The sequence below is a fragment of the Alexandromys fortis genome, unplaced genomic scaffold (genome assembly GCF_014885135.2).
Source record: "Alexandromys fortis isolate MF-2015 unplaced genomic scaffold, M_Fortis_MF-2015_v1.1 scaffold_32, whole genome shotgun sequence".
NCBI lineage: Eukaryota > Metazoa > Chordata > Mammalia > Rodentia > Cricetidae > Alexandromys > Alexandromys fortis.
In genome coordinates, this window is record NW_026067938.1 from 7,219,341 (window position 1) to 7,322,438 (window position 103,098).

Genomic DNA, 103,098 nt, shown 5'->3' on the forward strand with positions numbered 1-103,098 from the left:
CCTTCCTCCCTCCCTCCCTCCCTCCCTCTCTCTTTCCCTCCCTCCCTCCATCTCTACCTCCCTCCCTCCATCTCTTCCTTCCTTCCTTCCTTCCTTCCTTCCTTCCTTCCTTCCTTCCTACCTTCCTTCCTTCCTTTTTTTTTCTTTCTTTCTTTGACAGGGTTTCTCCATGTAACAGTACTGGCTGTCCTGGAACTTGCTTTGTAAACCAGGCTAGCTTCAAACTCACTAAGATCCACCTGCCTCTGACTCCCAAGCGCCACTACCGACCGGCAAAAGATGGTTCTAAAGTGTTGATGGAGTTCCTTTTCTCCGTCATACTGGAAAAAGCACTTTTCTTCCCCCCCAAGACAGGGTTTCTATGTGTACCCTTAGCTGTCCTGAAACTCGCTTTGTAGACCAGGCTGATCTCAAAATCACAGAGATCCACCTGTCTCTACCTCCTGAGTGCTGGGATTAAAGGCATGTGCTACTACTGCCAACTGATAGAGCAAAATTTTAAGCTATCACTAAAAAAAAGTTTGTCAAGAGTAGTCTACAAAAATGTATTTCCCATGAAATGATTTTGTTTTCTTTCTTTCTTCTTCTTTTTTTTTTTTTTTTTTTTTTGGATTTTCGAGACAGGGTTTCTCTGTAGCTTTTTGGTTCCCGTCCTGGAACTAGCTCTTCTAGACCAGGCTGGCCTCGAACTCACAGAGATCTGCCTGCCTCTGCCTCCCGAGTGCTGGGATTAAAGGCGTGCGCCACCACCACCTGGCATGATTTTGTTTTCAATGTTTAAAAAAAATCATGTTAACAAAGACTACTTACGTGTCTCCTAGAATGTGTTCTTCCCAGAGCGTTCTTTGATTGCTTTGCACTATTAAAACACAGACAACAGAGTTAAAGGAGAAAATTAAAAAATGTTTTAAGTAATTCAGGAAAGCACTATAAGCTGTGATTCTTCCCAGGCAATCCTTTCCCAACTGTTCTCTTCATCAGTGCTCACCGAGCAGAGCAGACACCATGGCAACAAAGGAAGCAGAATGGGAAGGGGCGTGTGCTCAACACCCCACTTTGTAAACCATCTCCACTGTGTGTGTTAGGTTACAACACAAAGGGGATCTTCCTATGAGTTGCAATAAGATGCTTTCAAAAGGCAGCGCCGGGAAGAGAATTTTCCCAAGACTTAGTCTGCGCATCTGCGTGAGAACCTCCTGTACTCTAACCCTGGTTCTCAAATTTTAGCTGATGTCAGAGCTGCCTAAAAGGCTTGGGCTGGAGATGCAGGCCAATGGTACACTTGTCCAGCACACATGGGCCCTAGGTTTCATCTCCAGAACTGAAGTTGGGAGCTATCCATCGCTGCTCTGTCTAGCTGACTGGTTAAAAACAAACTGCCTGAAGTCACCACACCCCCAGTATTTGACACCACAGAAACTCTCCGGCTGAGGCTAGGATTTCCCATTTCTAACCAGTTCCCAGCTTTAGCCGATTCTCAGACTGACAGAATATTTGATCTGTGATAACCACAGACTACAATTCCGGGGTTCAGAAAGCTTAAGTGACTTCTGACTGTCCCCCATGACGGAAGTAGATATGAAAATCAGGTGCACAAGCTGCTTAAACTAAACTCTTTCCTCCGTTTTCTTGTCTGTGCTCCAAAAACACAAAGAAATTTCCTTCTGTTTTGGGGCTGACCTAGAGCACCTTCAAACGATGGAAATCCCTAAGATAACCACCCACACACAGTCTCTGTTGTACACGCCCGGTGTTTTAGGAATGAAAGAGGAACATATTTCACGAGGCTCAAGCCTCAAGATGCTGAAACAAAAGACAATGGCTTAGCAGATGTTTTGAACATTGTCCTAGTCTTTGCAGTCTTCCACTGCAAACCGAGTGTCTTCGGTACCTACAAACACCATCTTCCACAGGCAATCTTCCCACGGAAGGCCTCCTACCCAGATCCCTATCAGGTTTTGGATGCGCGCCAGACACTCGCAGAACATCCTTCGCCGGGAGATCCTAGACCCAACCTTCCAGAGCACAATTTAGTGACCTCTTTTCAGATGACTTCTCTTTATAATAAAAAGATGCCTGACGCACCCTGTATGTCCTTTAGGCATTTAGGCCAGCCCAAATACTAAACAAGCGGCTGCTTGGTCCTTCGCTACAGAACTGGTTTGGCAGCAGGGTCCGTGTTGCCTATTACGAAAACAGCTGGGTCTTGGAAAAAGAAAAAAAAAAAACTGACCACCAAGCAGGAAGAATTCGTTAGATAATGTGTTTGTCACACACAGCAACGCTGGTGTCCGAGTTGCTCTCGCAACCAGCTTGACCCCTGGGACTACATCCCCCTTCCCACGACTCTAGGGCCGGAACTGTGGGAACCGAGGCCGGGTCGGCGAGTCTCTGAGACAAGCTGAGCCCGTCCTGGGAGGCGTGCCCCGGCTGCACTTACCCCGGAGACCCTGGGTATCTCAGGCTTCTCCGAGCCGCCATCCTACCGCTCCAGACACCCCGGACTGCCAAAACTGGCGCCAAGCTGGCGCTGTTCGGAGCAGCCAATCAGAGTCTAGTCCCGTCTCTGCCCCGCCACTTCCGGGGCGGGCTCAGCCGGCTTCCTGCGCGAGAGCATGGCGAAGACACGGACCTGGATTACACGCTGCAGCGGAGCGGAGTTCCGTCGCGTACCGCTGAGCTGCCACCGGGCTGTCCCTCCTACACCGATCCTGCTCCAGGGTTTCGGAAATTCGTGGGCGGGGACATGACCCGGATATGCGGGTGAGGGTGGACCCGAGCCGCTCCTGGACTTCCGGGAGGCTTGTTTGCTTGTTTTGGGGATGCTTTGAGAAATGCAAGTCCTACTTTTAGCTCCCCGCAGCAGTGAACTGTTGAACTTGACATGTTATTGGTGCTCCTTTTATAAACAGGGAGGATCCCTTCTGATCCCATACTCGTGCAAAAGACAGGAAAAAACTTAAATGGACCAAAGACCTAAGAGCTAAAACGGCAAAACCCAGAAGGAAACTGAGTCAAAACAATGATTTGGCAATGATTTTTTTTTTTTAAATTTATGTGGATGAATGTTTTGTGTGTGGGAGGGAGACAGACGTAAGTGAATGGTTCCTGTGGAGGTCAGAAGAGAGCATCGGACACCCTGAAACTGGAGTTACAGATGTTTGTGAGCCACCATGCGGGTACTCAGAGTCGAACCCGGGGTCTTCAGTATGAGGTTCTGAACGTCTGAGCCGTCTCTCCAACCCCGACAATGATTTCTTGATTAACTTAAAACACAGCTGGCTATAAGTGTAGAGATGGGGAGGAGGGGATAGATGATTGTACAAAAAGGTGGATGTATTTAATTCCACCAAATCATACACTTAAAAATGATTAGAATGAAAAAAATGGAATGTCCAATTTTATGTTATATATTTATCACAATGAAAATATGCTTGCAAAGGAATATAATATTGTAAAGATAAAACACAAGCACCCTAATTACTGAATTAGGACATAAAAAGTTATAGTTTTTAGACTCTTCTATGAATGTTGCCCTCTTCTTCCCAACCATAACTATCCTTTTTATTTGTAAAGCATGTTAATGCTTTTCAGCCTTGATAGGCCCCTATGTATAATTATTGCATAGTTATAAATGACATTTGGTGGGTTTTCATCAAGTATCCTTACCAAAACTGTAATTTTAAAGTCTCCACATCTGCATGGAGCGCTAGTTCACTCAGATTGCCTTTGGAATTCATTAGTAAATATTTGTATCATTGTTATTATCCTCTTGCTCTAGGAATACTTTCTTGCCCTTTGCTGTTCCCCACGGTGCATCCCTATACAACCTTGTGTCTCCAGGGCGCGTGTCTGTGAGTGTCTAGGGCGGAATCAGTAGAGCTACTGCTTTGTAAGATTATAGACATGATCAGCTTTGCATAATGCCAGTTTTCGTACGCGGCTCTGTAAACTGTAGACCGTTCAGCTAATGCTCCCCTTGATTCCACACAGTTGATAAGGTTTTGAGGCGAAGTGTCCGTGTTTATAATTTGCATTTTTCCCCAAGCAAATCATCTACTCATTGCTTTTAGTTCATTCCTGCTTCCTCTTCAGCGAAATGTGTGTTCACAGCTACCCAGAAATCATCCGGGTGACTGCCGCGGAAGGATAAACCACCTTGAGGGGATTGAAGGAAGTTCCCCATGGATGGGTAGAAAAGGGCTTCCTGGAACCACTGAAAACTGGCACGCCTTGGAGAGAGGCAGCAGCTGCATTTTCTGGGGGAGGGGTGTGGATAAACCTTTTATGCTTCCTAGTCCTGGAAAAAAAGAAATCACTCAGCAGTTAAAACAGGAAGGGATCCCTCCCCCAGTGGAAACAACCAGAACCCAACCCAAATAGGTGTAAATCATGAAAGGAATTTCTGAGTCTGTGTCACCGAAAAGTCTGGAAATAGGACCCTCATCCACTGCTTCCTCAGCTTCATAAAGGTTTGAGAGGTCCCTGGAGCGCTGGGTTTTTGTTTTGTTTTAGTTTTGGTTTTCCAAAACGGGGTGGTCTCTGTGTAACAGCCCTGGCTGTCCTAGAACTTTGTAGACTAGGCTGCCCTCGAACTCACAGAGATCTGCCTGTCTGCCTCCCAAGTGCTGGGATTAAAGGCGTGTGCCACCACCACCCAGCTGATGCTGCGTTCTACCACACACCACCACTGCTGCCGCCTGGATTTCCTACGACCCAGGCATTATTCTAAGTGATCAGTTTCTATCAGCTCATTGAATGTTCCGCATGCCCCTCTGTGGTGGGCACTGTAACCCAGTTTACCTGTGAAGACGCTACACTAGGAGCAGTCCCATTAAAGCCAATGGATCTGCCTGCCCTTTGGATGGTCTGTTCCTGGATGGTGACAGGGTAGTCTGTGGTCTTTCCTAGAACCAGGTATTGCCTTAGGGTAAACTGAGACTCAGGCGTCTATTGAGCTTGTCAAGGCTGGGTCCTAAAAGTACAATAGGAGCAAGGACCGCGGGATCTTAAAGACGTCTGAGAACAGGCTATTTCAGGACATGGGTTGTGGGGATTTAAATTATATATAGTATTTTCATGTTTAGAAAATTGAAGGAAAAGCTATTGCTAGTATAATACAAAGGAGAATAAATGGCATCTCCTGGCGCATGCTTGTTCATGCTCACGAAGGAGAGACTGAGGCAGGAAAATCTCAAGTTTTATGCCCGCCTGAGCTACATAGCCAGGGTGTCTCAAAAAATAAAACCAGCCAGGCGTGGTGGGGCATGCCTTTAATCCCAGCACTCAGGAGGCAGAGACAGACAGGTCTCTTTGAGTTCAAGATCAACCTGATCTATATAGTGAGTTCTAGGTCCCCAGAGGGGCTATAGAATAAGATCCTATCAATAAGAAGAAAGGAAAACAACAGCAACAAACAAAGAACTAAAACCAACGAACGCAAAGAAAAGCGAAACAACAAAGGGAACCAAGCCCCATAAAAAACCTGTTGAATGCTTGGGATAAACTGAGCACCGTGGGGGAGGGGGTTACTTCCCTATGACAACTTAATTTCCCCCGTGGAGTAGTTTAGTGAAAACATTGGTCCATCTCCCGAATTCGCAGCAGCTGATGTTTAAATGGGGGTATTGTTTTTTTCCCCTCCAGGACAATAAGGAAGTAAGGTACCTGGATCCAGATAGTCCATACGTTGGCTTACCACTCCTCACCGCGCTTTTTCTCTAGAGAACATTTGCTGCATTTTCTGTTCTGCAGTGTCCACCAGAGGGCAGAAGAAGAAAGGGACTGGAGACGTTCAACTTTAAGTGAGACCTGAGCTGCTTCAGTCGTAAATGTCAGTTTGCGATTAAAGGCTCGTGGTGCTTAACTTGTTTCTCCCCATTACACGAATTCTATTCTTCCACGGCTTGGGAAATGCATTTCTGCTACAATCCCTTTAAAACAGTCTGACTTGCCTTCTTTCATCTTATATTATATATTTTATTACTTCATTTTCTTCTATAGGGTCTCATATAACCCATGCTGGCTGGCCTTGGCCTCACAAGTCCTTGAAGATGACTTTGAGGTCCTGGGCCTCTGGTTTCTACCTCCCAAGTGTTGGGATTACAGGCATGGGGCCACCACGCCAGGCACAGGGTCTGGTTTTATACCGTGGGAAGGAAGAGAAGATCTTAAATTTTCTTGCTGTTATTTACCATCCTGCGGCCCTTATTCAATGTTGTGTAGACACTAGATTTGCAATTTCATAAATAAAGGTCGTTATCTGCTACAGACAGGCCCACAGCTGGAGCTGTGACGCTGCAAAACAAATTGCAGTCCCCAGGAAGGCTGGGGAGGGAGGGCCATTGGCCTGTGGTCGGTCCTTTTAAGAGGCAGCGAGACCCAGAAAGGAAGCGGTAACATTCGAGTCTTTTAAAATTAGAGGGCAGAAATATTTTTTCCATTACACCCGAGAGCCGGGCCGCTAGATTCCTTCTCTATCACATGCTTTCCAACGGCCCCTTGGCTCTCTCGCTGGAAGACTAAACTTACTTGCTGTGTAACTAATATTGGCCTACTTTTTTCCAGACCTAACTGGCACTGTGCCAGCCCACATGGCTAAATTAGTCAGACCAGCACCTCATGAGTTTGCATTCTCATGTGTTCCAAATTCCATTCCCAGAGCCCTGAAGGGCTGGGAGGGATGGCTGGTGGAACCCTGGCAGGAGCAACTAACGCCACCCAAATCCAGGGTTTCTTTAGCCTCAGAATAACCTACTCACTGACTTGGGACCTTCTCGTTATAATACAAGTGGGTTTAAAAGAATCAAGGAAGTACAAGAGAGGGGGGAGAGAGAGAGAAGAAGGAGGAGGAGGAGGAGGAGGAGGAGGAGGAGGAGGAGGAGGAGGAGAATAAAATAGAAAATGAAGTAGAGAAAAGAAGAAGAAAATAGAAAATGAAGGAGAGGAAAGCAACGAAAAGGATAAAAGGAAAATCTCTACAGTTAGAGGGGTCTCCACGGTGCTTCTACAAACCCTGGTCAGAACTTCTGGACTGGGGCTGTAGCTCACCAAGAAGGCCCTTGCCTAGCCTGTGCCAGGCCCAGCACTTCAAAACAAAACTTAGTAGGAAATAAAATAGTTCCCCCTTTTCAATAACCTTGCTCATTCGGACGTGACTTTTGATTAGCCAGACAACACGTGCAGTTGCAAAGCCCGCCCTGATTCAATGGTTGCCGGCAATTGCCCTCAGTAGCCCTTTCTGCAGCCTGGCCTGGTGGTGCTTGCCCGTGAAACCAACACTGGGAAGGCAGAGGCAGGCAGATCTCGGGTGAGTTCTGGCTCGTCCAGAACTACCTTGTGAGATCCTGTCTCAAACACAACCAACCAAACGACCCAGCCCTTTCTACTCCGCTGAGAATGAAAATAGCCGGAAAGCCAAAGGTCCCATCAACAGAAAGAATCCACCAGATGGCTTCCTGGTTGACACAGCACCCTCTTTGTGAGATCTTCTATAGTGCGTGACTTCTTCCAGTGCTGTGCTAAACCCGCTTAGCCAGCCCTCACAACCCTTTAACCTTGTTGCTTGGTTTAAATGAAGGTCACAGTGCCCTTCCTCGTCACTAGGCAACAAGCATCACTTTCTCTGAGCTTGGAAAAGTGCAGCTTTCCTGGAGGCAGCGACACCGGCAGTCCCATTGAACTAATGAAGCAGGTGCTCTTCCTAGGCCGGGGGGGGGGGGGGGGGGGGGACACAGCATGGCATGTCCGAAGGTGCACAGGAAACAAAAGTCTGATGCATTTGGGGACCCGAAGTACGTTCAGTGTGGCTAGGACAGCGCTGACGAGGTGGCAAAAGACAAGGCTAGGGAGAAACAAGTGTCCCTGGTTTCTTTAGTCCCCAAGTGTAGGACAGAGACCAGCAACATTATCATCGCCTGATGTCCACAGATGCGCAGAACTGTTGGCCCGACTCCGGAACTCATGCACCAGAGTCTTCAAGGCTGACTTGTGGTGCGATGTGCTGTGTGGTCTGAAATGCCCCCCTCTGAGGACGTTAGGCAGTTCAGAGCAGAGGACGGCAGGCCTCTGAGAGATTAAACAGGGAAACCATATCACACTAACTATTCTTGGTACAGAGTGGGTCGGTCAAGCACAGGCCCACTGAGGGTTCAGGTGGGCCGCTAAGGTTGGTGTAATTGTCTTGGCAAAAGGTGGCTTCTATCCTTCTTGGACAGTGGGCGTGAAAGACAGAGAGAAGCCACCAGGTTTGTAGATAATAGAGAATATACCACTAGAACCTGGCAGAAGGCAGGCCTGAATTTTTGCCAAAGGCATGGCTTCTTTATTGGGAAGACTTCGTAGGGCCAAAGAACTGTTGGGGAGCAGTGTCAGAGGCTATGAGAACACAAGAGATTCCCCAAGTGAGAGTCCTTCTGGGTCAGCACAGATTGCCTAATGCAGAATGTGAGCGAACTGGATTTGTGTACACCTCACACGTTACCTGTGCAGAGTGCCCACCCACCCTTGCAGCAGGGCACCACTGCCAGGGTTACTCCCAGCCCTCTCCCTTCTCTCTCCCTTTTGCATAACCTACATGGAAAGCCGGAAGCCTGCCAGCGTTCTCTGGAATCCCAGCAGCCTTGTGGGATTGAGCAAGGATGATTCTGATCTGTCAAATTTGGCCATCAGAACTATTTCCCTCCTCCTGTTCAAAACGTCAACACAAAAGAGCTGCTAAGAACATCTATGCAAGCTGGGCGGTGGTATTGCACTTTCACCCCAGCACTCGGGAGGCAGAGGCAGGCAGAGCTCTGTGAGTTCGAGGTCAGCCTGGTCTAAGGAGTGAGTTCCAGGACAGCCAGGGCTACACAGATAGCTCAAGCAGGTTGGGGAAGATGGCACCTGGCCTTTTAGGATCTCCCATTCTGCAGGGTGCCTGCTAACTTGGAGCCCAGGTTTCTAGCCTGTGACTACCGGGAGGCCACAGCGGAGGAACTGCCTCTGCACTGAGGCCTAAAAGAGCAGACCCCTGCAGTCAGACCCACAACTGAGGCCTAGCTCCATAAAAAACGAGGAGGGGGCTGCCGGCTGAAGAACAGGAGGGATGCTCCAGGCCCAGGCAGGTGAGACCTGTAGCCTTCACCAGTCAGGAGCCTTTTCTCCCTGTTCTGCTCTGCCAGGGGACAGGCTGGTGAGCTCCACTTATTCTGCTGCGAAAGGGGTCCAGCAGCCAGAAGGGCTCATGACGGACCCAAAGGGAAATTCCAAATCAGTGGCATTTACGTTCCTTCATCACTTGCAAAACTAAAAGCAGGTGTAGCGACGGGAAGTTTATTCTCTCTGAAGATCCACTAATTCAGAAAAACGCTGAGCTGTGACCAGGCCATCAGGCTGTGGGCCTCACACCCTAGACAGGGACAGAAACGACAGGTGAGACGGGCGCAGAGAGGCCTCTCGCCGGGCAGCTCCACCCTGGGCTGATTAGCCAATCTCGCCCACTCTCGCTTTCTCAAGCATAATTGGAATTTATGTGTAGCTGATAAATGGAGGCACTCAGACGCACCCCGACCTTCCTACTCAGTCACCACGCAGCTGCCATGTGTAGCGTGTGTTGCCTCCCTCGCCTGTGGCAGATGAGGCTTTACTATGGGCTCTTCCCTCTGCTTAACTTGGACTCTGCAGGGGGGAGTCTGTTCTCCCTGCAGGACGCTTTCTTCTCTTCCTTGGGTCGCTCTCAGGCCTGCCATTAGCATCTAGGAACTCCCCGCTGAGGGCCAGCTACTACTCACACGCAGAATTGGTTCTCTGTGTGGCTCTGCTCAGGTACCATCTATCTGGTGTCCCTCACAGTAAAAAGATACCTACTGTTCCGCCCTGAGATTGTGTCTTAACCAACTCTCCAGGGCTCTGTCCTCCCCTTTCCCCAGCAAGTGACGTCCAGAGCCGCTGCCGTTTTTTCCCCGTGTCCCTAACTTGTTCGGCCTTTCAACGGTGCTGTTGAAGACCCTTCCCTATTTTCTGGGTATCCATCCTCCGCAGGTTCTCTGGGGTTATTCACAGTTCTAATTCCCTGCTCCAGCTGTGGCTGCCAGGTCCACAGCTGGCCACAGGCTCATCTACTGCTCCATAGGATTCTCGAGTGAGAAGAGTTCAAATCAAGGTCCAAAGTTCCCTAAGACCTACATGACTCTGAGTCCTCTACAACTCAGGATGTGGGATCTATCATTGAGGCCACTCTGAGAACACCTAAGCTCTGCTCGGATTACCCAAATATTCTCCTGACACTGACACCAGCTTGTTCAAGATGCTACCTGAGACTCTGCGGTTTTAGTTTTTTTTTTTTTTTTTTTTTAAGACAGGTTCTCTCTGTGCAGCTCTGGCTGTCCTAGAACTCACTCTGTAAACCAGGCTGGCCTTGAACCCACAGAGATCTGCGGGCCTCTGCTCCCCCCCCCCCCCCCACCACCACCAGGGTTGGGATTAAAGGTGTGCACCACCAGGCCCAGACTCTGTGGTTCTTATCTGGTCCTTAGCATTCTGTTTTCCTCCCTGTGCAGCGATTTCCAGAGCAGCCAGTTGGTCCCCAGAGGGGTAGGTAATTCAGGGGACATTGCTCTTTACTTTCGGAGGTTTCCTCCTGAACCCAGAGTGCGATCAAGAGCCCGTTCACGACGGTCAACTAAGGTCATCTCTTCTGTTTTCTCTAGCTTACCTGGGTGCTCAGACCCCACTGGCTCCCTTCTGCTTCCTTCAACCAATCAGACTCTGTCGCCCCAGGGCCTTCGCACTCACTGTCTCTTCTATTTGAAAACCTTCCCAGACTAGGGGAAGCTGTTCCCTGTTCACCGAGGTTATCACGTCCAGCGTCACCTCCTCACACAGACCTCTCCCGATAATGTAGTGGTTTTCAACCTGTGGGTCATGACCCTTGGCGGGGGGGGGGGGGGGGGGGGGGGGGGGGGGGGGGGGGGGGGGGGGGGCAGTGGGGGGGGGCTCAAATGACCCTTTCGCAGGTTCACCGAGGACCATCGGAAAACACAGATATTTACATTATGATTCATAACAGTAGCAAATTAAGTTATGAAGGAGCCATGAAATAATGTTATGGTTGGGGGTCACCACAATATGAGGAGCTGTATTAAAGGGTCGCAGCATCAGGAGGGTTGGGAACCCCTGTGAAAATGACACTTAAGAGGGCAGATCAATACAACCATTTTTTGCCTAAAGCCTAGCACATCGGAACTACTCCTTTGCTCTCTTGCCTATGGCCTGTGTCTCCGAAGCACCTCCGTGGAAGGATCTTGTTGGCAGGAGGAGGACTGTATCGCTGCAGAACAGAGCAAATCCAGAGCTTGGTGATGGCAGACGTGCAGTTACAGGTTGCTTGCCCGCCTAATAGGGCTTAAAGGAGATTAAATAAGAACGCGAAAAACACCATGTAGGCATGGCCACAGCAGGTTCCCCAAAGGTGTGGTTATTGCCACCCTTGACAGCTGGTGATTCCCAGGGGTTTGGAGACATGGAAAGAGTCACAGCACATCTGTAACCCAGCTTTATGCCTCATTTTCCCCCTCACGTACGATGGCGGCTTCCATCAATCTGTTGGCTCCTGATGGATTTGGGGTTGCCCAAATCGTGCGTGTCTTTTGACGTCATAAAAACAGAAGCTCAAGCAGCATTGCTGACAAATGGCGCAGAAAAATCCACTATCTAGAACCTAAGGCCACTGGGACTAAAGCTTAGAGGTTCAGCTGCTGCTATCTGGCAGCCCACATTTCCTCCTGAAGTTCATTGCTGAAACAGACAGACAGACAGACAGACACACACACACACCAGCAACAACAGCAGCAGCAATCTAGCGTGGGACACTGCTCTAATTATGTTTTCGCTTTGGCTGCATCTGTAACCTGGCGATAAAAGCAGAAACTGGCTAAGAAGATGAGCTAATCTGGCTTGTGGAAGCATACCCTAGAGTCTAAAACACTCCATACACTTCATACATCAGTAGTCTATGCAGATCTAAAGGTAGAGAGCAAGTCAAAATATTTACTAGATGCCAGCTATCCTTAAAAACAGACTGGCTTTGGGGGTTTAGAGATTACACAAGGGAGTGTCCTTACTGGCCTGGAGGGAGGGGTTGGCTTGAACTTTCTGCAGGGTTGAGCGGGGTTGCCTGCTGGACTGGCACCGTAGGAATGCGAACACAAGGCCTCTCGGAGCTGGACGTTTCAAACGGGTTAAGAGGAGGCATGTCTGAGCACTTCACCAGGACAAACCCAACCACCTGCTGGGTCACCTCACTGTGCAACACGCGTGCTCTGAATGTCAAGACGTATTTAGTGAACACTCGCGAGTTTGTATGTCCCAGGTTTGGTGCTGGAAGAAAAGTAATGCCTGCTCTCAAGACCTCAGGCTTCAGTCAGGGCAAAAGAACAAGATGAAGGCAAAACGGGATTTTAAAACAAGAAAGGCAACCTGGACTAGGAGGCATGAATGCACTAGAAATGTGTAACTTCCAATCAGGAGAGGTGACTGGCTCTGTTGTCACTAACTTAACCGATTTGCATAGTAATGGGTCACCAAAGGAGTTACTAGTTTGTTTTTACAGGTAGCTCTCTCAGAAAAACAAGCTGGGGGCTGGAGAGATTGCTCCATGATTAGGAGGGCCAGAGTTCAATTCCAGTATCCACACGATGGTGGTGGCTAACAACAGCCTATAGCTTCAATTCGAGGGGACCCAGCACCCCATTCTGGCCTCCTCAAACGCTGTATTCATGTGATACATGTAGGCTAAACACCCATACACATAAAACAACAAAATAATTTAATAAAAGCCTGGCCATCCCTTATAGGCCCCTTTGCCATGTGATAACCTGTACCACCATGGGACTCTGCAGAGAGCCCCTATCAGCCAGATGGCATCTAATCAGATGGGTCCATGAATATGAATGTCTTTAAACCCACAACGGTACACTTAAATATTAAGTTAAGATGGTGGCTGCTATGTTCTAAGGCTTCCCAGCCTCTAGAACTGAGCTAAATAACCTTTATGGTTTTACAAATTACCTGTCTCTGATGCTGTGTTATAGCAACAGAAAATAGAACAAAACAAGCTGTGTCAGATATTCATCAACATAAAACACTAACCACAACGGAAAGAGCAGACTAGGCCTGTAATCCCACCTACTCAGGAGGCTGAAGCAGTTCAAGTTAGTCGTTGGCTGCAGAGTGAGTTCAAAGGTGATTTAAAGAGAACTCAAAAAGAAGAGAAGACTCGGGAGATAGCTCAATGACAAAGAACTTTCCTAGCATGTATCAGGCCCTGGGTTCAAACCCTCATAAGACATGCATTCCTTCACTCTGACTCTCTCTTTCCTTCCTCCCATCCTAAAAGCAACACCCCCCCCAACACACACACACATACATAAAGACAAACACAAACTTGAAGAAGTGGTGTGATAACAATGCTGACAGTGAAATTAAACACAACCGACTCGAAAGAAATTGGGAGTTAGCTAACACCTGTTAACACAGGGCAGGCCAGGAAAGGGAGAGCAAAAGGTAGCTGTAAACAGGACACCTCTACACCAGTCGTACAGAAAGAGAATTACTCCGATACAGTGGAATTAAACCCATCACCGCAGACCAACAGCTGCTAATGTCTCTTGGCACTGTGGCTTTGGAGCAAAGCCGCTCCTAAGATGGGGGGGGCCCTTATCATTTATAGTCCAGATGCCATACCTTGGTGTTCCTCCCACAGCATGTGAGGACAGTGGCCACACTGGTAGAGGGGCAGGGGGCAGTTTAAGTGTCAAGAATGACTGGGCCGGAGAAGGAGACCAGGGACGGGAAGGAAGCGATGGGAGGGGTCCCAGGAGGGCCACCCTTACTCAAGATGCACAGCACGGGCGGGCTGTCCCCAGCGTTACACTGCACTGGTAAGACATTCTCCACTCACTCGAAATGCAGAAATATTTATTTTGGTTTCCTTCATTGTTTTTGGAAATTCTGTTTTGGTTTATAAAACATAGAAATAGCCAACACTGAAAGCAAACATTCAAAACCCCCGTTGTGAAAATTATTGACTTCTTGTGCAGTTAAGAATACAAGTATGAAGTTAGGCTACCAAATAGTGTTATTACAATGACGATTCCTTAGTGCAAACCCAGTTGTGGTTCAGTAACACACGCACTGTCACACGGCCAACAAGGGTGGCCTCAAAGGTATAAACGACAGCATGACCAGGTCACAGGTGGCAAAGACTCGCAGTAAAGTGAAATGCTGCTAATTTCCCAAATTAACTTTGCAAAACAAAAATTCCTTGAGGAGTTAATCCCAGGATTTCTCCCAGATTTCTACATACCAGAATGTTGGCTTGTCAAATGCATCTCACAGAAATCAGGTAGTTTTACATTTACTCACTACTGTCCGTTCTAATAAGTACCCATATTTACCAACTCCCTTAACAGTTTTGAAGACACGCTTTGCCTGAGTTTAACTGGGAGGAAAAACAGCAAGTTGATCCCCACATCATCATTGGCTAGGAAAACCAGGGTTGGAGCCCAGTGGCCATCACAGGTGTGAGGCGGTTCCACGAGGAGCCGGTGGACAGCAGCGGAGGAATCGCAGCTGAACGTGGCCAATCCAGGTCGTTCTCCGACAGACCATCTTCATTGCAGAGTCTAAGGCAGGAGTTCTCACAAGGCCTGGGAAGGGCACAGGGGGTCAGATCTGGAGAAGAGTCCAAGGGCATCCTGCTGCGTGTATGGGAAGCTGCTGGCTCGCAGGAGCCACCATGTTTTCTTTTCTTTTTTCTTTTTTTCTGAGACTGGGCGCCAGCATTGTTCTGAGGAGGACTGGTCTTTTAGTTTGCTGGGAACCTGTGTCCCAGCAGGCACAGCAGGGACCGTTTGGAACCCTTACAAATAGGAAGGGTTGTGTGAGTGTATTGTGTAGGAGGTGGAGGAGTGGAGGGGGAAGGGATTTAAAAAGAGAAATCTGTGGTCCGCGGCGACTTGCTTCCGCCTGGACACTTGTTCGTACTCATGAAGGGACAGCTTTCCTCCAGTGCACTGTATTCTCGAGAGCAGCAGCAAGGGGCAGACACATCAGAGAGAGCAAAGTCCTAACCCCTCGGTGAGAAAGACAGGAGACAAGAAGTTTTAACACCCCACCTTAGTGGCTGAGGAAATCTTAAATAACTTAGCACTTTTATGGGTTCCCCTTTACAATATTTAAGGCTCGTTTTGGAAATCGTGTATCACCAGGGTCGTGGGCTGCAACACACGTGACTGTAAGGCAGTGTTCCGTGCCCTCTAAAATCCCTACGGTAAGACCCTGCGGACAAGTCCCTCATGGCCATTTCCTTTCCTACACTTGCTGCAGGCGAAGTTTGTCACCAACGCGAAGGCCATTGGTACAAGGAGGATTGTGGAGGTGTGCCGTTTCTTCCAAGTTGTCGTCTTCACATTAAATCTTGATGGTGGAATACATTTCATCTATCTGTGACCTGAAATAGTTCCGTAGCTCTGGCCTTTTTGCCTTCAATGTTGGAGTCAGAAGGCCATTGCTAGTAGAAAATAATTCCGTGTGTATAGCAATGCCTTTGACCTGCAAATAAACAAGGCTGTTGTTATGAGGGGAGCAGACAGACACAAAAAGTCTCAACAGAAATGAAGCTCTCAGAGGAGATGGAGGCCTGCAAGGCACCCAATCTAGCCTCTCATTTCACTGTGCATTCTCAAGGGCGGATAGGGGTCCCACAGGACAGAATTCCAAAGCGTGGGTTAAGTTCAGGGAAGTACCCAGTCATAGACTGAGTACTGGTGCTACAGAGACTGCTCATCACTTATGAGCACTTCCTACTCTTCCAGAGGACCCAGGTTCAATTCTCAGAACCCAAGTTGGGCAGCTCATGACTGCCTATAATGTCAGCTTCAGAATCTGACACCTCTGACCTCTTCAGCACCTGTACCCGTGTGCACATGGCTATACATGTGTGAACGAGCACGTGCGCACACACAAATGTTTAAGAAGAAAACCCTTCTGAATCAAACTACTCCTAGTATTTCCTTAGGTCTGCTCTTCAGCCTCTAAAATCTGCACATTGAAAATCTTCAAGTCAGGTTCTGTTCTACACCGCATCTGCCCTTGGATCAGCGTCACACCTGCTCAAACGGCTTCAGACCAGCTTCCTTCCCGAGTTTCACCATGTCTTCCAGGATAGCCTTCTGGACATCCTAACAATGTAAGGAAAAACAGATTATTTTCTCTCATCCTTAGAGGTGCTGAGAACAGAGTGGAGAGGCAGAAGACGGTCGGAAGAGTGCCAAGTCTCACCTTATTTCTGCACAGCTCCTCAAATGAGCCTTGAAATCCCCTCTTGGAGGCCCAGGAACCCAGGTTCTCAGCATCTGGTACCACAACAGCTATGAGAAATGCCTATGACACACACAAGCAAATCATTACCGGTTGATTTGTCTATCTTGCAGGCCCATGGGAATATCCGGTAATATTATGGGTTGTTGCTCAGAATGTATTCCTCCCAGGTGAGGAGGAATACTACCAGCCCTCAAGTAGATAATTACAGACACCACCAGTCACTGGTGATCAAAATCTAACAAGGCAATTTTTATTTACTTTGATACAAACTTTTTTAACTTGCTTTTTTTTTAAATTTTGAGAGCAGGATCTCATGTAGCCCAGGCTAGCCTTGAATTGGCTACATGGTTGAGACTGGCCTTACACTACTGATTCACTCATCTCTGCCTCCCAAATGCTAGGACTACAAGTGTGTATCTCCATGCATGGCTGTGTATACTTCTGGAAATGTTACATGCAATTAGAATATTAATTTTGATTTTCAACAGTGAATATTCTTGACTTAAAACATAATTTTCTCAAAAATATTTACAATGTCATAAATAAGCTAAGCATAGCAGTAAGTTTAAAAATGTAAAACTTTCCCTTGGGTCCCTGGCCGATGTGGTCTTAGGTTCGAATATCACCAGTCTATTAAAGAAGGTAGCAATAAAATGCCTCTGGAGACATTCTGCTACACTCAGAGATCAGTGCCCTGCTTAGCCATCATCGGAGAAGAACAAACAGAGACCCACAGCTGCACAACGTTCGAAGAACGAGAGACTGGAATTCTCAGCCCTAAATGGGAGGTCTCCATCACATCCCCTCCCTTGGGGTCCAGGGAATCCTTCAGAAGAGAAGGCAGAAAGACTAAGAGTCGGACAGGATGGAGGCACCCAGGAAACAAGGCCTTCTAGACACATCAGACTGTCACACATATGAACTTAGAGACCGTGGCGACACCCATAGGGCCTGCACAGGGCCTGCACGGGTCCAAACCAGACAGGGTCCCAGCACTGAGAGAGAAAGTGGACACTTGCCTCTATCATCCCTAACCCAGAAGCTATCTCCAACTGATAAAAACTCACAAAGGAAAAATTAGTTTTTTTTTCCAAGGGAGTCTCACTGCGTTTAGTAACCTAGTAGGCCCCATGTGCAGCAGTCGATGGTCAACATACAAACTCAGTGACATCTTTAGAGGGTCTCTGCTTAATAATAATGTTTGTCGGAACTTTTAAAAAACCTTTTCTGTGTCTTTTTTATTTTTTTTTCTTGCTTGTTTTATCCTATTCCAGTTTGTCTTATTTTATTACTGGTTTTTAGATGGCTACGTGTTTTCTAACTAAGGAGAGGAAGGATGGATTTAGATGGGAGACTCTAGAGAGAGTTGGGGGCGTACAGTAATCAGATCTATTACATGAAAAAAAAATCTCTTTTTTTGTGTTTCTGTTGTTGTTTGATTGAAACAGGGTTTCTCTGTGTGGCTCTGGCTGTCCTGGAACTCACTCTCTAGACCAGGTTAGCCTCAAAGATCTGCCTGCCTCTACCTCCCAAGTGCAGGATTAAAGGCGTGCACCACCATCACCATGCCCAGTGTTTGGCTTGTTTTTACTTGTTTTTCTTCACTAAAAAAAAAACCTATTTTCAGTAAAAGACAAACAGGAAAAAATAAAAGTAGAATGTGCCAGGCGTGGTTGTGTACACCTTTAATCCCAGCACCCAGGAAGCCGAGGCAGGAAGGTCGCTGGGAGTTTGAGTCTGTCTACAGAGTGAGTTCCAGGACAGCCAGGATGACAAAGAGAAACCCTGTCTCAAAACAAAAATGTACAATTTGGGGCCAGAGAAATGACTTAGCAGTTAAGAGCACTTGTTGCTCCTGCAGAGGACCCAAGATAGACTCACAACAATCCATAACTCCAGTGCCAGGGAATCCAATGCCTTCTGACCTCCACAGGCACTAGGTGGTGCAGATACACATACACACACACACTCATACAAACAAGATAAAATAAACCTTTAAAAATGTAAAACTGTTATATTCTATAAGCATTAATATTTCCATTCATAATTAAATTAGAAACATACTATCAAGCCCCTAGTATCTTTATCCAACTACTATTGATACACCAGAGCAATTAACTAGTGTTAAAATCCAGAAACTGAAGAGAAAAAAAAACTTTGGGGGATAGGAAAGGCCAATGGAGTAAAACCCAACACCGAGTTGGTGATAGGGAAGAACTAGAGCAAGGTCAATGGATACTGACTCAAACTGTCATTCACCTGTTTGTTTTGATTTTTTGAAACAGGTGCCTATAAATAGTAGCCCAGGTTGGCTCCCAGGCCATGACCCCTCACACTGCCAAATACTGGTACTGTAGCTGTGTCCCACCGTGCATGGCACTTGGGTGCGTAGGAGCGGCTCTAACTCAGAACATACCTGCAGGCTTTCTCCATGCACAAACACCTGGGCCACGGCTTCGCTTCGCAGGTAGATGTTCTCAATCTTTTCTGGTGCTATGTACTCTCCCTGGGCTAGTTTAAATATGTGCTTCTTCCTGTCGATAATCTTCAAGGTGCCATTCTGTGTATCAGAGAGGAAGGGGATGGTGGGTGAGTTAAGGCTGGCTCTCCACCATCAGGCTACTTGAGATTGCCATGTGGAGAGAAATCCGAGAGCCCATGTGACCTCAGCTTCTCCACTTCGCACAGACTTACCACACTGCTTCATTTGGCCTCCTGTCACAAGTGGGGACACATGTATCCTGCTCACCAAATGGGGTGTGTTCCCTGTCAGCCAGGACATAGCCTTACCCTCCCACAGCACTCTGCAGACAAAGGCCAAATTTCCACGGCCATTACCATGCTTTAGAGGAAGGCAGATGCTCCAGTATTTTTTGACAGGTCGGTCCCAACACATACAAACCTGTGGGAATGCTAGCCAGCACCCAAATTCAAGGACAGATTTTTTTTTTTTTTGATGTCAAAATGGAAGGCGGTGATCAACTGATTTTAAGTATCAAAAAAGCATTGTGCTGCAGTAAAAATCAAGATTTTAATCAAATATTCTAAATTATATCCCAGTAGCACAGACACTGAGAGAAACAATTAATAAATGGGACCCCCTGTAACTGAGAAGCTTCTCAGCAAAGGACACAGTCAACAAGATAAAACAACAGCCTACAGAATGGGAAAAGATCTTCACCAACTCCACATCAGACAGAGGTCTGATCTCCAAAATATACAAAGAATTCAAGAAATTGGTCATCAAAAGAACAAATAATCCAATAAAAATGCTTAACATCCTTAGTCATCAGAGAAATGCAAATCAAAACAACTGATTCCATCTTATACCTGTAAGAATGGTCAAGATCAAAAACACTGACGACAACTTATGCTGGAGAGGTTGTAGGGTAAAGGGAACACTCCTGCATTGCTGGTAGGAATGCAAACTGGTACAGCCCCTTTGGATATTAGTATGGCGATTTCTCAGAAAATTAGGAAACAACCTTTCTCAAGACCCAGCAATACCACTTTTGAGTATATATCCAAAGGATGCTCAATCGTACCACAAGGACATGTACTCAACTATGTTCATAGCAACTTTGTTTGTCATAGCCAGAACTGGAAACAACCTAAATGTCCCTCGACTGAAGAATGGATAAGGAAAATGTGGCACATTTTTACAATGGAGTACTACACAGCAGAAAAAAAATGACATCTTGAAATTTGCAGGCAAATGGATGGAGCTAGAAAACATCATATTGAGTGAGGTAACCCAGACCCAGAGAGACAATTATCATATATACTCACTCATAAGTGGGTTTTAAACATAAAGCAAAGAAAACCAGCGTATAATTCACAATCCCAGAGAACCCAGATAACAATGAGGACCCTAAGAGAGCCATCATGGATCTAATTTACATGGAAGTAGAAAAAGACAAGATCTGAGTAAATTGGGAGCATGGGAACCAAGGGAGAGAGTTGAAGGGAGAGGAAGAGAGGGGAGCAGAGAAAAATGTAGAGCTCAATAAAGTCGATAAAAAATTAATAAGTCTGTTTCCTGCAGGATACAAAGGATCATTCAGCAAGTAGAGGGGTGGGATGCAAAAGCCACAGGCTGTGCAGCAGGTGCGGGGCACACCAATGGGGAATGGGAGGGGGGAGAGGGATGGATACATTCCTCCCTGCAGCGAGACAAAACTGTCTGCAAAAAGAAGTGACATCAACTTACTGGTAGCCACTTCCCAATGTCTCCCGTGTGTAACCAGCCATCTTTATCCAGGGCTTCTGCTGTTTTTGCTGGGTCCTTCAAGTAGCCTTTGAACACATTTGCCCCTTTCACACACACCTAAGAAAAGAGAGTCTATTAACATCTACTAGGGATTCTCCCAAGAATTCACGCATGTGTGTATTCCACCCTTTACCTGGAAGCCTTCCCTTCTACTCTCTAGAGGGAATTACCAAAGTCCCATCAGGACTTTGGGGCCATTTCCAGTGTCCTCACTTCCTTTACTACAGGCCTCAGGATAGTCAAGCCACAGGGGAACGTAAGTCTCAGACAGAATGACATCACTTGGGTAATTAGGCTTTCCCAGCAGCCTAGGCAGGGCCATTAGCAGACTGGGGACAAGCCTCTCTGGAGCTTTCTGTCATGCTCTGGGGCCCAAATCCCCAATTCTGCTGCAGAAGGAAGGACCCCGAGGGGGTCTAACAGAAATGCCCTTTGTATTGACCTGCTTGACTCCAAGATCCCAACAGACTCCAGCCTAACAGCTGTCCTGAGCACTTTTCAGAACGGGGCTCCTAACAGCAGCTGTCACAGGATGCTGCTCCTCACTGACAGGCAGGTCTCCACTCACCTCACCCTCGCCCTTGGCAGCCATGTAATTCATTTCTTCCACATCGACAAGCTTTATATAATTGCAAGGCATGGGGGCACCGACATGGCCTGCATATAAAACGGAAGAATCATTTCAAAGTGTACTAGAATGGCCCCAGGCCAAAGCATTTTTACAACCACAATATACCTCCTCATGGTGACGGCTCCTAATCATGCCTGGCTTTTGCAATTGCAGCCTGGTAAAATAATTTAAGAGGGCTTCTTTCTCGGAGAGGGGTGAGAATACCCAGAGGTCTAATCAGGACCTTTTCCATTTTTCTGAGGTTCTGAATATATCTCCAACACTGAAACTCCAGCCACTGACTTGAAGGTGGGTTCAGACACTTGGAGGCATGCTTTCTAAATAAAACTGTTACTTCAATTCCATGATCTGATTGCATTGACTCCACCCACCCCACATACAATTATTTTTTGGTCCCTAATACTTTATATAGCTCAAGATGGCCTTGGTTTTCTGATCCTCTCGCCTCTACCTTACCAGCACTGGTACAGGCATGCCACACCCGATTTCAGACGTCTCTCTCAGAGAACACAGGCAGCTCTGTACACCCTGGTGATTCTCTGACACATCCCTTGGTTCTGACTGGCAGTCATTGTTCTTAGATGAGCATGTTTTTACATTTATGTCTATTAAGACATTTCCACGGATAGGCTGTATGATGCTTAGATTTTTGACAACTTGACACAAACTAGGTCACCCGGAAAGAGGGACCTCAATAGAGAAGACACATTCATAACACGGGCCTGTAGGCTACTCTGTGGGGGCATTGTCTTGATTAATGATTGATGTGGGGAGGGCCCAGCCCGCTGTGGGCAGTGCCACTCCTGGGGCAGGTGGTCCTGGATCATGTTAGAAAGCACGAGGAACAAGTCACAGACAGCAAGCCAGCAGTATTCCTCTATGGCCTCTGCTTTGGTTCCTGCCTTGTCTCCTGCCCTGCATGGAGTAGTAAGATGAAATGAACCCTTTCCTTCTCAAGCTGCTTTTGATCCTAAAGATTTGTCATGGCAACAGAAAGAAAACTAGGAAAGGCATCTTTTCCCAAAACAAAAATAAGATATTACAGATACATTTTAAGAGTCTCACAGCTAATAATGCCTAAGGTTTAACAATCTAACATAGAAATTGTTGTTCTAAATTCTCTTACTGTTAAGGAATATGGGGTTAAAAACTAAAAGTATAAAGACACTTCCAGAGTGTCAGCATTGATGCCTGTAGAATTACATTATGAGACAGTGACAGTCGCTGGGGTCTAAGAAGCCAGGGGAACTCATTCATTGCTGTACAGAAGACCCTACATTCTCTACATAATATTCTCTCTGTGTACATGCTATTTAAACAGCATCTATAACTTAGCTCCCCATGGTATCCCTGGGATAACATTTACACAGTGTCCACCATGCATACTCCCTACAGGGCCATATCCATTGCAGAGGCTCTTTGGGTATTCTCCTCCCTGTTTGCTTTGAGACAAAGAGTCTGGATGCATTTCTACCAGCAGTTCCAACGACCGGCCCAGCACACAGTGTAACTGTAATACCTACTTAAGGGTTGAAACTACCAGCAAATGAGGAGACCCTGTTCGATCACTGGCAAGTCTGTGGAGGAGGCATTTCCTCTCAGATGCCCCTGCTAGGATGCACCACAGCCTAGTCACACATTTTCTTTCCAGCTCACAGAACCTCAGGGCTCTCTCCTGAGACCTAATTCCTTGAGACATACTATGCATTGCTGAGCAAGGAGGCCGATGACCCAATCAACGATGACCTCATCTCCAAACATCCCAACCTCCAATGAGGAAACTCTGAAGATGGCTCTCCTGCCAACCGTACCTGCCGTCCAGTCCCCAGGCATGCTCAGGGAGCAACCAGCGGTGCACTCGGTCTGTCCGTAGCCCTCATAGAACTTGGTCAGCGAGAAGAAAGACATTATTAGTAAGAGACAGCTGTGTCTTTGTAACTAACTTCCGCGGAATCCCAGCCTCTGAAACCTCCTAACTTTCAGTTTCGTAAGTTCACTCAGGAGCATAAAATGTACCCAAACATCTTTACCCCCATGTCAAACACTGGCTGCAGTCCATGCGGCCTTCCTACTCAACCTCCGGCAGACAGGACAGGTCAGTACCCTGTTGTACTCCTGCTCTGCTAAGTCAGGATATTACACACGTCCTGATTGTCAGCACCAGCCCTGGACTCTTTTATAATAGCTTCTCAGCGTGGTGTGTGGGTAGGCTTATCACTGATGACCCATCCCATCCCTGGAGCCATACTCTAGAGGCGTGGTTCACACCTTACCCTAGATAAAATTACACGTGCGTCTTGGCTAGGGCTATTATTCCCCTAGGAAATCTGGCATTAACCGAATTCCGAACAAAACCAAGGCCTACAAATGAGGAGCTGGGAGGCCTGGAAGACTGAACACATGAGGACAAGGAGGAGTGAGCTCAAGTGATGGAATATACCGCATGGTGAGGGAGCTCAGGGGCCACTGCACGGAAAACGGAGTAAGACAATGGCTGCCTACTGGACATCTGAGCTGTGTCTGTCTCAGGGCACAACGTCTGTGAAGTGACACGGTAACTGTGCCTCTGCTCAATGCACTCGCGCATCATGCCGCACAGTGACAGCAGACACAAATTCTCGTCAATCCAAACACGGGCCCACAGCACGACACCGCCTGGGATGCGCGGGTGGTGTGATGAACCTCACCTGACAGCCGAGAGCTGCCCTCAGAAACGTCAGCACTGTGGCGGACACCGGAGCCGCTCCTGTGACCATCAGCCGGACTTTTCCACCCAGGCTTGACTTGCGAGACAGAGAGAAGCCAGGGTTACCTATGCAGAAGTCGGAGCTCCTCTGCCAGACTCCTGCTTGGGACCCCCTGTCCCAGCCGACCAGCTGTCCTGCAGCTGCATGGATAGGACTCTAGCTTGAGACAGAGCTCTAGGTGTCCACAGCAGGACCCAGGGCTCAACCCACTCCTCCCAAAGCTGCCCGCATCCCCTGGCAGACTTGGCACTAAGCCAGCGCTCTGCTGCTAGACGTCTCAGGGATCAGATGATGACAACTACCATATTTCTGGCATTTGAGACAGCTCCTGAGATTACATTCTTATTCTCAGGCTTAAATCTTCACCTCAGGAGTGGGATATTTGTTCCAGAGAAGCTAAAGGAAGACTAAAACACCCAGAATCCTTCCATCTAGAACAGCTGTAGCACTGTTCAGATATAGACAGAGAACAGGTTCCACCTAATAGTCCTGTCTCTAACTTTCAGACAGATGCCAGAAAGAGTGGACATGTGTTCTTTCTTGGCTTCCTATCTAGCCCAATCCAAACACACTCGTGTGTGTGTGTGTGTGTGTGTGTGTGTGTGTGTGTGATTGATCTCTCAAGGCTGAGATGAGCATGCTAGCAAGCCTTCCACCACTGAGCTGTGTCTCTACCCCTCTTTTTACCTTGAACTTTGCAAGAAGGTTTCACTAAGTTGCCCGGGCTAGCCCTGAATTTGCTATCTTCCCACCTAAGCCTCCTGAGTAGCTAAAGTTACAGACCTGCCCCATTCACTGCTCCCCCCCCACCACCACATGCTCACTTTATGTGAGACATCCATGAGGTGAGAGCCTATCTGCTACCTGTATCTTGCGAAAGATGAGTTTATCCCACAGGCTGTTGTTTCTGATGATGCCGCTGCGAAGCTCGGCTTCTTTCCTTTTGGAGGCAAAGTCCAAGAGCCATCGCTTCACTGTGGTGTTTGCTTGTCCAAAGATCTAGTGAGGCAAGAGGGAAGGTTTGCACAGCTTCCAAGATTGCCACAACAAAAAGGGCAGATAGCAGTGTGCTGGAGACCGCACGCAGGAGCCGTGGAGCCGCTGGAGGGCAGACATGGCTTCGGAAAACTACTGATCAGCCCCTCTGGCTGTGAAGTACAAATCTGTCCCATTGTCCAACTCTACAAGAAATGAATACATGTCCACAGACAGCTACACACAGTGTTATGTTTACAGCAGGGTTACTTGTAGTAGTCAAAACCTGAAACCACCCAAACACCTGTCATTAAGGAATGGCTAAATAAACTGTGTCTGACCATACAGTGGGATAGTATCTGGCTATAAAACACTATAAAACACTAAAATGTACACTTTGAAGGTGTGGTATTGGTTGCTCAGGAATCTAGCAGGTAGAGGGTGGGTGGTAATGAAGGGTTCTTTTCCGGGTGTTGAAACTGACTCTGGTGTGGTTAGGAAACTCTGGAAGCACTCAAAGGTTTGGAAGGCGTCGATGTTCCCCACTGTAGCGCCCACAGGGACATCCTCAAAGACCGCTGAACGTCCCACCTTCACTGCTGGGATTGAAATGGGGCCTCACACATGCACTTCACTGGGAGTTCTACCCCCAGGCTCCAGACTGCACAACTCAAGAGGACAAATTGTATACTATGCGAATTATATCTCAATGCACCGTTTCAAAGGATTTTTGGAAAGAATGGATTTTAAAACTAACATGGTTTTTTAGAGAGGGCGAGAAAAGGAAAAGGGAAAAGTATTCATAGCACCCACTAGAAACTCAGATTAAGACTGGCCATGCCATGTGCTGATCTTGCCCGGCTGAGCAGTTTATGCTAAGACAGGAGATGCCACATCTTCTCAATCGGCACCATGGCCTGGACACTTCTCTTGGTGAGGTGAAGGGACGCTTCATGCATGCAAGGGTTGGTGGAACAATTAATAAAACCATCTTGTAGTTATTTGTGTGTGAGTCACTCAGCACCTTCACGAAACAGGGAGAAGGTACAATCGTCTGTTTCACAGATGCGGAGTGAAGCTCAAAGAGCTTGTGGAAACAAACCAAGGTGCAGCTTAGGGCTCAGCTGTGTGTTCCCTTAACAGATCTGTGCGGGAACAGAGTTCCACTTCTGCAGAGGTGTGGACTGAAGCTCTGTGAGAGGAAAGGGACTGCTGATGGCTGTAGAGGGGTACACGGTTGAACCCTAGTCAGACTGGCGCCGGGCCTCACAGTCCCACCTTCTGTCCGCCACGCTTTGTTGTCTGGGACTCACTCTGTCAAACATCCGGTTCAGCAGCCTTGGGACCACAGGGAAGATAGTGGGCTGAAGCACCTGGAGGTCCTCCATCAGAAGCCTGATATCTCCTTGGAAAAATCCTATCTTAGCTCCGTGACACAGCATCACACACTACGAGTGAAAACAGACAAGGGTCAGCATGACAAGGAGGGGTCCCCTGCACTCAGACTCATGGCAAATGAGCCCACAGCATTGAAACCGTAGAGCTCCCTAATTACAATGGTTTCTTTAAAAATGTGTCAGCATTTACTTGCCATCATACAAACATGGAAATGGAGTATTTTCACCGTCCCAGTGACACAGGAGTTAGTATAAAACTGGGTTGGGGGGAGGCTCTTCTTACTGGTAATGAGACGGGTTATCTGGGGCTAACAAGCTACATCTGTTGGATGAGTTATGTTATTTTATATTCCTCAGATATTTTTAACCTTCCAGGAACTTGAAAGCTTATTTATTCTCGAAATAAAAACCTCCAGACCAGACTTATTAAAATCTCATTTCCTTTTTTTGAATCTAAGTAAAATTTTCTGAAAAGACACTGAATTAGCTCGGGTCAGGATTCCAAGTGGCTGGCCACAAGATTGTCCCACACGATGCTTTATCTCCTGCAAACTGTACTGGCCGCCCAGACAGACTAGACAAGTTGTCTATCTGTCTATCTTAGGTTCAGAGTAAAACAGATTCGCTGAGTGCTGGCAGCACCTGTTGTGGCGGTCTGTGCATTCTGCGAGCCCAGCACTAAGGAGGGCGGAGATCTCTGGGACCTGGGACTCACTCAGTAGGCTAGGCCAGCTGGCCAGAGAGCACCAGAGCTTTTTCACGCGGGCGCGTCTTCATGCTTGCAGGACAACCACTTTACTTTGGTCAGCTCTCAAACGAAGTGCACAGTTATGTGCCCACAGGGAACCCAGGCAAAGGTCAGTTAGACACCATCCTTTCCCCCAGGGCATATCGGATGCCAGTGAAAACTCAGCCAGTTTGTGCATGAGTGAGAAGCACAAACAAGAAGGGAGGCATCTTCCACAACAGGAGCCTCCGAGACGCCAGATTCAAGGGATTAAAACATTTCCTTTGGAGAAGGGAAATAATATGGAGACCCACAGCTGGCAATGTGCAGAATATGGGGGACCCTGGAACACTCAGTCCTAAAAGGGGTGTCTCCATCAAGCCCTCCCCTCAGCTCTGGGAGCTCCATGTAAGAGCCAATGGGGACAGAAAACGCCAAGGAAACCAGGCCTTCTAGACACATGTGACTAACGCACACACGAACTCACAGAGACTGGCAGTCTGCCCAGGGCCTGCACTAGTCTAGGCCAGGTGGGGTTCCATCACTGATGGGAATGGGGCAAAAGCTCCCATCTATAACCCAATTGGCCATCTCCAGTTGAACCCCACTCCAAAGGAAAACTGAGGTTTCCCCGTGGAGCTTCACTGGATATACAAATCACTCAAAACGGAGGCCCCTCGCCAAGAAGTAGATGACCACCACCAACAAAACAAAAGGGATTTTTTAGAGATGTTTTGTCTCAGAATGCTTTGGGATTTTTTTCTTTTAACTTTGTCTTTTGCTTATCTATTATGTGTGTGTGTTTATGGGTTTTGTCTGCCTTATGTATGTGTGCCTGTGTATGTGTTTCTGGCACTTTTTTTTCTCTGTGTGTATCTGTTTGCTTTGTTTGTTTTATGTTTATTTGCCTTTATTTTTTGTTTGTTTGTTTATTATGTATACAATATTCTGTCTGTGTGTATGCCTTCACGCCAGAAGAGGGTACCAGACCATGCGGTTGCTGGGAATTGAACTCAGGACTTTTAGAAGAGCAGGCAATGCTCTTAACCACTGAGCCATCTCTCCAGCCCTTGCCTTTTTTTTTTTTTTAATCTGGCCTGTTGGTTTTCTAAAAAGAGAGAGAAAGAAGGCATAGAGTGGATGGGTGGGGAGGTAGGGAGGATCTGGGAGGAGATGAGGAAGGGGAAATAGTTCATACAGGTCAGAATATAGTGTATGGAAAAAGTTATTTTCAATTAAAAGAAAAAACCCTTCCTTTAATAATAGTTCATCTGCAACCGTGTCCTATGGACATTCTTTAAATGTTCAAACTCTCCAACTTTAAACTGAAGGATTAAAGTTCAAATACCCAGGTTGGACCTAGAATAAAAATTCATATTCTTTCTAACCACCACCATCGCGAACGGGATGGAGTGAAGAACCGCGAGTCCAGACGGCGCGGCGCACCACACTTACCTGCAGCTGCTGCTCATATATGTGTGCCAGTGGTAAAAACGAAATCATTGTGTCACTGGCATTCAAGGTCAGTATGCTCTGCAAGACACAACAACTTAGCGGGGCACACACAGACAAATGGGGAGACATAACAGATGCCTACCTCTACAATGCTCTCAAACATATGGGCGAGAGGCAAGAAAGAGATCAGAGTATCATCCGGGGAAACAGTGAATGCACTCTGAAAGCAAGGACACCAGCAAGAAGAGACGCGTTAAGACTTCCAGGATATCCCCATTTTCCTCCAGAGCAGGGCACACGGTCCCTCAACACTCAGTACGACCGATTTCTACTCATGTCTTTATTTTTTTCTCACCAAAGAATCAAAAGTAACTTTAAAAAAAAGTATTATTGGGGATGGCGCTAGAGCCTTGCACAAGCTAGGCCAATGCTCTAACATAAGGCTCTATCCCCGTCTCAAGGCAACAACAGGCAGAGTGGATGTCATCCCTCAAAACTAAGCATATCGACTTCAGCACTGTTTTCCCCTCCGTGAAGAAAACCTTGCCCAAACCGGAGTGTTGAGAGACTGTGCGCTCTGCTCCTTTCAGCTTTCAGTTACAACACCCCTCTACCAGGAAGTTCCCACTGCCCCTCGAGCAACGTTAGGATCCACTGTCTGACAAGACAGTACTGTTATACTGCAAAGGGAAAGGTTTCCCACGTCCTCTTATTTCCAGAGTAAATGGTTCTACTGGATGCGTTGGGTCAATATTTTTACCTTAAAGCCTCCCTTCAGCTCAGGAGAATACTCAACAGTGGTTAATGCAACCTCAAATCTGATTGAGGAGATTTGTTCTCCTATAAAATCCTGACCAAGATGAGCCAGAGGCAGATTAAGTGTGGATGCCTAGTGTTCCTCAGGGTGGGCCTTCTGAGGGATGGGTGCAGCGAGGGTTTGTACATAAGGGCATGTTATTAGCACCAAGAAAGCTTGCCAACACAGCTGCAGTCATGTCAATCAGAAACGAGGTGTGTGTGTGCATGCGCATGAGTGTGTGCATGTACGTGTACACACGCACGCATACATGTGTGCATGTGTATGCAATCTGCACTACTTTCTAGGCCGTATACTCTTATCTCTAAAGAGGGATCCGTCTTAGCAACAATGTAACCCTAAGTGGGGTCACTGCCTATGGGATGGGTGGGTTATAATTTAGGTTTGAGCTAATAAAGTTAGAAATGCATCTCAATTAGTATTTTGTACTGTGAAATTGTTACATGAGAGATCAGACCCAGTAGTATCCATATATGTGTGTGTTTATATGAATGTGTGTGTCTGTGTGTGTGTGTGTGTGTGAGAGAGAGAGAGAGAGAGAGAGAGAGAGAGAGAGAGAGATGTGGATTGAACCCAAGGCCTCGAGGATAGAAAGCTTGATTTCTACTGCTGAGATACATTTCCAGCACTCATACTTTTCAATTTTCTGGTATACCACAAAAAAAAAAAAAATCACACCAGTGTCACGGTTAGAAGCTCTGGAAGTTGAGCTTCTTCGTGGTGTAACTATTTTCAGTGAAGCTCTGACAGCGCTGCAAGCACACTTGCACTGATCTCTGTAGGCCTCCAGGGAAACTCACATTTCATCTTGGTGGCGCATTAAGTGCTGAGCTTTGTTTATACAGCGTACCCCACAAAAAGGTGGGAGGGTGAGAATAAGAAAAGTGACGGGGTAATAAAATTAAGTCTGGAAGCACTCTCAAAAATCAGCCCTCAACCGTCACCAAAGAAAGATCAACTCCCCTAAACCATGAGGTACAGACAGCCTTCTGCCACAAGAAGTAGGGGTACAGGATGCTCCCAGGAGCCTGCAGCAGCACACTGTTAAATGGGAAGAGAACGCCTTTGCAAAGATAAGCATGCATCCTATCTTTGGAGTTACGGACTGAACTCTGCTCCCCTAAGCCCCAGGCATTGGGAACAGGGCCCTGATGTGACCAGATCGGGAATAGGCTCCGACCCAACAGCCTGGCGTCTCCTCAGAAGAGACACTGGAGCACCCAGAAAGAGGCAGCCATCTGCGAGCCAGGGAGAAAAGCCCTCATCAGGAACCAAACTTGCTGGCAGCTGGACCTGGATTTCAGCCTCCTAAACGGAGGGAAATAAACGTCTGTTGTTCACGCCACATGGGCTGCAGTGCTTTGCTAATGGCAACCCGAGAGGACTACAACCTGTGAGCAGAAACCTGAAGAGGACAGGGCACTGACTCGAGTTTAAGACTTTAATCTTTTGCATACAGCGGGAGTCACACTGACCACAGGACAGAAGGAGGATTTAAAACCTTCAGCTGCCTTTAACACTCACTGGTAACTTAAACTAGGTTCCTTACACTGGAGTAAGGACGCTGAAAGGTCTCTCTCCTTTGTCTTTTCCTAAAAGTACTTAACAGAGTGACATCCAAACAGTCCCCACATGAAAGCCACCGTGAATTCCATATGGTGATCCATTCTAATGTCACAGGAAGGCCTATAGGATTAGCTCCATAGCAAACCATCTGAGAAGAGGGGACTTGGGGTCTTATGTGCAGTGTGGACCTATTGGGGTGAGGGGAGGCTTCAGTACTTTCTCTCCTGGGGCCTAAACGCAATCACTCAATGTGAAGAACCATGAAGACACTCTAGAGAATTACCTGTGTTGATTTCACAAAAGCTGAACAGTCGCTAATGATGTTTTGGTGAGTGATCATTGCTCCTTTGGGGTTGCCTGCAGAGTACACAGGGAGCAGAAGAAGGTTAGATACGCCAGCGAGAGCAGCAGAAACCCTCTCCCATTAGGGGCTCGGACAGCTCTGCTGTATACCCGCTGGGCAGTCAAGCACAGAGTAATAGTAAATTTCTGATCAACCTACGATCCCTTGAAGGAAATTTACTATCAGGAAATTGCCTTAAACATTCTTCACTAAGGTCTTTATGTGAGTCAACAGGGCATGAGAAGCTAGGAATTGCATTCTAGGTAGAGAGCATTTGAGTTCACGTTCAGTCAGTGCTGAATTAACCACACGGCACGCTCAGATTCTGAGACTGCCTCCCAGAGAAACAAGATGACCTCAATGGGTCCGCGTCTGTCTGTTGCTTTCTTGCACCCATCAACAACTAATTAATACATTACCCGGAAGGGAGGCAGAGAGCACAGACTTCCAGATACTGCTGTGAAGTAAGCACATCTCAAAATATACCTGTAGTTCCACTTGTGAAACAAATTACTGCAAGATCTTCTGGTACTGGAGGCTGAAGAAAATTTTAAGAGAGACGAGACACATCAGAACAGAATATACCAAGCCATAAGGTATCAGCCCACATTTCCAACGGTCTATAATATGAATAGGCATTGCAAGGAGCAAAAGGCTGTAACCCAGAGTAACCCATGAGGCTTACCTTGGGCTTCTTTCTGTTCACTCTTCCAAGGTCCTTAATTAGGGGAGAGAGAAAGAGAAAACCTCAGTATTAAGATTTTCTAACTATTCAGAGCAAAGTCAGGGCTATGGAGATGGCCCAGTGGTTAGGAGCACTGGCTGTTCTTCCATAGGACCTAGATTGGATTTCCAGCACCCACATGGAAAAAAACATCTGTAATTCCAGTTCCAGGGGATCTGATGCCCTTTTCTGGACTCGGTGCACACACATGCCATACACATAGAAAATAAAGAGCGAAGTCCCACAGGTTACTGCCTTTACTGTAGATGTCACTCTCAGCCAGCTAATCAAATGAATGAGAGCAACGTTAACGAGCAAAAGCCACAGCAGCTATTGTTCTAGAAAGCCACTTTCCAGTTATCTGTCATAAAACTACATCTTCTGCTCTGGATTTCAGCCCCCTCTTCCTTTTCCTAGGATTGCGTTTAGCAAAGCTTTGCTCCTGGCCTTAAGCAAAGACCGGCCGGTCCTCAGCACCCTCTCTCCTGACTATGAGGCTCCACCGCAACAACCTCTGCACAGGTGGAAACACTCTGCCGGACTTAAATGCTAGTCATGTTAGGGAGGCTCAGGTATCCATGCTCCACACACAGGGGAAGGAGGATTTGTGCACTCTGCACTGAAACAGGCTGCAAGGAGGGTGGGAGGCCACTTCTGGCATGGGCATTAAGGGGATCTAAGCTCTGTCCCTAGTCCCTAGATACAGTTGTTCCCAGCGCTGACTTCTGCTAATGGGTATGTGCTTCCGTTTACTGCATTAAAAGTAGCCTTTGTATCCGGTCACTGAGAAAAAAAACCCTTATATTCTTTTCCGAGGAAAAGTAAGCAACTTGAGAATGCACATGGAGTGCGCTGGCATCTACCACAACATGGAAATTGGACGGGCATGCTCAGGGCTCACTGAGCTCCACCTAGCACACTTCTCATCAATTGAAATTACACACGTCACAACCAAAGATTAAAAACAAGAACAATGATGTCTAATTAGAAGTCAGCTAGGGTTGGGCACTGCAGCACACACCTATAATCTGAGGCAAGAGGACAGCTTGGCCCAGGAGTTCCAGACAAGCCAGCAGCTTAACACAAAACAAGACGACGACAACAAAAGCCGCTCCACAGTCAACAAGGAGCTAAGGCAAATACTTCTGCAAATGATTTTTCCAAATAAGCTTTATTGACTTTGTTGGTTTCTACTCATTGATGCAAACTTTTCTCCATTTTGCTGCTGCTGCTGTTGTTGTTGAGGTAGCAACAACTTACTCGTGTAGGGCAGGCTGACCTCGAAATAGCTAGGGAGCTGAAGATGACTTTGAAATGATCCTTCTACTTCCTCTTCCCAAGTGCTGGAACTACAAGCATGTACCACCATGCCAAGCTCATCTGTTCAAAGTTCTTAAAGGACTTCTAGAACCTTCAGCTGATGTGGAGTGAGATAAAGCCATAGTCACAAGCAATTTGCTTTTAAATTAGGAAAGCCAACATGACCTCCACTGGTACATTATTTGGGGTGATAGCTCAGAGACTTAGGTCTGTCTTGCTATTTCTTAGAAAAAAATTCAAACAATTACTTTTAAAAGTGGTCCTTTTAGGTTAAAAATGAGTAAAACTGAGTTCTAGTGAGTGACAAGCATATTGGAATATTTATGAGTAATGAAATTTGTTACCTAATAAAAAATATAGATGGGTTGGTGAATACTGGGTAAAGTAATGCTGAGGCAGATGTGTTAAACCTGTAACCATAGACTATTTAGTAGGAAGAAGGGGATATGTTGTATTACTCAACAGTGTGTACGTCTGAAATGTTCATATTAAAAGACACAAGACGCAAACATTCCAAAATGCCTATATCCTACCTTGATTCTGCTAATATATGCATTAATATAAGTATATATTAATTAAAATGACCTCACAACCAACCATAATGCAAACTTTAAATTCTTTTCTTCTCAGTTTTATTCACAAAAATGTCTAAAATGCATAAATTACATTAAGCAGGTCAGTGTGTGTGAAACAAGATTTTAATACAAACTCCATACTACAATTGCCATTCAATCATCAAAGTCATGTTTTAATTTTAAAATTATCTCTCCCTCGTGCTGTGGTTAAAAAAAGACAAAAGGAAAGAACAACAGTGAGTGTGCCTTTTGGAGGAGGGGACAGAATGGCAGGTGGGAACGGATGTTTCAATAGCACACACGGAGACTACAAATTACGAAAACATGCCAGTAGAAAATGTCGGTAAAAAGCTAGATAAACTCTAATTTAAAAAATGAAGCCGAGGCAAAAATGCATATGGAGTCATTCAGTACACTGCGTGTGAATATGTAAATGTGCACACAGTGGCATGTTGGTGTTGGAATAGTGAGTTTCCCTCTGACTACTGGTTCCTTGGGAAAGGTCCCACGGACCCTGCTCTATAACCTCTAATTCTCTGTAGGAGGAGGAGGAGTAGACATTAAAAATCAAAACCTATTTATAACAGATCTCAAAAATATTTGTATCTGCAGCAACAGTGCAGCTTCCTCTTGGATGCATGTGGACAAGGGGCCTCCTTTTAGCTTTCTTGCTTCCTAACCTAAGACAGAGCAGTGTTGGGGTCAGATCCTATGCACCCCACTGATACTCCTAGAATGTTTACCATTAATGTTGAGCTTACGCTGAAAATAAACCATACTGAAAATAGCAACAAAAAGAAACATAAATGAGCTGGGCCAGTTGGTTTCATGTCAATGGGACACAAACTAAAGTCATCTGAGAGGAGGGAGCCTCAATTAAGAAATGCCTCCAGAAGACCAGGCTGCAGGCAAGCCTGTAGGCATTTCCTTAATCAGTGATTGATGGAGGAAGGCCCAACCCATTGTGGGTGGTGCCATCTCTGGGCCAGTGGTCTTGGGTTCTATAAGAAAACAGACTGAGCAAGCCATGGAGGGCAAATAAGTACACAGCACTCCTCTATGGCCTTGGTATCAGCTGCCATCCCCAGGTTCCTGCCCTGACTTCTTTCAGTGATGAGCAGTGATGTGGAAATATAAACCTTTCCTCCCCAGCTTGTTTTTGGTCATGGTGTTTCATCACAGTAATAATAAACCTGATTAGGACAGAAACCAAGCAAAAATCTGTGTTAAAAAAGCTGGAGGAAGGGAATGAGGAGGGAGGGCGAGAGGGTCTGTTAGTAAAGGCACTCGCTGTCAAGACTGGTTTCCTGAGGGTAATCCCCCACCCCCACAAGGTGGAGAGAATCAGCTCCAGTAAGCTGTCCTCTGGTCTCTATGCCTGTGTCACACACACACACACACACACACACACACACACACACACACACGGGGGGGGGGGGAACAAACAGACAGACAACAGATAAATGATGAGACAATCTGTATCTGGCTTGGTTTCAGAGACCAATCAGTAAACGCCAGTCAAGACCAAAGAGTATACACAAGAGACAAGCTAGAAACTTCCACCCGCGTGCGGTTGAAGTTCTAGTGCCAGTGTTTACTGGCATGGCTCACTGGTGCCAAGGATAAATGTGAGTACCACAGCTCCTTTTGTGATATATTAACACTGGGCACTGGGCATGTTACTGTGCTGGTCAGTTTTGTCAACTTGTCACAAGCCAGGACCATCTGGGAGGACGGGACTTCAGTTGAGAAGATGCCCCCATCAGATTGTCTATAGACAAGTCTGTGGTGACATTCTCTTGATTAATGATTGATATGAGAGGGCCCAGCTCACTGCAGATGGTACCATCCCTGGGCAGGACGTATAAACAAACCAACTGAGCAAGCCATGGGGAACAAGCTAGTTGGCAGTTTCTACAAGGTTCTCTTGCCCTGATGTAAGCCAAATAAAACCTTTCCTCCCCAAGTTGCTTAACCCCCCCCCCCCCCAAGACAGGGTTTCTCTGTGTAACAGCCCTGGCTGTTCTGGAACTCACTTTGTAGACCAGGCTGGCCTCGAACTCACAGAGACCCACCTGCCTCTGCCTTCCAAGTGCTGAGATTAAAGGTGTGTACCACCACTGCTCGGCCTTGGCTATGGTTTTTAACACAGCAACAGAAACTTAACTGGGACAAGCGATGAGTTCCTTTGCTTATGACCCAGCACTGGAGAGCCTAAGGCAAGAAAATGGCTACAAGCTCATGGCTAATCTGGGCTCCATAGTGAGCTGAGACCAGTCTCAGCTATGGGGTGAGACCATCTTTAAAAACCAAGCCAAGCAGAACAGACAAGGAACTCTGTGCGTGCAACCCAAATCTTTGTTTAGTGGGAGGATGGGGATTTTGTCCTGTATCTTTACCATGGCTGACCAGCACTGGGTACCACATCCAACCCTTCAGAGAAGTGGGCATATGTGGAAGGACTCACCTCCAGGGCCTTCAGGCTGATGATCTCCACCCCACACTTTCTGCCTCGTTCCACTAGATCACTGCCGTAGGAGTCCATGATGACAATGATTTTAAGGCAAGGAGTTAGCTTATTTTCTACACCTTCTAACAAGAGTTTGGCCTTTTCTGGATTGTCAGCAAAAATCACAGAGAGCTCAGCTGTAAATGAAGAGGGGATAAGAAATGAGCCCCAGGACGTCAAGAGCTTGATGACAATATATACGACACATGGATACTAAGATGCTGGGGTGATACAGATTTGACTGTAACATCCCCCTCCAAGCTGATCTTAGAATGTAAAGTCACCAGAGCGAAACCCATAACCAAGACAATGGTCACCCCAAGATCAAGGACATACCTTTGTTCACTATGTAGGTGATGGCTTCGGTTCCAAGGGTATCGTAGAGTGGAACAATCACCATCGAGTAAGTAAAGCATCCCTGTTCGATGATCACCCACTAAACACAGTCATGGAAAGAAAACACGGCGTGTTACCAGAATCATTGCAAAGGGCAGTGTTTCAAAAGTCAAATCAGAAGCATGTACGGCAACAAAGTTAAGATCTGTCTGTCTACCACTGTGCATCGGGAACCAAGAGGGTTCAAAACAAACACTCGCTCCTCCTTTTTAGCTTCTCTATTCTTGCAATCTTCTTAAGTTTTTAAGTTAGCCTACAAAATCTGCCCCTTCTTAAAATCAAACTGCAGTCTGCCTAAAGAAGAGAGGCAAGTGTGTGAGGTCAGGCCTAGTAAAAGACAAGACTGGCTTAGAGAGTGGCGACTTGCTGCAGCTTCTAGATGGCTTGGCAGGAAGAAACCCTAGCGTATCTGTCGTGACAGAGTCACAATAGGCTGGGAGACCAGTGAGCAAGCAGGCTGGAGAGAAGCCTCGTGGCAGGGGTGGACTGGAGGGAGCCTGAGCCACAGGGTCTGGCTCTACTGCACCGCACAGAACTACGAAAGTATTCTGGACAGCACAATGGCTGTGGGGTTTGAGGAACATCAATCTCACAGCAGCGTGTAGTGTGGCCTGGGAGCCAGGGAGGAAGAACACGTGCCTATCAGAGAGGAACGTTGTCTTGAGAACAAGCCTCCCTAGTAAGGTGGCCAGGGAAAGCGGTGAGCTGATAACCGTTTCCCTTGCCACTAGCCTCGGCTGCACAGTAACTCATGAGCTCCCAGACATGTGGGCGGCCCAGCCTCTCTTCTTTCTCACTCACAACTCCTCAAGACACCCCTTCATCCCAGCTGCACTTTTCAAAGGACACCACAGGATGCTATCACTGCACTGAAAAGCATACAGCTTCTGTGGGCGAGGAGCCACTGGGTCACATGTATGTGACATGGATCTGGAACTATGTCTGTGATTTTAGAATTTCCTCCAAGACACCACTTGGGGGCTCTGTCCAGAAAACACTTCCTGGCCGACCTCCCATGATCCTTCCCTGCATCCACACTTAGATTTGAGAGAAAGCATCTATTCCTTGAGATAAGGGGTTTGTTTGTGGGTGATAAAAATTCTACTGAAGTAAGCTTTTTGGATATGTTTCTGAGATATGAAAGAAAACCAAATCTTCCATGAGACTAAGGGCAGGCCAGCTGTGGACGATGCTATTTCTTGGCAGATAATGAGATTCAATGTAAGAAGACATTTTAACTAATGCAAACAGGAACACACACAGGGAGAGCAGAACCAGGATGCCTTTCTGGACACAGCAGATGTACAAGTAAATCTGAGGCTTGAGTTTTTCCAAGGCAGCTGCGGCTGACACAATAGAGTTAGAGCACAAGCAGTGTCTATGTGGGACTTCCCACTTCAATTACGTTTAAGTGTGTGTGTGTGTGTGTCCACACGCACGTGCATGTGTGGGTGCCAGTGGAGACCCAAGGAGTTGGACTCACCTGGAGTTAGACTTAGAATGTTTCTAAGCCACTTGATGTGGGTGCTGGGAATCGAACTCTGGTCCTCTAGAAGAGCAGTGTGTGCTCTTAACCACTGAGCCACCGCTCCAGCCCCTCAAGTCACTTTTCTGAAGTACTAAGTGTGAGCCTCGTAGCCAAAGAACAGCAGTATGTCACCACCAAAGCCAGCTCAGAGTGGGCATTTCACGGTATTTTAAGTTTGGAAATTTGACCAGAAGAAAAGTTAAGCCCTTTCAGGAAGAAAAGTTTGCTACTAACAAAAATATATCCACAATTCCTACTCTAATTTATTAATAATTTATTAATGCCTTTTATCCAGTCACAGAGGTACTTGAAGGGAAGGGACTTCTGATTTGACATTTTTTTCCCTAAGGATTTTGTTTGATGACCTGAATTAATAAAAACGTAAACATACAAACAAATTATGGGGAGGGGGCAAATGATTTTCTTTTTCTCTTGAAAGCTTAAGAAATTCTCGGTTTAGGTTTTTAAACCTATAACTTTCTAAGGAAAAGCCACAAAGCCCTATTCCCAGCAGAAAACAGACAACAAAATCTAGTCCCCAGCAGCTACAGGCGTGAAAATCACGGAGAACAGTGAGAGCCCTGTATGGCAAAGAAATCGTGGTTACTACCTCAGGTCTATTTTGAGAAAAGATGCCGATGAACTGCTCTGGGGAGGCCTTGAACCCCTTCTGGATCAGTGCGGAGCCTATGCACTCAGCCAGTTCTGCAACCTGCAGGAAGAGGAGGCAGACATTAGCAAAGAGGAGCGGTCTCACGGCAAGGCCCGTAGGGGCTCACCAGGTGACAGGAGTGTGTCGGCTGCAAGCAGAGCTGTTCAGAGAAGGGGAGCTAGCCCTTTTTAAAAACTGTTTGCACAACACAAGGTCTTATTCACCCACACAGCATTAATGGACCTGGGTACAGGACTCCTGCAAAGCAAATGATTCTGTTTGCAGGTCCCAGATGACTACAAATCAGGGCTTTCTATGTGTGTACGTTTCTATTCTAGTGTTACAAAATGAGCGTACAGAGACATTTTCCTTTCTTTGGGGGAGGCTGTTGCTGGTTTGTACTGCTGAGGGGAACCTAGGGGCGTGCACACACTAGGCAAGCATTCTAAAATGACCTTGTCCCCAGTACTTGACTTCTCCAGCTGGTTCAGGCTAGCCTCAAGTTCAGAGTCCTACCTTTCCAGCTGGGGGGAATCACAGGTATGTATCAAGAAGCCTGGCTAGACTTTCCTTCATTTATAACTTTGAAAAGTGACCAAACCCCTCAAAACCTGTCATTAGAAACAGCTTTTACAAAAGAAAAAAAAAAGACTAAGCTTTTATTTGTTTGTTTGTTTGCTTTGTTTTTCAAGACAGGGTTTCTCAGTGTAGCCCCAACTGTCCTGGAACTCACTGTGTAGAAACAGGCTGGCCTCGAACTTCTAGAGATCCACCTGCCTCTGCCTCCCGTGTGCTGGAATTAAAAGCACTGCTGGCTAAGGCTAAAGTTTTCATCTACAATCCCATTCTTGAGAACTTCATTTTGGTAAATAATACAATCTTACGAGGAGATTTTTAAAGGCATTATATGCAAAGATACACATTTCAAAATCACCTAAAGTTGAATAAAGCCGGGGGAGGGGGGTAATAAAACCTACTGGGTGGTGAAGCAAATGAGAATATTTCCCAGGAAATGACAGCTAGGGTAGCTGACGAATATTACAAGGATGAGAAAGGGACCGCGCCTAGGGCAGTGTCGGCTGTGTTGATGAGCGGTGAAGGCAAAGGAGAACCAACACCGTGAGACCAAGTAAAGCCAGCCACGAGACGCAGGAGACACATCCATGGCTACCCTCTCACCACTCCTACTCTACAGGCATTTTTAATAAGTTTAACCTTAAAACATTAGGCCAGGTGGTGGTGGTAATCTCAGCACTTGGGAGGTAGAGGCAGGCAGATCTCCACAAGTTTGGGGCCAGCCTGGTCTATAGAGCGAGTTCTAAGACAGCCAGGGCTACTCAGAGAAACCCTGTCTCAAAACACCANAAAAAAAAAAAAAAAAAAAAAAAAAAAAAAGACCTTAAAACGCGGAGTTCTTTATCCTCGAGAGTATTCTGAAGGCTGAAGGCATAGCGTGCATATAGGAAAAACAGCCATGCCAGCCTTGTTAGGAATCCCGTCAGTTCTGGTACACAACACTTTGCCAGGCCTAAGGGACACAGAGTGATGCTGGCCAGGTGACAGCCGGATGGCTCAGTGTCTTCTATTCTCGGCCAGTTCACAAGTCTACGTTGACTGTCAGGGACTGAAATCAGAGAAATGCCTGCAATTGCTCGCAGGGCTCCATGGGACAGTACGCATACATTTATGTTTCTAGAAAGATGGTCCATTTTGTTCTTTAAAAAAAAAAATCTCAAAAAGATTCTTACTTTCCTAAAAGTCAGGCTTGTTAGATGAGTAAAAAGTAAAATGAGATAAATATCTCTACAAAGCCAAAGCTGGCTTCAGTGCCATCCAGCTCTGTGCCTTTGCCAAGCCTCCGGCAACATCTTCAGAAACTCCGGGGACTTTCAGTGAGTCCTGAACACCAGTTGGCAACAGACGCCTTTCTTCTTCTGGCCAACAATGACAGAAATAACGCAGGGAGCCCTAGGGTAATCTCTGGGGCCTGAGGGCTGCCGCTCAGTGCCCTGTGCCCTGTGCCCAACACATGGTCTTGTTATAGGGACTCTGGAAGCAACTTTCTTAGTGTTTTGAGGTGGTCTAACTCTGCAGCCCAGAGCTGGACTCGGCCTCAGTATGTATCCAAGCTGGCCAGGAACTCATAATAATCCTCCTGCCCCAACTTTACCAATGCTGGGAGCACAGATATGAGACTGACTAATGAAAAAAAAAAAACTGGATAGAAACTGGTTTAGGCTTTGGTAAAGTCAAACAGAAAGTGGGAAATCCCTCTGGTCACGTGAGCTCCCAGCTCTGTCCAGACAAGGTATTAAAAGCTGATCTCTCTTGTCTCTCTTGAGAGACAAATACTACCTAAGCAAAGTGTTGGGCATTCTCGTCCACCTTCTGAAGACAGAAGAGGACAAATCCAGGGCTTCAAGCCAAGAAGCTCTGACAGGTACTCCTCCCAGGCTGGGGTTTGTGGCTCCAGAGGACAACTCCCTCCATGTCCACACCCTCAGACAACTACTAAAAACAAAGAGGGGGAAGTCAGTTTGTGTTCCTGAGCGCCAGAGGATTACCTGGCCCCAGAACAAGCAGCAGTGGAGCCCAGGGACAGAAAGCCATTTCCTGGACAGCTGTGTAGGAAAAAGGAAGGCAGCTAAACTGTGCGCGCAGCTGCGCCTGCCCATCCCGAGGCACAGAACAGCTTGATTCTGTGCAGCCATAACGAGAATAAAAAATTAAGGGGTGACGTCTTCCTGCTCTGCGACCCACTACTTACAAACTGACTGAGACAGCTACAGCTGCTGGTGGGCAAAGGCAAGTCTGAGCACAGCCAGATCCTAGCTTACACTGTATGCAGACAGAGAGGGGTCTTCTCTGAACACCTGGGCTCATCCCTATGCCTGCCAAGGGGTTAAATGTCACACCCTAGAGAGCTGGCCAAGGACAGTTCTGAGGATCGATGAACAGATGCCAACTTGCCCACAGCACACCTGACTTTGGTCTTGCTTTCGCCACTCACACTGTATGAAGGCAAGTTGCACCTTTTCACGGGGCATGTTTTCCTCATCTATAAAATAGGGGGACACTCCAAATTGGGGTTTCTCAGTTTCCTAGCACTCCTCAGGCAAAGATGAGTCATCCTAAGCCAGGGATAGGGGTAGGGGGAGCATTTGCTTCTGGAGATTTCTAAAATTATCTGAAAAGTTACACTTCCCAATAAATCCATATAGGTTGCCAATCAAGTGCTTCCAATCTCTAAGTTAGAGTTTCCCGGGATTTTCTATGCTCTGTTTTTCCATAGATGCTCAGTGGAATTTCTGAGGTGCAGCCTGTTGCCTGGCCCAGCAATCTTTCACTAGTGTGCTGAACCAATCTACAGAGCCATTCGTACCACTGGAGTCTGAAATGGACCCCACAGGTTCATGTGTTTGAACACTTGGCCCCTAGCTTTGGGCAGGACTCTGGGAAGAGGCAGAACCTTTCGGACATGGGGCCTAGCTGGCGGATGTAGGGTCACAGGAACTGGCCTTGGGTTTAGGCTAGGCCTGCTTCAGACTGGGCTTGGCTTTCAGAGTTGCTAAGATGTTAACAAGCTATATAATCCACCTGCACAGCCAGGCACCACACCTCCCTCACAAGAACCGAGCACCCCCACACCCGAGCTCAAATTGATCTCTTCTCCATTTGGTTGCTTACATTGATTATTTGGTCACAGACGTGAGGAGAGCTATCAGAGCGACAGAACTCACCTGCTTGTAGGAAATCCATTCATAGGGCTGGTTTGGCTTTCTAGAACCTAAGCAAGGGCCATTGTCTACAAAAAGAAAAAACAAAGATGAAGCAAAAGATAGATGGCGTTGACCTTTAACTATCCCTGCATTTTATTGGCTTTTCTCTTTATTCCTTAAAATATCAAGTAGACTCTAGTCTTCAAAGTAGAAATGGTGAGTTCAGATTAGAAATGCCCCCCGCCCAGTATGAAGTGATTTTTATGTTTTTATTTGCTCTGCTTCTTAAAAACAAGGGGGTTGGAGATAAACAGAGGAGAAAGGCAGATAGTAATATGACCGACTCTTTTGTTGTTGGGTTTGGGTTTTTGGAGACAAGGTCTCTCTACCACATGGCTCTGGCTGTCCTAGAACTCACTGAGCTCTACCTGCCTCTGCCTCCAGAGTGCTGGTGTTAGAGGTGTGCACCGCCACACGCTTACAATGACTTCCAAGAACATTTAGCCTGTGACTTTTTCCTTCAAGCCAGTGGCTGAGTGTAGCTACACACTACTGTGTTCAGAAGAGGTAGCCACTCTGGTGAAGCTTCAAGCCTTCCGACTCAGAATGAAACGCTTCCCCAAGAGCCGTGCGTTGGAGGCGCAGGTCCCTCCTGACTGGCTTTGGCTTTTGAGAAGTGATGGAGGCCTGAGGGTTCTGACCTAATGACTGGGTTAATCCCTCCATGTGCTTGTAACATGATGGAAGCATTGGGGATATCCCTGAGGGTAACATCCTGCCCTGGCTGCTTCCTGCGCCCTGCCCCAGCCCTGCTCCCATCTCCCACTCCAGGGGGAGGAAGGGAAGGAAAGTGAAGCTACCACAATGTCTAGGTTCACTAGTCCCAGTCTGAATCTGTAAAGGTGTTCTGATCTGGTGTGGGGACATGGGAGGACTGGCAAGGTAGACAAAGAATGGTTTTGCTAGGGGCTGTGACAAGCCTGGTCCTATCGCCTAGAGAAGCATGGCACACCAATGGATTCAAGTGTCAGTTAGATGTCAAGAGAATGAGATGGCGTGAGCTGGCTCGCTGACCGTTCCCTAGTAACAGAGCTGACAAAAATGGTCCTTCCAGACTTGCTTCAGTTTACAGCACTATAGCCAAGGTTCAGGGGACACGGGAGGGTCAGCAGCTCTGTTTCTCAGATGGAAGACCCCTCAGCTACAGGAACTGATGCCATTTTGTTCCTCAAGAGCTAAGACAGGCAAATTGCAGCCAAGGGCCACAATGAACCGGTGGCTGTTTTTGTAAACAGTGTTAGTAGATCACAGCCTTATCAACTCATCCACCTACATCTGAAGCTGCAGAGATTATATGGCCCCAAACACCTAAAGTACTTACTGTTTGGCTGTTTATGGGCACAGCACACTGATCCCAGCTCTAAAACTGTGGCTAAGCAGCAGCTTACCTGCAAACTTGAAAACCATCCATACCCAGGCCCTGCTGCCAAAATCTGATATAACTGGATGGCTTTAGTATATTTAAAAAGTGTCCCCAGAGGACACTAACACACAACTAGGTGCATCTTAAAAACATCAGGTTTAAGGGGTGGGGGTGAGAGAAATGGCTTAGCATTTAAAAGCACTGACTGCTCTTCCAGAGGACCCAGGCTCAATTCTCAGCCCCCAAAGTTCATCTCTTAACTCCAGTTCCAGGAGGTCTGACGCCCCCTTCTGGCTTCTATGAGCACTTCATGTAAAGGGTGCACAGGCAAAACAGACAACAAAAATAATTTAAAAAATTAAATTAAAATTAGGTTTAAAAAGCTCTAGGCTAGCTTCTCCTGCCGATGAACAAACTTCTGACCATCTAGGCAAATGCTGGGCCTTGCTCCTCTATAGTATTTTAATCCTGAGAGAGCTTAAGAACACTAATGTTTAGGATAAAATGTTTCTTGGAGGAAAAAGGAAACATTGACACAAAAAGCAGCTACCTTTAATCAATGCATATTAAGAAAGCTTACATTTCTTTTTCCTGTGATCTATTGAGGATCACTCAATTTCCAATCAGACAAGAGACAACAGAACAAAAAGTTGTCTAAGAGTCAGAGGTACAGTGTAAGTAAGCCCCATACTTCTAGGTACACCGCACGCTGTCTTTATAGAGGAAAGGGTGTACATAACTTACAACACATATTTTTTCATGGAGCTTGATGCTGGCCTGCTCTACCTCAGGGAGATTTCCTGTCACTGATAAACTCAGATCTTGATGCTAACTTCAAAAGGTTCATGCAGTCAATGATACACAAGGAAGTTTGCTTTCTCTTTACAATGGGCTAATGAGTCTTTTATAGGAACATTTGGCCGAACACAATGGGCTGAGTAATCAGACTGCACCAGTGAGAGCAATAAACAGCAGGTACTTCTCGAGTGCACACATGTCTTATGGGGCACAGAGGGGCAATCTCCCCCGATTCCTGGCTAAGACTACAATCTGGCTACCAGTGGCAAAAACCAGAAGCTGACGTATGGATCTTAAGATCCATTTCTATAACGAATCATGAAAAAAGCAAAAAGTAATCCTTAAAAAGAGTGTTGCTTCATGGACAATATACTAATTGAGTACCTACTATGGACAGGTCCTTCATGGGCAGTACACTAATTGAGTACCTACTGTGGTCAGGTCCTTCATGGACAGTACACTAATTGAATACCTACTGTGGTCAGGTCCTTCATGGACAACACACTAATTGAGCACCTACTGTGGACAGGTCCTTCATGGACAACACACTAATTGAGCACCTACTGTGGACAGGTCCTTCATGGACAACACACTAATTGAGTACCTACTGTGGACAGGTCCTGGGTCAGTGCCGTGGGGAGAGCAAAACAGAAGGGCATGTTCTTAAGGAGCACAGGCTGGAGGGCAAAAGGCAAGGCATGCCAGTCGAGTAGCTGTGTACGGTGAGGGGTTATCGCCGCCGAAGCAGATGTGAGATGCTGAGAGGAAAAGGGGGAGGTGCCCCACTGGGACAGGACCAGGAAGATGTTTATAGAAACAGCGAATGTAACAGGGTGTTCAAGGTACCTGCATGTCAAGAACACCGGAGAGGTTGGGGAGAGCAGACTTATGACAGAGAAAGGAAGTGCATGAAGACACACGGGGAGGGACCAGCCGTGCTGTCACCTGAGAGCTGACTCAAGGTGGAAAGCTGGGCAGAGGCTGTAATGGAGGCAGGCATTTGGATAGCAGGGGTTCTCGACGGTGTTTCTGATGGGGTACAGCTTCCCTGGAAAGTTAGTAGTTCTCTCAAAATATGTATGTCAGTGGCCCAATACATTCAAAAAATGATGGACCAGGGCCAATTAAATATTAAAAAAAAAAAACCACAGGAAACATCGGAGCCCAGTACATGTGATTCTCCATCAAATATAGGCCGTATTTGGTGATGGAGGACATCTGAAGGGTCCTACGAGCTTTGAGATCGGCTCTAACAAGTTACAGGAGACAGGACAGGGACAATGCTGGGTATATGGAAGACTGGCAGATGTGCCTTTCTGCAAGGAAGGCTGCTCATTCCTCATGAGAAACAACAGCAAAGTGTCAGTCACGACAAAGCAGCTACGGGCTTACTTGACACCTGAAGGCCCCTCTGGAAGCCTTCGTACAGTGTTCTGACATCATCGTAGATGTACACCAAGAGCTTGTCATTGTCGAGAAGCGCTGATCTTCGAGCACCATCAGTACCCTATTGGGAAGGACAGGGGCAAGCAGGATGTTAACAAGAAGCCCACAGCATGTTGTCTTTATAGAGGTGCATGCTGCAGCCAAATGACGCTAATCAACATGCCTATTTTTCTTTCCCGAAGCTTGCTATTTATTTGCGGTACAAACACTTAAAATCTCCCGCCCTAGCGATTCTCAGGTAGATAATACACTATAATGAATGAAGGCCATGATACTGCAGAAGAGGTTCTGTGAGTCTATTTTCCCTACTGTGCACCATCGATACATGCAATTACTATTCGTCGGTTAGATGTAAATTCAAAAATACAAACTGCTGTGCAGTGAGTAGCAGCTGAAGGAAGAGGGGCAGAATTTGTCAATGTGCTAATGTAAGCCAGCTGTTCCCTTGAAGAACCAAGGCGGCTTTGGAGAAGCGAGACTAAGATAACATGGCCATGAATGGAATCTTGGGGAAAGAAGATGGATTAAAAAAAAAAAAAAAAAAAAGCTGCTCACAGATTTATAGGTACGTGCACTGCCAGACAGCTGGAGGGAGGGGACACCAGGACAAGGCCGCCACCTTGCATACTCCAACTGTATTCACCAACAGAACAGAGGGTGATCCTGTCAGCTTGGGAGGAAACGACAGGTGGCTCAATTTTACTTCCACGAACCCCTCCATCCTTCCATGAGGATCCCCTACAGCTACTGCTCCCTCTCATCACAAACTGAAACACAGTCCGCGAGAACCTTCAGCTCCGCGAGCAGCACCTCAGCCGCCAGCACTAAATAAGTGTGAGCAGATGCAAGTCTTTCCAAGTGTTTATGGGCAGCTTGGACAGGTGGGCACATCTGCTGCTGAACACCTTCTTCTAAGCTGTCTCCACCTGCTGGGGTCTAAATACAACCGCCACGTACAGAGAGTCCTGATGGCGAACAGAGTATCAGTTCCTAGCCCCCCGAAGGGGCAGGAGGAGCTACTAAATTCTCTAAGAGATACTACAGGGGGTCCAGAGAGCCACAGGAACCCCTCAGACATTCCCTCTACACTGGTAAGGAAGAGCTCAACTACTAGGTTAGCGCCTTCTCCCTAGTTCACGTTTTAAAGGGGAGGCCCCTCCCATTTACAACACCCAGGAAAGCCTTAAGGGAAATTAGAACACGATATGAAATGCCCAGTACCACAAGAAAGGACTGTCCTAAAACCCAAGAGATCACTTCTGGCTTGAGGTTTGGTGAAAGAAAACAGGAAACCACCCCCAGCAAGCCGGGTCGAAGAGCAGCCAGAGTTCAAGTACAGGCACCCTGGCTGTCCTATGCTGTCCACAGCCACCCCACACTGTCCTTACAACACGGAGCTCAGGATGGTGCCTCTCATGGCACTCACCTACTCATTGTGACACGGAACCATCCGTGGCATTTCTCAATACAATGCCATCTCTTTAAAAGTGAAGATGACACCTGCATTCCACAGAGAAGCTCTCACGGCCCTAAGTGGAGCAGCTGAGACAGGCAAACAGGGAGCCTAAGACTTCTGCTATGGTTTGAATCTCAAATGGCCCCTGCAGCTTCATGTTTTGGATGCCTGTCCTCGGGCCAGTGGTGCTATTTTGGAAGGCTGCTGACCCTTAAAAGGCGGAGCCTATCTGGCAGAAGTAGGTCACCAGGTATAGGCCTTTGAAGGTGACAGAGAGCCTCCAGTTCCGCCGGAGCTCCCTGCATCCTGTCGCCATGGCGTGTCCAGCCCATGACACACAACCCCACTGCTATGAACTAAGCTGCTCCATCAGCCTTTTCTACCGTGGGGGACTGACACCCTCTGAAACCATGAGACATGGTTCATGAGCTTCCTTCTGCCCCCCCTCCCCCGATTCATGACACAAAACTCATACAGAAAAGAACACCAGGAAAACGGTGCTGTGGCTTTGACTGAATCCGACTCTTGCACTGCTGGAAGGATCTGCGGGAGCGATCTGCAAGACTCGGGAGACAAATTAAGAAATCTTAATGAGCAACCACAGAGGGAGTCTGGAAGATGAAAATGCCTCGGGACTGCGGACGGGACTGTTCGTGGATTTTCAGAGGGACAAGGGCTCCACTAGGAATTAGATGAGAATTCACGTGTAGGACGTTCTGGTTAAGAACGTGTCTGTGTCTATACTTTTCCCACATCCAGAAAAATAAATAAACAAATGAAGCTGAGCTAAACAGTAACAGTGCTAACTAACCAATTTGGAGAAGAAAAATGTGAAACTATATAACTTTAAGCTGTTGCATGGTTATTGCTAGCTGCTTTTTTAGTCAGCTTTACTGAAAGAGAGAGAAAAAAAGATAGAGTTTGGCCAGAATGGGGTCTTATTTAAAGTTGTAAACAAGGTAATCGTTAAAGAGATTGACCAGTAAAGAAAAGCCAGGTAATGTTTACTGGGACAATAGAAAAGGAGCCCTGTGGACTTTTCAAGAATTAGAGACTTCACCCACCAAAAAATCCTGGATCCTGGGTTTTGCATATCTCACTATCAAATTATATATACACACCATTTAAATATCTATCACCACCATTTACATAACACACACACCATCATATACATATACATGACATGAAGGTATTTAGGGAAAAGCAGAGGGTATGAGAGAGAAGGTGGTTCAACTATATTTTATACTTGCATGAGATCCTGTACCATGTGCTGTGCAAACATACCAATACTAAAGAACCAAGTTAAAACAAACAAAAAATAAAATCTATGTCTAAACCCAAAAACTCATTTTGAAGACCTTCCTTTAAAAAAAAATGCTCCTTGTGAAGCGGGAAAGGGGGATATCTCACAGGGCCCCACCCATATACTAAGAACTCAGGCAACTAAGGCATGCTGAGAGCTGAAGAAATAGTTCCCCAATGAGTCCCATAACTGATTACTCAATACCAAGTGGTCAGCCCCCAAATCATATACATATAATTAACACTAAATGGTTTGAGCAGGTTGTATTATGTTTAGAGGTATGTGTGTGTGTGTGTGTGTCTGTGTGTGTGTGTGTGTAACAATAACAACTAAAAAATGGGGGGGGGCACAAGCCATAATTTTGAGGTGGGGAATACACAGGAGGTTGGAGGGAGGAAAGGGAAGGAAATGATATAGTTATATTTTAAATATATTTTAATTAATACATAATTAAAATATAATTATACAAAGGTAACGTATTTTTAAAGCTATGATAATAAATAACATCACTTTGGCAATTAAAATGATGGCGGATGCTAGGGAAAAAAATGAATACTAGCCACTAACTGTGAGAACAATAAAACAGCTTTCCTAGGGTGCTTGACTTGCACAGAGCTGCATAAGAAAGTGTTTTCCCAGGTTCTCCAGAACTCAGAGGCAACTGTGGCCATGGTGTGAGAGGGGCACAGACCGGGAAAAGGGAACTCAGAGGTGACTGTGACCACAGTGCACGAGGGCACAGGTACCGCTCAGGCTGAGAGCGGCAATGTGTGTTGTCCTCGTGGTACTAGCTGTGTGGGCATGCAGAATGCTAGAAGTATGGAAGCATGGCCGCTTCCACCAAGAGTTTTCAGAAACTCTTGTGAGCCAGGCAATGTATAAAAGCTTCAGATTTGCTGCGGGGGACCCCTGAGAGGTCAGGAGATGAAGCTATGAAGGTGAAGACTAAGTTACAACAGAGTTCCCGGATGTTGGAGAGGACTAGAACATAGGCTGTCTGCCAAAGAAAGGTTTAAGCACAGAACAGAGCCAGAGGCTGTGTGTGTCACTTGTGGCAAGGACAGGGGCTCCTCAAGTCCACTGGAGCATACATCATACAACATGTGCCTCTCATACTGGACACAGGGTTACATGATTGAATACTTTCCCTGCTGGCTCTGGGCCTTGCTTTGGTCCCCACCCCCTTGCTCCCTTTCATGGGGTGTTTGCTCTGTGTCGTTGTATATTGGAAGTCTATAGTTTTTGTATTTTTTAGGAGCTAAGAGCGAAAAGACTGCTTTGGGTCTCAGCAAAGATGCAGACTTTTGGTCAGGATGGAACTGTGAAGGCTTATGGGACTCTAGGCTGAACTAACTATATTTTATGCTATGAGATGATCAATGTTATGGTTTGAATCTGGAGTGTTACTCCATTGGCTCATGCTTTGACTGTGTTCTCTAATCAGTCACTCTCTTAAGAGGGGCTGTGGAACCTTTAAAAGGTGGGGCCTAGTGGACAGATGTGGGTGATGGGGTAGGTGTTTCAAGGTGTATCTAGTCCCTGGTTTCTGGCTGGCTCTCTACTTCCTGTCTGTGGGAACATAAACACGAACTTCTTTAGCCCCATGAACGAAGTGCTCCACAATGCCTTCCCTGCTGAAACTGTGAAGCCATAATCATGTCAGGACACTGCAGTGCAGAAGTAACTGAGACATCTTGCCCTCGAGTGACCAAAGACTCCAAGGAATATTGGCCAATCAGAACAAAACAAGGAAATCAACAAGGACAGGCAAGAGTAAGTCTGGACCCTGAAGGGCACAGGCTGAACAGGTGTCTTTTCTAGAAATAAACTCTGGGTCTCAAAGAAAGAGACCATCATTCCAACTGGAGTATCTGAAGGTAGACTTTACTCTTGACCAAGAGGTCACACACCAAGGGCACATGCACTCATGCATGCATGCCCCCAGAAAGACAGGAAATGCACTTGGCGGGGGTTGGGATGGGGGTGTGTGTGGGGACTTGTGTCCTTTCCCCATTGGCAGGAGTAAGACCTCACAGTCTCATTTAATTACCCAGGCTGTCTTAAGGTCATAAAATTCCTGGAATGCAGCAGGAGGCCTTATTGTAACAAAGGTTTATCAGTCGGGTGGTGTGGAGGGAATTAAAAATTTCCATGAAAGTTTTTAAAAGGTGGGGAAGATAAAAAGTTTTATAGTATTTAATAGAAAAGACTCATACTCAATATTTCTTACTTCTTAGAGACCACGTCTACAAAATACAAACTGGGGGAAGCAACCGACATTTGTTGGGAAACAGAGTGATGCAGGCTGAACCCGAAACTCGCAATCAGGGTTTCAACAAGGCTGTCGGAGATCCTGGTCCTGCCCTACGGAGAAGCAGGATCCCAGGGACAAGTCCCAAGCAGGGGAGTGGAGCCGATCAGGGCAGCAGTATAGAAAGAAACCTACCACAGGTAGTGTGTAGGAAAGGCTGTGGGGGAGGGGGGGTGCTAGAGAGAAAAGGATTTATGTGGGCTCAGACTAGGGCAGTGGCCTGGGCAAGGGCAGTGATGCCAAGAGCAACATGCAATCTGTCATTTAACAGAGAAAAGGGACGAATTAAGGCACGGAGAATCACAGTTCCGAGTCCAGGGGAAGTTTGAAAAGCAGACGGGATTTAGCTAGGTAGTGAGGACCACAACCCTCATGACAGGACAACCCTCCCGGTCTGCTTCCCAACTCTCCAAAAACTGCTCTAGAGGGTCACTGTATAACAACACTTTAGCTAAATCATTTTTTAGTTAGGTTTAAGCTTTTGATGCCATCTTTAGGACTTTGGGAAAAGATGGAAGCAAAACCAAGCCAAACCTAAAGAAGTTCATTGCACTCCTAATAAAGCTGTCTTCTTGACAACATAACCTAAGGACAAGGTGTTTATCATTAGCCTAATTATTAATTAAACTAATTAGCAAAGGCTTGAAAATGAAGCAGTGAGGAGATGCCAAGGAAGGAAGAGATACTAACTCTAAGGGACAGGTAAAACTGGGCAAAGGTCCATTGTCCTTCAGTTGTAAGGGAAACTATGATTTGGAGAAGAGGGCAGTGAAATGGGGAGAAACACTAGACAGTAAGCGCCATGCTTTGAAATTTGCTCTATGAACGATCACAGATTCCCCTAAAAGGATCATTATCTGGGATGAGAGGGAGTGTTCCTATCCTTCCTGAATACAAATGCTACATGAAGGGCTGGACATTCATCACCTGAGTTATAAACCTACAGCACAGAGGCCTGCACCCTGCAGGCTGACAGCTGAGCCAGAGTGCTCAGATGTGCCACAAAACAGAGCCTTTAATTACTAGGTTATCCAGGTGCACAGATATGTTTCTAGGAACAGCCGCTACTGAAATGGAAAATGTCTTAAGTGTGGCCCTCTAACATAACCTGCAGGAAGGAGGCGGGATGGGGAGTGGGCTGTGCTCAAGAAATAGCCTGACATTGCAGAGCCTAATCAATCAAGACTGGAAAACAGGGGAATTATGGGTCTGCTTCAATGTGGATATGGTTTTCCAAATTTAAAAACCAAAGAAGATGACTCCAAAGCTAAGGCCTTTGCTACTAGTATATTCTCCAACATCTACAGGGTCCCTTTGGGATCAGTTTTTCTATACATTGAATTAGTAAATACAGTCGAGGTTGAATTAGGCTAAATTCGAAAGTAAAAACTCGAATTAACCCTTGAGGAATGGGGAAAGGCAGGGACGGGAAAACAGGGAGTGTCTATGTCTTCGGTGGATCTGGAGAACCATCAGTATTTGACAGGCAGTGGTGAGCTATTCTGGCCTACCTTCATATTTAAAGTATAGCAAATTATGTCCCTGAGGGTTTCTTAGAGGGGTCCAACTTTACATTGAAGTCTCATTCATCTTTATCTATAAAATGCATATCTACAGAAATATAAATAAAAAAGCAAGCCAGGAAGATAGGGGACCCAGCAGAAAGGAAAAAAAAGAGAAGAAAAGGAAGGGGTGGGGAGTACCATCTCAGGAGACAACCTCAAGTTTTAATGCTCAACCCATCCTAAGGAGAAAGGCAGCAAACAGAAGCACAGTCCTGGCGGTGAAGGGCCTGTGCGGCTGCTCCCTGCCAGAGTCCACTCCTCCCTGCACTACACCTGACATTTGCCACTTGGTTGACATGCCGCTTCCTGGCTCACACACACTTCTTTTCAGAAACAGGATGAAACTGCTTTTCAGAGACATCAGATCTTATCTCCGAAAGGCCAGCCTGTGGGTGGCACCCCATATTCTAGTGACCTCTGAACGGCAAGGGACAAAGTATTCAAACAACACCCCTGAACTGTCCCAGTAGGTGAAGGGCAGAGGCTACAGGGTAAGTAAGTAAGGTCATGCTTACTATTGAACTAGGGGTCATTACTCCCAGGGGCAAAGACACTGTCAGTGCTGGCTTTCCCAGCGCTGAGGGAGAGTGTGTGGGGCCTGTCAAGGTCAGCCACTGCCCAGTAGGGACAGGTTTGCTGACTCGGTCCCTCCTCAATTCCCTGTTTACACGGCAGTGAGGTAGAGCTCCAAATCCTGCTAGCCTGGTGAAGAGTTCTGAAGCAGGCTCCTCCAGACTTGCCCATGTAGCCTTCCCTTCGTGCTTGAGAAGACAGGGTCTAAACAAACACCGCATGTAGCCTTCCCTTCGTGCTTGAGAAGACAGGGTCTAAACAAACACCGCCGTCTAACCCTGAGAGCCCTTGACACTTTCTGAAACGAGTTCATTCTCTACTTGCTAATTTCCTGTGCTGTCTACTATCCCAACCAGAGGATTTGTTTAGGAGAAACTGGGGAGGAGGGGCATAGCAAAAATAAATTATCACTAGGAGAAAACTCAGCACACACGGCTCTGGCTAAAGGACAAGACTGTCTATGAAGTTTTTACCTAGCCCTGTAGACCACACAGGGCACCAGGCTTCACCTCTGCTAGTAAAGGGACTGCAGCTCCAAGTCCTACCCTATGTGACTCCGCCTCTCGGATGTTGGTGCTCAGTAGGAGTATTTTGCAGGAAGCACCGAGTGGTGACCAAATTGTCCCTCCCATTTGGCACTTGTTGGCCTTATTTGGGGGTGCATGTTAAAACTTAAGTAAATATAGAAATCATTTCTGTCACTTCAGTGTACATACATCTCTTGTCTAATATGGTCTATAGTAGTTAGCATCATTTATCTGAAATCATGTGTGTTTCCAGAACTGATTTACCATCATATTCCTATGCAATCGGCCTTTGCTTTCCTTGGGTATGGAGAACTCAGCAACATACCAACATGCAGACACATTGCATATTCTATAAGTTGTTATTTGGGGTTTATTTATTTATTTTTATGTAGATGAGTGCATCTACAGATGGCTATGAGCTACCATGGGGGTGCTGGGAACTGAACCCCAGTCGTCTGTAAGAACAAGTACTCTTAACCACGAGGCCACCTCTCTAGACCCAGCATGTAGCTTTTTCAGACGAATAATCAACTTCTTTCTTTCCTTAGCTTCCCAAGATACCTGCTTAATCCTTCTGCAGCCTGGTGTTGCTGTAAAGACCAGAAGTTCTGCCCCTAGCTCCTGGTAATCCCTGCCTTGATCCACAGTGCCCCCAGCCCACTGCTAATGTTCATTACCAGCCTGACACTCCCTCCTCCCACCCAATTTCAAGGCCCAGGCATCTGCTGCATTGCTCCAAAGTCAGCAGACTCCTCATAGGAACACCTTATATTCAGGTTCCAAGAGGATGAACATAGTAAGGAAACTATATCCAGAAAGGTTTGATAACTTATCAGAAAGCCTGTTAAATTTCGAGAAAGGTGTTAACGTCACCTAAAGGCATGGAACACTGATGTCTGCAAACTTGCAAGAGACTCTCGGAAGAGAAGCACCCTGAAAATGCTTTCCTTCCCTCTTATCCCTACTGTCCTGTGAGGACTGCCAGCTAGAGACGCGCTCAGATGCTGAAACAGCTTTCAGGGAAATGTGTTCAGGAACTCTCTGCGTGGGTGGGAGCAGAACTGTGAGGGCAAACATTGGCGCCTCTTTATTTGACCACATTGCACAATTAGTTTTTTTGCAATCAAGACCAGGAGAGACTAGACCATGGGAAACAGTGACCAGAACCCCGCAGAGACAAATGATTACGTCGACGAAGGTGGCTGCCCGAAAACAGGATTCTCGTGAAGAGATGACAGACAGAATCTCCTCGTGCCCAGAGGTTCTTCTGAAGCATCATGGGTACTTCCCGTCCTACACGTGTCTACTAACCGCTCTCTGTTCTGCATCCACAGATGACTACAGAGCAGCCCTTCTTATGCCACGTTTCTAAGTAGCGGCAGAAATAACCACATGCTGCCGTGGTCCCTGACGGCGCTCAGGACTCAGCTGCTACTTCCCCTTCAGTTAAAAAGCTTTCGTCCTCGTCTTACAAGTGGCTTGGGCGTTCCCACAGACCCTCAGGCTTGTGTCTGAGACAGCCACGGTCACCGCTGTCCAAGCCCGCTCCACGGCAGCTTCCACTCAGCTTTGCTGCTAGATGTCCATCTCCTAGCAGGGTTTGATGCTGCCCACTTCAACCAGGGCTCCCTGACTCAGCACCGGTCATAGGGTTTCCAGTCCAAAAGGGCATGGCCATTCTTTGGAATCTCACCGTTGTTACCTTTACAGGCCTGGACTTGTTTTATTGCCACAAGTCTGGTGTGAGTACGTCTTCATAAAAATGTATCTCTTGTGTTGAAGACATTGGAGTGGGCCTTTGCACATACACACAGGTAAAGCTGAAAATATGGGAGAGGGCTCCTACCAACCACGTGGAAAATCTTACTGTAACATGTTCCACAGACACGTCTAAATATGCAGGGACCAGGACATCTGACTCCTGTAATGTGCACATGAGCTCTTTCAGAATAGCAGGGCAGGAGATGGTAGCACACACCTTCAATCCCAGCACCCAGGAGGCAGAGGCAGGTGGATCTCATAGTTTGAGGCCAGTCTGGTCTACAGAATGAGTTCCAGGGCAGCCAGGGGTGTTACACAGAGAAACCCTGTCTCGAAGAAACAAACAAACAAAAACAAATGACACCTGACCTCTGCCACAGATAGACAGGCCTTGAGCAGCTCATTTCCCGGGCAGAGGCTTCCCAAGGACAGATGTCTGTCCTGCCCCAGTACTGTGTACCTCCTGTAGCAGAAGTTCAAGGGCTTGCTGAATGGATGCAAGTCTGGCAGCTGGATTCGGTGAGTGGAGGAAGACTCAGGACTTACACACCCTCTGCATTTGACTTTCTGGAACATATGATTAACACGCTAAGAAGAGTCACTAGTCACATACAGTGCAATATGTGAATGTGTAAGTTTCAACCCTTCACGTATGAGGGTCACCAGCTAGCATGCATCCCAAATATCGTATCATTTACTCTGAAGTGAAGTCATCCAACTTGGAAACCAGATGAGTTATACCCAAGGAACTTGTTCTGCAATTTAGAAGCTATGGATCCAAACTTGGACCCACATCTACTAACAAGATTAGATAATCTGCTACAGTCTGTGGTTTACTCACCAGAAGCAAATTCTACCCTAAATTCTGACAGTCTAAAGATTGTTTTAGAAAGGCTAGGGACTTATAGGCATAGATTTTTATTTGTTCCAATTTATTCATGTCAATAACTGGAGAAAACATGAGTTCCCACTGACGTTCTTTATGACCTAGTGGTAGCCGTATGCCTTTCCAAACTAACCTGACACAAGCCTCTCGGTGCTAATGTCACACTTCTCTTTTCTCTCTGCTGCCTCCTTCAGGAATTCCCATGGATCTCATCTGTGCCATACAGCAGGTTATAGCCCAAATCCTTTGAGCCTCAGAGGCGGGCACACACCCTCAGCAGTATCAGATTCCTCTCCAGTCACATCTGTGTCTGGCCTAGGAGGACAGAAAAGCTGGCTCTATGCCTTCCTAGGCTCTCCTACAGATGTAACCACTGAATTCTTAATGGTTTCTGATTCTGTACCCACAGAATTTAGCCACCATTTCTTATCTTTCTTTGATGGTTTGTTTTGATAGGCTCTTGCTATGTAGCCCAATCTGCCCTCAAACTTGCGACTCTCCTGTTTCACTGCTAAAATTACAGTCCTACATATTCGGTTTCAGAAAGGCCTCCCCTCCTGAGTCCCAAGGCTCCAGGCACTGATCCTTCAGATTTACTGGACCCCTCTCCCCCACCAACCTTCCTTTAACACAGTGATCCACTCTCCTCCCCAGAGCCCTGGTCTTAACAAACCAGCAATGAACACATCACAGGTCAGGCAGGTGTATCTTCTAAGCAGGGTTAGGCAGGGACTTTACTTAAGCTTTTAGACATAAAATGTGGAGGCTAGCAAAGTCAGATGAATGTTCAGGGCAGTCAAGTCTCTATCTTCCAGGTCCTTCTTGTCAGCCCCAAAGGAAACTCTTTTCCCCAAACTGGTGGTCAGACAAAGCCAGCATTCCTCAGGAACTGGTGAAGCCTGTTCCCTCTGCCAAAGAAGCCATTTCTCATATCACTGGCAGAAAGGACAAATGGCCATCTGTGGTGACTATTAGGGTACCCAAGTGCACAGTGGTCTCCAGCCCCCCTCAGTGTCACAAGTACCTGTTAGACATTTCAGAGTCTATCTTGGCACCCTGGCTCTCCTCACCTCCCCCTTCCCTACACTTCTGTAGATCATGGGCCTCTCTCTCCACAGCTATTCATTCTGCTATTCCAGCTCTGCTCTCTGTCTGTCTGTCTTCCTCTCTTTTACCCTCTTTGTTCCCCCTTTTGCCCTCTCTTAGCCTCCATCTCTCACTCCTCTCTCCCCCTCTTCTCTCACTGCCAGTCCCAGCCTGCGTCTACACTCAATCCACTACTTTCCCTCTCTGCTCTGAACTCTTCCCGACGTCTCTGGAAGTTCTCTCCTTCGTACCTACAGTAAAACATTTCATTTGACCCATACCCGAGTCTACACACTTCTCAGCCTCCACATGTCTTGATGCCTCCCCTGGGCCTGGCCGCTAACCAGTCAATAAAGGCTTCCAGTCACTGTCACCGCTGTGAGCAGCATCTTCACTAAGGGAACACGAGGAAATCAAGCTCGGCAAGCAAGGGCAGGTGAAGAAAATAAGCAATCTGGTATATCAAGTATGGAGGGAGTTTAAAACAAAACAAATAACCCACCCTCACAAAACCTGTTCTCACGTCTGTTCAAAGTGGTGGAGCAGCAGAAGCGTTGATCTGCAAGCAGCAAGTGGGTGTTCCTCCTAGCCCCCAAGGGAGAGGTTGGTCTTTAGGTAACCAAGGCTCACAGGTGGGCTGCAACTCTTAAAATACAGCCTAATTAAACCATCCTCAAAGTTTCAAGATCCTGATCCCAAGCCTTTCCTGACGGGTCCACAGAGATATAGTCACATCCTTCTTACCACCCTGAGTGGCCACAGGAAACTTGCAGATGGAACTTACACCCAAGTCCTGGCTTGGTACTATACAAACCAGAGCCTGGAAACCGCTAGGGTGTGTGGGGAAGAGAAGCATCCAGACCAAAGTGTGGATTTCTCATGGTAACATCCATGCACATTTTAGAGAAAAGGAAGTGATGGAAACGGGATGAGTTGGGAGGAGCAGGGTAAGGAGCAAACGGCAGGTGACCAGTGAGTGGTACCTGTTTGCTTTCAAAGCAGGAAAACACAACAGCCCCCACACTGTTGCCAGCTGTCAGTAACACCGTAAGAAATCAGTGCTATTTGTCTTGCCAACAGAGGCCTGTAGAAAAATGCTCCCTATAAGTGTGCACAACTACTGAGTTACCAGACTCCAACTACATTAAACTTCAAACTTTATATTTCAATTTTTAAAAAGCAAAGAATATTCATTATTTCTAAAATCATTGAATTCTGAAACTCAGATCTAAATCTATTTCTTATAAACGAAGAGAAAAATCAGAACTATGTACTGAGTAGTAAAATTATAATTTCGGTGTTGTGCTTATCTGTAATCTTAAGCTGTTCTTCATGGAACATGCATAACTATTTTACTAAGGAACAGCCACTGCATGCTAAGATGGAACTTTAAAAAGCACACAGTGAGGGCTAAAGAGACAGCTCAGGGGCTAAGAGCACTTTCTGTTCTTCCAGAGGACCCAGGTTCAGTTCCCACACCCACATGGCAGCTCACAATCATGTACAGCCCCAGATATGACATCATCTTTTGGCCTCTGAGAGCATCTGCATGCTATATGGTATGTGTATATACATGCAGACACACACTCATACTTGTAAGAAAAATATAACTAAATCTCTTTTAAAAAACACATTGCAGGTGTCCCCACAATGTCTCCTCTGGTGAGAACTGGGAATTCCCAAGAGTTCCTGCTGAATTATTGGTGTCTAAACTCTACTCGTCACCTGCCCTTTTGATAGTGACAACAATGGCACCAGGTGCCAGGCAGAAGAGAAGGAATGCCACACAGCCACACCCACTCTAGGGAAAGTTGAGTCCTCACTGGAGTGTGGTAAGCTGGGTGGAACACCATCACTTCCCCGTGAAAATGAAGCAGAGAGCCCAGCTCTGTCAGAAGACAGCCCTCGCCTGTATCCGTCACAAATTACCGACACATTTGGTATATTTTAAGAATTTCGTATCAGCAAAGCCCAGAACTTGTTTAAAATAAAACCCCATTAGTATCACAAAGCTATTAATCTAGCCAGGGCTTTCTGCAGAGAGGCACATTGGTCTGCCACAGCGACCAAAGTGGGGAGAAGCTGGGGGACCTTTCACCTCTCCAACTAGAAGCAGCGAACGTCTGTGTTTCCCAGGCTCTTTCTGTGCTGAAAGTAACGAATGCTGAGAGCTAATCCTGACCAGGGCGGAGGAGCGAGCAGCTGCAGTGAGGGTGCAAAGAGGAGAGCCCTGGGGACTGCAATCAATCACACGTGTTTCTGTGAACTTCGGGAAGAGACCAAGGAAAGGAAGGATGTTCATGGAAGGGTCTAGAGGCTTCCTACACCATCCCACCCATATTCCTAATCACACATGCTGGCTGTCATGTGCATGGCTTCTTCACGACAATGCGGCACTCAGCGTGAGCACAGATGCCTCCTGAGGGCCGGTTCCTCGTGCCTGTGCTCAACAGCTGCCCCTCGGCTGTTAAGTGCCAATTCAGCCTTCCCCTGCGTGAAACCACGGAGTCCCTTTCAACGGGGTGAGAATGAGTTCTACAGATCAGATGTGCCCCAGATAAAACTCTCGGGACCATCTGGTGACTCCACCCTACTGAACCAGGTTCGGCGTTCTCTTTTTCTCCTGGTAGACTTTTCTATTCCGACACGGAGCCTGCACGGGGAAGCTCGGTGTGATTTCTGGAACTATCTTGCGTGTAATGCTGGAGAGACAACTAACCTACAGTACTTTATCTGTTCCCGTGCCCTGCCCTGTAATTTACTTGGCTTCTGCATGGGTTAGCTACCAACAACTTCTCTTTAGAAACTGTCCTCAAAGACACATCAATGAGGTTAAACTCTTCAGAGAATATGAAGCGAAAGCCCACAAGGCAGGCTGGGCCCACCCCCCACTTACCGCTACTTCCACAGATTGCATGGAGAGGTCACAGGGTGGCTTCAGAGCCTTAGGTCTCGTGGCGTACCAGAAAGTGGTGAGCGCGGCAAAAGCTCCAAAGCCCATGAGTGTGTTGGTTGGAAGCGTACGCACATACTGCCGGATGTCAATCAGCTCTGGCATCCGAAAATACCGGAACAATTCATGGATTTCCATGGTTCTGTGCTGGTGATTCCTTAGGCAGAATTCTGTTAGGAGAGAAAGATGCCAGGTTCACTCCAGGGGGCAGAACACGTCTCCAGAATGCCCACAGGCCAATCATTAGTGACATGGCTTGCCGCTCAATCGAGGCATTACATCCACAGTCTAATGGTCCCACGGTCAAATTTCATTTTCCTGGTAACACTTTAGCCATTTACTTCTGTTCCATTTCTCCATTATATTGTATGTAAGAAAAATTTTCAATAACGCCATTAAAAATGTTCAAAGAAGTCCGGGCGGTGGTGGCACACACCTTTAATTCCAGCACTTGCGAGGCAGAGGCAGGCAGATAGCTGTGAGTTCAAGGCCAGCCTGGTCTACAAACAAGAGCTAGTTTCAGGACAGGCTCCAAAGCTACATAGAAACCTTGTCTCGAAAAACCAAAAATAAAAAAATAAAACCTCAAAGAATTCTTGCCATAAAATGCTCAAATGACTCAAAAAAGAGAAGGAAACGACATCTTTTGTCCCTTCCACCTAATCAATCATACCCTCATGGTCAAGGCTAACAGGGATAATATGAGAAAGAGGTGTGAAGAAGCCCAAACCACCTAAGGGTCAGGAGGTGCTGCTTCTGCCAAGAGATTCCAAAACAAGTTTCCCAACTAGTAAAACAGACCAGCCTAAATTTCAACATATCTCTCAGCTTCCCTGTAGAAGTAGTCATAAATGTCAGGAGATCCATAATTGGCTGTTCCAGTTAGATCACTTTCGTTTACAGTCCCCAAGATATTATACCTAAGATGAATAAATTAATCAGTGCACATAAACTAAAGCAAACACCAGAAGTCTGGAGAGGAGTTATGAAATTGTATTTGAGAGAAAGGAAAAAGGTCCTGAAGACTACACTCTGGAACCAAGGCCTGCCTTGGCGCGCTCCTGGCTGTGTGAATAGCTTCTTCTGCCTTGAACCCTGGTGTGCGTCTCTGTGAGTGGAGATGAAAACAGCGCCCCTTCCAGTGAGCTTTCAGTCCCACTACAGGATTCCCAGCAGCCAACGATGGTGCCGCACGCAAAAAACTGCTCAAGAAATGTCAGATGCTATCATTTCCCCTACCAAAGCACTCTGAGCTCAGAATACACTGTTACTGCGGTAATAAAAATGCTTACCTACATTTCACAGAGCCAGAAGAAGAAGCCAAGATACACAGAAGAAAATTAGATGAACATCAATATATACCAAAGCCCCAAATTGCAGATTATAAGCAATTTATATAGAGACGGGTCTAAAATAATTAAGTGTGCACTAGAGAACAAGAACAGCTCTAATTTAAAAGCTTATGAATGAATGATTGCCCCCAAGGCTGGCACACGGCAAAGGGAGAAATGGGAAATGAGCCGGGAGACTGCACTAACCTTCTACAGCAGCGCAACAAGTGCTCACTCCGCCACTAACGCAAACAGCATGCCTTCCTTTGAAAGCTAGGGCACAAGACTGAAAACATTTTCTTGAAATCTAGAGATCACCTTTTGAAACCAAAACTATACTATTATAACTATTTCCCCCACAGAGCAACAGAGTATCAAAGCTGCTTTTCTGAACCAAGGATATGACAAGACCCAACATAATAATACGTTTGCTCAGCTTGTTCAGACTTGTGGCTATCACAGCTCGGGGCATGCACACACACACACACACACACACACACACACACACACAAACGTGCACACACACCTACACACAGATCTCAAGGTTAACATGACAGCTGAGAAAGAAGAGATAGGCAAGAGTCTTCAGGTTTTCATTCTGGAAGGAAAGCAGCCGTGCCTACTCACCATCTGGGCCATGGACAGCTGACTGCTAGGTGACACACCACAGCAGAATCAGAAAAGGGCAGTGAGGATGGGGGTGGGGTGAGGGCCAGGGCAGCTCGGCGGCTGCTTACCAGGCCTGCCAAGGTCTTTCAGGGCATTAGTCACACGCCAAGTCCTACCCTGCTGCCCACTGGGCTAAAGGTAACTAGCAGACACAATCCATACTTGACTTCTCAGGGCAACAGAGGGTGGAGGATGGGCCAATGAGGAGCTAGCAGTAAGTCACCCCACTGCTCCACCCATGGGCAGGGACCAGCATCAGTGAGCGTTGCTGCCAGGGGCAGTTCTTCAAACAGACACTGTTTTCATTTTGCTCAGCTTCCCAAAAAAAAAAAAAAAAAAAAAAAAAAAAAAAAAAAAAAAAAAAAAAGACAATGGATAAGTTTTTTTTTTTTTTTCCAACCACTGAAATGAAGTATAAGATACAGGGTTGTATGCCTAACCACCATGAGACAGCTCAGAGAGAAAGGTACCAAAATACACTCGGAGAGTATTTGTTCTCAATGTATGCATAGGAGCTGAGCTCGTCCTGTCCTGCATATCTGAGCGCCCAGGCTGTGCCGCTGTGCTAGGACCTGGGAAGACAGGGCAAAGGACCAAGTCAGCCTTTCAATGGGTTAACCATCTAATGAGAAACAGAATGGAATGAGCAAAGTCCACTGGGCATCGAGAAGGGCCCTTCTCAGAAATAGTGCCTATGCTGAGACTTCAGGATGAGCAGATAAAATCAGGCCCAGGTCTTATTGGCAGCAGTCACTGAGACTGCACAAACAGTATTATAGCTTGGCATACACACCATCTTTCTGATCTAACATGCAAATCTGCCTCACTTCCAATCATTCTATTCCACTTGTCTTCATTGCCCTTCACCATTCGGAGTCTGAAGAAGCATTATCCATCCCTTGCCCTCTTCTCTCCTCAATGTCTGGGGAGTAATTTTCATAACATCTAGATTGTGTGGATTTATAGGAGTGGATATAGCAGAATTACATCCTTGAGTGAGACTACCAATTCTTCTCTAAACAAACAGAGGCACACACAGGGGACTAACTTATCTATTTTAAGCAGTGGCAGCCAAGATATAGAGTGCACCGTGCAAAGAAACTTTAATAAGGCTGGGAAGAAAAACGTTTTAAAAATTTTCTGAGACTCATATATTAATAGCATGTATGCAAGAACATGGTATTAGGTGCTGATCTGTAATGCTAAGCATTTAAATCCACCCAAATTCACTGGTAGCATTATAAACCTTTCTTCCTTTAGTTCAATGCTGTTAAGGAAAAGGTAGTCAGATATTTTAAACGTGGAGGTTGGCTTACAGTCAAACAAAATGAGACATTGTAAATGGCCGTTCTATGATGATAGATACCATATTTAAGATTCAGTCCTCGATAGGTTTTGAACACTTCCTAATAAGTGGTTAAAACTAAAAGACACATTGTGTTCTTAAGTCAATGGCATTCTGTTGGGAATTCTCTAGGATTTGTTTTCAAAAGCAAATTTCCATATCAGCACCTAGCAGAACTTTTAGCTCAGGCACATACATCACCCGGCTATCTGCTAATAACATGATTCAGTTGGCTTAAAGTCTTAGGAAGACGCATGTCTCAGTGTAGAACACATAGACTTGCTGATGGCCAGCTGCTCCTTTGGCTGCAGACGCTCCTGTGTACCCCTCCGTCTCTGCTTACAGAAAGTGTGTGCGCTGCTGCTGGCTCAGTAGTTAAGAGCACTCACTGCTCTTCTAGAGGACCTAAGTTCAGTTCTCCAGCTCCCACACTGGGCAGCTCACTACCACCTATATCTCCAGCCCCAGGGGACTTCACCTTGTTCTGGACCCCACATACATGTAGCATACACAAATACAGTAGATGGCAAACCGAGATATTTTAAAAAAGGGTTTGTTCATCTGGCTTGTCTGAAATGCTGCCAGCACTAGAGTCAAGCAGCAGTGACAGGACAGTACTAGTCAAGGAGAGGCTTACAAACTCAGCAAATGGCAAGAGTGGAGGATGCCTAGGTACCTGTGGGTAGAGACAGGCAACACAGGGGAACAATGAAAACTGGGTAGCACAACTGTCAAAACCCAGAGATGCTGGCACCCTCTGCCCAAGCTTTGAACAGAATCACCATTTAGCTGTACTTAGAGCTGCAGGGAGTTTGTCATATTCTGCATCTCATTAGAACATCACAATAGTAAAATGACCCTGAGGAAAACCAGAGCCAGAAATAGAAAAAGGCTTCTCTGGGGTGTCTGTCAGAACGAGACACTAACCTGACTCTAAACCCAAGTCATATGAATGGCTCTTCCTCTTGGCTGCCCCGACCTGCTCTCTGGGAACACATACATGTTTACCTGCACACAGACTTCCAGTCCCCTTCAGCTGCTCTAAGTTAGGAACTATGAGAACAGGGCAGAAGGGTCCTTCTAGCTTGGTGTTAGGAGAACCCCAAATCTGAAGCCCATGTGAACTCTCCGTGTCTTACATAAATGCTACCTACCACTGATCCTGTCTCCCTGGCCTCTGCATGTGGGTTCCGTGCCCACTGTATACAAAGGTGACTCTTGTGTTTGCATTATAAAAAAAAAAATAGTTCAGAGCCAGAGGTGACCCACAAGGGCATCATTCCCCTTAGGGACACTGAGGGTGAATACACACACACACACACAAACACACACAAGTGCACACGTGCACAAGCGCCTGCAATTCTGTAAAGTAAAATTCTTTTACTTACAGTAGCATTTTATTCTCTCCAAGTGATCTAGAGCCTTGTGTTTCTCTCCTTCCGCCGTTCCTCGAGCTTCCGCCAATATGAGTAACAGCAGTTTGATGGAATGCTCTACTAGGAATGCAGACCTCAAACAAACCCACACAAATTGCACACTTGCCTGACAGCAGCAGCGAATTGAGAAGTCCTGACATCTTTCCTTAATGCAGCAAGCCAAGCTGGCACGATGCTGCCATTCCCTGCCCCACCTCCTTCCCCTAACACAAGAAGCTATTTACAGGGCTGAAAGTGCCCCCTTTGTCCTGTACTAGCTGGGCAGAGCCCAGGCCCCAGGAGGAACAAGAAAGTGGCAGCGAGGCCATTTGCTGCTCTTTCAGTCTGCCACTCCGGAGTCACTGGAGTCGTGCTCCTTAACCCGGCCTGGCACACCACCTAAAGCTAGATTTGTTTAAGCCACAGCCTAGGAACCAATGCCCCGAGAGACAAGAAGAGTCCCCAGCAGAGGGGAGGCAGGGGCTGCTGGCCCAATGCCATACCATAGGAATCTCCTCAGTTCTTTTGGCCCATTTCATCAACCTAGAGGACTACTTGGGTGACCCTGGGATCCTCTGCACAAAGATAGCGGGATCCACAGAATATCCATCATTGTCACACACCACGTTAGGGTTTTCCCTCTCAACCAAGTATAATGCACCTTAGACCAACGGGGCTTTCATTTTCATTTAAACGACTGATCCTGTGGATGACCAAGTTAATTTCCAGGCAGGGTTTAAAAGGAGAAACAAAACAGAGATGTCTTGCTTTTAAAAACTCTATTTATGAAATACTGAAGTCAAGCTGAGTACTTCTATACTCAGGCTTCTTGCCCATCCCACCCAAAGTTCTCAGAGGAAGAGCTGAACACACAAAACATTTAAAAGCAAATACAATGAGGCACTCAAATACAACGAGGTACTTATTTTATCCAGTAAGAGTAAAGGCCATAATAGTAGGCTGTAGGTCACAACAATCACATATGCAATACCCCCAATAAAATCTCCCAAATATAGTACATTAACTTGAAAAGATAAAATTTTAGAGATGCGGATGAGACTGATCAGACATCTGTTCATAATAATCTCCATATTCATTAAACTTATATATAAATAAGCCAAGTGACAAACTAAATTACTTTGGAAATACTACATAGGCTTGTTCATCTATCTGTCTGTCTGTCTGTCTATCTATCTATCTATCTATCTATCTATCTATCTATCTATCCATCCATCCATCCATCCATCCATCCATCCATCCATCCATCTATCATAGAGGATCTTGCTATATAGCCAGGCTGGCCTCAATCCTCCTGCCTCAGCCTCCCTAGCAGAGTTCTGGAACTTCAGAACTATACCACCATGCCCAGCTCTGAGGCATCTTTTCAGACCACCTTTTTGGGTTCCATAGTTTTCTGTGAAGTATCTTCATATTCTTCTCTTGAATTTAAGTGAATGATTTTACTTTAATTGAATGATTTTACTTTAATTGAATGATTTTGAAATCATGTATGCATTTATCACTAACCCCCCCCCCAGGTTACAGGAATACATTTGATTATGGATCCATATTTATAACCTTGATTATTTTTTAAAGTGATGTTCCAAGCCTCTTACAGCAATAGTCAACATTTCTCTTCAGAAGGTCAAACACCAAAAAGAAATTAGCCAGCTTGTGTTATTTTTCTATGCATTACAAATAGCCCATCCGTTATTTGACAAGATCCCAAGACTGGCATCAGGAGCAGGTGTTTGCTCTACCTGTTGGCGCTCAGATGGCTGGCCGTACACCTCACACGAGAGCACTGATGGGCTTCTCACATGAAGACTGAGGAAGGGACTGGAGCGAACCCTGCCCTTGGAATCAAGTACAGAACCACTTCCTACTAGGAGAAACCATTAGGCAAACTGAGAAAAACTCAGACCTGCTCTTGAGACTTGGAACACAAACACAAGGGGGTAAATCAAGGCAGCTGCACAAGAGACAGTGGGCCTGAAGGGGAGCTGCACAGCCCTCAAAAGGGTGGGGGGACAGAGACAAGACAATGACAATAAGAAGCAACTCCCTAGGTCTAACACTACTGACAGATGAATCTGGAACAAACTGACAGAGTTAAAGTGGCTAGGAGAGGGGAAGGAAGGTATTTGGGGACATCAGCTGAGTCATGATTTTTAAAAAATTATTATTTTTATTTTATGTGTATGAGTGTTCTGCCTGTCTGTCTGCATGTAGGTATGTGTGCCATGTGCATGCCTTGAGCCCTTGGAGCCATCATGTGGGTGCTGGGAACCAACCTGGGGGCCTCTGGAAGAGCAGCCAGTGTGTGCTCTGAACCACTGGGCCATCTCTCCATGTCTGAGCTCCACCGCTAAGAGTCAAGTGCCTGCTGAGAACTTACAGTGAGCGTATCGAGAGCCCCAGACTATGCAATTACACACAAGGCTAAATATGATCTTCATCATGGCCTTTCTTTACACCTCATACAGGTGGTTATTGCCAAAAATCCAAAGAACAGGACATCTTCTGCTCCTGTTCCACTCAAGAAGCGGTCAAAACCCCGGCTGAAGTCAAGGTTCTGGACTTCTGAGTGGTCAGAGCTGTGACCCAGGCAAAGGAACTCAAAGCCAGGCAGGGGTGGGAGGTCATAATGCTAATGACAAAAGGCCTTCATACACAACACTTTAAAAGCCAGTGTCTGAACCCAAATGCCTATCTCAGATGAAGGAATAAGCAGGCTGTGGTGTGCATAGGCATCTATACAACAGATGAGCATTCAGCCTTTTGGAGAAAATCAGGAAAACAGCGCAACAGAGGTGATATGAATGAGTGTAGCAAACACCCGGCTAAGTGAAACAAGCCAAAGGAAAGGACGAACGTGATCTGATCTACATGAGGCATGCGGGATCGGTGAACTGCAGACAGAAAGTAGAACAGAGGTCATGGAGGGGGAGGGCTGGGGGCAGGGTAGGGAGATGGGAGATGTTGCCCAACAGCTGCAGGGGTTTGTATGGGGCCATGGAAAGTGTGGGGCTGACAGTGGTGACGTTTGCACAACTCAACTCAGTGCCACTGGGCAACTGCTCACTTCTAGACAGCTCAAAGGCTAACTCTGACCAAAGGAAAATTCTAAATGATTTATAAAAAGCAGAGATTTGGTAAATAACTGGCGATAAAGGATACGGCATTGGAGAGCTGAGTTCTGGAGCCTGATGAAAAGTGAGCCGGTGACAACGCCAGAGTCTGAAACTGGGAGGTGGTCCCCGAAGCCTTCGTCCACGGACAGCAACAACACAGGGGCAGGTGTCACAGTGTATTCCTGCCTCAGTTTCCCCTCTGAGCACATGTCCCTGCCCTTTACCCACCCTCCCAGCCTTTCCTAAAGAAAACCTCCCCTCCAGCCTGGGCCTGCTCTGAACCTCCTTTCGTCACTGGCTCCCTTCCCGAGGGAGGCCTGTTTTCTGATGTCCAAATCCTACCCGAACAGGCCAGAGGGCACTTTCTCTAACAAATTCTTACAGCATGGCCTCACTGATAAGTAGCTCATCCTCCAGGTGAACTCTGGGATACTTCTTCTGTGGCCTTTGAGAGGTATTTGGTACTTCCTGCTCTACACTCCTGGTCGGTGGCACTCGCTGTAGTTTCTTCTGCTCCTACCTTGGCGCTTCACATAAGGCCCAGACCAAAACAGGACTTATTTACTGAGTATTTCCTGCGGAGTAAGTGACCCTCTGAAATGCTTACTATGGACTTACTGCCATCCCTGGAAGAGACACTTATAGACAGTGACTCTGAACAGGACAGAGGTGTCCAAGGTGTTCCCAAACTTCAGCAGGCCTCCTCTTCCTCCCATCTGCAGAGTCTCCTGTCCCTATGGCAGAGAGTAAGCTCCATGGGCCCGGTGATCTGGAGCACCTGGAGTCTGCATAAACGTGTCCTCCTGCCCACTCCCACGCTGTTTTCTAGTTCTCCAACCATTTCGCTTCCTGAGAAGTTAGTCAGCACCAACAGAACAGTCCTAGGGCATATAGGGTAGGGGACTTCCTCATGCAAGGCTGCCCACAGCAGCACAGATTCCATGAGCAAGGAAGAAGGGAGGCTCCCAGGGTGCCGCACCAGGTGAGTTTTCTATGAGAAAACAGCATCCTGTAAACCAGAGAAACACTGGGCTTCCCACCCTGGAGCTTGAGCAGCACAGGGCGGTGGTGAGGAGAGCATCTTCCAGACACTGAGAGGGCTGGGTGGGCGGCCCTCTGGCTAGAGGACCTGTCCAGCATTCCCCGGAGCACATGTCAGTCACAGAGCCAACACAACATCTAGCTCTCCGCCCCCTCCCTGCCCTCACAGACACAAAGATCTGTCTGGGGACTCCTAAGGAAGACGCCTAGGTCATGTGAAGGCCTTTATGTAGAACAGCAGGTTAAACCTGAGTCAGATGGATTGAAGAAGATCCCTAAGGGAAGCAGGATTATTCCATTTGTCCTCATATTTATTTAATACACAGATGAATAACGTCTGACAGGGGGCATTTTCATCAGTGGTATTGCCTTCAGTGAGGCGCTCAGGCTCTTGTAAACAAACCATATTCCTGTAAACGATACTAATGGAACTCACTGGGTCAGGAAAACACAGCAAAATAGGAGAAGGACTAGTTGGGAAGAAGAAGGGGATTAAAGGGAATGGGAAGGAGACAAAAGAGGGTAAGAGGGGTGGCTACAATTACAACATATTACATACATGTATAACAATACCATAATAAACCCATTACATATAATTAACATAAGCTAATAAGAAGTAGAATATTAATTGACTTAACACTGTCCTATTTCTGCACAGATATCGTAACAAAGCAGGCATGCTTACCGACGAAGGCTAGGGAAGAAAACGGACTTGGACAGAAGGGGCTGCCTCAGTCAGTCAGCTCCAGTGGACAGAATGGGTAGACACCTAACTCTTCCTAAGGAAGCAGACAGAAGAGGCTTCTGAAGTTAAACTTCCTGTCATCGGCTGCATCTGACAGGGATGTTACATCAGATGATATCTGACCCAAGGATGAGTCCTCGCTACGTCTACGAGACTGGAGGTTGAGGAGGATGACATCACGGTCTCACCATGTTGGGCAACATAAGTACAGCCTGCTACTGAAGCAGGTAGAGGAGAAAATAAAACTCCCCTGGCTACAGAAATAACCCACAAAGATGGACTCTCCACCTTACAAAGAAAATCAGAGGTGAGGAACTCCACCCTGAGAAGGGAGAACAACTTACCAGTGAAGGGACTCCCTGCCTCTTACCACAGCTAGGGCTGGATCCAGGTAGGTAAGAAGCATCTTCACTGAGGGCCTGAAGAGAGGAGGAGGGAAGGTCCCTGTGTTTCAGAAGGGGACCTAGCCAATCATCAAGGTCCCTTCGGGTATTCTGCCCAGAGCCCATAATGTCCAGTAGTGACTAGGGAATTACACAGCACAGAAACGTGGCAAAAATCCTGGGCTCAAATGCAAAAGCATCCCATTCCAGGTACTGGCTATGCCCAGACGAGCTGTGTGGTCAGGAGCAGGGCTTCTGCCAGTGCGAGCCTTATAGTATGCACAAAGGAAGGAATGGGAACGGCAGAAAATTGCTTCTCTTTGCGTCAAGAAGGCCATGGGGGCCCCTGTAAGATGAAATGATGGTGGAGTCTTCCTGTCACCAAGATCAAATCAACAGGTTTCCACCCACACCTTGAAACCCCAGGTAACAGGTACTGGAGGAAAACTTTAAAGCCACCAATTCTGAGCTGGAGAGATGGCTCTGTGATTAAGAACATATCAAGTTCTGGTCCCAGCACCACCTGGAACTCCAGCATCATGAGGATCCAATGTTTCTGCCCTATGTGGACATAAGCAGTCATCTACACACACACACACACACACACACACACACACACACACACCTCTTCCCTCTGTGGAATCAGCAGCCACCTGTATATAATCACACACAAACACACATGCGCGCACACACACACACACACACACGCCATACCACACCTCTTCCCTCTGTGGAATATAATCATACAGAGGCACAAACACACACATGCACACATACACACAAACACACCACACACACACACAATACCATACCTCTGCCCTCTGAGGAATCAGTGGCCACCTGTACATAATCACACAGAGACACAAACACACACACACCTCTGGACTCTGTGGACATTGGCAGCCACCTGTACATAATCACACACATGTACACACACACACATGCATGCGCACACACACACATATACACACACATATCCCTCTGGGCCTTTGTGGACACTGGCTGTCACCTGCACATACACACATACAGGAACACAGACACATACCACCTCTGCCCTCTGTGGACATAGGCAGTCACCTACACATACACACAGACATACACATACACCCCACAACCTATGAAAAAAATAAATCATAAAAATCTAGCAGTTCTATGGTAGTAGTCCATAGAACTTAGTGTTTAAGTATTATTATTTTAAATATTTATTTGTTTATTCTGTATACAGGCCAGCAGAGGGCACCAGATCTCATTACAGATGGTTGTGAGCCACCATGTGGGTGCTGGGAATTGAACTCGGGACCTCTGGAAGAGCAGCCAGTGCTCTTAACCTCTGAGCCATCTCTCCAACCCCCTTAAGTATTATTCTTAAGTATTAAGTAATATATAGTAGAACATAGTGCTTAAACATTATTATTTTATTATGCTTTACATTTGACTCCCCCACCATCTTTTTAATTATAAATGCATAACACAAAATTTGCCATATTAATCAGTAACTGTATGCTCAATCAATTCTCAAGATAAATAAGATATGGCCAGGCTCAGCTTGGTTAATGTTCTTTTGTATTTATGTATTTTCCAGCTGCTACACAAGGCTTTAGACTGGTAACCCGCCCTATTAAGGAGTGACAGATGGGCTATAAAGCTCTTCCAGAAAACACAGCTAAGCCTTCCCTGTCTGTCCTGAGCTGGGCCCCGGTGCGGGCCCTCGCCAGCCCTCCGAGCAACTTCCACCCAAGTGTCCTTTCGGAGAGGGCCTCACTGCAAACCAAACAATACCCTGCACATTGGAGGGAAATAAAACTTTTTCATTAGCCCTTTGCAAACAGAAGGTCACTGCCAGGAGGATGAAGCCCTAGAAATGTTTCCTCCACCTTCTGCAAGTTCAGGAGAACAGTAAAGGCAAAGGCACCTGCAGGAGCTAACCAAACAGCAGATTGCTGCAGATAACCTCAGGGTAGGAAGGAAGAAAGTGGTAGGGCCTTTTGGCTGCAGGCATCTGGAGGGGAGAAAACACTCTGTGTATAGGCTGGAGGCCACCAGAGGGCTGTGCAGAGGCCAAGGTGGAACTGAGCCAAATCTAAACAGTCAAAGACAGGTAGGGGGAGGGAGACTGCCATGAAAACCAGACCATATGGGGAGCAAGGAGGGAGCAGGAGCCTTGCAAGAGGCAGTTAGGGGCAGGCTAGGAACTGGCAGCCTCAGCGACCAGGAGACTGGATTTCTCTCCTAGGTCACTATTCCTGTCAGCCGGTTATGGAATAGCTACTGGAGGCTCATCTTCACCCCGGAGTGCTTAGTTTACAGAGACAGCCCTGTCCTTGCAGGGAGCCTAGGTCAGGATGGGAGAGAGAATAGACTCAGCCCTTGTCCTCAAGGAGCCCACAAGGCCCAGCGACTCAGAGGTCACAGCTATCAAATAGCAGTGACCTGGATAAGAAGGCTCAAGAGGGCACACGTTGGGTAGGGTTACTCACACCTCTTAAAATAGAACATGGCTTCAGAGGAACGGTCAGCTAGAGAAATGGCTTAGCCCAACACAGTGTGAGTTGCCAACTGAATACAAATACGGAAACCCACCGGGGGAAGAACAGCCACTCACAAGGTCAGGGAAGTCACCCTTGAAGATCAACAGACCTCAATGGGTAACTTACAAAGCAGAAACAAACGGAATCTTTAAAGTATTTTAAAGCTGGGAAGGGAATAGACCTTTAAAGCACATGGGCCCCTGTGTCTTTGAGGAAGGCACTGAGCGGTGCTGGAAAAAGCAACAGGTGAAACAGAGAACAGATTAAGCAAGACTTTGCTCATTGTATGGGGAGGCACGAGAGGGATCTGTGACACCATGGGACACTAGCTAAAATTACAGAGTTCAGGTAATCGTAAGAGGTGACTGGCTTAGGGAAGCTAAACACAGAAAAAAATCTAAGTTACGGAAGATTACAGAACAATGGCTTACTATTTAAAGGACAGGAAAAAAAAAACTAAATGCCAAGTTTGGCTGTTACCTGCTTGGAGTAAACAAGCTACATTAGTTTGGGATCTTTACATTCCCAGTTTAAATTCATGCTACAAAAGTTCCCGATCTATTCAAAAGTCCACATAGTACAATAAAATTACCAGGTACCTATATCCTCCAGTCAGCTTCAATCACAGCTAACATTTTGCTAATACTGTTTTATTATGCTCTTTTTAAAAAAATATATACATATATATATTTTAAAGCAAGTTCCACACATCCTGTCGTTCAGGAGACACTCTGAGGTGCTAACAGGCCTCTGACTCTATAGGTGCAGAAACTATGTGTGGGGTGGCGGTAAGCCGAACTGGCACATGTAACACATCCTGCCAACAGCCCAAAGACCTAAACAGAGGGAGCCAAGTTCAATGTTGACCTGAAGCAGCCGATCCAGCACAGTATTTAATGTCCACGCAAGGAAAAGGTCCATGGACTCAACCGGCAAATATGCATTGACCTCCACCCCCCACTATATACCAAGGCAGCCCAAGACTCGGGAGACGTGGCTGTAAACCACAGAGAAAGTAAAGGATCTGTCTCATGGAGGCTTGCACACCACCACGTCTACAGGACAAAAATCCAAGCACTCTGGCTTTTCCTAACTGAAGTCAGATGCGCATTCTGACATGGCTCAGAACCTAGTTCCAGAGAGAAGCTTCCGTTTATTTCCCCCTCGGCTGAACTGAGTCACCGTTTAAAAGGTGGTCCTTGGAGCTCAACTGCCAAGCTGGCAGCAGAGGAGACAACTTTCTGGTTTTCTATTCTTCTACCATCCCACTAAGTGACGGATAGACACACCTGCAATATGTATATGCTTTCATTCATAAACCATACTCAAAATATCCCCCCAAATAGTCTGTAGCCATGAATCAAATCTGGATTTAAAGAAAGACTAAAAAGCGTCTATAATATTTTTAATATTTCCATTTTGCATCCTAACACATGTTCTAGCTGCTTCCCAACCAAGAGTGAACGCAACCCTTATCAGACACCATCCTCTCTGGCAACTGCCTGGCAAGGTTCACCTGTTTCTGCCAGAGATGCCACCAGTTCCTTCCCATGGGCAACAATATATAAGCCCCTGAATGCCTGCCACATTTAAAAGCCTGCAAAAGAGACCACAATATACGGGATAAAGACACCCACCATCACCTGCTGATGCAAAGAGGTATGCTGGAGACTGCCACCGGGCCACAAGACTAGGCTGACTGGTCTGGAACAAGGAGAATTAAGGACACAGAGTCATGCCAACCTCAGAGGCTGGCCATGTTTGAGGAAATCTGTCCTGGATTGGGAACCCTATAGCTTCAGCCTTAGCTCCAATGCCAAGGATCCTTACCTTGCTTACACTCTGCGTCCCTGAATTCATCTCCAGGTCATGTCATGGAAAGAACACCAGACTGGCATTGTCTTCCGAGGCTAGCCCAGGGCTCTGGACTGCTCAGTTATACCCTCTGGATTTTGGATCTGTCCTCTCCGGGTGCCCTGTGGAGCTGAGAGGTTGCTGTCAGCTCCACATGCTAGGATGCCTCACAGGTTGCCTGAGGTACAATGTCCTACAGAAGGAACAGAGACCTATTTGACCAATGTTCTCCTGGCAGGGAAACAAGGCACACCTTTAAAGTGGGAATACCAGGTAAGTGCCAGCTCTGGTACAGTTATGCAAGATTATCTAGAATTCGACACTAATCTCCTCTCACATCCTGAGAAGCCCAGAACCACCTGTTTCTCATGCCCGCTGAACTACAGGAAAGAAACCCTTGAGCTGTGTTCTTAAACCCAAAGTTCACCTCCAGGAAACATGCGTTTGGGTCCACAGATTTTCAACTCCTTGATCTTAATTGCTAAAATCTAGTTTAGCAGAGTAGATAATGAGTCTTATTGTCAGGGGCCATTTTTTAAATTATTATTATTTTAAAAAAAAAAAAAAAAAAAACCTCTTTTCTCATTTTACATACCAATCTCAGTTCCCCAGTTCCCACTCCCTCCCTTCTTCTTGTCCCCTCCACCTTCCCTCCAACCCACCCCCATCCATTCCTCAGAGAGGGTAAGGCTTCCCACGGGGAGACAACAAGGTCTAGCACATTGCTTTGAGGGAGGACCAAGGCCCTCCCCACTATATCTAGGCTGAGCAAAGTATCCCTCCAAAGAAAATGGGTTCCAAAAAGTCAGTACAAGCAGTAGGGATAAATCCTGGCCTCATTGCCGGTGGTCCCACAGTTTGTGCCAGCCAAACAACTGTCACCCACATTCAGAGGGCCTAGTTTGGTCCTATGCTCGTTCCAGGGTTCTCATTAGCTCAAGTAAGCTGTTTCCGTGGGTGTCCCCATCATGGTCTTGACCTCTTTGCTCGTATTCTCACTCCTCCTACTTTTGATTGGACTTTGGAGCTCAGTCCATTGCTGTGGATCTCTGCCTCTACTTCCATCAGTTACTGGATGAAGGTTCTATGGTGACATTTAAGATAGCCATCAATCTGACTACAGGGCAAGGCCATTTAGGCACCCTCTCCATTATTGCTTATGCCTCCCAGTTTTGATCAATCAAGACACTACGAAGGGACTATTGGGGTAAAGCACGGTATGAAATGCTGAAGCCACGCTACAGAAGCCCCCAACAGACAAGCTTAAAAAGAGACCTGGGGCCTGACTGTGGGGAGCCGTGACTATTTCTGTGCAGGAAGGATTGGGTCAGAGCCAGGCTTCAGGGAAAGCAGCTATCCCTTTCTTCCCAGCACCCTCATCCTCTTTTCTGTTTGTTTGGTTTTTTTTGTTTTAACTAAAAGCCTTCACTGTCTATGCTGGAGGTGACAGACTCTAGTTGGTTAGTGGCACTAAGAATCAAAGCAAGGACCAGGTGCCCACTAGCTGGGTGCTATTGTTCGGAGAGTACAGGAGAGTAAGCAGACAGTGCCCATGGACTGGGTTTGGGGACACAAGTCAAGGACAATACCTTGTTTCTATGGGCCATTCCAGGGCCCAGGAACATTTCTGAAAATATAGAAATGACAGTGACCGGGTCCCCTTCTTACCTAGAGGTCACACTAGAGGTCACAGAATGGTTGAAATGCTCGGATGAGGAGGAAAGATACACACCCATGCCATGAAGCTTGCAAGTCAGAGGCAGAAGGCTTACAAATATTAAATAGCCACTGAAAGAGATTCCAGTTTCTGAACTAGGGGTTGGGACACTTGAGACTAAGCCATTTTTAACTGGTATAGACATATGTCAACATTTTAGCCACCACCTTGGTTGCTGTGGCATCCCTGCTGCTTGTCAGAGAACCCAAGGTTCCAATGAATGAGAGTCTGAAAACAGTCACATTAGGTACCTCTGAGCGACAGCTCTCTGAGGAAAACGTGGAGAAAATGATCAACAATATAGGAAGACCCATGGAGATACAGACACAGGGTGTTCAAGGCCTGTGCCTACGCCTACGCCCCCTTTCAGGATACAGGCTAGCAGCTCAGGTATCTGGACAACTGACAGAGTCTTAGGTTGCAGAGCCCCCAGTCCCACGCGCTAGTGTCTTGTCCCAGTGTCCCAACTCATGGGGCTCTGAGACGGGCAGAGAAAACAGCACACCAGAGCCAGGCTGTAGAAGCCCTTGAGAGGCTAACTAAAGACTTTGTGATGGTTTTTGCCCTGGAGATCTGCTTCAGAAAAAAACTTCTTTTTTTAACCAATATCACTTTTTTTTTTTTTCATTTTTGAGATGGGGTCTCATTATCTAGTCCAGGCTATCCTGAAACTCACTAGGTAGCCCAGCCTGGCCTCCAACTCACAGTAATTCTCCTGCCTCAGCCTCCCAAGCATTGGAATTACAGGTGCTGTCATGTTCAGATTTGTTTCTTCTTAGTTTTCTTCTTAACAAGGGCATTTTCTGTCAACACGGGGGATAACTGACCATGAGCTTACTAAGAATGTAAGGGAGAATACAGGTGCATACTGGGAAGTGTTGGGCAGAGAGTAGATTACAATAAGTAGAAACTCGCTGGCTGACTGGGTCTCAGGACACTGAGTCAAGGACAACACTAGGGGCCAGACATTGGCCAGAGGGGAAGGCAGGTTGTGTAACCTTGTCTGACTTGTAGTCTCCCTTCCTACTGCTGCAGCCACAGTGACCGCACCAGTGAGATGAGAAGCCAGGCTATTTCAGAGGCCGGGGATTGTCTGAAAGGACACTGGGGTGTCAAGAGACAGAAGTGACCGTGCATGGTTCCACCGCTGCTCATCACACCTGCCTTCATCCACAGCAGCCCTGTTATATTTAGTCCACAGCTGCTAGCTCTGTACTTTAACCGGGAGAGACGCAAAATCATCGGGCAACACCACAGTGCCCGCAAGCTCCGAAGACAGAGGATTCCACTCGCTTGTCTGTTACATTACCACCGCACCGTGCCAAGAAGCGGGTAAAAGTGCTCCCCAAACACACAGCCGAGAGCAAACCCATGTGTTACAGAGAGGTGAATCTCTTATCAGAGTGCTGGGCTCCACCAGCTGTTAGGCTAAGGACCAGTTCCAACTGCGGTCTCCAACACTCTGCATTGATCATGCACCCCCGGCTGTGCGCTAGGCTTCCAAGACCTAGTTCAAAGGCAGAGGATTTTAAATTTTTAATTACTTTTCAGTTCTCCAGAAAGTCAGAGCGATGCAGTCAATGATCTTGGTCACTTACTACACTAGGCTGAAACAAGCTGTTACCTCTGGGAACTTCCGTGTGAGGAGGAGAACATTCACAGCTGAGGGTAAATGAGACAGAAAGCGAGAACCTGGCTTGCTTTGTTACTAGATGAGTAGAGCAGAACTTCCCAGGCCTGAGGATCCTAGCTCCAGAGAGACTTATGAGGGAAGCGTTCGAGAACACGGGCCCCAAAGCCAGGGAGCCGCCTAGGTTCAAATCCTGCCTTGGGCAACTTAATCTCTACACGTCACAGAGTGGCAGTTCTCAACCTCTGAGTCGAGAGCCCTTTGGGGGTGGGGAGGTAGAACAGTCCTTCATTGGGCTTGCATATCAGACATCCTGCATATCAGATATTTACATTACAGTTCATAACAGCAGCAAAATTACAGCTATGAAGTAATAACAAAAATATTGTTATGGTTGGGGGTGACCACCACATGAGGAGCTGTATTAAAGGGGCGCAGCATGGGAAGGGTGAGAACCAGTGTCAGAGCCTAGGACGCCTCCCAGAACTGCTGGGAGACCAATGAATTAACATCCGATCCTATTGGCTGGTCCCTAAACTGGTCCTGCTCCGCTGACTGACTGCTGAGCCTAAAGGGAGAGTCCAGCCCTGCTTCAGCTTTCCTTAACTCTGCTTAATCAACGGTGTTCTTGCCTCATGGCTCCAGACATGTCTCCTACGACAACCCTGAGTGGAGAGTGCCAATTTCTACGGCAGCCATAGCCCTGCGAATGGGTAGATAATACGTTTATCAGAAGTCGCACCCCAAATGGGGAAACAGTCTGAAAGGCAAAGCGCACTTTTCTGACGCACTCGCCTCTTCCCATTCATCTTTCGAGGCATGAAATCCTTATTTCAACAGTTCCCACTAAAATACATGAACCCGAAAGCCCATTAAAACCCATTCATTCATAATTTTCAAATCAGTTATAAAACCATGAGAGTTTTTTAATGAAAGAAAATGTCTTATTTTAAACATGCATATGTTAAACTAGAGAAAAGAGCTTGGTAAACTGTTCTGAAATCAACAAAGAGAGAGTAATGAGTAAGTTAAAAGTAGTCCTATTCAAAATTACGCACATCCAAGGGGAAGATCACTGTGTAACCGATTTAGGGGGTTAAAAATGACTTGTCTGGCTGGAAAGATGGCTTGGCACTTACGAGCACAGGTTGCTCTACCAGAGGACCCGGGTTTGATTCCCAGCATCCACAAGGCAGTCCCCAGAGATCCAAAGCCGCCTTCTACAACTTCTAGAAATCTGCAGACACTGAACAACATGCATGCAGGCAGATTATCCATACACATAAAATAAAAATAAAGGTTAATTTAAAAAAAATGTCAAAATGTTCAACTTCAAATGACAACATATGCCTTAAAATTACTTTTCTGCCAGGCAGTGGTAGCACACGCCTTGACTCCTAACACTCAGGAGGCAGAGGCAGGCAGATCTTTAAGTACGAGGCCAGCCTGGTCTACAGAGCTAGTTCCAGGACAGGTTCTAAAGTTAAAAAAAAAAAATTTAAGTTTGTTCATAAAACTGGAAGAAAATGAACCCAGATGTAATTTCTTCAAGGCTTTTAGTTTTTGTATGTCCTTGTTTAATAACAAATGTGTGTCTCTGGTGTGTGTATAACCCCCCCCCACTATATATATATAACTTTCATAATATGAAAAAGTAAAACTATACTTTGATTTAGCTATTTAGACAGCTTCCACATTTTTACTTACTACTTGAAGACTAGCAAATAATCCATAAAAAGAATGAACCCAGGCTCATATGTGAACCCAGCCACTGGTTTTGAAATCTCAGATTTAGGACATAGGACATATATTGCTGTCCGGCAGCCCCCCCCCCCCATCCTAAGGGAATCCAGGCCTCACATACCTCCAGGTGAAAGTGACATCCCTCCCAGGCAGTCGGGAACAAGAAAAGGACCACTTGATTGCAACCCTCAGGCCTCCTCACCTTGCTTCCACGAAGGCTACAACTGCCTCTGACAGCTAAGAAATCATAAGCAGCAGGACAAAGCAGAAGAATCCGCACATCTCGTTCATGAGATAGTTTTCTGTCCCTTGTCCATATTACCTACGCCCCAGGATCACACAAACTAAAATTTCTTCGGCGTTGACATCCAGCACTCTATCATCTCAGAGTACTCTCACAAACACCGGCAAAACTGCCTCTCCTGTCTAGCTCATCCAGTCCAGCTTCGACTTCGCAGGGCTTGCGCTTCTTGAACGTTCTCAGAAGCCCCTCGAAGGACTAGGATGCTGAACCCTCACCTCAAGCACAACGGTTTCAGATTAGCTCTGAGGAGATCCATCCTCCAGGCAACAATGCCAAAGGTACACCATGACCCGAAAGTGTTTGCCCAGTTTGGACCGAAGACCTTCACTGAAAACTCAGGCACCTTAATCTAGCGGGGCCAAACAGTCAGGCTTAATTAAAGAGGCTTTGGGCAACCCCCAGCTGCGAGCTGCCTTAAAGCGAGCGACGGCCGATTACGCTGCATCATATAAATAAGACTGTCCATAAAACATTTCTAAAGGTGTAGCTCAAATAGAATTCAGTCAGAAGAGACGGTGCATGCAAAGAAGCAATGGTGAGCTTACCCAACAAATGAAACTGATCTTACAAACAACATGACCCTCTGAAATGATTGAGTATAAACAGCTAGAACCTACGGTAGTCATCCCACAGCTTAGCAAAAAAAGAAAAAGCCACAGGGAGAAAGACAAAAAACCTCTCCATGTAACTATGTAAATGACAAAACCACCTGATCCTTCCCCAGACCCCTATGCTAAACACAGACCCACACTGCACTTGGTAACCACATCAAACCTCAAAGTGTGCTAAAGGCATTAACGCACCACACTGTGGCACGCTGGTTTGCACTTGATTATTCCTCCCTTAGCTCAGAACATCTAGAGGGAGCTGAAAAAGGACCTGTACGGTATAAATAGACACCCTGCCCCTACCTGCATTTGTCACATGGGATGTGTTAAATGTCAAAACTTGTAAGGCCCAGAGATTTCAGTCAGGTTGTCACGACAATAAAACACGGACAAAATGTAAATAACAGACACAGGAAGGAAATGTGTCCAAACGCTTATAATGGTGGGTGGGGAGGTGAGCTCTGTTTGTATGTTTGTTTTAAGTTCGGCTGTTGAAGAAGAGGTGAGGCGATAAAGTGTGTTGCTATGAGTTTTCCTTCACTAGTCACATGACGTATTTTCACCTCAAGGCAGACTTCACAGATGAACCAGACTTACACCAGAGATTTCTCAGTTGAAACTACAAGAACATCTCCTAAGATCTGGCCCTGTTTGTTTACTGCCCTTATCAGGCCTCACCGTGTTGCTCCAAGCGGTTGGTTCCTTTTGGCTCTTCTGTGTTCTCAAGCCTGCCCATTGCAGACCACGGGTTCAAACTTTTAAGTTTGGGTGGGCTTCGCAGTCACCGACACATGAAGAGAACCAGAACACCTAGAAGCGTTTGGATGTGTTTTGTTTGTTTGGGTTATGCTAATAATTCTCATTGAGATAACTACAGATTACATGTTGAAACGTGTACCAGAAACATAAGCAAATGTCAAGTCCTATAGGGAATACTCACGTCCCAAGAAGCTTAAATGTCTCGGCAAGACATGTTCTTAATGGCCATTCTTAACTAGGTTCCATGACCAAGAGCTTGGGTGGAGTGGAAAGATGGTCTGCAAGCCCTGGCATAACGCACTGATTAGATGGAGCTTCTGTTTCTAGATCTAATCCACGTGTTCTTCCAAGTCCTCTATCAGCATTCGCTGTCTCCGCTTCAAGGTGATAAATACCATTTTTGCTCCCTAATTTGAAAAAAATTTAAAAGCCAGATTGCCTAAAATCAATGACTCCATCACTGCTGTGTGCAGTGGCTGTGGGCGCCCTTCTTGGAGACACCGCGAGAATTTCTACTTATGACATCGGGCTCCGGGCGCTGCCTCTGACCCTCCTCGAACGCTCGGCGCAGGGGCACGTCACAGAGCTGCACCGGGACAGTCCGTCTCCACGCGCGGTGCGAGCGCACCTCACAACCCCTGCCTCAGGGGCACGAGGGATGAGGTGGCGGAGACACCCGGGTCCCCAGCCGGCAGGACCACCTCTCTGCACCTGAGCCGGGCAGGGCTCCGCCACCCCAGCCAGGGACCGGTGCTGCGAGGCGCGCCCCGACTCCGCGGTGCACCAGCCGCGCGCGCACGGCCCGCGGGGAACCCTGCTCGGGCACCGGAAGCGGCGGCCGCCCGGGCGGTCTCGGAGCCTCCCGATGCCGAGGGAAATGAGGCCGCGGAGGCCAGGCCGGAAAAGCGGAACGTCCCGCAGAGCCGCGCGGGGCGGCTCTCCAGGGTCGGCCCGGCTAGGGTCGCCTTGGCCGACACGCGGCCCCTCCTCGTAGCTGGCGCACTCACCTCCTCCGCTGCCCCGGCAGCCCTGTAGGCGGCTGTCACTGCAGTCCACCAACTGCCCCGCGCCGGGTCGCGAGGCTATTTAAGGACTCGCGGCTGCAGCTGCTCTTTTGCCTGCGCCACCGGCGTTGCAGCAGCAGGGCCAGGCGGCTGGTAGTGCGCGTGCCGCGCCGCGCCACCCCGCCCCGCCCCGTCCTCAGGCCCCGCCCCTCCCCATATCCTAGCGCGCCCGCTCCCCCCCACCCCAACCTGCCGGCTCCGCCCCTCTTGTCGCGCAGGTCTAGCCTGTCCTGCCCCCTCAGGCCCGCCGCTCCTCTCAGGCCCCGCCCAACCAGCACCATTCCCGCCTCCTAAGCCCCGCCCTGCTAGCCTGCCCCATCCCCTCAGACCGGCCGCTCCCCTCATGCCCCACCCATCAGCTCCAAGCCTTCCCTTCAGGCCCCGCCTCCTTCTTCGTTCTCTCCACCCCTCAAAACCCGGTCCATCCCCTTCAGGCCCCGCCCAGTCCGGCCGACCCCGCCTCTTAGGCCGCGCAGTAGGCGTGGCCTCTCTCAAGTCCCAGAGCGTGCTTGGTAGTCAGCAAGCAAAAGCCAGGCTATCACCAAACTGGCCCATAGTTTCACGACGAATCTGAGGAAGGGCAAAGGGTAAATCTGTGTCTTAACCCCAAAATATCCTGAACCCCGTTAATGAGATGCTTTGGAATGTTGTAGGCATCTTTTAGCTCTTCCAGCCTCAGCATTCTGCCCAGCTGATTGCTTGGCATGGTCTCTCTGCCAGCGTCTCTGCTTCAAAGGACCATGGTGGCCAAAGATTCCCCATCTTTTCTTTAACACCGGTATACACGACCCCCTTTAATCCACTTTCACCACGGTCCCCATACCAGGTTTCGCCACAGCCCTTGGCTAGGAAGACTGGACTTCTGCAATGTCCTGGCCATAGGCATCTCTGGACTCCCCAGGCTCTGGGGATAGTTAGAGTGGCGAGCAGACTAGACATTGCTCAAGGATGATGTCCACCGGCCAAATTCTAAAGGCTGGTCTGCCCTGCTCAGCCTTGGCTCTGTGGACCTGGCCTTTTGCTTACTTCCAAAGGCCAGCAAGATGATGGCTCACTGGGGAAAAAGTGCACGCATGGCGGTGAGCCGGGCGATCTGAGTGCAATCCCTGGGACCCATGCTGTGAGTACCATGCACATGGGTGCCCTCCCCCAAATAAATGTAATAAAAAATTTAAATACACTCCAAAGCTTTAAGATGATCCTTTAGCAAGGTCAAATACTAGAATGGGCGCCATGGTCATTGTGCTAAATTGAGACGCAGATCATGCTGACATTTTGAAAAAAAAAAAAAAAAAAAGGACAACACAATTGTTCCCGGATTCACTTGCTAAGAGCTACCTTCCCTGTTGCCTGAGGTCAGTCATCCACTTACAAGAGTGTTTGCTCCCGGCATTAGGTTGAAGGTTTGCTGGTATCGCTTTGAATTTGAGGGACAAGAATTATTGTCACAGCTGGGCAGTGGTGGCGCTTGCTTTTAATCCCAGCACTTGGGAGGCAGAGGCAAGCGGGTCTCGTTGAGTTCAAGGCCAGCCTGGTCTACAAAGGTAGTTCAAGGACAGCCAGGAGTGTTACACAGAGAAACCCTGACTTGGAAAAAAAAACTGTCACAATAAAGTAGATGATTTCAGCAACAGATATCATTTTCTAGGTGACGCTGCTAATAAACTATGGAATGTTCATCTATACCCCTCTGAGGTGGTGTCACCATTGTTCCTCATTTGTAGAAGTGAAAAGTGAGAGTCAGGTAACAGGAAGGGCACGTGTGTTCTCGTAACTCAGGGTCGTATGCCTGCTTCTAGAGCAGGCCTTCACAAAAGGCCTACACTCTTGGAAGATGATGTTCGTTCCCTCTAGTCATGGGTATGCTCAAGCTGACTTAGCAAGCAAGTCCTTTTCCTGGGTATGTCTGGCCTTCCTCCCATGGTGTCCGAGGCTCCGTGGTCAATGCAGGTGAGAAGTGACCCTCACACCAACAGCCCTCTAGAGCAACTGGGCCTTTTAGATCCTTCTGGGTCTACAGGCTCCTGTTTAAAAGGGGGAAAAGGGGTCCATGTTCATTTTTGTGTTTCACTTGGCTTTCTCTCTCTCTCTCTCTCTCTCTCTCTCTCTCTCTCTCTCTCTCTCTCTCTCTCTCTCTCTCTATCTATCTCTCTTCCGTGAGTACGCGTGGAGGAGGGCTCACTTGTGCGTNCTCTCTCTCTCTCTCTCTCTCTCTCTCTCTCTCTCTCTCTCTCTCTCTCTCTCTGAATCTATCTCTCCACCCATTATTTCACTCCTGTCCTCCTCTTCCTCATTCTCTAATCTTCAGCCCAGGGCCTCCTCAGGCATTTTCTAGGTTCTGTATTGCAGGCCCTTTCCAGTGCTGTGCAAACTAAAATCAGAAAGTTGATGGTTTCAACGGCAGAAATGGGAGACCCACGGTTCTGATGATGAGATACAAAAGCAAGGTGTCAGCCGGATTCGTTCTTCTGAGGTCTGCCAGGAAAGGGCCTGCTCCAGATCTCTCTCTGGCTTGCAAAAGTCTGTCTTTGCCTTTTCATGCCATCCTCCTAGCGTCTTCGCCCAACCCTCCTTCAGAGTGTGTGGTCTAAAGCTCCCCCTCCATAGAGATGCCATTTTAAAAAATGAGGCCACATTCTGAGATTCTCCAACATACGAAAGAGGCATGTATGGTTACATGTTGACAGTTGGCAGCGGTTGTCTTGCCTCATCTCTTCCCACAGTAAGATAGTCCTCCCCAAACTGGGTAACTCATTTTGTGGTTTTGTGCCCAAGCCCTGTGTCTTAGTGCTCTATTGCTGTGGAGAGACACCATGACCATGGCAACTCTTATAAAGGAAACATTTAATTGGAGCTGGCTTACAGGTTTAGAGGTTTAGTCCACTGTCGTCATGGCAGGGAGCAAGGACAGCAAGCATGTAGACATGGTGTACTGGAGAGGTAGCTAAGAGCGCTACATTCAGATCTGCAGGCAGCAGGAAGAGAAACGCTGGGCCTGGCTTGAGCATTTGAAACCCCAAAGCCCACCCCCAGTGACACACTTCCTCCAACAAGGCCACACCTTCTAATCCCCGTCAAGTAGGGCTACTCCCTAATGAGCACGAATTTAAAAATTTATGAACCTATTCAGACCACCACACCTTGAATGCTGGGGATTTACAGTTTGTAGAACCAAGCACAGAAGAGTCAATTGAAAGATTACTCTGCAGAAGCCTGAGTCTCTTTTCAGCCTCCATTACATTTTCATCTGATTCTTTAAATGTGGCTAATTCCAGCTATATCCAAATCCATGCCTGTCTAAAACTCCTTGATCAGTCTTCTGGAGAAACTAAGCAGAGCTGACGTTTCCTGGGGGGGGGGGGGGGGGGGGGGGGGGGGGGGGGGGGGGAGGGGGGACAGGCTAGTTGGTGGATGGACAATGACCTCCTGTCAAAACCATCGTTATGATCATCAGCTGCAATGTTGGGATTGTCATTGAGCTAGCATGGTCTCCGGGAGTACAACCATACTGGTTAGTAATAGCTGAAGTGCTCTTAATCAGTTGTGTGGCTAAAGGAAGGGCTGCCATCAATAGATACTTGATGCTTAATCTTCATGTCACCCTAGTTGTTCTGCGACTCACTTTGTAGATCAGGCTGGCCTCGAACTCACAGAGATCTCCCTGCCTCTGTGCCCCTGAGTGCTGGGATTAAAGGTGGCCACCACCATGCTCAGCATGCTTAATCACTTTTGAGGCCATATGTATGTTAGGAGGATTTCCCCAGCCCTCATGAAACTGCAGATACCTGGAGAACAGGCACCATACCCCATTGTCTTAGTCAGGGTTACTATTGCTGTGATGAACCACTATGACCAAAAGCAAGTTTGTACATGATAAATATAACCCAGAGACAGATACTGGGGTTCAACCTGAAGATCAGAAAAGCAAAACAGCCAGCCACTGGCTCTTACCTCGACCTCAGTCTGAAAGTGGCAATCCGTACTCCTGGAACCCTTAGAATGAGACTTTGTGTGTGAGCTATCTCCTTCTGACTTATATTTCTCTCTAGTGCTGGGTTTAAAGGTGTGCACCACTACCACCTGGTTTCTATGGCAAACCAGTGTGGCTACTGGGATTAAAAGTGTGTGTCACCCCTGTCTGGTCTGTAAGGCTGATCAGGGCAGCTGTTCTACTCTCTCATCTTCAGGTAAGTTTTATTTATTAAAATACAAATATCAAACAACAAGTTAGGAATGGAAGGGTTTCTTTGGCTTGTACCTCCACATCATAGTCCATCACTGAAGGAAGTCAGGACAGGAACTCAAACAGGACAGGAACCTGGAGGCAGGAGCTGATACAGAGGCTATGGAGGAGAGCTGCTTGCTGGCTTGCTTCCCCTGGCTTGCTCAGTCTGCTTTTTCATAGAACCCAGGATCACCAGACCAGAACACCACCCATAATGGGCTGGGCCCTCCCCTATCAATCACTAATTAAGAAAGTGCCCTCCAGCCAGATCTTACTGAGTTTTCTTAATTGAGGCTCCCTCATTTGGGATGACTCTATTTTGTGTCAAACTGACATAAAACTAGCCAGCACACCCATGAATCATCATCCTTCTCTTCTTGTGTCTCTGTAAGGCTTGGTGCAGTATTTGTACACGGTGATAGTTGTTTAGTGGGATTTTTTTTAACTCTTCATATGGGATCAGTGCTAATCAATGGCGCATATGGGGTTTGAGAATCTGGAAGCTTACACAATTCTGGAAACCTCTTTAAGAAAATTGCACGTTCAAAGTTGGATGTAAAAGTGAATACTTGCATGGGGGTGAGGGTGGAGGTCACACCTTTAAATCCCAACACTCAGGAGGCAGAGCAGGTGAATATGAGTAGAGGCCTAGTCTACCCTGCCTCAAAAGACAAAACAAAACAAACAAAAACTCAAACCAAACAAACACGCAAAAAGTGATTGCTGCCTTCTTTGCTCATATTCTCCCTCCTTCTGCTCCTCCTTGGGACATTGGGAGCTCAGTCCGGTGCTCCAGTGTGGGTCTCTGTCTCTATCTCCATCCATCTCCAGATGAAGGTTCTATGGTGATATGCAAGATATTCATCAGTATGACTATAGGATAGGGTCATCTCAGGTTCTCTGACCTCAGCTGCCCCAGGAACTAACTGGAGACATCGCCCTGGGCACCTGGGAGCCCCTCTATCACCAAATCTCTTGCCGACCCTAAGATGGCTCCCTTAATTAAGATATGTGCTTCCCTGCTCCCCTATCCAACCTTCCTTTATCCCAAACATCCCGTTTCCCAAGTTCCCCCCAACCTCCCCTTCTCACTTTTCTCCCCCATCTCCCCTTACCCCCTCCCACCCCACCCCCAAGATCAGGACCACGAGGGGTACACCCACCCACGGAGACAGTGGGGCTGATCTATTGGGAGCTCACCAAGGCCAGCTGGACTGCGACTGAAAAACCATGGGATAAAACCGGACTCTCTGAATATGGCGGACAATGAGGGCTGCTGAGAAGCCAAGGACAATGCCACTGGGTTTTGATCCTACTTCATTTTCTGGCTTTGTGGGAGCCTAACCAGTTTGGATGTTCACCTTCCTAGACCAGGATGGAGCGGGGAGGACTTTGGACTTTCCACAGGGCAGGGAACCATAACTGCCCTTCAGACTGGAGAGGGAGGGGGAGAGGACGGGGGGGAGGGGGAGAGGAGAGGGAGGAGGGAGACGGGGAGGGAAATGGGAGGCGGGGAGGAGGCGGAAATTTTTTTTCAATAAAAAATTATATTTAAAAAAAGTGATTGCTGCTTTTGAATGAGAGAACAGAAATCATGGTGTGATATGAATTTAGAATGTCTGTGTCCTCTCAGGCCTCAAGCTGTAGTAAGGAGGGAAGAAAAAAAAACAAAAACAAAAAACAAACCAACAATAAGACACAATGTTTCACATGATAATTATACTACAAATTCCACAAAGTTATAAAGAATCTTAAATTTTAGGAGTTCTTTCCCTACCTGGATATTAAGTTTCCCCTCTGAACACTCATCAATTATTTTTAAGAGACTTTTTTTTTTTTTAGCAAGTTTTACTTTTTAGAACAGTTTTCAGTTTAGAGAAAAATCACAATGTTCTCAAAACCCCTCCCCCAGATTTTGCAGTAGCCCATTTATCACTATTAGAAAACTAGTTTCAAAATACCATTACATCTAAAACTTATCCAGTGTTCAGATTTCCTCAATTTTTATTTAAATCATCCTTCGTCCTAGGGTACCAATCAAGACACCATATTATATCTAGTTGTCATGTCCCTTTAGCCTCTTTCTGGCTGTGACCATCTCTTGGATTTTTGTAGGTTTTTTTTTTTTTTTTTTGAGGCATAGTCTTACTATGTAGTCCTGGCTGGCCTGAAGCTTACTATTTTCTCTATAGGCCAGGCTGGCCTCAAACTTATAGAGATCCACCTTCCTCTGCCTCCCCAGTGCTGAGAATAAAAGGCATAAGCCACCATGTATGTTGAGACGATTCTTCTTTACAATTTATAAAACATTCAGTTGGCATTTGCCAGGATGATAGACTGGCAACATGTTGAGAAGAAAGCCAATAATTTCTTTACCCTGAGTGGTGTGTGTATGTGTGTGTGTGTGTGTGTGTGTGTGTGTGTAATCAAATCAAACTCATGGTGACTGGGACAAACTCATGGCTTTCTGTGCTCTACCACTGAGTCATCTCACCAGGCCTTTATGGAACTTGTTTTTTTTTTTTTTTGTTTTGTTTTGTTTTTTACACTTTATTTTGTGTGGAAGAGGGGAGCATGACATGCGCGTGTTCAGAAGTCAGGACAGTTCTAGGAGTCATCTCTCATTTCCACCTCGTGAGTCTCAGGAGTGAGCTCTGGCTGTCAGGCTTAGAGGGCTGTGCCCTTATTAAGCCATTTTACCAGCTTTGTTTTTTTTTCTTGATTGACAGTTTTAATTAGATATGGGTAGGAAGAACCAAATCCTTTCTTTCCATCTTAAATGAGTGCCAGTCGGGAGACCATTCCATGGTCTAACTTTTTGCTGTGCACATTGCGTTTTCTGTTTCTCTTACTTTTACCGTATGCTTCCAGATGCCCTATGACGGGTGAACTTGGAGGGATGGCCCTTGACCTTTAACCTCCTGCCAGGATAACAGATGAGTTGATGGAGGGGTGGAGTTGTCGTGAAGGCATTCCTGCTAATGCAAATCCCATAAATATAGCTCCTAAAACCCAAAGAAGTGTGTGTGCAACACCGGGTCCCCTTAGCTGGGTTTCAAAACTGATCTCAGCACCCCAAGCCAGGGAATGGCTAAAATAGACAGCGTTGCCTCTTTGAACTGATAGAAGTCAAATTGTCTTTTGCAAAATGAATCCCAGAAACATTGGACTATGTGCTCACATTGCTGTGACCCCACCCTAAATCTCACAAGGGGCTTGTAGTAGTCACTCCCCAAACCAAGCTGTGTAAGCTTCCTAGTTAAGCTAATCCAGTTGGCATATCTTTCTCTCACTTAATTTTTGAAGTCTTTTTACTTTTGTGTGTGTATATGTGTATACATGTTCACAATTAGACCAGGATTGGCAGACACACACACACACACACACACACACACAAACACACACACCAGAGCATGTGTATGGAGGTCAGCAGACAACTTGAGAAAATTGGTTTTCTCCTTCTAACCTATGGCTTCCAGGGATCGAACTCAGGTTGTCCGGCTTAACAGCAAATGCCTTTACCCACTGAACCATCTCACTGGTCCCTTGGCAAGTCCTCTTCTACCATTTTTGTACCACTGTTCAGATTTGCTGATAGAAATCTTTTAAGCTTGTTTTTTTTTTTTTTTTTTTTTTTTTTTTTTTTNTTTTTTTTTTTTTTTTTTTTTTTTTTTTTTTTTTTTAGCTACTGACAGCTGCCACATGGGTCTATGGTGGCTGTAACCAAGCCACCTTCCTTCATACACCTTTGATTTTTTAAACATACTTGATCCATGATCTTCATGCACTTAAATGAGAGAGCTGAGCTGCAGCTGCTTAGGCAATAACCTCCCTGGATATCTCTCTTCTCCACCTTGGGCAGAGTCCACCAACTCCCCTCCCCTCCCCTCCCTCAATGTTCAGCCTCAATACAAAGCTGTCCATTAGGCCAGGATTTCCAGACCTCACCCTGTGCCGCACAGCACAATACATCCTTATCTTGAAGCGATATGAAGATTTTAATTAGTCAATGTGAAAAAGAGGCTTTAAGTCTTGGATATTTCCAACACTTTGCAAGGCCATTTAAGGGACCTATTCCTACTCTCTTGACAGTTTGCTTGCCATTCCCCTCACTAGATGGAACTATGTGTGGGCCAAGGAGCCCAGAGTTTAGTGTCAGACTGTTTATTTTAACCTATGGCTTGCTTACAGTCTTGAGGCAAGCAACTCTCAAGTCCCTAGGTTTTTTTTTTTTTTAATCAGCTAAGTGAATCTAAAAGTGCACTGCATCAAATCTAAGTCACAATTAGAAGAGGCACTATTGTTTTATGCAAAGAAAAAAGTGTTGCTTGTTTTAATTGCCACATATTATCAGTCAAAAGACACACACTGTATTTTTTAGCTTTAATAACTTAGTTGCTTAAAACAATGGTCATATATTATCTTGTGCTAGATTCACCTAAGTGGTTTCTTCACTGATCTTTCCTAGGCTTACTCCAGCAGATACTATCAGACATAGGCTTATCTGGGGCTAGGTGTTCTGGAATGGCCTCATTTTGTTTGATGATTAGCAAGTGATTTGCTGAAGTTCTCTGGTGTGGGAAGTCCTTCTGTCTGTTTTTTGCTTTCATTGGTGAATGAATAAAGCTATTTCAGCCAGTGGTTTAGCAGAATAGGGCAGGGGAGAGTTACAAACAGATAAAGGAAGACAGAGTAGACAGAGTCAAGGGGAAGTCAAGTAGCTACTGCTAGAGACAGACACCTGACACTGGAAGCCAGACAGAACTTTACCTGGTAAGCCACAACCACATGGAAATACACAGATTAATGGAGATGGGATAGTTTATGTTATAAGAGCTAGCTAAAAATATGCTTAAGCTATTGGCCAAAGAGTATTACAAATAGTTTAGTTTCTGTGTGATTATTTTGGGGCTGAGCAGCCGGGAATGAACTAATGACCTCAGACAACAAATCAGCACCCAACATGGAGTCTGAACCCATGACCTTAAGATTAAGAGTCTCATGCTCTACTGATATTGTGGGACTGGGCAGGACAGAAACCTCCCCCAACAGAATGGCTCACCAATGTGGGATGACTACATTCACATGAACAACAACAACAAAAAAACCGAAAGAGCTTGAAAAGAAATTCTAGACACACACACACACACACACACACACACACAAACCAGAGTTTAAAGCAGCTTCTTGCTCTGTTTGCTGAGAGGTCTTCTTGATTCAGTGGTAGAAAAAAAGAAAAGAAAAGGAAAGGAAAGAAAAGAAAAAAAAAGCATGTGGTTTTGAAACAGTGCTCTTCCTGATGATACTAGTTGCACAAACAGCTCTGGCCCTTTCAGGAGGCCGAGCACTTAAATGGGGTCTGTGAGCAGCATGTTACAAATTGCTTAATGGTGACACAGATCCTCTGTGACCCCACAGCTTGGGTAATGTGCATGACTCTCAGAGGCAATGAATATGCCCTGTCATCTGGACTTGGAAGAGCCAACAGGCAAGTCTGCAAGGTTGGTCCTAGCCATGCCCACTTAGCATTAAAAAACCAACCAAAAGAACAAACAAAACCCTGCTCCTGGTCAGAAAATAATTACATATACACAAAAAGACAATTCAGACAAAAAAAAAGACCTCTAAATGGGTCATGGTACATTTCAAAAATGTATGTAGGTTTGGGAGAGAGAAGAAAACGAGTATAGAGAGTTATAAAAGGAAGAAGATGTTTTTTAAAAAATAAATCAAAGTCTTTAAAGAGACAGAGTAAACTTATAGAAAAAGTAATAGAGTAAGAAAAATAAGCCATGGAAAGATAGAAAATACACAGTCTGGATTATATATATTATTGTGTTTTCTTTTTTTCTTTCTTTTTTTTTTAATGTGAATGAGTTAAGTACAAAGAGTCATTTTATTGTATGGGTTGCTAAGCTAAACTAACATGTATGTTTTAAAGGTATCTTGTCTTCAAAATTTGGCTCTAAGGATTTGTTACTTTGGAAAAGAAGTTCTTCTGTTTTAACAGAAGATGAGAAACTGTGGATTTCTTCCAGATTAATGTGATTTGATAGAGCAAGACCCCCTGAAAGGTCACTATGACCAGCCCTAAAAATTACTTTGTCCAACAAAAAAATGTGGAGCAGTTTGGAGAGAACTATGCCCAAATTCCCTAAATGATTGTTTATAAATGTTTATTTACATTTAAAGGGGGATATGCTATAGAGATTTGCATTGGTATGAATCTTGGTTTATTGATACAAATTTAAGTCAATTTTGATATGAATATATATATATATATACACATATACATATTTCTGCTCTTGATTAAGGTATTGTGTTTGTGCAGCTCATTTGAAGATGTATTATATAATTAAGAAATACAGGTTAATAGATAGTCATCTATAATAGTTAAGCTTATAGTCATGTTATTTAGGTTTTCTAGATATATAGAGATATATTTCAGTTAGATGGGTATTCTTCAAATCTTTCAAAGACTAAAAGAATATGGAATTTAAATATTTTAAGAACTTAGGACTTTTTATGACAATGAGACACATTTGCTCCTGGGAGCAACAATCTACTTCAAGAGGATGATGGGCATTGAAGAGGCTTGTTATGGAGTTGGTTAGCTATTTGGGCAAGAAACTGCTCCTACCTGAACTGCTTGCCTGGATTTGCAGGACTCACAGAAAAATGACTGCTGAAGCTGCCTAAAGAAGGTGAGATAGTCTTTCAGAGTTCCTGCTTCATGAAAATCTGCTAGACATTCTGCAGGACACAGAAGAAAGTGACTGACAAACTGCCAATATAAGTGGAATTATTTTTGAAATTTCCTGTTTCATGGAAAAGTCTGCCGGATATTATGGGCCAAGAGGTTGAAGATTGGTGTCTGTAAAGGAATTCTGGGTGACTGTCTGGGCAGCAAGATGTCTCTGTCAATTCTAGAGTTTGGAAAGTTGCTTACAATGCACTTCCTGTTAACTTAGGTAATATTATATTTTTCTTCAGTCTCTAAAGGAATTGAAGGATAGATGTTATAACTACAATTTTCCTTAGTTATGATAAAAGATATAGTAGATGTAAATATTGTAACTATAATTCTTGCTTGATACCTGTTTTGTTATATGTAATTTTGCTATATTAAAGTTAAAACCTTTTTATTTAAACAGAAAAGGGGAAATGGCGTAGGAAATCCTTCTGTCTATATTTTGATCTCATTGGTTAATGAATAAAGCTGTTTTGGCCACTGGCTTAGCAGAATATGCCAAGGGGGAGTTCCAAGTAGATAGAGGAGAGAGTGGGCAGAATAAGGAAGAAGCCATGTAGCCTCCGCCAGAGACAGATGCTGGGCAGAACTTTACCTGGTAAGCCACAGCCACGTGGCGATACACAGATTAATGGAGATGAGTTAGTTTAGGATATAAGAGCTAGCTAAAAATATGTTTTTTATATAGTTTCTGTGTGATTATCTTGGGGCTGAGCAGCCAGGAATGAACTAACATCCTCAGATAACAGTTCTCCTGTCCTCCACATGGCTGTTCCAACAGTTCAACAGTTTCAATACATTCAAGCATCCTCAAATGGTGATTTCAGAGCTTCAAATATGGACAGCACAGAGAACACAGGCCATTATACAATCTTCAAACCTTTGTTTGCTGTGTCCCTGTTGCTGAAATTGAATGACATGGTCAGTTATAAAACAGTGCGGCAAAGGACTAAGCAAGCATACCTACCAGGAAGAGGAAATAGGGGTGGTATTTTGCAAACCACACATGGCTATTAAAATTCTCAGAAAAAAAAATCTGTACCCAAGAGTATATAGACTATAGTAATAGTACTTAGCTCAAAGCCTTTCTCAGTGAACTACTGTCTCCGAAGCACCCAGCACAGTGTTTGCTTCCCAGAGAATGCTCTATAAACATCATACTCTTGCTTCTTTGGGGAGGACTTTGACTCAGTGCATCTCTTACGTGTCCTCCTAAGCCTAAGTCAGATATCATTTTCCCTACAACGTGCTTCTTCCCAAGGCTCTGCTGCTCTGCACTCCGGGCACAGAGCATCTGCTGTCTGTGGTAGGTCATTATTGTACTGCTTCTATCAGTGCACTGGTTCAGCTTTGGGCTTGTCCAAAGTCTATTCTGCGGATAGGTTAAATCTAGATACTTCCTGTCCCCAAGCCCATGCAGAGCCCCTTGTTCCATCTAGTACTTATGTAATTGGACTGCCATTACGTTGCCATGTTACATCCAGTTGAACTGCTTCTCACCACCATGCTCCAAGGTACACTCTCTCTTGCCTCTAGGTGTGCCTGTGATGCTTTATCATGTGTCTTGTGTAGGATTTGTCACACTGAGTTGTGATCCCATGTGTATATAATATACACACATATAGAACCCACCTGATTCTCTGTGACACACAACTCCCTCCCTAACATTGTGTCTAGTGGTAGCAGCGAACATTCTAGAAACACTCTTGGATGCAGAAAAACAGAATTATCAATCTCCATCTTCTGTGTAGGGAGGCCAGTGACCTAGAATCCTGATCAAAGTTGGATACAGTATTTAGTTCCTCAGTGATGTTTCTGACAGTGCTCCAGGACACTCGGCTTCACTGGCTTCACTCTCCTCATTACAACACAGCTCCGCCGAGTGCTACAGAGACTGTAATCAGGCCCAGTTCTACCTAACATCCCGCCTCCAGAACAAATACACTTGCTTACACACTAATAGTTCAAGTTTCTCAGAGTTGAATGTGGCTGTAAATATAATAAGGGATGAGTAGGATCTGGGTCATGACTTTTTTTTTTTTTATTCCCTGAGGGTAGGATGAGAGAACTGGCCTACTGGCTTAGAGGAATGCCACATGTGGGCAAGCGGAGCCACACATGGACCATTCCTACCCTCTTCTTCACCCGTGCACTAGGCAAATTGCCCACATCTGTGCCTTCTGAAAGTTGTGGGTCACACCCAAGAACCTGCTGAAAGATCCAGAACCTCACAAACATTTCCAATATGCGTTCCTTGGGTTTCTTGGGTTCCTAGTTAAGGCCCCTGGTAGAATGGAATAGGCTGGGGAGGGGCTGAAGTAGTAAAGACCTAACTTCAAGGCTGGACTCCTCCTCTGTGTCCTGTGAGTGATCGTTCTGAGCCTTGGTTTTCACATCTGGAAACGAAGTACCATGACAGCTGTCACCATGGGTTATCAAGTGCCTGCCACTAAGAGAGGCTGTCCATCCCAGACTCCCAGTCATGTTGTAACCAACCACCCATAGCTTTTTGTCATCGGCAGTGAGTTAAAGCTACATTTCAATTTTGGAGGTCATGTCTTTGCTTAGAAATATTTATTTATCGAGCATGTACTGTGTGGTAGTCACGGTGGTAGGTGCTATCATACAGGTGTGTTTATGTATTTGGAAGCACATGCCTGGCCCTGGCCATGAGAAGTGTACTGAACACAATAGAAGAAGAATTCAGAGGCTCACAGTGCGGATGCCCTAGCGCCCGTCTATCACTACAGTGTGATCTCTCCTACAGGTTTAAGCACAAAACATTTTTCCTAATTAGCTTACTAAGAGGATGTGGCATTGTTGATCCTCTTATCACTCTGGCCACGTGATCAACGTCTGGCCCTTGTCATCTCCCACACATCTCTGAGAAAACAAATGTTCTCTTCCTCACTCGAGTCCTCACCAAAGATATCCAGGGGGACTTAAAATTAAATATTCAGGGAACATCAAAATTAAATTGAATGTATTTAGTCTGACTATATTTTATTTGATTGATATTTTATTTATATATATTTTATTTAATTGATTTTAAAATTAATTCAATAGGATAAACATCGACGCTTTCACTGAATAAAACTGATTATAATTCACTCTGGGAAGCTGAAGGTTATTCAGATGTGTTTGGGGGGGACACTGATTTTGTTTTATGACTTAAATTACTTTTATAAACAATACACTGTTCAGGCCATTCCTCAGAGTAGTTCTCAACTTAAAACATAAGCAGCCAATGGAGCTCTGTTCATTTGGGCTCATGTCCCATGCTTCCACTTTTGTGAGATTTTCTTTCAATGAATCAGAATTTGCTAAGTTCTCAGAAGCTAGCCTTTGGGAAATCATCTGGAGAGGATAGAACATCCAGAAGTCTCCATCTCCACTTGCCACAAGGTTCCATTATTCACAGGTTCTATTTAAAAAATGCACAGCGGTTTGCTTTGGTTAACTGATCTGCTCCAACTTGTTCCCTTTTCACGTGTGTTCACCTTTCCCATCGGCTCACAGTGACTTTGCACCTGCTGCTTGTCACTGTACTGGCCCAGGCACCACTGAGGAGAGACGGCTTCTCGACTGTAAACAAGAAATCAACAATGGCTGTTTTAAGTCGATCCAGAATTCATGAAGAAGATGGAGAAATTCAGCAGCTAAAAGTTTGACCTAGCGTGTGAGGACCAAGAAGTAGGAAGAATTAATGCCATCTTTTTGAAAACCAGCCTGGTCTGCTTGCTGACTTAGAACTGAAGTAACTGCCTCCACGTTGTGAAGCCCGCACATGGCTGCTGGCTCAATCCCAGCCCTCCCCCTCTCTCTCCAGGATACTCACAGGAGTCAAAACTTGAACCAAGCGACCCAAGCTGGCAGGAGGCTTGTTTTCCTCCTCGGTTAAAGAAAGGAAAGGAAAATGAGTCAGCACATAGTGAAAGTAATAGCGAGTATTACTAACTTACTGGGTAGAGAGGGTGTCCTGGAGCTGGGTGCCACCAACTCTAAGGAGTGACTCCCCCATTCTGCAACTGGGATTAAGGTGTTTGTGTGTCCCTTTGGGTATAGTGATGTGGGAGTCCCCTCTGTATACCATTGGCTAATAAAGAAGCTGCTTTCAGCCAATGGCTTAACAGAATATAGCCAGGCTGGAAAAGATATATAGAGAAAGAAGGCGGAGTCAGTGAGAAGACATGTAGCCTCACTGGAGACAGATGCCAGATGGAACCTTGCCGGGAAACCACAGCCACGTGGTGAGACACAGATGAATAGAAACGGGTTAATTTAAGATATAAGAATTATCCAGAAATACGTTTAAGCTATTGGTCAAACAGTTTTGCAAATAATATAGTTTCTGTGTGATTATATTTCATGGTCTGGGCAGCAGGGAATGAGCAAGCGACCCCCGCCAACAGTGTAGGGATTGGTTAGGCCACTTTTGCCCACGAGAATGGAAGCATGTTGGGTTGGTAGGGATTTGTCAACAGAGCGAACCCCTAGCCCTTCTTTTTGGTGCCACAATAGCCAAGAAAGAGTCAATTAACAGGGAAAGAAAAACTTAAAACAGAGAAGAGGAAATAGAGACTCAGCCCCTCTTTTGTTCTTTCCCCCTTGGGGCTCCATGACCTCCCAGAATTCTTCAGTTACCAGTCTGAGGTTCTGAGCCTGTGCCCTATCCCCAACACGAGAGAGAAAAAGAGTTGCTGCCCCTCATGCCACGTGCTATTGTAGTCAGGGTAACCCAACACTCCCACCCCCAAACAGAAAAGGGGATAAATAGACTGATAGTGTTCGCCGTATTTGATATTCAATGAGTCAAGCTCATTATTAAAATTCATGTAGACAAAGTGAAGCCATTTTTTCTAGGACACATGAAATGAGATAGTAATGGCAGGCCTCACAGTGGAGTAGACTACCCTCAACGACATTTTAAAGCATAAGTAGATCACGGCAAATAATGAGCCTCGACACAATGAGAGCATAAATGGAGGCCTTTTTAATATCCGAGACAGCAGAGTCGAAAGCTAAAGGACAGAGGACAATGGGCAGTACTGCCAGCTCCTCTGCCAGCTTAGATGAGGGCACAGGACGATGGAGGGCTCCACCCAGGTCATACCCATTGTGTGGAAAGCTTTCGCACCTCCCTCTTTGGAGAGTGGGTGGCAGGAAATGTGGCTTGGCTTGAGTGTGAAGCAGGCCTGGGAAGATTGTTTTTAATTTTGCTTCTTTTGTTTAGTCGTATGATTTGGTATATTTGATATTAACATGTTTAGACCTCATTATATTTTTTTAAAATGCCTTATTTAAATAAAACAATTCTAATGTGGTCTTTCCCACCTTTAAGTGTCTAGGACTAAGCCCCTAGAAAGGCCAGCTGGGCTACGCATGATGGCCCACGCCTTTAAGCCCAGTGCTCTGAAAGTAGAGGCAGACAGATCCTCATGAGTTCGAGGCCAGCCTGGCCTGCAAAATGAGTTCCAGTTCAGCCAGGGTTACATGGAGACACCCTTTCTCCAAAAACCCTGTCTCAGGCCAGGCTGTGGTGGTACACACTTTTAATCCCAGCACTTGGGAGGCAGAGGCAAGCAGATTTCTGTGAGTTCAAGGCCAGCCTGGTTTACAAGAGCTAGTGCCAGGACAGGCTCCAAAGCTACAGAGAAACCAGGTCTCAAAAAACCAACCAACCAACAAACAAACAAAAAACAAAACACACAAAAATAAAAAAACAAAAAAACAACAACAACAAAAAAAACCCCTTGTCTCAAAAAACCAAACAAACAAATCCCCCAAAACTATGTAGTAATATAAGACGGAGATACATGTAGAGTAAAAAGTCCAGGCTGAGAGTGTGGCTTAGACACATAATGCCCTGTACTATGGGGCCTGGTTTCTTACCCAACACTAGGGTGGAGAGAGGGTGGGCAGAAAAGTAAAGCAGCTTAGAGGGACTAACAGCGATAGAAGGAGAGCGACATTCAACAGCCGCCAGCAGGGATCGCTTCTCAGTGAAGAGAGAGAGAGAGAGATTTTGAGCCGAGATTTAAGAGATTTAGATGAAAGGAAGGAAGGAGTTTCACAGAAGCTTCCTTAAACTGAGGGATGTGCCAAGGTCTCAGGTGTGTGTGTGTGTGTGTGTGTGTGTAAGGCAGAGAGGGAAGATCAATGAAGGCAGAGCCTAAGAGAACATTTGGGTAAATGGAGGCACAAACTCCAAGGCTGAGTCGTGTTTAAGAAACACCAAGATTATCAATAGAATGTGATAGGGTAGCCAAGAAAGAGGCGAGAAAAGGTGTAGCCAAGGCTAGCCCTCCTGTGTGGGCTGTTCCTCCATTAATCCAGTATTACAGGCTCCAGGTGCATTTCTAGAAACACAATCACGAGCTGGCCGCATCTCCATGGACCTAATCATCCTCTTATTAGATACAGGAGAATGCCAAACAGATTCCCAGCCGCCAGTGGTATTCCTATTGCTCCATATCTTGCCGCCTTCCATCCAACCCGTCTGGCCCATTAAGCTTTTGGCTCAGGATGTGTACTCGCTCTAGGCTTGCTCATATCATTCCATGCATCTCTATCTTCCCTAGCTGTCAAGATTCCGATCACATTCTGGTTCCAGGAGGCCGTGTCTAATACTGCAGGCCAAAAGAAATCACTGCCACTCTGTCACTCATCCGTTTATCCCTTCCTCCCTGGCTGTCCATCACATTCATCGATTCAACCCCCCCCCCCCCCCCCCCCCCCCCCCCGATGGTGAGCCTATCTGGGCACTGCTGACCCGGCACTGAGAGAACGCTATACCGCTTTTGAGTAAGACCGACTACAATAGTAAAGTTAGGCAAGAGAATCAACCACAAAACTATCGGGGAAAAAATCTTAATCATTAAAAAAAAAATCAGGCACTTGCTGTTTAGCAATGTTGCACTCGGCACAATGCCTAATGCTAAAAAGTAAAATACCAAATTCCTACTTCAGTGATGTGTATGTACTTGGCAAGTACAAAGCCGTGGATTGGATCCCCAGCAACACATAAATACATAACAGCGATTTCTCCTGACATTATGCATGGGTCTCGTTTTAGGAATAAGAGTTGGCCAACAATAATCTCAGTATGGGGAATAGATATTAAATATCTTCTCATTAGATGGAAGCAGCATGCATAGGGCCTACACAGGACTACACAGGTCCTCTGCATGTATTCCATAGCTTTCCGTTTGGTACCTCTATGGGACCCCTGAATGTGTAAATGAGTAAGTAGGTCTCTGGTTCTTGTGCCTTCTCTCGGGGCTCTCGTTTGTCTGTTGGTTTGCCTTGTCCAACTTCAAGATGGCGGTTTTCGTTTTATCTTACTGTATCGCTTCACAGTGACTTTACACAGTCATCTGAAGTGTATTGCTAATTTTTATTATTAAAAACATGTAGGGTTTTGGCACTCAGACATGGGCACACTGCAATGAATTTGGAGGAATATTGATTAAGGAGGTCTTGAACTGGCCCTTTTGTGATGAGCAAAGTTCAGATGAAAATAAGTGAAGGAAGCCCCAAGCCGATGAGTTAACAAGAGCAAAGACTCTTCTGGAAGTCAGTGACAGTTGCAAATCAGAAGAGCACAGTGTTCACACAGACTACAGAGTTGCTGATGTATTTTAGCACCGTTCTTGGTACCTTTCCTATGGCCTAACACAGTCAACAGAGTTGGATAACTGGAATTTTTTCTTTTTCTTGTTCTTTTTTTAATTTTTTAAATTTATTTTATTGAGCTATTATTTTTTTTCTGCTTCCTTCCTTTCCTCTCTCCTTCTACCATCTCCCATGGTCCCTGTGCTCCCAATTTACTCAGGAGATCTTGTCTTTTTCTACTTCCCATGTAGATTAGATACATGTATGTCTCTCTTAGGGTCCTCATGTTGTCTAGGTTCTCTGGAATAGTGAATTATAGGTTGGTTTTCCTTTGCTTTATGTCTAAAAGCCACTTATGAGTGAGTACATATGATATTTGTCTTTCTGGACCTGAGCTACCTCACTCAATATGGTGTTTTCTAGATCCATCCATTTGCCTGCAAATTTCAAGGTGTCATTATTTTTTTCTGCTGTGTAGTACTCCATTCTTTGGTCAAGAGACATTTAGATTGTTTCCAGGTTCTGGCTACGCTGCTGTGAACATAGTTGAACACATGTCCTTGTGGTATGATTGAGCATCTTTTGGTATTACCCAAAAGTGGTATTGCTGGGTCTTGAGGAAGGTTGTTTCCTAATTTTCTGAGAAATTGCCACACTGACATCCAAAGGGGCTGTACCACCTTGCACTCCTACCAGTAATGGAGGACTGTGATAACTGGAATTGAAAACATGCATAGATGTTTCATTAGGAAACAACTTTGGCTGTTTTCGAGGGTGATTTGAAGCATTTACTAATTATTCCTTATCAAAAAAAAAAAAGTCAGGAGTCAGATATTGGGGTAAGAGCATGTAAGACTAGAGAATCAAAAAGGCCACCACCAGTTACCTTCTACCTCTTCTGTTCCTTCCTCCAAAAATAAGAAAACCAAAAAACGGCCAAAATCCTCTCCCAGCCCCGCCTTACTACTTCCTGTTTCCTGTCTGCAGTTATCCAAACCTCTATGGTTAATTTTGGCGAGCTAGTGGCTAGCTCCCTCTGACTCCAAGCAAGCTTTATTTGTCAGGGCACAAACAAAATATCACACAACAATGACTTAAAAGGAAAGCGCAGGACAAGGAAAGGTGTTGTAATTATTCAGCCACAGAGAAGACTGCACTTCCGGGTTCTAAAGGCGAGCACATGCAGTCGGACCCTGAGGCACGGAGATGCCTTGAATATTAAAGGACCCCGCATGACCCTCGCATGTTCATGCATGGCTCCATCCATGTATTACTCAGCTAAACCCTTGCATGCACACGCGAGCCTGTCATCTGTGTCATCTGCATATGACATAGTCATGGCAATCCCCTGTGCGCATGTGCTTGGAGGTCGGGCTCTCTCTCTCTCTCTCTCTCTCTCTCTCTCTCTCTCTCTCTCTCTCTCTCTCTCTCTCTCTC

At 46.3% G+C, this 103,098-nt stretch overlaps 2 protein-coding genes across 4 annotated transcripts in view; both read right to left on the reverse strand.

Annotated features, from left to right (window-relative positions):
• Positions 1-2,577, reverse strand: part of Cenpu (centromere protein U) — a 25,786-nt gene extending 23,209 nt beyond the window's left edge. The window contains exons 1-2 of the mRNA XM_050147341.1: positions 2,441-2,577; positions 811-859 (exon numbers count right to left, since the gene is read on the reverse strand). Of these exons, the coding sequence (XP_050003298.1) occupies positions 811-859; positions 2,441-2,481 (90 nt within the window). The 5' untranslated portion in view covers positions 2,482-2,577. The remainder of the gene's footprint in view (positions 1-810; positions 860-2,440) is intronic.
• An 11,362-nt stretch (positions 2,578-13,939) lies between these two features.
• Positions 13,940-83,181, reverse strand: Acsl1 (acyl-CoA synthetase long chain family member 1). Of its 3 annotated transcripts, none has more exons than XM_050147199.1 (21): positions 83,015-83,181; positions 60,745-60,971; positions 46,327-46,441; positions 42,735-42,799; positions 38,953-39,054; positions 36,755-36,854; positions 36,377-36,555; positions 31,976-32,008; positions 31,777-31,828; positions 31,231-31,304; positions 28,707-28,784; positions 26,299-26,433; positions 24,875-25,009; positions 23,951-24,046; positions 23,075-23,147; positions 21,201-21,289; positions 20,573-20,689; positions 18,779-18,922; positions 16,321-16,422; positions 16,149-16,220; positions 13,940-15,591 (listed from the first exon to the last, which is right to left on the reverse strand). In XM_050147199.1, the coding sequence occupies exons 2-21, from the start codon at positions 60,937-60,939 to the stop codon at positions 15,451-15,453; spliced, it is 2,097 nt and encodes a 698-aa protein (XP_050003156.1). In that variant the 5' UTR covers positions 60,940-60,971; positions 83,015-83,181; the 3' UTR covers positions 13,940-15,450. The 3 variants fall into 3 exon arrangements, with proteins under 3 accessions (XP_050003156.1, XP_050003158.1, XP_050003157.1); XM_050147201.1 differs by lacking the exon at positions 83,015-83,181 and adding an exon at positions 75,223-75,389; XM_050147200.1 differs by lacking the exon at positions 83,015-83,181 and adding an exon at positions 62,760-62,898.
• Positions 83,182-103,098: the final 19,917 nt, after the last annotated feature.

Bases quoted from the DNA above. Each gene is read 5' to 3' on its own strand.
- Acsl1 (XM_050147199.1), bottom strand. From the start codon at position 60,939: ATGGAAATCCATGAATTGTTCCGGTATTTTCGGATGCCAGAGCTGATT. The intron at 23,148-23,950 runs GTGAGGTTCATC...TCGCTGACCAAG, and splicing joins GGGCAGCTCTCGGCTGTCAG to TTCTATGAGGGCTACGGACA. The intron at 15,592-16,148 runs GTGTGACGCTGA...GTTTATTTGCAG, and splicing joins GTCTGAAGCCGTTTGAGCAG to GTCAAAGGCATTGCTATACA.